Source organism: Ammodytes marinus (genome assembly GCF_949987685.1).
Source record: "Ammodytes marinus genome assembly, chromosome: 17".
In the NCBI taxonomy this organism is placed as follows: domain Eukaryota; kingdom Metazoa; phylum Chordata; class Actinopteri; order Uranoscopiformes; family Ammodytidae; genus Ammodytes; species Ammodytes marinus.
The window spans coordinates 26,424,909-26,569,087 of NC_137221.1; the positions used below are offsets into that span (position 1 = coordinate 26,424,909).

At 42.6% G+C, this 144,179-nt stretch overlaps 1 protein-coding gene across 1 annotated transcript; it reads left to right on the forward strand.

The window, feature by feature from the left end:
* Positions 1–19,265: 19,265 nt before the first annotated feature.
* foxo6b (forkhead box O6 b) lies at positions 19,266–66,141 on the forward strand (the record flags this gene model as incomplete). The annotated part of the gene is made up of 2 exons (XM_080044970.1): positions 19,266–19,766; positions 64,420–66,141. 2 exons carry the CDS (start codon positions 19,266–19,268, stop codon positions 66,139–66,141), a joined length of 2,223 nt encoding a protein of 740 aa, XP_079901096.1.
* Between the last annotated feature and the right edge of the window lie 78,038 nt (positions 66,142–144,179).

Consider the following 144,179-nt stretch of genomic DNA (forward strand, 5'->3'; position numbering starts at 1 on the left):
CTTTTCGTCTGGTAGGCAACTTATTTTTCCCTCCATTGACGAGGCTGTTTCCGTCGGCAGCAATCAGGGTTGCTAGGCAGCACAGGAGCGGCGAGTCGTCACGCAAGGTAACGGCTTGTTACGCAAACCGGAAATGCTCGTAAACCGAGACCTGCGGAGACCGTCTCGATTAACAACGCTTGTTTGGCCTTCCAATCGGCCTTCACAGGCCGCGTAGACCGCGTCCTTAGAAGGATGTGGCCCCTCGAATGGGATACAGGTAGAGAGAGCGAGAGGGACGCGGATTAAATCTGTGTGCCACTGTTATTTCTCAGCAGGGTGTTCTAAAAGTCTGAATTCAAAGGGGAATCTTTCTTTTCTTTCACCCCCCCCTCCCCAAAAAAAATTCCTGAATGTAAATATCTCCAAACTCCAGACACATTTAAACAAAATAAAAAATGCATTTTATATCCACCAAAACTGAAGATGACAGCTGTAGAGGAATTTATCATTTCTCGCTTGTGCTGTTTTTTTTTCATTTTGAGAGAGAAAAGGAGGTGGCCCAGGAAAGACACATTTTTCCAAAAACTATGAACCAACTTCTTTTTCTTTTTTTCTTTTTTACAAATCTAAAATATTAAATTCCAGGTTCTTTTGGAAAAAACAAAAATATGATTGTATGCCTCTGGCTGAATTTTTTTTGTATGCTTACTTCTCTGTGTGCACTATATTTGCCCAGTAGAAGATCTACTCTTTAAAAATAGGGCAAACATGTCACCAGGCTGGAACACAATAGCAGACACACCTAATAGACTGTGACAAGGCTATGAACTGTGGGTGAACACTGACAACAAAGAAAATGAATAAATAACGCCACCATTCGTGACAGTGAAATCAATGACATCTTTCTCTCTCTTTTTCTATTTTTACACAAAGTCAGCCATCGTCAGACATTTACCAAACACTTTGAGTGAGGGGGGCTTTAATTGACGTGACTGTTATTAGAATTCATCTGTGCTTGATATCTTGTATAATAAAGCATAATCCATATACACCTCTCACTTGGCTGTGTGTGTGTGTGAAATTATGTGGAGGATTAGAAGGGTCCCTGGAGACATCTTCCCACTGAGCTTACTTTACTTTCATGTATTCACTTTGTCTGTGTAGCTGCTAATGGTCCCATCTAAGAGCCACACAAAAAACTGAAAAAAAAAACCTTAAAAGTGCTAATTAAGTGATTTTTTTTCTTTTTGGTTTGTTTTAAAGCAAAGTGATTTTGATAGCATGTCTCTGGCGCAAGCTAAATGTGTCATTTTCCTTCCCCTACGTTGAAGAGAATATTCCCTGAAGACTTTGAGCACCTATCTGTTCCTTCTCCTAGAGCTGCGTCCCGATCCATGACAGATATTGCTTTTGAAAGGTGCTCGACTTGTCCTATTTCCAATGCAAGTGTGTTTTTATTATTGCTTTTATTCCCACATTACTACTGCACTCACTGTGATTTCTTTACAGCCATTCATATGTGTCCCCACCATATAAAGAAGTGTCTCTGTGCCTGTACAATAGGCTGCTAAACAAGGCTCCAGCACCAAGCTTAAAATGCTGTTGTTTTTCCACCAGAGGGCAACATGTGTACTGTCATCCACAAACACTGACGCCTCCTTCCCTGTAGATGTAAATCACACCCTGCATTCCAATTCACATACTCTTTCTTTTTACTACTAAAGTACAGAAGAGTTTTAGGGCCACCAAAGAGAAAGAAAATCAATTAAGGAAGATTTTTTTTTCATTATGTCGAAATGTCAAGAATAAAGGTTGAGGTATTTGGATTCGAATCTCTATCCCAACTGCCATTTTCTCCCGTAATCCTCTACACCAGCTTTAAGGCATGACACAGACAGGCAAAAAAACTTAACATACCATAACATGTCTTCTTTCATACTAGTATAAATCAACGGTCCAAAATGTACATTCAGGTGTTTGACTAAATCTTGTCTGTTCTCGTTTGTTTATTTCTCCTATACAACCATCTTTAACGGACATTATCTCAACATTGGTGTTTTTCAGTACTCTGAACCAAAAATCTCAACTTCTAAAGCACTTACATCAACTAAACTTTCCATAATCATTCTCAGCACTATTCTGAAGGTTATTACAGAAGGATTTGTTCATATGTTGTCTGATTTAATGATTTTGTTCTTAAACCCATACATACACCTGTACACAATATTTTAATACAATATGATCAATACAATGAAAAAGAGGCTGTACCCAAAATCTGTTCTGAAAAACGTTGGACTCTAAATATGATTTAAAATGGAAATAAAGATATTATCTCTGGCTTTATCCAACATCTAGACTTTCATTTTTTTTAAGAGATGTATGTGTAATTAGTTTGATATTGCCAAATTTGCACATTTATTCAAACATTTCTGCAAAAAGTTTAATGCAAAAAATTATTGTTTTAATATAAGTAATCAACTTGCAACGTTTCATGATATCTATACATTAAAGACTTTCCCCTTTTCCCCTGCAGTGTCTCGTCCTTAAATGAAATATAAGAGTAGCTGCGTGGCTTTGAATAAAGCATACATTTCACTGCTTCTACCTTTAGGGGTCTCCCTAGCTCTTTTGCAGGGCCCTGCTGTCTAGCTGCCCGGCATAGATAAATAGCACCTCGTTAATCAAATCTGCATGAGTGCGCTCAGGTTGCTATGGCAATAATTATCAGAGCTGCCTAATTAACTTTCTCAATTGCTTAATGATATACGACCCTCTGAACTCCCTCAATTTTTTTCTCTCTCTCTCTCTAATCCAAGTTGTTGTGTTGTTTTATTCCTCCATTTTCACTCCCCAGTGTTAACCCGTGACTGCCAAGATAATAGAAATGATAAAGAAATGAAATTCAGCGCCACATCCTCTCCTGCCTGGTGCAGGCCAGCCTGAAATGAACGGCTGATGTCAAACTTCCCATGCAGAGGTGGAATGTAACTAAGTACATTCACTTGTACTTTACTTTTCATGCTACTTTATATTTCTACTCCACTACGATTATTTAATAACTTAAGTTACTTTATCAATTAAGATTTTTGCACAGAAAACCTATGAAGAGCTATTTTACCCAAGCCTACAAGCGCACATGAAACATAAGTCCATTCAGTTAAACCTTTTATTTTGTGACTATTTTGATAATAGTAATTTATTTTTTCAATAGGAGTACACCAAACATATCATGGTTCCAACTTCTCACATTTGAGGATCTGCTGCCTTTCCTTTGAATAATATAAAAATGACCAAGCAAACAATCGCTGAATGACAAAAAAGGAATAAATAAATACTTAAATCCACAATGAAATTGAAATGTGTTTGCAGTTTATTTCCAGTTAAGAAACTGCTTTTACAATAATGCATAAGTAATATTAATCTAATAGAAATGGCGAGGTGTGTACACGTGCACGTGTGTATCCCGCCTGTATACAGTGTGTGTGCCTGGCATACATACTTTGTCTTCAGCGGGTGACCTCATTGTGACAGCTGACTGGAGGTTGGGAGCAGCGGCCCTGTCTGTCGACCCTGATCAGCCAGGCGAAAACTTCTCTGAGATCCAGCCAGACAAGGGGACTGGAACCTGGGTGACACGCACCCTGCCACGCGCTGTCACTGCTGGCTCTCCTGTAGCCGTCTCCAGCCCCATCTGCACAGCCCTCCTATCAGCCTGCGTTCCCCTCGCCGAGTGCAATCCACACCAATCACATGTTGTTCACTCACTTTCTCATATATTGTCGTCAGAAGTTTTGGAAGTTATACACGAATACTAGCTGTTGTGACCCGTACAAGACTTTTGTTGAAAATTCTAGTCGCGGTCCAACTCTTGTTTTTATCATGCGGTGTTATGTGGTTTCTGCTTGTCAACCTTGTCATGATATAGAGATCCATGACACAACAGAAAAGCAGAAACACTAAATTGTGTAGTTTCTTCAAATGCAAAGGGGCTCCGGGGTCATGAGTATTGGATACATATTTTTTAGTGCTGTCAAACGATTAAAATATTTAATCGCGATTATTCGCATCAATGTCATAGTTAAAGCAGCTCCGAGTAACATTTAAATATCTTTTAAACAGCCTCATGTTTCCTCACATAATCACAAATTACCTTTAACAGCAAACGAGACCATCAGTGCAAAGACAGACGTTTTTATATAGTTTTTATTACTGCTTTTGGTCTGGTCGCACACTCAGTCCGATTTTCGGTTCACGCGTGCAGGCTCTATGGTCACATATACGTATTGGTCGCAGATTTCAGTGTGGCGCTGCAACACGATTTGAGAAGCCTATCCCTCCAGGTGAGGGAAGGGGAGCGGGAGCCTTGTTTGAGACAGTTATTTATCGTCATAATGACTGATAACAGGGCTGAACCATCAAAGAAAAAAAAAGAAAATGCAATGAAGAAAAGCTAAAAGGGAGAGTGATAGGCGGGCGGGAGGGCGTTGCCAAGCAACGTATATACACAATTTCACGGGAGCGAATTAGACTGCAGTGTTTACTCCTAAATGAATGAGCGGTTGGTACTAAAACAAAGTTTACTTTGCCTCACCAGCATCATCAGATGACCATTATTCATCTGAAATAGTCATTATTTACAACAACATAAACACATTACCTCATCGTGATCCATACTAACTGCCGTCTCTCGTTCATTCGCTTTGTGTGAGGACACGTACTCTTTCAGCTCCGTGAGAGGTGACACTGCATCAACTCATTGCAATCAGGTGTGTGTAGCACTGACTGGCATTAGTTGATGCTGTGTCACTAACCTCTCTCACAGAGCCGAAAAGAGTCCGGTGCCCTCACACTTTCAACACACGGACATGCACTATATTGCTTCCTGATCATTTGCTTCCTGATCATTTGAATCTCGCACGCACGGCACAAGCTAGAAAACAGCTTCACGACAGCTGCCGTCGTAAAAATACTACCGCTTTTGTCCAAAGGGGACGCCAACGTGCCATGTTACTCAAAGTGGCTTTAACTCGCGATTAATCGCGATTAATTGCATTTTTATCTATTCTAGCCTAAATGTCCCTTGATTTCTTTTTGTCCAATTATTTTTTCTCTTTTTAATGCTCTTATCACACCCATTCTCTACACCCTTGTAATTCAGTGTATTTCTTCAAACATATCATAATTTGCACTTCAGTGCAAATAGCCCACAATGTAGACCCCCCCCCCCCTGTCCCCCACCCCTAGAACAGCAAACACAAACATAATTGGAACTTTTTTTTTATTTAAAAACCAAACCATAAAACAACATAGGCTATATAAGTATTTAGGCTAAATTAAACTGATTGTTGTAGGCCTAAATGTTTTGGGAGTCTTTCATCCACGGCTTATTTCAGACTGTGTGTGGAGTGGACACACTATTGTGTGCCGGACTGCCGGTGGGTGCCAGGTGGTTGCCATGGCGCTGCTGCAGCCTCCAATCGCCCTTCGTAGCGAGAAATAAAGTGAAAATGAATGACTGCCGGCTACCACTAACATTCATGGAGGTTTTGGTGTGTGGCTTTCTTCAGTCGGGGCTTAATAACAGCATTTGTGGCGCCCCCTATGGGTTAATCTCGATAAGCTTTGAGGGACATGCTACCACATGACTTCTGCACATACCCAGCAAGTTTGATGATGATAGGACCTATGGTTAAGGAGTTTGGTAAAGGGGAGGAGCGTAATGTGGTAAAGGGGGGGAGCCTAATTTGGTAAAGGGGAGGAGCCTAATTTGGTAAAGGGGAGGAGTCTAATGTGGTAAAGGGGAGGAGTCTAATGTGGTAAAGAGGAGGAGCCTAATTTGGTAGAGGGGAGGAGCCTAATTTGGTCAAGGGGAGGAGCCTAATTTGGTGAAGGGGAGGGGCCTAATTTGGTAAAGGGGAGGAGTCTAATTTGGTAAAGGGGAGGGGCCTACTTTGGTAAAGAGGAGGAGCCTAATTTGGTAAAGAGGAGGGGTCTAATTTGGTAAAGGGGAGGAGTCTAATGTGGTAAAGGGGAGGAGTCGAATGTGGTAAAGAGGAGGAGCCTAATTTGGTAAAGGGGAGGAGCCTAATTTGGAAAAGGGGAGGGGCTTAATGTGGTAAGGGGGAGGGGCCTAATTTGGTAAAGGGGAGGGGCCTAATTTGGTAAAGGGGAGGGACCTAATTTGGTAAAGGGGAGGGGCCTAATTATGTAAAGGGGAGGAGCCTAATTTGGTAAAGGGGAGGAGCCTAATTTGGTAAAGGGGAGGAGCTTAATGTGGTAAAGGGGAGGGGCCTAATTTGGTAAAGGGGAGCTTAATGTGGTAAAGGGGAGGAGCCTAATTTGGTGAAGGGGAGGAGCCTAATTTGGTAAAGGGGAGGAGCCTAATGTGGTGAAGGGACATGCTACCACATGACTTCTGCACATACCCAGCAAGTTTGATGATGATAGGACCTATGGTTAAGGAGTTATGGCCAATTTGTGGATAGGCCCCGCCCCTGTGGCGCCCCCTATGGGTTAATCGCGATAAGCTTCGAGGGACATGCTACCACATGACTTCTGCACATACCCAGCAAGTTTGATGATGATAGGACCTATGGTTAAGGAGTTGTGGCCAATTTGTGGATAGGCCCCACCCCTGTGGCGCCCCCTATGGGTTAATCGCGATAAACTTCGAGGGACATGCTACCACATGACTTCTGCACACACCCAGCAAGTTTGATGATGATAGGACCTATTGTTAAGGAGTTATGGCCAACGTGTTATTAAGCCCCGCCCCTGCGTAAACTATTTGGTCAATGGCGGCCATGTTTTTCAAGTTGTCCTACTAATCTTTTACGGGTATGTGTATTGTAGTCCCCCGGGGCTTCACGAGAAATTTGGTGTTGATACAGTCAAATTTCAGAAAGTTGTGGATAACACGCTGTTTTTCAGTTTATGCTAATTAGCGGGAAATATTCCCAGAAGAATTTTTATGGTCCCAGAGGCTTTTTTGTAGAGCACCCTAACATACACCTGTGTGAGAAATTTCAAGTCAATTGGAGTTACGGTGTGCGGGGCGTGGCCTCTCAAAGTTCTTTCAGTCGGGACTTCATAACAGCGCCCCCTAGCGGAAATTCAAAAAACTGTATAATTGCACACCCCGCGGGGTTGGGGCGCACGTTGTGTGAAATTTTTGCATGTCTGCGTGAAACGATGTGGGAGGAGAAGCAGCTAGAAAATGTGAGGAAGAAGTCAGAAAAAGTAAGAATAAGTATGGTGGAGAGTAATAATTACGGGAACTCTGTAAACAGAGGACCCGTACTTAATTACGCTGTAGGACATGTTCCGTTTGAATTAACAGTAACTTACCTGCGAGCCATATGTATAGTTTGTGGTGTTTCAGTTGTTCTAACATTACTAGTTGATGCAACAGCATGAGACAAAACCACAACGTTTGCTAGACCATGACGAGCCTTAAAAAAATTAACGCCGTTAAAATGGGTTTGCGTTAACGCCGTTAACGCGTTAAACTGACAGCACTAATATTTTTAAATCTTTCTTTTGAACCCATCCTTTGTTGACTTGAGACGGTCAGAAAGATAGGCCAAAGGTTTTTATTCCATAATTTAAAGGTCACATATTATGCTAAATGCACTTTTTAAATGTGTTCTAACATATCCATGGGTCCACGGTGTGCCTAGAGACTGCCAAAATATTTTAAAAAATAACAATCTCTCCTGTTCTCACTCTCCCCCTTTCTGAAACCCCCACCCCTCCCCCCCAATATACTCCAGTCAGAATGTTCCCCTTCTCTGTGCAGCCCACACCCCTATTTCTTATTGGTCCACGGCCCTGACAGACAGAGGGCGAGGCGTATCTGGCTTCGCTTCCGGACAGGGGGCGGGGGCAGCTCAAAGATTGTATATTTACGAGGGGAGCTGCAGCTCTTTTTAAAAAATAGGCCATTGTGAGATTAGCTGAACATCAGCATAGTACAATAAATTATCTGAAAGTTTTTTTCAGCAAACAATTAAAGAAAAACGTATTAGGGACCACTAAGACCATATAATATGGTCTATAATAGAACCGAAAAGTGTATAATATGGGAGCTTTAACAAAAGTCAGCATTACTTTCTTTTAATTTCCCCCCACGATCACTCGATAATATAACGCTCATGTCATGACAGAAATGAACCAACCCCATTAAAGTTGGAGTCACTGATTTTTGTCAAAATCAGTGAATATTTCCTCACTATCCGCTACCTGTCCTCACTGTGTGTGCGCTGTCATGTGGCTTATACAGCTGCATTTTGTTCCACTTCACTAATATAACCGATCCTGAACCGAGGAAACGATAGGTGTGAAAGAACCGAACCTGTTAAAATACCAAACCATGTATCATTCCAGCATTTGTTGTGAACCAAGGCTAGAAGCAGATAAGCATGTGTGAAAGCGCCCTCAGCATCTCTAGACCCTCTCTCTGATAAATGCTCAATTGAACTCTACACCACAGTTGGTGACTGAGACATTTAAAGTGTGAAAGACCAAACCAAGAAACAAGCCTTTAAACCAACATGGAGGAGGAGAAGTTAAGAAAAAAAGACATCATTTCTAGAAAAGACCTGTAAAAAAACTCAATCTGCTTATGAAGATCATTTGATGGACAGCTCAGACCAGAACAGTTAATACATGCTAAGGTTTTCTAGCTTGGTGAAAACCCTGGTTCTGTTGGTTTTGTCGGTGTTGTTGCTCTGTTTAATGCACCCATCCAGATAATTTTCGCCGGTCGATTTGATCGCTAAGTTCAGTAATTATGTTGAGTACTTTAAATATGGCGGGCGTGAGGTTTGAGTTGGTCTGGTTGGTCAGGATAGTCCCTCCCCCGGCCCCTGGCGTAAGTGGTTCACAGTCCCAGACCAGCTCAAACTGGAGCTGCTCTGGAACCAGTTTTTCCAGCCCGGAGCCGACTTTCTGACGGTGGGAAACCAAACAAATTGGTTTCGAACTGGGCACCAGTTCTGAACGTGCAACCGATTTTGCGTCAGTGGGAAAGGGGTATGTATGAACCGTCGGTGTGGTGGTTGGTGGTACAGAGGCTGTGCTGCGTTCCAGACCCATGCCTGAGTCCTGGGATCAGTGCTGGGTTAGCAGACCACAAGGGCCTGGAAGAGTGCATGTGATTAACTTCTCTGCAACCACCATCAGGAAGCTTTACAGGACTGGGTCAAATCAAGATTTGGCAAGAAAAAACCCAACCTTACAGCGTAGTTACCACCAATGTCTGCCATATGTCTGGCACCGCCCGCTGACAGTGTGATACCATTCCGCTTTTTTATTTCCCACATTACTGTATTTAAAAAAAAAACATCCTTCCTTTCCAATTTTTTCGTTTGCTCACCAGACCTACCCGTGCTATAATCGTACCTGCTTGCTGCCTTTTGTTGCTTTAAAGCTAGTGGGGGAAAAGTGGCAGGGGAAAGATTATCTTTGTAACACCTCTGCACTGCATCACTGTGTGTTTTTTTCTCTTTCTCCTGTTGTGAGTGGATTTCATGGTTGAGAGTGCAATTTGAAATAGGATTAACAGTAGGTGTCGGGGAGTGTTAGCTAAACCTCTTTATGTCAGGTACAGCAGAGAGGAGTCTGTCACTGCGTCTGCCTGGAAACGCTTTCACCATTGAACATTGCTTGAAGGGGAATTCTTTAAAATATGACTAAAACTGTATTTGGATTCATCAAAGAGTCTGTGAGGCAGGCAGGCAGGCAGGGGCAACACAAAGTCAACGGTTTCTACTGGGGAAAAGGCAGTAGAAAGAACACACACGCACAGTGTCACACAAACCTTGACATGCACTGCCAACATGGAAGGCAAAATGCAGCCTTTTGTTTTTTAAGGGAGAAATAAATAGAAAAGTCAAAAAAGTGCTCAGTGTCTTTTTTTTTTGTCCGAAAGCTCCTGGGTGACATTGGGAGGCCACATGGTTGGCTGCGGCCCCAGACCCAGGGAGAGAGGATGCATTCCTGGGATGGCCATTGGCAGTGTTCAGGGCGGAGATGCCCAACCCTCGGCTCCCACAGTTTCCGCACACAGCAATGTGAGTCTCGCTGGAAAACAAGCATTTGGACAGTCTTATGTAACTGGGGTTGGTTGTAAAGAAATGGGATGAACCGGAGGGAGGGATTAGGGACTGGAAGGAAAATAGAGGAGGTTGTTTGAGGCTGAATATTGAAACAAAGTTGGGTAGAGTATTTGACTTGCCCTATACTAGTGAACAGCGCTTGCACGGCTGTTGTCTCTTATCTGTTAAAGGAGAATTATGACCCAAAAATCGAAATCCAGGCACCAAGATTGTCTACAAAAATATAAAAGACGTTTAATACATTTGCCAAGACACATTGAAAGTACACCATCACATGTCAGCTTGAGTTCTTATCTGTTTTAGCCTTTGTCAGGTATCAATTCAGTGGCGTGCACAGGAGGGGTGACGGGAGGGGGGGGGGGGGGGGGGGGTGGGGTGCACGCTTGCCCATTTACTTCAGTTTGTTGACTCAAAGCCACACTAATCAACTCCAGAATTATGACATAATGTTGCAGTTTCCTAGCTTGGAAATCCCGGCTTCGGCGGCTCATGCGCAGCACTGTCGTCATCCGGTTACGTCTGCCCCAGAGCACCATACATAGGGCTCTGGCCCGCCCATTTCAGAAAGAACGATTTGATTGGAAGCTCAGGATTTCTTGACATATTTAATGAGCTTCAATGGAGAGTGTCCAGACCAAGAGGCGCAGCAAATTTAATTTTGCACAACTTGTCAGCAGAGATGCTTTACACATGACCTGTTCAGCACTATCTGTGAACATAGTGGAGCCTTCAGCAGCTTAAAGCTCCCATATTATACACTTTTCGGTTCTATTATACACCATATTATATGGTCTTAGTGGTCCCTAATACGTTTTTCTTTAATTGTTTGCTGAAAAAAACTTTCAGATAATTTATTGTACTATGCTGATGTTCAGCTAATCTCACAATGGCCTATTTCTTTAAAAGAGCTGCAGCTCTCCTCGTAAATATCTTAGAGCTGCCCCCGCCCCCTGTCCGGAAGCGAAGCCAGATACGCCTCGCCCTCTGTCTGTTTGTAAACAATGATGACGTATTTGCTAGGCCTGTTAGCTCAGTTAGGTTTAGCCTACCCATGAGAAGAACCAAGTCTAGTGCTAGTAACGCACTTTGAACAGTTTGACATGACCTATCCTTGTCTACATGAAAGACTATGTTCATACAGATGCACTGACTTGCCGTTTCCAAGCTAATGGAAACGGCATGTTCACAATAAAAAACGCTGCAAAAGATGGTGGCTACTGCGAAGCTAGCTCGGGAGCTACCGGCTAAAAATACCACTAAAATCAGTGAAAAAAATATCTTCATAGTCAGACTTCTTCACTATTAACTTCCAATCCTTTGTCCTGTTAAAAATTAGGCATTTCCAGACTGGTGTGGGAAATACAAATGTGTTTTTATGAGCAAAAGCTGAATGCTTGTCCCAAAGCTAATAGCTATACACCAGTCAGGCAAAAATACCAATAAAAACATTTCTTTCAGTTTCACTGTTTGAAAAAACCCACAAGTAGCTTCCTATCCGTTGTGTTATTAAAAACGAGGCATAGACTGCTGTGGTTAAGATAAATTAGTGGATTATGTAACATTCACCATGCCTTTCTGTACTACAGGCATCTTGTCGCTTAGCAACAAGCAAACAACATGGGGGTGAAGGAATATTTTTCCAAAGGATCTCGGGGCCGTGGACCAATAAGAAATAGGGGTGTGGGCTGCACAGTGGAAGCTTCTGGCTTTCCAGTTTTTGACGTCAGAAACGGGGAGAATTCTGACTGGAGTATATTGGGGGGAGGGGTGGGGGTTTCAGAAAGGGGGAGAGTGAGAAAAGGAGAGATTGTTATTTTTTGGGATATTTTGGCAGTCTCTAGGCACACCGTGGACCCATGGATATGTTAGAACACATTTAAAAAGTGCATTTAGCATAATATGGGACCTTTAAGGGAGCACGTTAGGAGAGGCGGTGGTTGGGTCCAAAAGAAGCAGTTGACAATCAAGAGAGGTTGTACACAAGCCAGAGGATCTAAACCACTTTATTGGGAGGTAAAATGAAACGTGTGCTGCCTGTATGTCAATTCCTCTTTACAGGGAAAACTGTCTGTGCATTCATTACAGTGGGGTCAAATTCTAACAGTCTGTGATCTTTGATTTAAGATGGAGAGATCGCTTTGGTTTTCTCTTCAGATTAACTAAGTTTGGTGTTTTAAAACCTGTGTTGTTGACAGTTGGAAAATATATGTTGCACATTGATGGCTATAACTACGAAGGTTACAGTTAATAAACCAAAATGTTTCTGGTTCAAGAATGTTGAAAAATGCTGGAACAGCAAAATGAACTCAGAAGTCTACAGAAACATTTTGTCTGCCAATGTAAAGAAAGATGCAACCAATCTGATTGGAAGATCCTTCATCATGCAGCAAGATAATGACCCCAAACACACTGCAAAAACAACAAAGGAGTTCATCAGGGGCAAGAAGTGGAAGGTTTTAGACTGGCCAAGTCAATCTCCAGACTTAAACCCTATAGAGAATGCATGTTACCTGCTAAAGAGGAGACTGAAGGGAGTAATCCCCCAAAACAAACAGCAACTGAATGAGGCTGCGGTGAAAGCTTGGAAAAGCATCACAAAAGAAGAATGTAAAAGTTTTGTGATGTCAATGGGTCACAGGCTTGATGCAGTTATTGCAAGCAAAATATTTGCAACAAAAAATATTAAAGTCTTATCTACTTTAATTTATTTAAAGTCTATCTGTTCCAATACTTTTGCTCACTTAAAAATGTGGTGTTCCTTTTCAAATAATGCTATCTTCTCAGTTGTGTATCAGACCCAGATTTAAATACCTGGAAATGAAAGCTGAAATGTTGATCTATTGTCCCATATTCATAGTTTGGTGTCAAACCCAAATGTTTCCAGTCTACAGCAAAAATAAAGGAATTGGTGTTCCAATACTTTTGGAGAACACTGTATATAAATACAGTATATGCCTCATTATGAGCACATAGGGGCACATGCCAACTCTCCTGATGGGAAGCGTTGGTGGCAGCAGTCAGTGTTACTCAACAGTTGAAAGCCTCAGGGTTTCCCAATGCAGGGAGGGGCACAGCCCCTCTGCAAGTAAACACATCAATAATCCTGCAGCTTGACTGACTGGCTCACTGGATAAGGCGTGGTAGTGAAGGAGGAAGGCCCCTGGAGGAGATGCAGTTAGTCTTCACTTAAAGGTGTGCAGAGCTTTGGACTGGTCTACTTTCTATGCTATTTCCTTACATTTAAAGGTGGAGGTAGCGATTCTGGTAAATGCTTGTTCTCAAAATCAGTGAATATCTCCTCAAAATGTCCTCATGATCCGCTACCTGTCCGTATTGTGTCTGCACTGAAAGAAAAATCTAGTTTTAATACACAATAAACTTGGCTCTGTAAAGGGGCATGATGCTCGATATGGCGGACCCTTTTGTTTACATGCCCTTTGTTTACCTACCCGATATTCACTGATTTTGACCAAAGGTGATTTGGACAAATAGCGTTCTCTGGAATAACTGACTCCACTTTTAAAAGGAGCAAGACATTTTTACAAGAATACACATTTTAAAATACACTCCCTCTGCATCTTGGAGATCATCATCATGTTTTCACATCCAGCATGATCTGGATGTGTTTAGCCTAGCTTTAGCACAAAAACAATAAGCAGGGGAACACCGCTTGCCTTCTCCTCTGAATAAGTTTACAAATATGTCTTCCAACAACTCCAAAGCTTCCCTTCTCATGCAAAGAGAACTAGAAATGCAAAAAACAAGACATTGTGGTTAAAGTCTCAATGCGTAAATGACAAAGCGGCTCATGTCAGTGTCTTACAAAACAACCCACATGAATGTCTGCTGATCCGCCACCTCTATAATTAGAGCTGCATTAATTGATGTTTTTTTGGCCACTTGGGGGGACGTTGGAGAATGGTTAGAATTTGGGTTGGCTATAAACCTCGTAAAGTTGTTGTGCTTTAACGTGTTCACAAATCCTATTTCAGAATGTTGGAGAAAACAGAGCTACAGTGGCATTTGTTTGGTGCCGTGCCTCTGGCCACCCACAGATAGTTCATCTGAAACGTTTTTATGCTTGTTGTTCGGGGCTGGTCAGAGGGTGTTTCTTCTTTTAGTCTTTTATCTCAAAGAAAATGAGTACATACAGTAAGAGCGCTGGATGAGCCTGAAACAGTACATGCCATACGATCACTTTAGAGCTGAGAGTGAACTGCAGAATTGGGTGATAATTCTCTGTGACATGACATTACACATGTTCATTTGAGCCATTGTTAATACGTATAACATCCAATAGTGAAGCCATGAGGTTTGCTTAAGTTTAAGGCAACTACATTTGCTATAAGGTCCAGTAAAGATTGTGTTTTTAGACAAAAGAAACCAATGGTTCAAAGTCAAGATTGGCTTCCCTTCACTAGTCCAACCGTCCGCCCTAACTGACTGAACAGATGTTATGACACTAAATCAAATCAAATCAAACTTCATTTATAAAGCACTTTTCATAGGTAACACAAAGTGCTTTACAGTTGGCCTGAAAATAAAATAAGAAAACAGAACAATGGGCAAAAACGCAACTCTGCCTACCACCAAGAGAACCTTCTCCCAAGTGAAGAATGGTGGTGGCAAATGGTCTGCAAATCTCCAGATGTAATGTTTGGGTTGGCTTTTACCTGAAAAATCACTTTTCTTGTGGCGCTTGAGGATATTTTTGAAGGACGTCTACTTCTAGGCAGATGTTAAGTCACTCTTAAAGCTCTCCATTTTTAGATGATTTGCCTCACGGTGGACCGATGGAGCTCAAACATTTTTTATATGTCCCCAGACAAATGTGCAGCATCACAACTCTATTCCTGAGATCCTCTGAGATTGTTTTCCCTTTTAGCATCTCTGACCTGTATGGGTTCAGTTTGGTGAGCCTAAACTGACCTGGTTTGATCTCTATTTTATCTAGTGGCGCCCAATTTCTTCCCTAAAGATCTCTCATTACATTGGTCTATTTCATCACTCAATTTGGCCCATCTGATTGTGTTAACCTGCTCGATTTAAGCAATGCAGCTCAGGGTTCACAAACTTTTGCACAACAACAGTTAGCAAATCATTTGTTTGATGTCTTTTAACAATTGATTTCTGGAAAAGAAAAATGTTGAATTGATAAACAAACATCTGTTATTTCATATAAAATATACTGGTATTGATAAAAATGAATTAATAATGGTAAAAATAAATACAATTCCAAAAGGTTCAAGGGGTTCACAAACGTTCACACAGCACTGTATACGTATAGGTCTGTTCTGTGTGTGTGCATTGAAAAATAAATCCGGTATCAAGCATTCTCCAGAATCGCTATCTCCACCTTTAACGCTGAATCTAAAGTGAGTGTAACCAGAATGTTGGTTCATGTCTTTATGTCAGCCTCCTAGATCATTCATTAAAGCAGAGGCAGCTTAAAGAAAGTGGGCTGACCGCTCAATGTGCATATCATCAATATTTAATGCTGAGAAAAAAATCAAGGGACAAAGGATGAACATGAATCTCTCCCACTGATCCACTGTGCAGCATCGCTCAATCTGACAGTTGCTGGAAACGAAACACTGATGTTAAAATATGTTTCTTGGAGGCGTTGAATTTTGCAGCCAATTCATATTTGATGTGTGTGTGTGTGTGTGTGTGTGTGTGTGTGTGTGTGTGTGTGTGTGTGTGTGTGTGTGTGTGTGTGTGTGTGTGTGTGTGTGTGTGAAACCATGTACTGTAATTCTGTTGTCTGCCCAGTGACTCATGTTTTATCATGTTGACTGTGGCGGTACATCACCTATAGTCGTGATGACGGGGACTTTGCTGTAAGCCACAGCTGAACAGGCTTACATCCACCCTGCTGCTGGCACGGCCAAACTGTTTTCATTCCATATGATAGGAGTCACACCACATTCCTGTTACAACTTCTCTGCGGCGCATACAAAAATCTCCTCTACAAACCGCAGAGCCATGTGTTTTGAATTTTCCCTCTGCTTGTTCCCATTTAGAGCATCTCTCTCTCTCTCTCTCTCTCGCTGATACACACAAACACACACACACACACACACACACACACACACACACTCACACACACACACACACACACACACACACACACACACACACACACACACACACACACACACACACACACACACACACACACACTCACACACACACACACACACACACACACACAGAAACACACACCATTGTACTTCTATCTTTGTGAGGACACTCAGTGACATAATGCATTGCGTAGCCCCTTACCCTTACCTTAACCATCACAACAAAATGCCTAACCCGAACCCTTACACTAACCCTAACCTAAAACTTAATACCAAGTCTAAGCCTGCAAACATGTCCTCAGTCTAATAGTTAAAAGTTTAAATTGGTCTTCACAAAGCTGCATTTACAATAACACACACACACACACGCACACACACACAAACAAACACACTGATCGCCTGCTCTCATCATGTTGATAGGCCTATTAGGTTCTCATGAAAGCATTCCATTTAGGTGCATTTGAGGTTATGGTTGTCACTGACAACCGGCCGTCAGAGAGTGGCAGGAGCCTCTATCAGCGTTGGGGGTTTCCAGAGGAGCTCACAGCACACAGAGTGTCTATTGATGGAGAACACTTTATGGAGCCACACCACCACTGTGACAAAGAGGAAGGGGGGCGGGGGGGTTGATTGATTGACCCCACAAACAGGGATAAATCGCAGCATCTGATAATTAGGATTTTCTTTTTGGATTGTATGACAATGCACAGTTTAGTTTAATACGTTGAAAGGTTCAGTGGTTTCCCCTGCAACATTTAATGTGGTTTTATTGGATGTAACAAACAAACAAAACCAAAAAAAATTAAAATGAACTTGACCAAATAATTGATTGAGTTTGGTCCAATATCTTCTTTGATGGTATTTTTACAAGACACATCCAGTAGTTTTTCTTATTTATATCTTTGAAAAACAAACAAAAGGCTTCAGAATTTTTTCTAGATCCTCTTTTTCCTTGGAGTGTGGGGAGGGCTATCAAACAGCATGTACACTTTACAGTAAGCATGTATGTGTGCATATGTTAATGTGAACAAATGAAATACAAAGAACAGAAAGTATAGAACATCTAAATAAATCACACATGGTTGCGTTGGGAGGGTTAGTGACATCAGCTGTAATATACAGCTCTGGGGAGAAAGTGTTAATTACCTAGAAACATGGATTTACACCTATAGTTATCTACAACTGTACTGTCTTACTTATAGATAACTGCATTGGAAAAAATACATAAATGTTGAACAAAAGTCACTATGCAGAATAATACCAATCAAGTCTGTATCCTATGAAGCTGTGGTTGGCCTCATTAATCCAAAACACCTTGATGATACTTTACTAAGATTTACAAATCGTTAGCCTCATAGCATGATTGCCTAAATCATATTTACTCTACTCTACTTTTACTCTACATCTACTCTATTCTACATCTACTCAACTCTACATCTACTTTTTGTTAGCCTAATAGCATAATTAAGGGTTATAGAGTAGGGTAAAGTAGATGTAGAGTAGAGTAGATGTAGAATAGAGTAGATGTAGAGTAAAGGTAGAATAGAGTAAATATGATTTAGGCAATTATGCTATGAGGCTAACGTAATGATATGTGGAGGTTCATGCTTTTCATTGATTCTGGAAAACGCTTGTTGTCAAAATCACTTTTTGTCAAAATCAGTGAATGTCTCCTCATGATCTGGAAGCACATTACAAATAAGGCTATATTAAGACAAAAACAAAGATAAAAAAATGTAATGTTTATTTAATGTATCTTTAATCAGCAATGATGACGTCACAACTCTTGGTGGTGTGAAAAACTGGGATATGGACAAGATGATGGTATGCTACAAGTATTTGTGTTTGCGTATTGTGTATATAAATCCATGCTTTTGGAAACTGTAGGCTTTTGTCGTGAATATCACCCCCACCACACACACACACGCGCGCACGCACGCACGCACACACACACACACACACACACACACACACACACACACACACACACACACACACACACACACACACACACACACACACACACACACACACACACACACACACACACACACACACACACACACACACACACACACAGCAACAACCTCCTCCTCCTCCGCTGGAAACCTGTTCTGGAGGGAGTGACTAGATTCAGGCGGCGTCCAATTATATGGAAGCAGCACTTATTCCACTTTATTCCCGGCTACAGTTAAGTGGCTTGAAGCCTTGAGAGACACACGGGGCTCGTAGTATAGAGGCAGAGAGAGACGAGACCCATGTGACATGTGAAGGGAAAAGCTACAGACAAAGGTAGACATATCTTCTTTACTACACACACCAAGTCATGCGTCTGGCGGAGGAGACGCAGGGGATGCTCCAAATCAAATCCACTAGGGCTTTTTTTCTTTCTCTCGTCTAGAAATGTGCGTCTTCATATAAATGATTCATGAGAGTCTGTTTTCTATTTCTAAAGGGAGTAATTGCGCTCGCAGCGAGTTTTCAGCTGGAAGCCGATCACCAACCAATCTGCAAAAGAAGGTACAGCAGAGAGCAGAGCCCGGAGAGAATTTGTAAAAGTCAAATCATTTTGGGAGTTGAATACGTTCCCCTCTTTTCACCTGCACTAACTGGACCTCATCTCGACTGTCAAAAGGATCAACTGTTGCTGCTGTAGCCGGAGCGAGAACAGACAGACAGCCTTTCCAAGTGTGTCTGTGCTATTCAGGATGTTTGACCGTCACTTGGTCCAGTATATTTGCGGCCACACAGCACCGGTGTTGTGCAATTAACATGGAAGAGGGACTGATACTGTTGTTGATGCATCGGATACACCTTCATCATTCTGTCCTGATGTGATGCCACATTGTTGCACTGAGGAGGAGAATGAGAATACCCCCACACCGCTGCCCGGCTCTTTCCTATATACTGGCTTGATCACCTCTCTGTGTGACAAACACTACGAAATTATTGTTTTCTTTGTATAAAAGGAGCAGTCTGAGCATTGTAACGCAGTGGCACACGTCAACACTGACAGGCTTAAGTGTAGTGACCTTGCCCGGATTTTTGAAATCTATTCAGCGGGAAGAAGATCACCCTCATCATGCTGATGATGATGAAGAACGGCGGCGGCATGGACGCGCATCAGGTTGATATCGATTCGGAATATGAGCCTCACAGTCGGTCGCGGTCGTGCACCTGGCCGCTGCCGTGTCCGGAGGACTTTGAAGAGGAGGCGAGTCTGGGTCTGGGTCTGGCGACGGTCAAAGTGGAGCAGCAGTACAACGTGCCCGCGTGCCGAGGCGAGAGGAAAGGCGGCGCTCCGGCGGAGATGAAGCATCCAGCCGGCTCCCCGGCCCCCGTGGTGGCCGCCGCTCCAGCCTGCATGTCCGGGGCTGCGCTGGATGCGGCCGGCCAGCTGCGCAAAGCTAAGTCCTCCCGACGGAACGCGTGGGGAAACCTGTCCTATGCAGACCTCATCACCCGTGCCATTGACACTGCCCCGGACAAGAGACTCACCCTCTCCCAGATCTACGACTGGATGGTTCGCTTTGTCCCTTATTTCAAGGATAAAGGCGACAGCAACAGTTCAGCCGGATGGAAGGTAAAGACACATGACATTTTGTAATTCTGTAGGCTATAGCATGGCTATACATCTAATGCTAATTATGTATACACGTGGATTTTAAACCTATAGTTATCTGCAGCTCTGCATAAATGTTGACCAAACGTCACTATGAATTATGAATAGTACAGATCAAGGCTGTATCCTATGAAGCTGTGGTTGTCCTCATTAATCCTTGTGTTACTTTACATGTACAAATGTTAAGTGGAGGTTCATGCTTTTGGAATTTCTTAAAACACATGACTCAAACAATGTTCTGATTGCGAAGGTGTTTAGTGGAGAAGCTATTTAGCCTTAGTCTGTGTCTGCAGCATAACTCCCTTTTCTGCATATTTGAAAGCCACATAATTGACCCCTGGTCCAGGCAATGTATGTCAGTGGCGTGTCCCCGTGTCACTCCGCGCTACAGAGGAGTGAAAAGGGGCGGGGAGCGTGTTTGGGTTCAATGGGTTCATCTTATTTAGGATTCGCAGCCTGTGTATAGGAGTGAAGCCACACGGAGTACAAACTCCCCCTCTTCACTGTTGGATAGGCAAGTATTACTCGCTGTGACGCAAGTGTCTGGTTCCAAACTGTTATCTCCGCCCGTTCTCTCGGGTCACACCGGGGACATAGTGAGCCTCCAGTCCGATGTGCAGCTTCCTTAGACGGGAGCATCACCCACGCCGCCGCCGGCCATGTTGCTCGGGATAAACCCGTTTGGAGCCACACACCCCGCCCCCGCCCCCATCCAGAGGACGAGCACGTTGAAATTACGCGCAGGCTGTGCGAAAGCATGGCACAGGGCGAGGGGTTTAAAAGCACAATAACAAGAGATGATGACATTGGGTGTCACAGCAAGCAGATGTAACTACAGATTATCCCTTAAATTTAAATGAATATAAGGTTAATCTAATAGATTGGTCGCTGTAATCTACTTAAGTGTACCAACCATTCTGCGTGAGGATTAATGGTCTTTTGTTTCCAAGCCCTAAACTGTAGCTTCCCCTCTTCCTACTGTATCCTTTGTGTTGGACTGTTTTTAAATTTGGCCTCTGCATGCCAACTTTCTGGATTATTCTTCATTTTAAAGCAAGTATGAATAAACTCTAAATTAGATCGGCTGCTTAGAATGGCAGTTCAGTACATTCTAAACACATATAAACTGTGTTCCTATATCTGGTCATTATCGACTCCTTGCAATACATGTTAGAGTGGATACTTCAATTGAGAAGTCTAAACTTATCTTTACACAACCAATTATTATTTGAATCAGATTCCTTTATATACAAGAAAAAAAGGAATAATATATATTTGAAAATACACATAAGTATTGTTATTTTTTGGTATTTGGTCCGTAGTAGGAGTTTTATCAAAGGTCAAAAATGCAGTTATTGTGCTGGATAGACAGTTAACTCAAACAGAACAGGGGAGTAGCCTCAATAACTGCCTTCTAGTTCAAATCCACTACAGGCTTTAAAATATTCTGGCATTAAGTGGGGAGGTGGGGGGGTGCAGTGTCCCAATTGAAACAGAGTCCCCCCCCCCCCCCCCCCTAGAGGCTCAGGCCTCGCAGCAGACCCGGGATCGAATCCAACCCGGGTCAGTTCTCTGCATGTCTTCCAGTCTTTGCCTGTCTCTCCCAAACATCTGTCTAATTGAGAAAAAAGGCCCCCCAAAAAATCTGTATTTTCTGGCATTGTTCTGCCATACAACACCATGACAATCTTATAGATAGGCAGGGAAACATTTTTAAAGAGTCACTCCACAGACATATGTTTTTACTTACACAAGGTTGGGGAATTCACAATAATATACAGATTGGAGGACAATTGAAACAGACTGAGGATGAACCTAAGTATGAGCCAAGCTCCAAAAACACTGTGTCCTACAATTCCCATAATGCAACTCAAGACATAGTTTATAGACCCTCCCTGCCCATCTCTGTCCTACCCCACACTACCAGTTAGGACAACACAGGCTTTCAGTGAACATGTTTAAGGCTTGACCCCAACATGCAACAGAGCTAGAGCCAGATAACGGTTATGACATCACTCTGACATCATCTGGGTTGTGTTGTTGTTTTCCCCCTCAATCTTTAAGCTCCCTCCAGAGTCACAGGAGACATTCTATCATTGTTTTTGCGGCCTGAGCATCACTTGGTGATGACAAGTAAACTGAGCTTGTAACATTGGTCGTTTTGGCCCTTTAAGATTCTGTTTGAAGTTATGGCTTGTCCTGTGCATGTTCTGGCTTTCTGCCTGAATACAGAGGAAAGTGGGAAACGCGTCGCTGTGGGATTAGCAGGCATTTCACACCATCTGTGTGTTTGACATTGAGTTGATCCAAAACCCTCCCTCTGCCTCTGCTGTCATGTTATCATATCCTTACAGCATTTTGTACGATAAGAGCCATCGACTCCTTTCTTTTTTAGTCCCTCTCCCACGCAGGCTTTCCTCAATGCTTTTCCCCCCTCCTGCCTCCACATCTCATTTGGCTCCCTACCAGCCTCCAATTGAGCAGTATTAAAATGCAGATTAATCTCAATCAAATCACCATTTGATTTAGGTCTGAGCGGAGCGCCAACTACCGATCTTTATGGTATGGTGTTTAGGGGCGGGGGGAGGGTTTTCAAATTGGATTTAAAGCAGGGCTTAAGTCCCACGGCCTTGTTTGTGCTGCCCATGGGATGCCCAGCTTGATGCCTACTGTACCTTCACCCCTCCCAGCTTTGCCTGGAGGGTTTGATTGGCTGCTCTCAGGCCAAGGGATCTGATTGGTGGAGGGTGGGCTCCAAGTCTGGGTGAAAAACAACTTGATTCCATCATAATAACGCTCCTCAACAACAACCAAACATAAAAATAAAAAAAGGAGAGAGTGAGTGAGACACACACATGCTTGCACATGTTTTGGACTGTAACAGTTGGCAAGGGTTTTAATGAGATTTGAGACACGGAGGTACAGGATCACTGGCGAACATATAGGGTGGGGGGTGTGGGGGGTGTTTGGACTGGCAGGGCTGGATGGGATGAGTGGGAGGGAAATAAGATCCAGTCAGTCTTGCTATTAAAAGCATGTCTTTAAGAGCTGTTGTGTAATCCTGTCTGCCCCATTCAGCTTCTGGGCTCTTTGTCTTCATCTGGGCCGCCAGCTTCTCCTGCCTCCTAATACCTAGCACACACACACACACACACACACACACACACACACACACACACACACACACACGCAAGCACGCACGCACACATGCACCCACGCACACAAGTACACACACTCACATACTGTACTCACACACTGCTGAGGTGTCACTCACTTGTTGTGTCAAGCACTAAAGCTATGGCAGCGTATTGGATATCTTTCACACCCCTTCGTGTGTCTAGTGGTAGTGTATGGATTTCTTTAATCGCCAATTGCTGGAATTAAATTGCTGGAATATTACACATGGTGCCTTTAAGAATCTGGCAGCAGGTTGAACATGTGGATTACTATGTATGGAACCCTCTGACTGCTGTACAGTCACTGTGGTCAAGTGATTGTTATTGCATCCCAGGTGGGAGGCTGTGATTGGTCGCATGAAGTGAGTTCACTTTCTGTAGGTGGTCATGGCTGCGGTGATGCTGGGGGTCTGCGCTCCTCTTACACACACACACACACACACACACACACACACACACACACACAAGCATGCACACACACACACACGCACGCACACACGCACACACAAGCATGCACACACACACACACACACACACACACACACAAGCAAACACACTGTTGTGTTGGTTTGACAAGGGGCTCTGCGTGGGAATGGCTGTGCTGAGCTGTGGCCGGTCTGCAGGCTATGTACTGTACACAGAGTCAGCACCAGGCATATAGGAGCTAGCTGGGTTTACCTAAACGCTTCACAGACATTCAAAGCACAACCGTGGGCGTGTGACTGTTGTAATCAGACTGTCATATAATGAGCAAAAATGCGGCAATGCACACAAGGATTCATTAGCATTTTAGCATTGGTTCTTTGTTTGCCTTTTCTTTTTAAAGTAACTATTTAACTCCCTGTTTTAGCCTGGACACTACCCCCTCCACATATCCCATGTGTAATACACGGACAGCACATGGAGCTTTTCTAAATCACCAAAAGTAGATGTATTGGTCAATGTCGAAAAAATGTGGTCACTCTCACAGTCTTGTTCAAATCACCAAGTGAGTTTTTATTGTTTTGGTCCGACATCCAACACCTGAAAGACGGCTGCTTAGATTAACAAGCATTACTGAATGTGTTTTTCATCAGGCTGTAATTGCTCATGAATGCACCATATTTGGAAGCAGTTTGGATCAGTTGAAGCGCCGTTCCACACAGAATGTATTCACACCTGTATATGGTAGAGAACTGCTATAGCAGATAAGACCCCTATGCTACATTCACTACATTCCATTGTTTTAGTCGGGTTGAGGTGTGTTGTGGCTTTAGGATAACTTCAAATGCAATGTACTCTCTGTCTCTCTCTGACTATGGCAATCTCTCATGTTCATTCATGACATGTGTTCCATGTAGATATAAAATGTGCAGTATGGAAGATGCAAAAAGAGAATGACCTGTTCCGAAATGACCCCCTTTCCCTCAATCACAATAGGCACTCAATAGTTAACTCAATAGTGAAAAATATATATATTCTGTTTTAAAACTCATACATTTTTATAATTTTGCATCCATGCCATGGACTCTTTGTTTTTTTGTGGTTATGTTGTGCTCTATTTACTACCTAGGGCATGATATCAGACTGTGTGTTACATGGATGAAATAAAGAGAAAACATAGCTTTGGGTATGGATCAGGTTAAGGTCTCTGTTTTATATATCCGTGCAGAAAAGTAGGTGCAAAATAAATATATGAGCAATAATTGTTAGCAGATGTTAAAGATGGCAAATTGATAGATTTGACTCAAATATAATCAATATACGGACAAGCAGTCAGTTATCCAAGAGAATATGGCAAACAGACATCCGGTAAAGAGAAACACATATTCCCTTATCAGCTTTAGACTATGAGTTTATACCCTGTAGCCCACACACTAAATCATCTGATCATCTAAATATCACTTTTGATTTATTTCACATGAAAGATTTCTGTTTTTGCATTTGTCTGTGCTCTTCTCACTGTTTATAGGATTGACTTTTCTTCAAAACTTTAACAGTGATTGCTGCTTATTTTCTTATGAATTTTTAATATTACCTAAAACTAAATGTAAGATTTTGGTTTGAGGGGCCCAGTAGGTAAACCTCCAATAACACACCCAATACAAGGTTTAAGATTAGATCTTTAGAGGCAATGGAGCAAATCCTGTTAATGTTTGGACATTGTTACTGACATTTCTGGTGACAAATTTCTTAAAGGGAGACAAAATAAATATTAAAAAAAAATATTTACAAGAACACAAATGGGATATGAAGTATATGCATGAAACAACAGATTACATTACAATTAGGAAGATTCCTGAGATCCCTACAATACAGACATACTTTAGGTTGGTAAACCTTCTTCTATATGCCTGATTACTGAGTGAATCTTTACCTCTACACATGCTTGTTATCTGCTTGTAATGCATCACAATGCACTTGACGTAAAGTAGTACCGCCCACGCTGATGGCCCTCACCTTGCTCTGCTGGGATGGAGACGGAGGAAGGAGAATGAGGTACACAGCACAGACAGAGAAATAAAAAAGAGCAGGCATCCTGGAGAACAAGGTATTATTTGTCCTGCCAATAAAACCTTTTTTAAATTGGATTTAGAATGGAGTGGGAGAGAGTGAGAGAGGGAGAGAGAGGGAGAGAGGGAGAGAGGGAGAGGGAGAGAGTGAGAGAGGGAGAGAGGGAGAGGGAGAGAGGGAGAGAGGGAGAGGGAGAGGGAGAGGGAGAGAGAGGGAGAGGGAGAGAGTGAGAGAGGGAGAGGGAGAGAGGGAGAGAGAGAGATTGAGTGTGAGAGTGGTGGTGGCGGTGGCCCCTGCTGCTGAGCACATTGATAGCAGCCATAATGCCTGTGAGGCTCCAGCCCAGACAGACAGGCAGACATACAGTATCTCACAAAAGTGAGTACACCCCTAACATTTCTTCAAATATTTCATTATATCTTTCCATGTGACAACACTGAAGAAATGACACTTTGATACAATGTAAAGTAGTCAGTGTACAGCTTGTATAACAGTGTAAATTTACTGTCCCCTCAAAATAACTCGACACACAGCCATTACTGTCTAAACTGCTGGCAACAAAAGTGAGTACACCCCTAAGAAAAAATGTCCAAATTGGGCCCAAAGTGTCAATATTTTGTTTTGCCATCATTATTTTCCAGCACTGCCTTAACCCTCTTGGGCATGGTGTTCACCAGAGCTTCACAGGTTGCCACTGGAATCCTCTTCCACCCATTCATGAGGACATCAAGGAGCTGGTGGATATTAGAGTCCTTGCGCTCCTCCACCTCCCGTTTGAGGATGCCCCAAAGATGCTCAATAGGGTTTAAGACTGGAGACATGCTTGGCCAGTCCATAACCTTTACCCTCAGCTTCTTTAGCAAGCCAGTGGTCGTTCGGAGGGGTGTTTGGGGTCGTTATCATGTTGCAGTACTGCCCTGCGGCCCAGTTTATGAAGGGAGGGGATCATGCTCTGCTTCAGTATGTCACAGTACATGTTAGAATTCAATGAACTGTAGATCCCCAGTGCTAGCAGCACTCATGCAGCCCCAGACCATGACACTCCAACCACCATGCTTGACTCTAGGCAAGACACACTTGTCTTTGTACTCCTCACCTGGTTGCCGCTCCACACTCTTACCACCATCTGAACCAAATAAATGTATTTTGGTCTCATCAGACCACAGGACATGGTTGCAGTAATCCATGTCCGTAGTCTGTTTGTCTTCAGCAAACTTTTTGTGGGGTTTCTTGTGCATCATCTTTAGAATAGGCGTTCTTCTGGGATGACAGCCATGCAGACCAGTATGATGCAGAGTGCGGCGTATGGTCTGAGCACTGACAGGTTGACCCCCCACCCCTTCATGCCCTTCAGCAATGCTGGCAGCACTCATACGTCTATTTTCCAAAGCCAACCTCTGTGTACGACGCTGACCATGTGCACTCAACCTTCGTAAACTGGGCCGCAGGGTGGTATTGCGACATGATAACGACCCCAAACACACCTCCAAGACGACCAGTGGCTTGCTAAAGAAGCTGAGGGTAAAGGTTATGGCCTGGCCAAGCATGTCTCCAGACCTAAACTCTATTGAGCATCTTTGGGGCATCCTCAAACGGGAGGTGGAGGAGCGCAAGGTCTTTAATATCCACCAGCTCTGTGATGCTGTCATAAATGGGTGGAAGAGGGTTCCAGTTGCAACCTGTGAAGCTCTAGTGAACTACATGCCCAAGAGGGTTAAGGCAGTGCTGGAAAATAATGGTGGCCACACAAAATATTTACACTTTGGGCCCAATTTGTAAATTTTTTCTAAGGGGTGTACTCACTTTTGTTGCCAGCAGTTTAGACATTAATGGCTGTGTGTCGAGTTATTTTGAGGGGACAGTAAATTTACCCTGTTATACAAGCTGTACACTGACTACTTTACATTGTATCAAAGTGTCATTTCTTCAGTGTTGTCACATGGAAAGATATAAAGAAAAATGTGAATAAATGTGAGGGGTGTACTCACTTTTGTGAGATACTGTACATACAGACAGACAGACAGAGGGGGAATTGGTTTGGAGAGATGGTGGAACAGGCTTTGAGGGGGGGGGGGGGGCTGGCACTGGCTCAAGAGAAGAAGCCCCCTATGCACACACTCCAGCTCCACATAGTTATTGTTATTATCACAAAGGCCCTGGCAGAAGGAGAAGGAGTTGGCTGGCTTGGTGCTGGGTTAACCGGGGGCGGGCGTGGGGGAATATGGAGAGAGAGATTTGGAAAGACGAAGGGGTTGTTGTATTGGAGACTGTCAGCTCCACACTCATGTGATCAGTGTGGGCTGAACTGTGAATGGACAGAATAGAGTTGGGAAGAGAGAGAGAGGCAGAGGGCTTGAATGGTAAAGGAGGCCATGTGGAGACGGACAGATTTCAGATCAGTTGCCTTGTCAGTTGGTGCTGAGCGAAAACAGGCATTTGAAGAGAAAGAGGGGCCGGATAATATTGGGGGAAAAAAAACAAGCAATACAAGGTGAAGATGTATTTACCTTGCAATAAGTAAGACACATCTGCTGTGTTATCCAAATCAGCTGAGAAAACTCATTTTAAGGTATATTTGACTTTATTGATTTACATTTTATTTGTATTGATTTATGTTAGGAAGTGTTATGTATCATTAGAAGCCCAACTTGTGTGACTTAACCTGTTTGAAATGACACACAAGTGTCACCGTTCTAGACTTAAGATAAACACCTACTTGAAATAAGATTATTGAGTGATATTATAGCATTTTAAGATGAGATATATCTTGATGTTAGCTAGAAATACTGCTAACACTTTACAATAAGGGTACATTAATTAGCTGTTATTCATGGTTAGTTAATGCATTGTTAACACCTTTTAAGCATTAAGTAAGTGTTAATGCTAAGTTTTTAACAAGCTTCATTAACTAATGCTAAGTTAAGCCTAAACTAAGCGTTACAGTTAGTTAATGCTTAGTTTATGTTTATTAAGCATTTACTAAGCATTTAATAACAGTTAGGTAATGCTTAGTAAATGCTTATTAAGCCTCAAATAAGCATTAACTAACAGTTAATTAACGTACCCTTATTTTAAATTGTTACCGAAATACTCATTGAGCATTTGTTACTAGTAATAGGAAGAGCCTTTGTGTAATTCTAATCGTCTTTCTCATCATGCACACACGCACACACACACACACACACACACACACACACACACACACACACACGCAAACTATATCAAACTGTAATGTTGCTTGTTGTGATCGTGTCTTATATTAAGTGCCACACGTTATTTTGACTAGAGGTTAGAGTGATATGCTTGGTAAGATTCTGAATTCAGTTTCAGCTCCTCTCTTCAATCTGGAGCGGGGCTGTTGGATGCAAACAGGGGATGCACCGTGGAGGAGGCGGGGTTGTTTCACTGTTCACATGAGTCATAGCGGTTGGAATAGAGCAGAATATTCTCGCCCTCAGCCCCGAACACTTCAATCGGTTGGAAATAAATCAGCTTGAGTAAAAAAATGCTCCACAGACGGAAATTCCAGAGAGAAAACCGAGTCCAGACACACAACAGTTAGTCAGGCAGGCGGATCTTTGGGAATGGTGCCTGGTGCTGGTGGTGGTTGTGTGTGGTAAATGTCTCTCCCTGTGTTGTCTAGCAGACCCTCACTGCTTCAAAATGTTCTGCTGTCTGGCTGGGACCATGAGCAGAACGCTAGTCTAAAAACATGCAGTGGGGGCGCTCGGATGGTGTAGCGGATAGAGCGCGTACCATATTGGCTCCGGCCTTCATTGCAGTGGTCGCAGGTTCGCTCTGTCTGTCTCCCCATTTCAACTCTGTACTGTCAAATATAGCATATATATATACACCCTGGTGTTTCATATATATATATAAATGAAACATGCAGTCCTCTGTGTTAACTATCACACTGACACAGGACCAGGTCAGCACATAATGTAGTTACACCACTAACATGGCCTTAAATCACCATAGCAGGAAGCTTACTATCAGCTTCTATACACTTTACATCACAAGCACCACATGTCATTATCTACTGCCATTGGTTTTCCTTGACTTCTATAATAATGAAAACCAATCAATCAATCAATCAACTTTATTTTGTCATTGCACATGTTTCAGAGCACCAAAATTCTGTGTACAGTTACACCCCGCCAAAAAGCATAAGAAGACAGTGACCAAACATGGGAGACAGGTGGGGTGAAGTGAGATGAGCTGAAAGCAGTTTACGTTATGTGATCCATTACCGTTACTCCATGAGTAATATTTAACTTTGAATATATTATCTGAAGTGTCAGCATCAATGTCTTCGTCAATCTATCACATGAACAGTATTTCCTTAAGTTGTATAGCTCTGAAGCAATACAATGACTGTATATTATTAACATGTGTGCTGACATTTAAAGAAAATCATGCTCTAAAATTGTTTTGATATATTTTTCAGTCAGCCATTGGCCTCCATGTATTTGTTCATATTCTACTGAACAACTTCAGATTGCTTTAGTTATGTGGTCCATAACAATGATTCACAAAGATTGTTTGGGTCACAAAGTTAATTATTGTTGTGAGGTAATGTGCTATAGGTAACACATTTGTGATCCAACAATACAATAATGTAACATTTAAAAACTTGTAATTTACTTTCTAATTCATTTGAATCACCTAATCCTTTACTAGTTTGAATTGTATTGCTCTAATACAAACCTACAGGTGATTAACTATGCAATATGAGCAAGTTTTATATGAATAGTGAAAACCCAACAGCATGGTTCGCAAAATCACTATTTGTGATTTATGTACGCATATTAGGGAGTGTTATGTATCAATAATAGATACCAACTTGTGTGATTTAACCTATTTAAAGTCATACATAAGTGTCACCGTTCTAGATTTAAGACAAACACCTACTTGCAATAACTTAAAGGTGATTAATTATGTAATATGAGCAAGTTTTATATAGCTAGGTGAAAACACAACAGCATGGTTTGCAAAATCACTATTTGTGATTGGAAACCAAGCAGTACAGTTTCCAGTACAATACAGTATCTCATATTTCATAATGCTTATTGTGCAAAACAACAAACGAACAACAACACCACAGAACTACTGCTGATGTAAAGTACAAGTTATTGATCATCCTATATGAATATGAATTAATGTCTGCCATGGAAGAACACTGTTAAATAGTTTTCCCCAATCCATCAATTCACAGCAGAGCCAAAGTGGTTCTAAATCCTTCTGGAATCAGAGAATAATCTCCTAATGTAATCATGCATCTTGAATTTGAACTCAATTGAATGTGATTAATATCACAGTTTCTTCATAAAGTATTCAACTCCTTAACTTTCTGCATATTGTACCCATTATATTATGCACCAATTTGAATAAATCATCATGCACTCAGAGTGCGTTTGTAATGGGCTTTTGATGCATTATAATGCCTTATGAGGACCACTCCAAGTCATGTGCTGCCCCCATTTTCACTGCAAATGGGATTAGTTTTCTGAGTTCCTGCACATTCTAAATGGGTCTTAACCGAGGTATGTATATGGATCTGAAGATTCTGTGTATTTTGTTTGTGTGTGTGCCTATGTTTGTGTGATTGTGTGTGTGTGTGTGTGTTTGAGTGCATGTGTGTGTGTGTGCGTTTGCGTGCCTGTGTGTGTGTGTGTGTGTATGCGTGCCTGTGTGTGTGTGTGTGTGCATATGTGTGTTTGCGTGCCTTTGTGTGTGTGCGCGCGTGTGTGTGTGTGTGCATGCCTGTGTGTGTGTGTGTGTGTGAGCGTGTGTGTGTGTGTGTGTGTGTGTGTATGCGTGCCTGTGTGTCAGTGTGCATCTGCTCTTGTTGTTGTGTAGCCAGGCCTGATGGGAGTCCAGGTCCGGGGGGTACAGCTCTAGTTAATAATTCAGATGAGGCTCATTATCAAGGCAGCACAGATCTCTCTCTCTGATTCCACCTTAATTGCAGGCAGGATGTGCCTCTCAGACACTCTCACTCCCCCTCCTGTCTGCAGCTGCAAACGACTAGCACACACACACACACACACACACACACACACACACACACACACACACACACACACACACACACACACACACACACACACACACACACACACACACACACACACACACACACACACACACACACACACACACACACACAGATCTCCACTGGTTCTCTTCCAGACCTCACCTCTTCACACAGCAGGTCCCCCTCTCTCGCCAGTAGCTGTGTGTGAGCAAGGTGAGTGGACATTTGGAGATGAGTAGATAAATCCCACTCAGAGCTGATGACTATGGACTCCAGGGCCGGGGCATGTGCTCCTATTATGAGTCACTTCCATGTTTTAATCAGATCTTCACGAGGGCTTTCTCCTGTTGGAGGGCTCAGCAAAGCAAGACTGATGGGAGGTAATCAGTCAGAGGACAAGGGGCTCTGTGATTAATGCTGCTGGGAGAGTCAACCACTCAGCGCCACAATGGATGACCTGGATCGTGGCTTTTTCAACCCCAGATTTTCTGTATTGAGCAGGGCATGTATAATCAAGGGGTCCAGCGCTGCTTGACAAGTAGTATCAGACTTGTGCAGTGCATTTAAATGGTGGCTTGGTATTTCAAATTTAAGTTACCGCTTTAGAGATTCCCCACATATGATAGTACCAGAGATTTAATAAATGTAATTCAGTAACACAGAACTGATAGACAATACTCATGCAAGTTGGAATGGGCTGCGTGAAGAAGGAACTAACCTGGCACAAGCCTGGTGAGAGCAGCCTGATGCTTCACATCCATTTCTCTCCCACAGATCAGTCTGAACTTTCTCCAATCTCTGTGGGGAGGAGCCTGGCTCCGTCTGTTAGTGGAAGGCAGCACCTGAATGGCTATTGTACAAACATTGTATCACTCTGCCTTTTTCCTGCTTGAAGCATTAGCAACATATAGCTGTAGCCTCCATCTTTTTTTCTCTCTCTCTCTCCAAAAGGCGAATATGTTTCATGCTTTCTGAATTGATCCCGTCATGACAGGTGGACATCTCTTTTTCATTGAGGCGCTTCAAAGTAGAGTTGTGTTTTGGATGGATTTATTGGACTATACAAATTAAGAACAAACATGCAAATGCTCACTCTAGTGTAGGGAAATGTCTCCATTGTTTAATAAGGTGAATAAGTCCCTGCAACCCAGTTAGCTGGAGAAGGCACCAAAACTGCCAGAGCCAGGGTTTCATGGGGAGAAATGGACTCAATGCACTCATGATCCATGACCGTCTGAACAAAATGTAATGACAATCTGTCCAATAACTGACAAGATGTTTTAGTTAGGGCCAAAGCAGTTGCCAATCCGAAAAATAAAATAAAATAAATTGAACACAAAATCAATACGATACGAGTAATTATGCATGACAGCTTGTACAGCTCCGTAGTTCTGTGACAGCTGCCTCAGGGTCTATGTTCAAGTTAATGTCCAGGAAGATTCTCCACCGCATCTGACTGTGTACCATCACATACAATGGAGTGTATGCCCTTCGCTCAACTCCAGGATTTTTAACAGTCCCCATCATTTTAGTCTGGGGCTGTGTTTAAAAATCCCTACTATTGCGTCCTTTCAAACGACACAGACGTTTTTTTTATTATTATTATTTATTGCTTCTGTATACTTCAGTGTAAACTGACGAAGAACCGTGCATAAGTAGACAGTATGTAGTATACATGTTGAGTTTGTAGGAAGGAGGATGTTAGTAGGGCTTTTCAAACACAGCCATGGACTGTTTTGCTTTTATATATATTTCTCCACATGTCAAACTAGCCTACTACTGTCAAGATACCCACACACTATTACTGTGAAGGCCGTATTCAAGTGTACTTGTTTCTCCAGGTGGCCTAATACAATGGACTAGAGGTCTTCTAGTGGGACATGTCTACTTTTTGCTTTTGGGTGACATTTCTAGTATTTCAAGTATAACATTTTGCCCACCCATGGTGTGGAACACATAGCTTTACGTGACAATTTGGCAATGATCAGACAAATGATAGAATACAGTATAATGAGTGTGCGACTACTCACCAACAGTTTGTGCTGTTGAGAAACTTTGGTGAACCCGATTTGGAACATACAAGCAGACCTCACAATGAAGGCTATCGTGCATTCCAAATAAAATACTTTTTCTTTTTACTACACTACATACTAAAGTACAGAAGAGTTTTAGGGCCACGTGAGAGAGAAAAAAATCAGATAATTAAGATTTTCGTTTCATTATGTTGAGAATAAAGACGAGTACTCCAAAATGCTATTGAAGTTAGGGGGTCATCTATGTATTTTCAGCATACTACAATTGACGTGCATGCATTAGGACATCCTAAATCTTTTTCTGGCATACTAAATAGTAGGGAAGTATGGGGATTGGAATGCAGGGTAAGTGGTTTAAGGTTAAGAAAAAAAGAACGTTGGTTGCGTTCTACTATTTAGTATGGTAGAAAAAAGATTAAGATGTCCCGATTCTTGTGGCCAGATTTAGGATGGTTAGAAGTACCCGGATGTCCTACTTCCTCCGGCCAAGATTGTTAGTGTTGAAATCTGCATCCTATTTGGGCAATTCTGACCCACAATCCAGTGCGCACGTGAAGTGACGTCACATCGACGAAGCCTCCATATGAAAACAAACGGGGATGCGACGGATATAAAAGCAAGAGGCAAGTTCAAGGCGCAATGTTATGATGAAATAAAAGAGTAAAAGTATGTCCCAATAGTATGCCTACTGCATCCTAACTAGATTATTTCTATCGTCGGATGTAGAATAGAAAAAAGAAAGAGTATGCGATTCGCAACGCAACCATTCTTGCACTAGGCTCAATCACTGAACCAATTCAGAAAACTAAAAAATCTCAAATTCGGGATGGGAAGTTGGACTGTGATGGAATCTGATACATTGATCTGTACACATCAACAGATGACAAAAAGCTTCATAATTTTTGAGAAAAACTAATGGCTGAAGCAGTTTCAGGGTGTATTAGTAAACTGCTTGACTCCATCATTTGACTGTACCATCTATCACTATTGTTTCATATTGTTCTTGGTGCAGCTCAGTCATGTTCAGATGACGTTCTGCATCAGTCAAGTCCCATTCATGTGCTGGCAATTGAATGGGTTCTCATTTAAAGCAGTGCGTAATTGCACTTTGATAATGGTTGACAAGTTAAGAGCAGGATCATTTGCTCATTATCTTCATCCACTCATAATTGGTAAATGGACTTGACTTATATAGCGCTTTTTAGACGATTTTCTCAGCCCCAAAGTGCTTTACATTTCTTACCACATTCACCCATTCATACACACACTCATACACCGATACCAGTAGCTGCCATGCAAGGCGCTCTCTGAACCATCGGGAGCAATTTGGGGTTCAGTGTCTTGCTCAGGGACACTTCAACATGTGGAGGGGAGACGGGGGATCGAACCTCCGACCCAGCACTCCAGAGGACGATCTCCCTACCCACTTCGCCACTGCCGCCTAAGAAGTCTGTTAAAACAATAGCTGAGTAACAATAGTAAGGTGTCCAGACACAGACAAGAACATGCCAACTGTCTATTGTCAGCCCAAAGAAGGGTCAGGGAAGAGTTTGTTTCACTTGATGAATATTCATCAGTCCCAACGGCACATTTGGACAAATGACAATGCAAGCATCTCAAGCCTGGAGCTGAGTTGAAATCACTTACAATTCATCTCATTTTAGATTGTTGATCAGACATCATCATGAAACGTTGTCGGTTGATAACTGACATTCAGATATGCATCTCATTAAAAACCGAAAATCTAGATTAGAAAAATAGATCTAGATATTAGCGGCCAACGTTTTTCTTTATATTTTATGAATCTAAAAATTCTATGTACAGGTCTTAAAAAATGCAATTTTCAGCATGTTTTTAAGAAGACAATGTATATGATAAATAAGACAATGAACAACATATGAACTGATCCTTCTGTAATAACCTTCAGAATAGTGCCAAGAATGATAATGGAAAGTTTTGTTGATGTAATTGCTTCAGAAATTGAGATTTCTAGTTCAGAATATTTAAATAAACTTATGTTTAGATAATGTCTTTTGAAGATGGTTTTATAGGGAGAAATTGATAGACACAGTTTTGTCAAATCAACAAATTAACATCTCTAGAATAGTGCATTTTGGACCTTTGATTTATAGTAGTATTAATGAAGACATATTATGGAAACTGAAGAGACAAAAATCTCACAATTAACCAGTGCTTGAAAAAACTATGTTCTTGTCCGCCTTGTATAACCCTAACCTGCTTCAAATCACAGCTGAGCAGAATTACAGTGTGTGTGTGTGTGTGTGTGTGTGTGTGTGTGTGTGTGTGTGTGTGTGTGTGTGTGTGTGTGTGTGTGTGTGTGTGTGTGTGTGTGTGTGTGTGTGTGTGTGTGTGTGTGTGTGTGTGTGTGTGTGGGCTCACTGAGGGCGGTCTGGGAGGCAGACAGAGGTTAGCAGCATAAGACGGCCTCTCAGTGGAATTCTGTGACAGTTTGATGGAAATAGGTCAGAGATTCTGAGCGTGGCGTTTAGCATTCTAGCCCATGTGATGCCTGATGACATCTATAGCCTCAAATGAACTCTACACTCTTTCTCTTTCTCCCTCTCCTCCTCCCTCACTCCTCTGTTATCTAAACTCCTGTCCTGTCATCCTCCATCTCGCCTTTTCAGCACACGTAAAGAAATTCAAATCTGTGTCTGTAGATTAAGCCCCGCTCCTCCGCAGCAATTGCACTTAACTAACACATCCAAAACAGTCATCGTCTGGTAGAACTTAGAATCTTGATTTAGATTTTACTTTTGAGTATTGTGGTTCTGTTTTCATGAGAGAAAATAGATGTGCTGCAATGCTTTTTAATGTGGATACTATACTCAAACTGTGGCCAGCTGCAGTGACCTAGCTTAGTGTAAGGTCTCTACAGTGTATGTGAAGGGCTTGATTTATTATTCTCCTACAGAGCACACACGCCTTCATCTCTCATGACTGCCATGCTTTAAAACAAATGACTCTCTCTCTCTCTAAAGGTGAAGCCACATACAGATGAGTCAGTTAAATGTTTTGCTATACTTCGAAGTGAGTCACCACCAAGCAACAAGCACCTCGGGCATGAGGACAATACACAAATAATAGGTCCATGTAAAAGCTAACATCAACAACAACAACAACAACAAGAAGGGATGAGTGATAATATGGCCGTGAGGTCAATTTTGTCAAGTTTATTTTTCCTTATAAGATTGATCTGTGTCCAACTAGACTACCTCAACAGACACAAAGGTTACTTGGTAGCAGTTTAAATCACAGTCTAGTTGCCTGAGGTTGGTTGTCTTACCTAGCTGTTAGCCATCCAAGAGATAACTGATGTCACTGTAAAACATGTGACTTATAGCTATTAAGCTAAAAGTATTTTTTCTCAGCTAGTACCAGGGCCTAAGGATTGCCTCTTTTGAAAGATTATCAGACTCTTCACCCAACAATACAGCAAGACATCAAAAAGTACTAGCCAGAGATGCTTTCAAATGTAGAATGCCCTTAACTAGTCTCTAGAGGTAAATGTGTTTGTTATGGTGCTGCCTTGCTGTTTGTGTTCATTTCCGAGTTGCGTGAATCTGTAATGCCGTTCAGTTGCTGTTTATTTGTCTTTTTGCACAATTGTTGGCCGAGTTGTTGTTGTTTTTGTGCGGACATGATCGCTGTTGTGTCGGGTCGGGTCTGATCGCAGCCATGGTTGATTAGGGGAATAAATATATCGGGGGGGGGGGGGCGGGGGGAGACTAGCTGCGTAGTGTTGAACAATTTTTTGACACAAAATGACCAAGCGCCAGATCAGGTGCTTTGGGCGCGTTGGCCACCACACCCAACCCGTTTGGTGTGTTCGCACCTACCCTACCTGGCTGTGACGGGACCGTGGCTGGCGTAGATATAGGCATGAACACCGGTGCTTCGCTGTACTCGTGAAAGTTCCCCGGACTTAGCCGTTATGTTTGGGTTCATTATATGGAGGTGGTGGCCGCACACAACCGGGTGAGTTAACTAATGCTATCCGACCGGTGCTAACTTGGTTTATCGGCTAAAGCACAGCCGCTATATTCACTGAATTAACCAGGAAGCCCATTCTCCTGGCTCACTTTCCCCACGTCTTCTAACACCAAAGCGGTTTCATACAGCACCAGGCAACCAGCCGCAAATAGCCTACATTTCCTCCTCGGTGTTTCTCAGCCTCTGTGCTGTCCTCCCATCATGCCAATGTCCGTGACGTCGGGTCAAGCTCACCGCTGATTGGCCAACGCGGCTAAACGTCACGCATTGGAGCGTTAAAAGTTAAATTTTTTGAACTTGCGCGTTGGTGCGATGGTGCGGTGACGCTTTGGTAACGCGGCTACCGCGCCCAAAGCACTGCTTTACCGCGGCTAACGCATCATCGCGCCTAAACCAATGGTTCCCTATGGAAAAATAGGATTTTTCAACGCCGCCACCGCACCCAACCCGTTTGGTGTGTTCACACCTATAAGGATGGATGCTAACATTATCTGGTTTCTAACTCTTTTTCCTAAAGTTTAGCTAACAAGCTAACGTTAGCTAGCTGCTGATAGCCATGGAACTATCTGCCTAGTTGATTGCTGATAGCCCACCCTGTTTATTTTCAATGTATAGTGTCATAATAGTTAACACTGCTGCTGCATCATGAGTAGTGAGTCCTACAAAAAACACTCCAAAAGGTGATACGTTTTCAATGTGTAGAAAGTTTTGAACATAAAGTAGAATAAATATTTGAATGCAATACAGAATGCCTCAGTGCCTTGATTTATATTCCATTAGATTTGCGTCAATGGGAGCGAGTTGTCTTTTCCTTAACATTTCCACCATAAATAAATACAGAAGGCACAAATTACTGCATTAAAATTAACCAGAATGCACAAAATTCAGTGTTTGAACCTAACATTTTTCTGGGAGACTACCCCCAGACCCCCGCTTTTAATGTGTCCCCCCCAATGTTGAAATGAAACCTAGCCCTTCATTTATTAATTAAAATGTGTTAATTACACATTACTGGATGCAGACCGATACATGTAAACTGTAAAGACGCAACCTGGCTATTGAAATTATTTCATTTTTTAATTTTTTTTTCCTTCGGCGGCCCTCGGCCCAATGTTGGGTTCCCAAATTGGCCCTCAGCTATCAAAAGTTTGAGAACCCCTGGCCTATAGGAAAGGTGGCCGACCAGTAACCATGCTGTCGCTGGTTCGATCCCCGGCACCGGACAGGAGGGTGTTAGTTATAAAACTAGCAGAGGCTGGTATTACTTCTAAGGTGCCCACCATCTCTACCATTGTGTCCTTGAGCAAGACACTTAACCCTGCGCTCTGCCTCCGATTTGGATTGGATGATTTGGTCATTAGACATTTGTTAGGGAAACAGCACCATAGAAAAAGTTCAACATCAGCCTGTCGTGTTGGTTGTGTGCAGTGTTCATGTTGGCCTCTAGAGAACCCTGTGTTGAAATCTATTGATAAGATCTTATATATAACACAAATACATGTTCTGTATTCTTAAAGTTGTGTTTATTGAAGGAACTCGAAACAGATAGGCCTGTGAGTGTCTAGGCCTGTAATGAAGATGTCATGTGTGTTGCAAATGAAGTCTATGTTCATGATTCACATAAAGTAGTAAGTGTGTGTGTGGGTGGGGGGGTAATCATGCCATGCTAAATACATGCAGCAGTGGAAGTGTTAAAGTCCATTCTTGAATCAATGAATACTTAACTAGTAACTTACATTATGAAGTGTATGTAACATTTGCCCACATATACTGTACTTGTAGAAGTGTTCATTTTTTGCAAAGCCTTATTGGTCCAGTATCTGCTTCCTCCTTATTGTCAGCCTCTACCTTGTGAACGCTTAGATTGCAACCTCACTAACTGATTTATTGACCCTCCCAAAGTCCGACTTCATCAAATCCTTGATAGCGCTAGTCATATATACCGTCTTTGATGAGTAGCACGGAGAGTCGATGTGTGGATTTTAATGGAGGCATTAATCTGCCTGTTTAATGGTGTTGTTGAGTGGAAGGTGGTCACCACAAGATGCAGCACTAAAAGATGAGTTATGGCCCACCAGCCGGCGAACGATGAAAGGGCAAAATGCAAAACAGTTGAATTGTGGAGGAGAGTGGCGGAATTAAACAAGGTCTCTCCCCTACGTGCGCTGTACTTCTGAAAGGGCAGATAGAGTGACGGGATGGTAGCTTCAGAACGCAGTGTGAATTTAGAACATTCCTGATGGTGCGGGCCAAGTTTGCAGCGAGTTGCTACCCGTCGCTAGGTGTTACTTAACACATGATGTTTTATTTGTTAGCGTGGTTGGCGTTCCTGCTTATCCGTTAAGAACACATGATAATCGATTCTAATGTGACATTTTATCATATTGTTAGCCTCATAGCATAATTGCCTAAATCATATTTACTCTACTCTACTTTTACTCTACATCTACTCTATTCTACATCTACTCTACTCTACATCTACTTTTCGTTAGCCTAATAGCATAATTGCCTAAGTCATATTTTAGGGTAAAGTAGATGTAGAGTAGAGTAGATGTAGAATAGAGTAGAGGTAGAGTAAAAGTAGAGTAGAGTAAATATGACACAAGTATGCTTCTCTTCTCATCTCCTCACAACCTCTGGTTAGCTAAGGAGCCAGCCTGTACATATCTATAGACTTGACATCACACACCTTTTTCCCCCAGTCAATATTGTGGTCGGTTGTCTTTTTCTAATGAGTTCCCAGTGTAAGCATGGTGCCAGTTTTAATTGGCTGTGGTTTGGAACACGGTTGCACCAATGGAATGGCATCATAACAGGCTTTTATCTGTGTATTCTCTGTGTCATTTACCTATGATAGTATGAAGAGCAGTGGTGGAATGTTACCATTTACACACAACATGTACAAATGCTGAAGTACTGAAGATGTATACTGTAGTTTACTGATTTTATGATGAGATGATAAAATATGATTTCTTTTTATTTTTTATAAAATGCCCAACTGTTGATGAGGATTGGCTCCAATGAAACTGATTAAAAAATAATACTGTAAGAATAATCCAATCATTTCACTTTGAAATGCAGGCATTGAACTGTAATGGACTATTTCTACTTTCACATAAAAACATCAGATCTTCAAACCTCTACCACCTACTGCACTATATGAAACGGTTGGAAACCTGTGTTAAAACCGAGTAACGTGACACTTAAAAGACGTTGGCAGGGAGGCAAGGTGTAGCAACATATGCTATCAAGTGGCATCATCGGAGTTGTATGATCCAGGGTTTCGGTTGACTGGTGTTTTTAAATTAAATTTTTTTTAAGTTATTATATTATTATACCTGGTAACACAAGTCAGGATATCTCTGCCTCTGCTTCCACACACACACACACACACACACACACACACACACACACACACACACACACACACACACACACACACACACACACACACACACACACACACACACACACACACACACACACACACACACACAACACACACACACACACACACACACACACACACACACACACACACACACACACACACATATATATATATATATATTCTTTATCGCGTTCCATTGCATTCCTTTTTAGAATGAATGTAAAAGTCAAGTTCATAAAGTAACTTTCTTTTCATATAGCTATTTGATTGCCAATCAAGAACAACTGACAACATTGTTATGATGGACTTACAAACTTGTGGAATGCGAATTTTTTTCATTTTAAGAAAGGCAATTATTGGCAATTAACTACTGAAATGAATGGTTTGACAACCCTAACATACATATAGTATATAGATAAACACTACAGTTGAAACATCCGTCTGATCTGAATCTCCTGCATGATTTAATATCTTTAGTACTATTTATATAGACTCCACTGTTTAAATGTCCCATGATACTATATATACATGTTGTATCAGAGGCTTATTTAAGTACTATTGATTCATCATGATGAAATATTGTCACTTGGCAGCTTTCCTCTGGAGGTATTGACAGATGTGATGGCAGTTAAAGCCAACAGTAATGAAGCTGATTGGACAGGGGACAGAGGGGGGCAGGATGGTCTGAGGGGGCGGTGTGTGTGTGTGTGTGTGTGTGTGTGTGTGTGTGTGTGTGTGTGTGTGTGTGTGTGTGTGTGTGTGTGTGTGTGTGTGTGTGTTTGTGATGGTGTGTGTGTGTGTGTGTGTGTGTTTGTGATGGTGTGTGTGTGTTTGTGATGGTGTGTGTGTGGTTTCGTGGCTGAGCAGCGCACCGTCCTGTCTGTGTAACTCTCCTAAGACTGATATTAAAGTCGTAGTGGGGAGGCCTTCACTCCGCGCTGGCCCTGCACTCCCTCGCTCCCTTGCTTTCCCCGTTCTCCCTTTCCCTCTCTCTCTCTTCCGCTCTCTTTTTCTCACTTTCACTCGGTCTCTCTCTCTCTGTCTCTCTCTCTGTCTCTGCTAATGATCTGCTCCGCCTGTCGCTGCCTGGCTGACTGATGCCCACTGACAGGCCCACTCATGCAGAAAGGCTGCACCACTCCTCCTCCCATACAAACACACACACACACACACACACACACACCGAGTAATGAACTACTACACATCCAACACCACATACTTACTATGCATGTGTGACACATGCACAATGCACGCCAACTTGCGTAAGCACTCAGGGTGAGATAGATGGATCCGCGTGAACAAATCAAGACCATTTGTTCCCTCACATGTCATACATACATGTAGAGCAGAAGATACACATACACACACACACACACACACACACACACACACACACACACACACACACACACACACACACAGTAGAATACAAGACGTTATCCACCCTGCACTCTGTAGCATCCTTATGGAGCAGCTGAACTCCATGCAGCATTTCTATGCAAATGACAATATTGAATTAGACAGGCTGGATGGCAAGTGGCACATTTCAGTGACATTCCCGCAGTGTCGCAAAATAGTTTTTGCTTGCTTGAGGCAGAAAACTTTTTTTGGTTGATAAATAAATAATCCAAAGAGAATGGAATGTATAAGTCACATGTAGGATGATGCAGGCTTGATAAGCTTGGTGAGGGTATGAGGCCTTGTCAAATGTCTTTACATACAGAGCACAACTTTCCACAAGATAGTTGCACTGTATTGATTTTAGATTGCATATAAGATATCTCTGGGTTAATATAGATTAGTGCTGAAACGGTTCATCAATAAATTAAAAATGAATCATCCAACAGTGTCGATATTTGATTAGAAGTCATTATGAGGCACGTTATATTGACATAATAGTTGCTGCTTGTCTCCACTTGATTACATTTGAAATACATTTGGCTCTAGGATTGTTGGTTATATAAAGAAGCGCCTATTTTGCCTTTAAAAAGCAGTATATAAACATTCAGTAGCAGCAATGAACTGTCCTTTTATATCTCCCAGTGTTATATATACATAGTGTCTTAATGCAATCCCTCTTGACAAGAGTTCACATGACACTTGTACATGTCTGAGTTTCTGTTGCTACAAAAGAACCACGTGTAGGTCTGCTATCCACACCTCTGATGGATTACTATATATCTGTGCCTTCAGTTGTTCCTCTTGCCGCTGTAACATAATGCAAACTATTCACTAACTTCAGCTTCTATCAAGGAAACACAACTTAAACCTAGTTCACAATGATATATTCTGATAGATATTGCCTTGGATTGCCAAACACTAATCCAAGCAGTCTGAATAACCTGCTGGTATAGGCAAGATTCTTTCCCCATATTAAATGTACTTATGCACAAATTAGCCTTATCCGAGATGAAGCAGCAAACACTCCAGTGGTGCTCAAAAAGAAATCCTCGTCACAGTACATATTTAGCAACACCTTCAAACTTGCATCTTGCTGATGGAGCATTACTTTCTCCATGAAATCATCTGGACATCTCTCTTGTTCTTATTATTCAAGTGTGCTCCAGCACCAACTCAGTATGGCATGCTCTTGCTCCTAATGACTAATAATAAACAGCCATGCGTATGGAAATCTTATGTCATTCATTCACATAGACAGACAAAGCAGTATTGATCAACTCTACAATCAATCAATTAAATATCACTGAAATAGACCCCACTTCTTCATATTTGATTCTTAATCAAATACCAATTCGATATATATTTTTTTTTCATACCTATGCTTTATTTTTTTCCAAAATGATTCTCCAATTTACAATTTAGACGTCCAAATATACAATTCATCGCAAAGGAGAAATTATAATCCAGCTTTTCAACATAACAAATAACAACCCTTAAAGTAAAATAAGTAGCCTACATGAATAAAAATAAAGAATAAATATCAATTAGGCATGCTGTGCTCAGTCCCTTCCTCAGCATCTCAACATCCTTGCCCATAGCCAGGGGGATATTCAGGGAGGTAGGGAATGAGGTCAGTAAGCAGTGCTGTGATGCAGGGCCACCACCACCTCCCCCCCCCCCCCTGGGCTCCCCTCACTCTCTGCCTGAAGAATGGCCCACAATCCCCCAGCTGATGGCCCCAGCCCGGCCCACACATTATACACACTCAGCTGGGGTTACACAAGGCTCTGCCGGCCCTGCCATAGATTAGACAGGGACACTCACCCAGGTACTGTACTGTACTCTATATAATATATGGACAGGAGAGACACCAATAAGGGGGTTACAGAGGCATGCTGTAGTGGAGCATATGCGTGGGGAATGTTTCTCTCTGTCAATACATTAGCTTTTTATGGTGTGTATATTTTATGGAATATGTGTGCTGCTGACACACTTAAAAAAAGGATTCATGGGTTTTAACTAGGGCTGTCAAATGAACACGTTCATTTCGATTAATTAATCACAGAAAAATTAACGTGTTAAAAAAAATTAACACGTTAAAAAAAATGAACGCAGATTAATCGCACGTCTATAGTGCCCTTTGACCCGGTGCAACAGTGGTGCGCAGCTGCACCTGTAGCTTGCGGACACGGCCCGCACGGGTAAAAGACAGAAAAGTAGAGAGAAGCAGGAGAAAGGGCAGAGGGCTCTATGGACGGTTTATGGGATGCTTCGGGCAAATAAGCATGAAGGTAGGAAGACATCTTACTTTATTCTCCGCAGTGTCTGTGCATTATTGATTTAGTGGGTGCAACAATGTAGGTTCAAAACAGTATCTCTCAATCTTCCTCTGTGTGTCTCAATTTTGTTTGCTAGCTGTCTCGTCTCCCGCATAAACGGACACCCGCCCTGTGTGTGTGTGTGTGTGTGTGTGTGTGTGTCAGTCAATCTTTTTGCCTATGAGTACGACGATGGTGAATGAATCGGCATAGGCTATGCGCATCTGTGGCAGTGCAGCGCTGTCTGTTGTGGGAGATGGAAAGTCATAATTTAGTCTGCTTGTATTTTTGAGAAAATTCGGCGCTAGTTCCTTATTTCCTTACTTACTTAGTTCCTTACTTTTTGTAGCACTTTCTGCCTTTCAAAACGTATAAGCAAGTCCAACCATGAAAAAAAGGAATGGAACTCTTACAAAAGATTTATACACTCACACTAAAAAAAGCCCGCAAAACGCCCCCCAAATTCTATTCCATTTTGTTTCCTTTAACAGGACCATTTGGAACTTCTGAAGAGCGCTGAGAACTTCAAGCTTCTAATGAAGTTTCATCGTCTACTCTTTGAAAGACTGAACGCTCTGCTTTACTCCACCCTTCAGCTACAAGCTTGACCCCCCCACACACTTTTACTCTCTCTCTCTCACACACACACACACACACAGACACACACACACACACACACACACACACACACACACACACACACACACACACACACACACACACAGTGCAGAAGCTCAAACGCACACAAAAACACACATTCCAGCATCCCCCCATTAGCAATTCATGAGCGGCGTCTCATTAGACTTTAAGTTTTACCATAGGCCTCTGAAGTATATGGCTGGAGCAGCTATTAATATTTCATAGTCTCCCATTGAGGAGCTAAAAACGAAGTCGACCCGCTTCCGCTACAAAGTGAGTCGCGCTCCTCTTTTTTTCTCGTTTTTCGACTTCTCTCCCCCCGCTCTTCCCCCCACTTCGTTAGACTGTCTCTCTCTCCTCCACGTTCTCTCTCTTCGGCTTGCTGGCTTCCGATCCTTCTCTGCCACACAGACCTTAACTCAAACTGACTTAATTGGGCTGTCTTTGTTCTGGGAAAATGTGGGCATACCTTCCCCTTCTCCCCAGCAGAGAGAGAGAGGGAAGGGGAGGGAAATGATGGAGCAGAAACCTCTGTGAACCCCCGACTACTCTGTGAGCACTCCCTGTGCCATGCTCGGGTTATGTGGGGCTCAGGGGTGTGTGAGGGGGGAGACGGGTACTGTGAGTGTGTGTGTGTGTGTGTGTGTGTGTGTGTGTGTGTGTGTGTGTGTGTGTGTGTGTGTGTGTGTGTGTGTGTGGAAAGAAAGAAAGAAAGATGGGGAGGGGAGTCTCCCGGGTTCACGGGGTGTCTGTCAGACTGGCAGACAGGAGCTCTGCCCCCGAAACAAACCCATGCATGAATAAGTCAATAATATGTGTGTGTGTGTGTGTGTGTGTGTGTGTGTGTGTGTGTGTGTGTGTGTGTGTGTGTGTGTGTGTGTGTGTGTGTGTGTGTGTGTGTTCTTGTACAGGCATATTTGTGAGAGTGAGGACATCTTTGGAAAGTGAGGACCTCAATGGCCTGTTTGAAGGTTCAGACTTAGTTTAGGGTTCAGGTTAAAATGATGTTTAGCTTAGGGTTTGAGTGAGGGTTGGGGATAGGCATTTAGTTCTGAAGGTTGGGCTTAGGGTTAGGTGCTAGGGAATGTATGTGGTTAGGGTTAGGGTTAGTCACAGAGTGTCCTCACAAAGATGCAAGTACAAGAATTTAATGTAAAATAACTTAAAGGAAGGGGGTTAAGTTTTACCCACGAAGATAGTAAATCGGGTCTGTGTGTATACACAGTATTGACCCCACTTATAACAAAATACCTGATAGTCCCCAAGAAATGACCTTGTCTGGTCAGGAAACTGTACTTTGTCTAACTGATCATTTGAGGTGACATCTCTGTTTATGTCCACTCCAGGTTACGCCCTGATTTATTTCAGTGCTTCACAACCTATACTAGTCACCATAACTCACAATCCCACAAAGACAAGTATACGTGTGTGTGTGTGTGTGTGTGTGTGTGTGTGTGTGTGTGTGTGTGTGTGTGTGTGTGTGTGTGTGTGTGTGTGTGTGTGTGTGTGCATGTGTGAAACAGAGTGAATGGAGGGAAGGGCAGAGCATCAGAGGAGGATGAGGGTGATGAGGCTTCTTGTTTCCCAGCGTCTGTGACAATGAGACAGACGCCACATTCCCTCTCAATGAGAAGCAGACAGAGGGGGAGAGAGAGAGGAAGGGTGATCAAAACCAGAGTGAGAGGGGGGGCGAGGGCGCTTTGAATTGGTTGGGACCGTTACAGCATGTTTGCACGTTGCACACAATTGGCTGCATGTGTGTGTGTGTGTGTGTGTGTGTGTGTGTGTGTGTTTGGTAGGGTTCAGTGCGGGCCCTCAAACTCAGACGTGAACCCGGATGAACCCAGCTGAACCCGTCTTTGGTACTCCCTAATGTAACACTCCAACCCCACTCAAACTCAAGGCTGATGTTTATTTTCAAAGACGACAAGGTTTACTTGATTTCGATTGGCAAAAAAAGGGTTTATCACTTACAAAAACATTGCCAAGAGTGTTATGGGACAGCCAAACATTACACCCATTGATAAGAGAATGTGTCCCTTCCAAAACCATGACACGTTGGCCTAATGTAGATTCTCAGAAGGTCTAAATCGCTCATTTGACAAACGTAAACTCACTTGAAGGCGGGTGTCTGTTGAAGTTTAAAACTATTGGAGGTGCTAAGTGCCACTCAGGATCTGCCAACCAATCGCATAACGTTTGGTCGTGACGCATGTCATGCATTCAGGTTCACCCCATAGGTGTTGGAGTGGGTTGAGGTTAGGGCTCCTTTCAGACCAGTCAAGTTCTTCTTCTTCCAAACAGGGAAAACAACCTCTGTGTTGATGTGGCTTTGTGCACGGTGACAGAACCATGTGCAAACAGAACAGGGACAAACACAAACTGCTTGCCACAAAGACAGAAAGATCTCTAACACATTGTATAATTTGTCTTAATTTTGACTAAAGGGGGGCTGTATGGTGGTGCACTGGTTAGGTGTCACAGTGGTTGGCTTCTCCAGGTACTCTGGGTTTCCTGCCACAGTTCAAACAAATGCATGGTAGTTGGATTGGTGCCTTTTCAATGTCCTTGTTGGTGTGCATGTAAGTGTGATTGCCTGTCCGTATCTATGATGAGTTGAGTTCAAGTAGCTGAAATGTAAAGGGGGGGGGGGGGGGGGTGATAGAAGGTAAGAGCTTTAGGCGTTGGTACATGTTGTAGCTCTGCGATCATAGCTCACATGCCCTCCTCAGTGTGATGAGGCAGTCTGAGGAAAAATGAAAAGATTGAATAAGAGCCAATGAAGTCAGGGAGAGAAGAGGAAACAGAGGAAAAATAAAAGAGACATTGGGGAGGGGGGGGGGGGCAGTGACAGAGAGAAAGAGAGAGAGATGGAGGATGGAAACAATTCAGTGTCCTTGGAAACCCATAAGGCTAATTTGAATTTGAGACTGAGGACTTCTTCTTCTCTCTTCTCTCGCCTGGTATGACCTCCCCCTCGCCCTCCTCCCGCGCTCTCCAATCAGTTTAATCTCTCTCTGCTCATCCCTCCCAGATGCTCACTCTCTCTCTCTCTGTCTCTCCCTCTCTCTCTCTCTCTGTCTCTCCCTCTCTCTCTCTCTCCCTCTCTCTCTCACACTCTTTTCTCTCCCTCCCATCCGTCGTTCATTACCGCTTGCTCTCACCAAAGCACATTTCTTTCCATGACGGATGGGCTCTGTGAACACTCGTCCAAAAGCGCTGTCAGATCTTCTGCTGGTGTAGTAAAAAGGCCCAGAGGCAGGCAGTTCAGTCGGGGACATGCGTGGCATTGTGGGGACTGGGGATTGGGCCAGTCAAGAAGGGGTTGCATTAGTGAGTACTAAGTGTCATTTTTGCATCTTTGTCAATGCCTCAGGGGCAAATGTAATCATTTTGGGGCCTAAGGCAAGCACAGTCATGGGCCTCCACAACAGCCCCTGTGCGTCCCCCCCCCCCCCTTCAATCCTTTATCTAGAAAGAACTACAGTATGTGTAACTTCTTTTTGTTTTTTTCTTCTCTCGTTTTGCATTGTTAGAAAAGTCAAATATGTATAAATCATTTAAAAATAAAATTCTCAAGCATCAGTTCATGAGACATTTTAAGGGGCCCTTGGTAGCATGGGGCGCAAGGCAACTTCCTACCTGTCCTTAATGATGAGATCGCCTCTGCAATGCCTGGATCTAGTTTTGTAGCCATAGGAAATCTGCTGCATGTACATTGACCCTTTTAAAAACAGGGGGAGGGGGGAGGGGGGAGGGGGTGTTGTTTTCACGCTCTCCCTCTCATCTTGCTCTCACCCCATCAGTTTTGCCTGCACATTATTTCTACAGTCTCTGTGTTTCTCCCTCGCAGGCATCTTTACAAGTCCTCCTCTTTCAAAATCTCAACCCTAACCCCCTCCAGCCTTGCTCTCCTCACTCTGTCCTCCCTCTCTTCTCTCTCTCTGTCTACCATGGTCATGTCTCCTCACTCTGTCCTCCCGCTCTCTTCTCTCTCTCTCTGTCTACCATGGTCATGTCTTGCTCTCCTCACTCTGTCCTCCCGCTCTCTTCTCTCTCTCTCTGTCTACCATGGTCATGTCTTGCTCTCCTCACTCTGTCCTCCCGCTCTCTTCTCTCTCTCTCTCTACCATGGTCATGTCTCCTCACTCTGTCCTCCCGCTCTCTTCTCTCTCTCTGTCTACCATGGTCATGTCTTGCTCTCCTCACTCTGTCCTCCCGCTCTCTTCTCTCTCTCTCTCTACCATGGTCATGTCTCACGGGGGAAGACAGTTGGCAGGATGCAGGCTTGCTGCCATGGTAACTGGAACCCTCCCTCTCCCTAAGGTCTCCTTAGCAACTAGTAGCTTGGCATTGTAGTAATGAGCCGGGCCAGCATGCCACGCCAGCGAAGCACGAGATGTTCGTGTGTGTGTGTGTGTGTGTGTGTATTTGTGAGGCTCTGTCTTTGCAAAGGGTGATATGCACACGTGCAGAGTGGGGTTTGACTTCTGTTGCGATGTAAATTAATAATACAGGATTATAAGTTCTCTTCAATTTTTAATTTGTGGCTATGTGCATCCTTTTTCCACTGTGTCTTGTCGATTTCTTGTCAATCTCCCAAATTGCTTCCGCTAAATGGAAATGTATAGCCTGGAAGACCCTTTAAAGTTGGCTTACCTCAAAATGGCACGTACAAGAAGAGATGTGCTTCTCTCAAAAGAAACTGGAGTCCAACTAAAGTGTGAGTGTCAATTGGCAAAATCATTGACTGGGGTAAGAAAAATGATCTCAAGTCACATTACTGTTCATTAGTGAAGGGTGTATCCAAAACTGGCTAAATAAGAAAAGGACTAATTCAGGGCTGTACAGTGCGACAGTTTTGATCGCATTTGCTACTGAAATTGATCACGTGCGATGATGAATACAAGTCCACTCGCACTAGTGCTAATGAGGAGAGGCTGTCTTTGAAACACAGAGGGGCGCTGCACAACACTGCTTAGAGGGCTCTACATTAACACTGCGGGTAAATGAGTCTTAGGCAAGTAAGTTATTGAGTCCACCCTCCACTTTGGCTGGTGAAAGATGTGTGCTCGGGATCTGTGCTCGTGCGGCGATTCTAGTGTCTAATAAACTTCACCAACGATAATAACCGGAGGGACACGGCTCTCTGCTCTCTTTACATTACCGCAGTTAAGTTAGCGCGTGTGCAAACAGAACATTTCCTGTGCGCCTTCACATTAAAAGCCTGTTGCTAGCCAAACGTGAGTTGACTTTTATTTTGTAGCCGGTAAGAACAGGAAGTTAGCGCTTTACAGCACTGTAGCTCTAGCTTGAAAGGCAACTCATTCAGCTGCAGAGAGCAGTCAACAGTAGTCTATTTAAACAAAGTTTGAAATAACTTATTTAAAACTTTGTGTAAGTTACACAATAAGCCACTGAAAAACTACTCCCAACATATTCACAACAACCTATTTAATTTATCCTAAATTGTACCAATATGTATACTTATTTATTTAATAGGCAATGTTTAATGTTTTAAAGTTTGGTTTTAATTAACAGAAGGACATTTTCTAATAATATTATTAATAATCTAATAATTATATGTATATACAAAACATATATAGATATAGATATTATTTTTATGGGGAGAAATTATTCTGAATCAGCAAAAAATTGCAATTGGCAGGTTAGACTCTTTTGTCTAAATTGTAATCAGTGCACCCCTATTCATTCTTCTATAATTATTACTGCACATACTAGGATATAATATTAATTGAGAATCTCAAATGAGACCAAGATGACATGCTCAAAGGTAATTAGAGCGAAATGTAAGGGTTAAGGTTATGCAAGTTTTCGATCATACTTTGTGTGCTACCAAATGTATTTTTGTGCTACTGAATTTTTTTGCTTGCTAGCACCAGTGCTACCACCTAAAAAAATAAGCGTACAGCCCTGCGGTGTGGGGTTGGGAGAGGGGAGTTTCTGTCCAGATAAAGATCATTTCAGTCAGCCTGTCAATCACTATGTTACCATGGAAATTGCAATAAGGTAGGGCTGCTCGATTATGAAAGAATCATAATCATGATTATTTTGATTGACATTGTGTAATCACAAATATTAAAGACAGTTAATCATTGATTTAAGAACATCATGCATTTATTTAACTTTTAACAAGGTTGTTTCTATTTACACCATGACTTTGGACTTTAAACATAGGCCTAATTGAACTGAAAACAAGGAAAATAGAAATAGGCTAAATAAGTAAAACATATTTTTAATAATTGAATAAAAAAAATGTCAAAATAAAAATAACCCGTTGCAAATGGAGTTGATAGGGACCGTATTTTGCTAGCAGGAATGTGATGGCATCATTTATTTATGTGTCAAGGAGCTGGCTGGATATTGTACAGTGTTGACTGTTGTGGTGGCAGGAGTCAAGGAGCTTTAAACTTGCTTGGTCATAGACCACTATGATTTGACTTTAAGTGAATAAACAAATTGGTCGAGATGTTTTGAGGTGCAGACATGGGCGCATATTCCTTTTTTTCTCTCTCGCGGTCGCGTATGTCACGTGACTCGCGTGTGACATATCTTTCACATTATTTTAGTCTGTTGTGAGTCTGAAGTGTTTTCAGACAACAAAAATAGTTTTCCCTTTATTCTCGACCAAAGGCTGACTTACTGCCGTCCTCCAAAGTTTTTCAAAACACCCGGCAATGCGCAACATTTCCCTCCTACTCTCTGGACCAGCCGAAAGCTAAACTATCAGGTGAGGGAGGGGCCGAGCGGAGCACACGGCTGAAAGGGTTCACTGCATTTAAAAGCCTGCGTGCGTGCGGAACAATGATAGTTTAATTACGATTATTTTGTTTTTATGATTGAGGGAAGCCGTAATAGTAATCGAAGAAAAAAATTAAGTTATTGCCCAGCCCCTCAAGAAGGATGCCTTAAATTGGGCTGAATTTGGAGAGGTTTTAAATGGCTATATTTATTCTCAAATTTTATAATTTTGGCGCCGGTGATTTTCCTTTGGCGCTGGGTAAATACTCGTTCTCTCACTTGGGCTAACACAGACTGCTACTTTATGGATTCTTCTGAACTTCAAAATGCTTTTTGAACTGAACAAAAGCCATGGATTCGGTCGGTAATTTCATATTATGCGTCACTTTACGCCAACAGCATAACACATAAGTCTTTATATATAACGTATCTTTTGAATCTGTTCCTAGCTACGCTACTCTTAACAATTTCTTGAGGGAGGATGGATAAGTCCATTTTTTGGAAAACAGCTAATGTGATCAAATTTAATGAAGGAAGTGAATCACAATGGTAACTCAGTCTGGCTAACATAGTAGTTATGTTCCCTGCTCAAGTAGTTGACTCAAGTTAGTAGTTTAATACTTAAATCAAGCAGTTTGCACTACTTAGTATTTAGAATGTATCTTATGTAAATATTGTTTATGTTTATCTTGTTTATCTTACTTAACTCTATATGTTTTTATTGTATCGTTCTAACTGCACTGTGGGTCAGAGATAAACTCCATTTTGATTCTGAATTTCTAATGTATGTCTTGACTCTTGCATGTATCAGAACTGACAATAAAATACTTTAACTTAGACTTTGACTTTGAGTTTGGGAGTCAAGGTCAATCTCTGAATATTCAACAATACCTACATTTCTTTTAACTATAACACATATGTAAGTGTTGAAATCAAGTGGTCATAATCAAGTGGCTTTTAAGTCCAACTTTGGAGTGAATCAAGATAACCTATAATGGAGGTACTTTCAGAAAAGTGGATCATCTCCCCTTCAGAAGTCTGGTATTCATTCAAAGCTATAGCCTTCCCCTTTGGAAACTACTTAAGTTATGGATGAAAGGGCAAAGGTTCAACTCGTTATTTGAGCACAAGACACAGTTGTTGTTGGTATAATGAGTTGTCTGGCAGACAGTGTCTGATGTGTGTGGGAGAATGTTCCCATCTCTCCTATTCCACAAATCAACCTAGCCTTTTGTTTCTTTTATTACTGTCCCATTCAGACTGTCTGAGCCTGTCTGTTTCTGCCAGTCTATCAGTTTTGACTGTGGCCGAGCGGTGCAGCCTCAGTGTGTGGATGGATGTGGCAGTGTGGAGTGCTGAGGTGTGTGGCTGTTCCCCTGATACCTGACAGGTGTGATCAGGCCTGTTTCTCAGCTTCTCCTTTGGCTCCCATAGGTGTCACCATGCTCCACCATGGTGTGTGAAAGCTCCCAGGGGAGGGGTTAGCATCACAGCCGGGGACTTTCCAGTCAAAGGTGGAGGGGACAAACTACTATTTACTCTTTACTCTTGTAATTCAAGGCCATTTTTCTTTGTATTTGTACTGTTTTAAGGGTCGTTTGGCATCCAATTTATTCAAGGTTTTTGAAGGATATAGTTTTGATATAAATGGTTCTAGCTTGGAATTGGATCATTTTTAGCAATAATTTGACTTACACAAGGCTATGGAAGCTGGCAAACAAGTCAGACATCAAGCTTGTTTGCTAGCCGTTTGCATTTGGTAACTAGTTCGATAGCAGGAACTCAAGTAAACAATAGATGTGAATTTTTCAGTTTATAAAACCTGGAATATAAATGATAATAAATCATTTATATTATCATGTAACATAACTTTTTCGCAATGCATGAACAATAGAGGATTGTTTCTGCTTAATCCTCTGGTTCATATGTAACTTACGTTGTAGGTTTAACAAACGTAGCAGATTTATAAAGTAGAGAAGTGCCACACGAAACCAACAACCACAAAGACGAGGGACAAGGGAAATATCCCTTTTATTGTTTTTTCATCAAAATTATTCCTTCACAAAAACCACTACAAAGTGAAACGAGCTTCTTGTTCAAGTACTATCAACATAAAACATAGTTGTATGATACAAACAATGTAATGTAAGTAATGCTATATTTCTTTATTAGGCAAATGAAACAATAGAACCAAAAGAGGGAAATTGTCCTGTATTTCTTTCCTTGGAGGTTGACTATATCTTTATTAAAATGAAAGTCATTGAAGAGGACATAGTGGTGTGCCAGTGTTTGTGATGGAAAGCAGGCTTAACCAGGAAGGAAGCACCTCTCTCGTGGCCACTCTGGGCCTCATCACACTTTGTACACAGTTGGCTGTGGATGGCCTGAGGACCGGGGGGGGCATCGCTGGCACGCACGGAGGATTTTCCGATCCCCCGCCTGGCTCTCAGATGCTCGTTAATCTGCCGGCTCTATTTTTATCTGCCCCTCTCCTCCCCGCCCCCGGGCTCTCTCTGCCTTCACTGGAGCTCCTTCTGTCTGTCCGCTGAGGGAGGCAGGCTGGGCACCTCCAATTAGAGAGCACTCTCCATTGGGGATTGGGCTTGTTGTCCGCCTCTGGCCCCTAAGGCTCTCTCTCTCCTCTCCATGTCTACCTTCCTCAGGTTAGCCCCAGACGACGCCTCGCTCCCTGCCTCTCTGCACTGCTCTTCTCCCCCATCCTGTCTGCCTCCTCTCTCTGTCTATTCCCCCCAGAGCTGGTGGAGTTCCGCGGGGAGTAAGGGGGGAGCGAAAGGCCTTCTGTCGCCTTAGGGTTGGTTCTAGTCCCACGGCTGTGCTTTGAGGAGAGGCTAACTGGTGCACCTTTCAGGAGGTGGCCCTGGGTACAACTATACTCCAGACACTGATCATGTTGTCACAGTTACTACTAGTGTACAACTGTAAACGGCTGCTGTACACACTGTTATTCATCCTTCACACAGCAAAGGGAAGCTTGTTGTTGTTGGAGGAGTTGTGTTAAGCCACCCTGACTTATGAACCTGACAATCACAATGTTCTATCATTCTCGCTTTATCAAACATCTAGATTTTTGGTTTTTGGGTGTAAGCATTATTAGTTGGATATTGCCAAAGTTGCACATTTATTCACACATTCCCCCCACACATTGTAATGCAAACATTGTTATTGTTTTGATGTTAGTAATCAAGGTTTCATGATGATATGTATAAGTTCAAACCTTTACCACTACCTGCAGTGTCTCACCTTCAAATGTTCTGGACACCACAGGATGTCCTTAACATTCAGTGTGTTTCATTAGAGTCTTTAGAAAGTGCTTCTCTATGCTACTGTTAAATGAGTTACAATGTGGTACATGTTTAAGGAGCCATTTCATTTGCTGGCGCTACAGTAAATAACTGCTTTAAAGGGAAGCATTGAGTTAATGTTACGACTGTGGAGCCTTGGCCGGGATGTTTCATCTCTGGCAGCAGCTCTGTGCATGTACAAGTGTGACTACACATCTTTATCAGAGCTGAACGGCCTGTGCTGTTGCTGGCCTTGTGCACAACTAAGCTATTGTGTGTCTCGAGTCTTCCTCCTAGCTACACTGCATTCCTCTGGATACTCTGACCTATTATTTGCCTGCAATCTGCCAAAAGAATAGCATCTTATTTCTGTCCCCCCAGTTTAGCCTCCCCCTCCTCCTCCTCCTCCCCACCCAAACTCTGCATGCTCACACCTTCCCCAGCCCCATTAATCCCTCAGCCTCCCACTTCTTTATTTCCCTTCAAAGAGACAAGCGCTAGCCCGTGACATCAGTCACAGGAAGTGAATCTTTAGCGTTGACTAATTTCCATCGATTGCCTCCAGACAGGCTTAGCAGACGAGACCCATTCCCACACACACAGAGCCTGGCTGCTCTCATTTAAGTCTCCCTCCCCCCCCCATCCCCCTCCGCCTGCAGAAAACGCTCCACAATGAACGCAGTCAGCGCTTTTATCTTCTCCCCCCACTCCTGCTTATTATCAAATAAATGCGCAGCATAGAGAGATACCCATTGACAGGACCGTGCATAATGACTGCTGGCTGTGTGAAATGGATTAATAAATAATGGTTGAGCAAGGGGGGTAGAAGGGCTTTGCCTATAGTCCTACTGCTTCTCAACAAGGGTAGTGTTACAACAATCCCCCACAACAGTCGGCTGGATGGCGGGGGCCGGACCACGTCTTAAATGGAGCGCTGCGCAGAATTTAAAACGCATCCCCTCACTTGAATACGTGGTGGAATGCATCGTAAATTCAGGAGGTGGGCTCCCTTCACATGTGGAGCAGAAAAAGCACTATACAATCCACTACATGATGTTCCACTGAATCCTCTAAAGAATCCTCAACCCGAGACACTGCTCTCCTGTGAGGGAAAGAGAGGTAGAGAGCAGCCTATAAACATGTCCAGGAGTGGAACTCTCCCTTACAACCTGTTCCCCTGGTCTCAGTGCTGACAGAGCTGCAGCAGAAGGTGAATCAGTTAGGTCCTTGCTGCTTCTTTCACGCTCTCATGAGTACAACCAACCCATCATGCACACGTGTCCTGCAGTCTCCATGTGCAAACTCAATCCAACAGGCACACAGTCCACTCCAGCACACAAACACCATTTCCTTTTTTTACAAAGCATCCCCATCCATCCCCTGTCAGTGACATATTGCTTCATTAGCACTCTTGGCTTTGTTTATATTGACGGCATTTTTCCCAAAATGGCAGTGAGTAAAAGTGTTCCTCTTTGCACCAAAGGGTCTTAAACTATACTAGACAAATGAAAAGCCCAAACTGAGGCCTGTGATAGTGGAGTGTGCTCTGACTGTCACTGTACCCGTGTGCCAAAGTTATAAGTCTGTCTGAGACCAACGGGGTGAAAAGGTGTCAATCTCCTTAACGCCAGATTAAGGAGCAGCTTGATCAAGGCGTCTTAAGTACTTCATTTTGGAATCAGGATCAATAGCTGCTAAGAAGAATTGAGCCAGGGGCTTGGCTAGGTAGAGCTGATTGAATAGAGACTAATGACCCTCTGAGAAGCCTGTTACCACACAGGAATGCCTCACACTGTGTATACACCCTGCTCCTGTTTTTTTTAAATTAATTTCAGCCATTTATCCTCAGTGCTTTAATGATATAGAATATGTTTTCTCTGTTGCTTGGCTCCAGCTGTCACAGTAGGCAGACAAAGTAATAGGGTCTTGTGTTAGCGTTTACATGCTAACACGCAGGACTCATGGTGAAAAACATGTTTTTTCTACCAGGAGCGGTAACAACAGTGAGGCTGTATGTGTGACGTAGCGGCGGTCAATCCACACGTATTATGAAGACCCACGGAAAATCTGTGCTTGTTTTTCTTATAGGTCCCCGGTTAACTGACTGACAAATAGCGCCCGTCAACGCCGTGGCCAGCCTCAATGGCCATGATCAGACCAATCCCCACCCTGTTTCTGTGGTTTGAGGGTGAAACCCAACTGAGGAGGGCCCAGAATTAACCAGGATTAGCCCGGGATTGTCGGGGATTACTCAGGCTGGATAGGGATTAAGTATGATTGCCAGTTTGGGGTGGGGGGTCTGGAGGGTTGCGCGTGTGTGTGTGTGTGTGTGTGTGTGTGTGTGTGTGTGTGTGTGTGTGTGTGTGTGTGTGTGTGTGCCCATACAGGTGAACATGTGTGGAGTTGTGAAAGGAATATGGTGCTGTTTCTCAAACACGTGCTGCGTGCTTATTCATCTGGACTGCAAACAAATACAAATCTTTGTCTACGGTCTGTGAAGAGATGTGGAAACAATATCTTCCTCTAAGACATATGACAAGGTCCGCTACACAGAAAGCCTTTTGTGATGTGATCTGTTGTGTAGAATGAATATGGAGGGCTTTTCCCTGCTCAAACACAAAGCTCTGTTGAGAGACGTTTGCTACTAACAGAGAGACAACAAGAGGAAAGAGGGTGCAAAGGGTTACATCATTCTTGTTGCTATGCAACACAAACTGGATAATTTGAAATAGATGTAATTAGCGTTAGCCAGCTAACCCAGAATGAGAAAAGGGACAAGGGTTGAAAATAATAATAATAATCAAGAAAATTATCCGTTGCTCTATTATTGACATTCGGAAATTGAGGATGTGGACACAGTACCCTGTTGAAGAGAACACTGACCATTTAAAAGGCTGTTTGGAGACAGGCACTCAGATAGGGGGGTGGGCAGAGAATTACAGCAACTCACAGTTTAATGTTATCAACACACATAGAGGACAATCAACCTTTTCTCACTCCGACTCTGAAACAAAGCTGTCTTGCACTTGATGGAATTGGACTGCACAGATGTTGTTGTTATTCTGTCCATCCTCTGTATGTTAAGTGTGGAATGCCAAGAGAAGTACATTCAAAGGGACACTCCACCAATGTATCACATGTACAGTGCATAAGGAAAAGCCACTGTGCTCATTGGGACCTTTAAAGCAGCAGAAATGTTTCTGTACCCTTCCCCAGATCTGTGCCTCGAGACAATCCTGTCTCAGAGGTCTACAGACAATTTCATCGACCTCATGCTTGTTTTGTGGTCTGACATGCTCTGTCAACTGTAGGACCTTCTATAGACAGGTGTGTGCCTTTCCAAATCATGTCCAAACAACTGAATTTACCACAGGTGGAGTCCAATGAAGCTGTAGAAACATCTCAAGGATGATCAGTGGTACAGAATGGACCTGAGCTCAATTTTGAGCTTGATCACAAAGGCTGTGAATACTTATGTTCAAGTGATTTATTAGTTTTTTATTTTAAATACATTTGCAAAAAAAATCTCAAACAGTTTGTCATTATGGGGTATTATGCGCAGAATTTTAGGGGACAAAGTAAATGTAATCCAGCGTTATTCCAGGCTGTAACATGACGGAATGTGGGAAAAGTGAAGCGCTGTGAATACTTTCCGTATGCACTGTATTTGAATTTTTAAAATCTGAAAAATAACCCTGATGGTGTCACCTGGCTGCAATGAAAGGTGCTTTTGAGTTGTATTTCGGAGCTTTACTTCACAGACTGAAAATCAGGATATCTTGTCCTCTGCTGCTTCCCTTTATGACCATTCTTTTCTTCATCCGTGTCTTGTGTGTCCCCGACTTTATGGATGTGCGGTGCTAAAATGGTGAAGGGCACCTTTAAAGTATGATTCACAAAACAAAACAAAATCAAAACAGTTATGGGTCCACCAAACGCCTTTTAACCACAGCAGAAACGTTTTAGAAGTCAAGCTAACAATACCACTTTCCTTTTCCATATCTGTTCCCAAATTTGACCAAATGCAGTTGTCTTTACATGATTACCCACATTATCATTTTCTAAGAACGTTTGGGTGACAGTTACATCAACTGATCCATATACGTTATAAGAGAGCAAACAGGGAGCTTTGACCCTAAGTATCCAATTCATGTTATATGGTTACGTTTTAATGTTCAGCCGTAATTACACAACACACACAGTGATGCAGTGTGTAGTTCCATAAACCTTGTCATAATTTGTTGCCTGGCTAACCACTGGACTGACTATGGTCCCCTGACACATTGAAAGCAGCAGTATGTCAGGGTCAAACGAAGTCACCGTTTGTGCATATTATTATACTGTAGTGGAGCTGGATACAGTGAGGCATGGTCTTATGCCCTTATATTGTACTTTTTCAATTTCTTCAATTTCTTGGGGCTTACTGCATATAGCACATATTGTAAATAATGTTCCTCATATTGCACATTTACATATTTCTTTTGGTTTTACTTCACCTTTCACATTATCTAGAATCTATTTATTCTATATATATTAGTTATTTCTTCTCATCTATTTGTATCCTTTTGTACTTATTGGACCGTGGGTTCGGAGAGAAACGTCATTTAGATTTCTCTGTATGTCTTGCGTGAAGACATTGACATTAAAGTTGACTTGACTTGATGTTTCCTGTATGGAGGTGGATGTGAGGAGAGATCTCTGAAACAGTCCGTCTCCTTGTGCATTAGAGTAGGAAAGGTAAAGGCTGTGAGCAGAGGGAACAGGCTTCACTTCACACTCTGTCTTTATGACAAGTTCATATCTACACTGAGGCAGAGGCATGGGCCGCTATGTGTGTCACAGAGAGGGCTGAAGGTTGTTCAGGTTTTCATTCCAACTGAAGACTGTTGTGGAGGATGTCACTGATCAGCTGTGTGGCTGACAGAGTGCTAATGGTAAATAGACTTGACTTATACAGAGCTTTTTAGACAATTTTCTCAGCCCCAAAGCTCTTTACATTTCTTACCACCTTCACCCATTCATACACACACTAATACACCGATACCAGTAGCTGCCATGCAATGCGCCCTCGGGAGCAACTAGGGGTTCAGTGTCTTGCCCAGGGACACTTGGACATGAGGCGGGTAGGCAGGGGATCGAACCTCCGACCCTGCACTCCAGAGGCGACCTCCCTACCCACTTCGCCACTGCTGCCCACTAATCAGTGACATGTCCTGCTATACAGCGTTTGATTGTAATGATAACCTGGGGACTCTCTCCCTTTGCATGGGACACTCGTCCAATCCTGCACTAGAGTCCTGTTGATATACTTGACTACACTCTACACTCTAAATCATTTAAGTGATTGTCATGAGGTGGCAAATGGCCTAATTGTTGCATTCAGCCAGCACACACTTGTGTGATGATGTTTAATATGGAATAGTGGATAGCTACATTATTTTATGTGCATTTGGTTAAAAATAAATCTTTTGAGGAGAACGTTGTTTTTCGGTCAATTACAAGCAGAAGTGACTTGTCGTTAAGGCCGTGTCAATATGAGATGGGGATTTGAACCACTCAGGATTTGGATGACTGTGTGTGTCTGTAGACACAGCTGCTGCAACAGAATCTTTCTACCAAAAAGTATTTTCAAATTAAACAACACAATACATTGTTTGAACTGCTTTCCAAGGATATCATTTAGTTGTGCTCTCCAAAACCGTTACAAATAAATGTTGCAAAATAGTGTTCTTTATTTTTTTATATCGGAGCTGTCAGTCCGATATCCGATACACAGATTTCGGCCATATCGGACCCGGTACCGATACTGGATGGGATCGGCCCCATCCCTACTGACAATCACAACTCCTCATATTTGGTTTTAGAAACATGTAACACATGGTGCTAATGGTGTTGAGTACCTGCACTGACTGTTTGTAGTTCCATAAAATTAGTGTCAGCCTTAAAAGTGTCAGTTTAATCTTAATATATACAGAAGACACTGCAGAATGCTGTCACATTATAGTAATGCACATTGTATTAGCAGATGAAGGAACAACAGCCTACTGTGGTGGTGTAATAGTTGCTGTGTTGGCTCTCTCTCACTCTCCGCGCGCACGCACACACACACACACACACACACGCACATACACACAGACACACACACGCGCACACACACTCACACACGCGCACACACACACTCACACACACACACAGACACACACTCACACACACACACGCACACACACACACACACACACACACACACACACACACACACACACACACACACATAGGACAGCTAATCACAGCTTGGTACAGGTAGTGAGAGGTTGGGACTAGTGGTGATTGAGCCTCCCTGGTGGATTGCGAGCCAGAATCTGACAGACTCAGATAAAAGGCTTGTTTGGAGTTGCCTGCAGCATCAAACAGCACCACTCCTCCCAAACCCCCCCTCCCCTCCCTCCTCTCCTTCCCCAACCATCACCCCCCCCCCCCCCCTTCATTCCTGCCTCTTTTGGTTTACTCTGTTGCCATGGCTACGCCCAGCCGGAGCCCGTCATAGCGCTATAGAGCCTGTCAGGGTGCTGCTCTCAGATCAGCTGATGGCGGGTCGCTTCTTTTCACACAGCAGCGTCATTCTTCAATTTGTGCTTTGATAAAGTCTGGCGCGTAGCCGGCTCACAAGTGCACTCAACCCCCCCCTCCCCCTGAATCACACAACATAATCTCCTATCCAATTTCCATTTCCGTGAAGAGAGTTGAGTGAAAACGGTGTGATTTCAGTGGAGGATGGGGGAGAAATGACCTGTTAGGAGTCCTGCTGCGCTGATGGGTATGCATGGAGGGAGGCTATTCAACACACCAATGAGAATAGTGATAGGTAGGATACTAGACTGATTTGAAGCCCACTTAAAGCTGTATTCTCCCTGTAAACATGTTGCGGGAATCATTTCACCTGCTGTTCTGGTGTGCCTGTGCTTTTTCAGAATATGCCGCAGACTCAATAGATTGAAAAGATGTGTTTCAATACAACCAATTTTTATCAACAGGTTCCACAAAATTGTATACGTTTAGTTAAAAGCAAAGAATTTTAAGGTGAAATAAGTTGCTAAACATACATTGCAGTAACACAATGATAATGAATTGAGACACTTATGTTTGATTACTTCTGATCAACCCAATATATTTAAGCTTACCTTAATATATTTGGATGCTTCGTTTTCATCCAATAAATGTTGTACTTATTTATTTGACATGATTTAGTCAGCAGGTTTCCACACAATTTAACTGAGCAAAACAAGTATGTCACACAACACAAGTATGTTGTACATCCAACAAGAGACGCTATTAAATAGGCCTTTTTAGAAAAATATATTTTAACTTAACAAATGTCTTTATTCTCAGTTAAATGAAAATGAAAAATTCATATAAAGTAATCTAATCAATATCACAACTAACCTTAGCCATCTTTCTTCTATGGCAACAAGAACAACTCTTTCAGCTGGATGTCCAGTTCACAGCCACACTGCTCAGCATGTTGGGTGGGGGGGAGGGAGGGAGGGGGGGACATATGCTGACTGTATGGATTGCATTTAGGGGTGAAATGTAAACTGGCCCCCCGTTGAGCACAGATTTGCGTCTCCCGCTGTTTGTTTCCGATATTTGCTCGCCTTTTAGTGCGAATGAATGAATGAGGGTTTGTGTGTTGGGGGTGGGGGGGGGGGGTGGGGGGGTGTAGGGTGATGGGAGGATGGATGTGGAGAGAGAGGGGAAAGAATGAGCAATGTTGTGATCAAGAGACGCCGGGCCACAGAGAGGGAGATGAATGGGGCTGAGCGCAGGAAAATTGGACAGGAGGCGGGGAGCGAATGAAGATAGAGAATGGCTCCAGATATCAGGAGACAGAGATTGTGAGTTATGTGCAGGTAATAAACAAGGCAGAAATAGATAGATATCTCAAGAGAGGAAAAAGAAAAAAGTGTGTGATTGGACGCATGGGTTAGACGGCTGAGGAGGTGGTGGGCTTATTCTCTCCCTAAAGATCAGACAAAGAGCCAAAGAAAGACCAGGCAGGGAGGAGGGAAAAGCTGGAGAGAGTGTGAATAACGACACAGGCAGAAAAAAAAAGATTTGGATGAACATGCTGTACTTTAGACCAACTTGGCCAGCTGAGATGATGTGTATCCCTGCTAAGCTCTCCTTTAGGCAGGCTTAGATCTCATCAACTCACTCCAGGTTGGCACCAGCTTCAAATGCCGGAGCTGCCGAGCTCTGGATTAACTATACAGCCGTCACTCAAGACACTTAAACGGGGGTCTGGAGGAGGCTTATCCTATATGCACCCCTGTGCTCCACAACCACCCACAACCGCCACATCCGTCCCCTCTTCAAAGCTACTGGAAGGAAGACTGCATGTTGTTGCCTAGGGTCATGTTAATTATGCTATGATTTTAAAAAGAGGTTAAATGAGCATGTCCCACCCGTCTTATTTACCCTCGTTAACTTCGATCACCCCTATCTATTTCCAGGCCTACTGTATGTATGCATGCTTTCTTTTTTCATTCCGGTGTTCTTCCAGATCTTCTCCTGCCAAATCACGCCTCTCCCTCCCTCCCTCCCTCCCTCCCTCCCTCCTCTGTCTCTGGCTGGATCTCTGGCTCTCATATTTGGAGGCCCCTGAAATCGATATGGGCTGTCTGTGATTGGGTTGCCTCGCGTGATTCATTTCTGTAACCTTGGTGATGGTTTGATGTGGAGGCTGCACCCCCCTGTCCATATTATGACTCAGTGAGCGCGTGCAGAGAGGAGAGGCTGGTCAGGGAGAGGAATCGATTGGTGCTTCACTCTCCCTGCCCTCTTTGCTCTCTCCTCCATCTCCCTATCCTTCTTTATCCATATGTTGTCTTGCTTGCCGTGCAGCAGCCTTGATAGTTTGGCCATACTTTTAAATTACTTTGTGTTCTCAAGAAATGATTATTTAACCCTAAATGTTCCCTTGTGTGCTAATGTTGATCTGTTTTCTTTCTTTCTTCTCTCTCCCCTTTCCATCTTTCTCTCTCATTCCAGAATTCAATCAGACACAATCTGTCCCTGCACAGCCGCTTCATCCGGGTGCAGAATGAAGGGACAGGGAAGAGTTCCTGGTGGATGCTGAACCCAGAAGGAGGAAAAATGGGGAAGGGACCGAGGCGACGCGCTGCCTCCATAGACAACAGCACACGCTACCTGAAGACCAAGGGTCGCATGAGCCGGAAGAAAGCTGGGGCCATAGGCCTCGGACGGGGACAAGGTCTGGGACCTGGGCCCGCCATGCAGGGCTCCCCGGAGCATGGAAGTCCAGCAGGTAAAGGAGGCGTGGGCTTGGGTGGTGAGGAGTACGAGACCTGGACGGACCTCCATTCACGCACTTCCTCCTCTGCGTCCACGCTGAGCGGCTGCCTGTCCCCGATCTTGGCAGAGGCCGAGGCTGATGAACCAGAAGAGGGTGGACTGTCCTGTTCGGCTTCCCCACGACTCTACCCGAGCCCCACCAGCATTCGCTCCCCGGCCCTGGGCACTGGGGGCCACTGCCCAAACGTGGAACTGCCCCAGCTGACCGACCTGACTGGGGCTATCAGTCTGGATGAGAGCGGCTACCCCCAGCCGCCGCAAATTAAATGCGACGGTTATCCCTATGTGCCTGGGCCCAAGGCGGAGGGGTCATACTGCGGGCCCATTTATGCACAGCCTTCGATGGGCATGCTCCGGCACCACACACCCATGGAGACCATCCAGGAGAACAAGCCAGTCAGCTTCCAGCGCCCGATGAGGGGCTACTCGGAGAACAACGCCCTGCAGAGTCTGCTAACCGGAGGTTCTCCGTATTGCAACAAAGACACAGTTCTGGGCCAGGGACGAGAAACACACACGCTAATGACACAGGGAACCAATGGCGTTCATAGCCAGCACAGCAGCCACAATCAGAATCGCAGCCACAATCATAGCCAAGAACACGTTCACAATCCCAGCCTACACAATGGCCATGGCTCCTCTCATGACCAGAACACAGCCCACCACCATCAGAACCACAATCAGGGTCACAAACACCAAGCCAGCCTAGACTACGGCCACGGCCACAAGCCCCATCCGACCCACGACTACGGTCCGAGTCATGAGCAAGGTCACGGTAATAAAGTAAACCCAAGCCATGATCACAACCCTCGCTCCAGCCAGAGTCACATGCACAATCCCCACACTCCTCATAACCCTATGCACAGTGGGCCTCACCCCCAGGCCCTCTCCCCCCGAGTTAGCACTGACATCCTTCAGCCCTACAGCCTAAAGACCTCGAACCACTATGGGCCCCCCCGCCCGCACCTCCCCACATCACCTTCCCTGCCGCCCAACCCTGCAGGAGTCATTGACGTCCCCCAGGACCCCTGTCGCCTGGCGTCCGCTCCTCATCCCCGACACCAACCTTACCCCGGAGGTCACCACCAGGGTATGACCGACTCCTGGCACGGCTACTACCACACCAACAACCACCATCCAGGGAACGCTGGCTACCACGGGCAACCGCACAACTCCCACGGTAGAATGGCCGCCAGCCTGGAGATGGAGAATGTCCCCAATAGTCTGGACTGTGACGTGGACTCCATCCTGCTCAGTGACTTTATGGACACGGAGAGCATGGACTTCAACTTTGACGGCTCTCTGTCCCAAGGCGTAGGCATGGGGATGGGCATGAGCTTGGGGGCGTTTGCCTGCCCTCCATCAGCGCACAGCAACCAGAGCTGGGTGCCAGGGTGAAACCAGGCCCAGGGGGGTTTGCATAGACACATGACCGGCGAGTTCACCCCAGTGGAGCCACGCTGCTGGCGGGCTGTACCCTTGGACTGACTGACTGTGATTCTGTCTTCTCTGAGACTGTAGAACAAAATACATATGTCATTTTGTTTCCCGGGGACTCCCTACACCCCCATGTCCTACTCTTCCTCTCTCCCCGCAACCCTGTTTATAAAACCCTCTGTCCGTATTCTGAACCTGCCCACAATGAGCCCATTCCTACCCCCGCCCCTTCCCCTGTATTCATGCCCTTCAGTTTTTGTTTTGTTTTGTGTTTTTTATGGTCTCCTCCCAGTCTTGTCCTGCCCTGTTATAAGCTGTCAAGCACTTTACATCCATCCTTTTCCTCACAGATGCAGTAACTGCAAAGTCACATTGTGTGTGTTGGCTTAAAGTTTAATGTATGCAATCCACTTTACAGTATTATCTCCTCATACAAAGGAGGTGTTGTTTTTGACTTAAGAACATGATCAAACGGCTGAATAAATATATTTCAATGTAGAGGTGCTCTCAGATTGGAGGTTAAAAGGCAGGGAAGGCTTTGAGGTCTAAGGATGAAGGAAAGAGGGAGTTTTTTTAGAGGAAGCGTGAATATGCCTTGTTTCCACTGAGCAGCACAGTTCAGTTTTGCACGGTGTTTTTCAGGGTGCGGTAACCCTAGATCTGGCTTGCCTTTCCACTGCCAACAGTATATCCGTTCTTGGTAGGCAGGGTTTATGCCGCACACCCTTTTGGGACCCTTTTCGTACGAAAGGTTGACTTTTGAGAGTGGAAACACAAATGAATACGTGCCGGGCCGCACCATCCGCTCAGTGGAAACAAGACTATAGATACAGAAGGGATGGAGGGAGGGATAGGACGGAGAATAAATCCAAAGTCAGTGTGTCTTCTCTGTATCTGGTGGACAGTGGTGTGTCCTGTGCCGTTTAGTGAAGGAGGACAGTCATCCATCAGGCAACCATCAGCGCCACTCCATTGAAATGCAACGTCCCTTCTTTAATCTCCAAAGTAATGCCAGGGTGATGCATCACTATTGCAAATCTAATGCACCACTCTGTGTATTTTCAACCCCCCACTTTCCCTTCTCAACTCCGGACACACCGGCTTAATGTGTTTTGGCGCAAGTGATGATTAAAGTCACTCTGCACTAAATGGGGGAGGGATTGAAAGGGGGTGGTGTTGGGGGGGGGGAGATGATAGGAGAGGAGAAATGCAAATATTCCCTCTGTGCCTTTACTCTCCATTTTGTGGATTTATGTAGCTTTCCCCGTAATGAAATAAGCAACGATCAGAGCCTGCTGTACATCCTGACGAGCTCTCTGATTGGCCTGCGCTATGGGGCTGCCTCGGCACGGCTCCTCCGCTGGCTGACCCCAGAACAGCTTAGCATGCTGCTGTGGTCACGCCAGGATGTTGATGGAGCTGGCGTCCTCAGACCCCATGCAACCTTGTCTAATTCACCAACACCCAGGTTCAAGCCCACTATGCGCTTTTTTTTATGCCTGCGAATTGCACACTGATGAACAGCGTCAGCAGATTACTATTTGGTGCTATCTCTTCTTTCCAGGCATCCCTCCTATCACGACGCCCCATCCCGAGGTTACTCGGAGGGTAAACAAGAGTAATTAACCGCCAAACAAGATGGATGATTTATGCAAGTGTGTGTATTCGCTCATCGGCACGGAGTCATAATTCTTCCCCCGGCTCCGCCAGGAACAAGAAGGGTGATTCTTTGAAAGGTGATGCCCAGCGACAAGGTAAAGAGGCTGGCAAGCAGTGTGCTCGCAGTGTCCTTCAAGCATCCCCCTTCACAAACGCTCCCCGCCCTGTCCCTGGCCATAGTTTTTCGTTGCTGTCGTCTTTTTCTTGTGCTTGTTTCTGTGATTGTGCAGTTGTCTGTCCTGTTTCAATGCAGTTTGGGTAGGCGCTTTCGTGTGAGTTTCATTTACTTCATTCCAAGAGGGGAGAACAGGCTAAAAGGGACATTCGCTAACCCTGTCCCACTCCAGGACAAAATAGGGGGAAAAGAGAGAGAAGAAAAGGTGGACAGATACAGAGACTGAATGGGAGGTCGCCAAGTAGGCAGGATCTGTGAGACTGTGAGAGATTTTCCAGCTGGGTAGCTTTTTGTAGAATTGGCTGTTTGAATCAGGCCAAATGTCAAGTGCTACTCGGCCAGCTCTGACCAGAAAGACACTTCTCCCTCCTGATCAAGGACAATGACGGGTATTTCCATACACACTTCTTTTTCTTTCTTTCTTTTTTTTTAAACTTTTCATGAGTCAAGATAGCCCATTGTTGTTACCCAACTGTAATTTGTTCTCTGGCCTGTGTGCACTTGTGTGTCAAGCTTCTTGTGGGTGTGCGAGAGTGTGTGTGTGTGCGAGAGAGTGTGTGTGTGTGTGTGTGTGTGTGTGTGTGTGTGTTTGTGTGTGTGTGTGTGTGTTTGTGTGTGTGTGTGTGTGTGTGTGTGTGTGTGTGTGTGTGTGTGTGTGTGTGTGTGCGTGTGCGCGTGTATGTAGCACAGTGATGTACAATAACTGAGTAAGGGGAACATTGTTGAGAAGTCACTTGCCCTGGTATTGTCAAGCCTGGATGAGTGCAGCATACATAATATATACAGTTTATATTTATTGGTTTGGAGAGATGGGTCTATTGGAGGACCGCTCAGACCCCTTCACTGTCTTCTTGATGACAAAGAGGAACATTTGCTATTTCAGTTTGACTTCATTTCATTCTGTGCATAATCTATATTGACACAATTGTATTATAATTTTTTTGCAAATATCAATTTCTTTTCTAAAATGATGTATCTGGTGACCGTAAAATAAAAACAAATAAGAACATGGATGTTTTGTGTCTCTGTTATCTGTATCCAAAATTACACCTGCACTGCTGCCAGATGAACACCTCTTATTGCATATCAACCCTTCAACCAAGAAAACAGTATTTTGTTTTTCATCATATCCATATCGAGTCAAGTACATTTTTTACTAATAACCAAAATTACAAATGACAAAATTGCCTCAGATGTGATTTATAATCTGTAAAACATATAACAATCTCTGTGGTTAGGCCCACAATTAGGATAAGGAAAAGCATTTGACACGATGAAGACGGTAGAATCCAGAGCAAATGAGAAGAGATCCTTCTTCGGGGTCAGACAGACATGTAAACAGTTGCCGTATATATAAATAGTGTTGAGAAATAGCAAATGTAAAACCACAAGATTGAGAATCACACTTACACTATCTCACTCCTATAATAGCAGCCGTGTCGGCAGCACTTGCAAAGCTTACTGCACCAGTGCCTTGGTTGGGCGTGGGCGTGTGTGTGTGTGTGTTTGGTCAGTAAATGCCACGGGGTGACGCGCGGCACAACTCTTACCTGCTGGCTTCCCTCAGAAGAAGCTGCCGCTGTATAGCAGCTGCCGCTCAGAAGCAACTGCCGCTATATACGCGGAAGAAGGCAACGGCCCAGGCACCGCACTCTGTCAGGTAAAGCCTGATTTATACTTGTGCAGCTCTGCGCCTCTGCGTTCTCTGCTGGGTAGCGCGGACATGGAACGTTCTCATGAACCGTTGATAGTAATTCGCCCGTGTGGCAGATTGCACACTGCACTTTTGATGTAAATCGGCAAAATCCGTTGCTAAACAAATGAAAACTGGAAGATTTTGAGTTTGATGATAATGAGGAAGCGCTCCTGTGCTGTTGAAATCCCTCCTTGTTGCTCTGATGCCCAATCAAACCTCTGATGCCCAATCAAACCATGCAGCGTCTGCGGCATCCGGCGTTTAGTCACATTTTTCAGTTGGTGCGCGACGCCTCGGCTCTGCAGGGGTCTGAGGCCACCGCACAGGATCTCTGCGGCTCCGCGGGGTCTCTGTTACCTCACAGGTATAAATTAGGCTGAAGAGGCTCTGCTGATAGGCTACACTGTACTCTCCTCCTTCAGCCTCCGCCATTACTCCTGTCGACCCCCTCCCCCACACTCCTCCGCTGCCAAAGCGTGAGTTTATTTTGACGCAGATAACGGCCGCTAACGCTAGCGTTATTGGGTAACAGGCAGCCAACAGGCACTGCAATGAGAGGCTTCTCAGCTGAGCCCCCGTGCATTAACCCATGTTGGGTGTTTTAGGTGTGATTCCACAGTAGCGCCTGAATAAGTTGTGGAGGAATACTACCAAAACATTCACAACTATCTGTTCAATTCAGCCTACGTTGTACTGAAAGAAAAGTTCCAAAAATGTTTTTGTAGGCCTATGGTGAAAAAAAAATGCAATAGGCATTATATATGTCATGAATATATCCAAAAATTTGGTGACTTAAGTTTTCATTTGCTTTCTCTCACCCCTTCCAAAATTCACAGAATAGTTTAGTCCAGCCAAATGTCTCTAAACAGTGAGTGATGCAGGATGCAGGTTATTGTTTTACTCCATTGGTTATTGTCATGACGCTAAAAAATGGAAAAGCGGGCTTAACTACGTATAACTGACTAAGGGCCCGTGTCCACCTAACACCTTTTTCCAGCGTTAAACGCTGGCTGTGCGCTCAGGAGTGTCATGTGTCTACTGAGTGTTTTTTTCGGCCGCTTTTTTCAAGCGTTTTATGCGCTGGGAGAGAGAACGCTGTGAGCGGGGGAGAGAAAAAGCTGATCGTCATCTGTCACTGTCAGACCTATGATCAACACTGGTTTAACTTTTTAGGCTTGCTGTTTTCTATTTAAAATTGGTACATTTTAATATGAGTAGTCTTATGAAACGGAGAATACTTTCCACCATCCTCTGTTTGGATGAGGAGTTATCGCGGCTCCTGCAAATACACACGGAGCAAGTTGTAGGCTGACGTGTGCGCATGAAACGATCCGTAGCAGATAGAAATACAGCGAATCAAGTGTTCGCCTAATCTGCTCCCACAAACAGGCTCTCCTCCCGCTGTTCTCGTTAGGTTAATAAAGTGCAAACATATAAGAACAAATATACTGTACATTATAACAATTACTTTGTGTGTCTCCTTTTAGTAGTTTTGGGCATCATGTGTGGCAGTTTTAATAACATCCTAAGAAATAAGAAAAAGTAAGCAAAGGGGAGGGGGAAGATGATCACATTTTCAAAGAGGTTTTAAACAGGCAAGCAGTTTAGTCAGATTATCAGACAAATTCATATAGAGGTAAAAACTGAAAGTGAGACACATTCTAATGTAAGAAAAGATTCCTCTATGTGTGAAAATATTATGGTACGTGGGGCTGATACAAAGTTGAACCAAAAAGCCTCTCATCTTTGGCACATGTTGACAGAAAGATGGTTTGGGAAATGATTGGAATCCTATTCATCTCCTGTTCATTTTAACGATGACCCCTCCGCCTGAGATCTTGTTTTATAAAGTGAGCACATTCTACATGTCTACAGATAGAAATGGCGTCAGAAACGACAAAAAATATTCATAACGTTCTAATAAAAAAGGAATTATCTTCTAAATTTAGTGAGAGTCGTTTTGACATCAGTAGGAGCTAATAATATGTCATACAGTACAACATCAGCACAGTAATATAACACAAAGGATACAGCCTTAGCTGTATGTGTGGGGGTGTATGTGTGTGTATGTGTGCCGTATACATGAACGTGTGTGTGAGGGGTTTGTGTCTATGTGTGCATGAATGCTTTTATAGATAACGTGTGTATATATTTGTGTGTGTATATAAGGGACCACATGTGGAGGGTGTGAGTGTATGCACTGTATATGCAAGTGGTTTAATGTACTTGTTTGCATATGTTTGAGTCTATATATGAAGTAATAAGAGTGTGTGTGCACACAAAGTATTATTTGTTTATAGTTTATCCGCGTGCCTGTGTGTGTATAAGAGTATGTAAGTGTGTGTTTGATGGAGAGCTTTACAAACAAGTATATCACCCTCAAGTGCGTGACCCCCGGCATGAGTATATGAACATGTGTGATAAGGCGTGTTAGCAACCCGATGCCATGCCACAGCTGAGTCTGTCCCAGCGGAGGCTTCCTCACTGAGGGACTGAATGCATCTGCACTGCCACACACACACACACACACACACACACACACACACACACACACACACACACACACACACACACACACACACACACACACACATCTGGGTGCAACACCTGTTAAGTAGATGTAGGCTATAGCCTACAGCACGCGGCTTTTTCCTCATAGGCTGCCCTCACCTTTGCTGCTTTGTGTGTGGCGTGAGCCTGCCGCCAAGGGAAATTCACAGTAATACATAGCTAGTTAGTTAGCAGAAGCTCACCTGACAAGATGGCTGATCCCCATACACCTGAGAAGATGGCGGCACCCAGCTCTGCACACACACACACACACACTGTAAGGAGCCAATGACGGCTCTCACCATCATCCTCAATTCATGGCCGTTCTGTTAAAATATGCCTCTTGGATGCTAGTTAGTTGGTGTAGTGGAGAGAGGGAAGGTTAGTGTAAGGCAGAATGCATAATCAGGACGAGCTCCCGCTGCACTTCATGCAAATGTGGAGCCTGACGTGTCAGAGCCGTGATGGATTTGTTCTGACAGACACAGTGACAGCCCGGTGACAGCAACTTAAAACCCCTCCCTCCCTCTCCCTCCCTCCTCGTATATATTTACAACCAGAGCATCTTAATGCACTTTTCCTCCCTAATCTCTTCATGTTCCTCTGCCGCTAGTTCCGAGCCGTTCCCATATTTCACAGGATATGGGATTTTGTGATGTGACAAAGGTTGTGGGCTGATACGTGCGGCGCTGCGTACCAGTGTAAGATATATCTGCATAAACAGTAAGGTGTGCTGTATAATGTGCAGGTTCTGTCAGTAAACATTAGTGAGACACACTCAGATTCTCAACTCAATCTGAAGCTACTATGACTGCTGATCAATCTCTTTTAGGGATTAATGATACAATGTATTGACCTAATACTTGCACAAGTATTATAAAATGCTATTTTTTTTGAGGTTGAGAGTAGTAACACTTTAGGTACACAAAATTTAAGTCACTACTACATAGTTATACACTACATAGGATTTTTATTTTTTTATTTTTTTAGTAACTACTATATAGTTATGCATTACCTACATAGGTTTTATGAACTACTTCAGGACAATAAAATGATCGAAACATTTCAAATAACTTCCTCAGAAATTGGAAGAGGGTGTGGCCATAATAATGATACAATTAAGATTAATGATACAGTGATCTTAAAGCTGGGGTGGAGGATTTGGGGAGAAAATGGCAGTTGGGATAGAGATTTGAATCCAAACACTGCAACCGCTCCACTTGTTCTCTTTGGTCCCTCCCCTATGGTCCCTCCCTGACACGCTCTTCACCAACAAAGTCGTGCCAAAGTGAATGGACAGTCCCAACAGCCAATAAGAACAGATAATCGGAGCCTCGCTCTGATTGGTCAAAGTGTACAGCTCATGTTAATGTTGACCAATCAGAAATCACATACCCCAGCTTTAAGGTAATACATTAAGGGAATTACACTCTTCTTGCAATCACATATATCAATTCAAATTCAGCAAATCCCCCTGCAAGTGTATCCACTTTTTGTAATGCAAAACATTTTATACACATATAACCTGTATCCAGCAATCTAATTCAATCTCAGCAAACCACTTTTAGATTGACTATATATACACTGAGCCATCGCTAGCTTACAGCAGACTGATTATGCAGCTTTGTACGACACACTGAGAAAGAACTACACGGTTTCATAATTATTATTTTTTTATCCGGAAAAATGTCTTGAGAACAACTGCCTGCTGCGACTGTTGCAGGACTGGTTTGACACTGAATTGCAAACACATAAAAGCGAGCGTGAAGCCCAAATCTAAATTCTCCTCACTTCTGTCCGGAGGAAAAATGTAAACTTGAAATGATACAGTATGTTCTATTTCATATTATTCCACTGTTTTCAGAGGATAAAAAGGTTTGATACATGGTGGGTATTTTCCTCATCGTTAGAGATTAAAATCACGATGCACTGAATAAAGTGCTGCCTTCACACATGTATAATATACTGCATAACCAAAATGTAAGACAGGGTTAAGTACTGGGTAACAAGGGCAATCCACCCAGCTGGTTAAGTGCTTTTCACACTGTTGAAATTGAAACGATATAACAAACTCTGAGAGATGGCTCACACAGATGCTCACCAATAACATTACAGTGGCAACATATGATCAGTCAGTCAATCAGTAGCTAAAATGTAAAGGTCGTTTTTGATGATTGCCAAGATTATACCACTTTAGGTAAAACAAGGGAAGTTGCTTTCATATCATAATTTCCATTTCCAAAGTGTGTTTGGTAAGTAATGGATACTGTAGTCCCATTTCAGTTGGAGTTAACAATCGGAAGTATTGTTGCTATGGTTCCTTGCAGTTTAATGTACCTTGTGCATTTATTTATATCAAACTGTGCTTTAGGGCTTTGTTTAATGTGTTCAATTCTGCAATCATATTAATAAAAACACGAGAGCCAATCATAGGCTAGATTCTTTCATGGCCATTTTTATGAAAGATGTTAAGAGCCTGAAGACAAGAATAATTGTCTCAACCATAAAGTTAGCCTGGTGAGAGCAGCACATGATCTTGCTTCACATTGGTTTCTATCCCACAGTCTGGGTGGGGAGGAGTCTGGCTAAAGAATGCCTGGGCCAATCAGGGCCCACCTTCACAGCTAAAGTTTGTCCCTTATAGTGGAAGGCAGATTCTCTCCTCTTGAGACCAGCTATCTCACAAGCTTATTCGTCGAACCATTAAAAGAAAAATTAAAAGAAAATCTAATTCTCATTGATTTTTTTTTTTCAAATGACAAAATTCTTTAAGTTAAGTAATCTTTTATTGTCAGTTGTACACGAGGCACATTGAAATTCGTCTTTTCGCATATCCCCTCTCAAGTTACCACACTTCGGAGGGGGTCAGAGCGCAGGGTCAGCCGCAGTACAGCGCCCCTGGAGCAGTTTTGGGGTTAAGTGTCTTGCTCAAGGACACAATGGTAGAGATGGTGGGCACCGTAAACAAAATTCTTACTGTTCTTTATATTTGTTTTCTGGTCCACAGTGTCACACTAGTCAGTGGTTAGTCACACAATATGGTGCTCCAGTCTCAGTGGCCTCCTGACCCCATGCAACTCCCCGAGAGCCACTGATGGGCCTTCCTGTCCTGGTAGTGCGTCTCAGTTCGCTCGCTGCTGCAGTTCTTTTTTTTCTTCTTTTTTTTCCCTTTTTTATTTCTCCCAGCAGAGGCTCCCCAGGGATTCAGCTGATGGCCAACATCAAAGCTGTGCCTGGTATATTAGAACAGCAAGAAATGTGGGTGGAGGTCATCTCTGATGAATTCTGCCTCATATATGGGACAAACGCCTTCAGCGCGTTGCACCACCGACGATCATTATCAATTCATGGAGCTATTGCACACTCCCCCTCCCCGGTTTCTCTTCAAATTCTCTTTTTTTCTCAACGTTAAAAGGGAGCTAAGCTTTTTTATTTTTTCTTCTTCTTCTTCTTTTTTCGAGCGTGAATTTTCGACAATTCAAACTTCCGCTCAATGACAAGCTTCACGAGTCCCCAATGCTGGAGAAGAAAAAAAATAGTCCCATGTTGTTTGAAGCATCTAGGCCGGCTCCCATCTTTTTGATCAGCGGGGCTCGGCTGTGAATTTTCTGCAGATCAGAAAAGTGGATCAGAGGCTCCCGGGGGACCGCCATTTACGCCTGCCACCAGCGGAGGATAGAGAATGTAATTAAGAGTTTGTTAAGATGCCCAAATTCCTTCTCATTTCTCCCCATATCCCCCTTCCCCCTCCCCCCCAGTATAGCTCTGATCTCGCCACAGATTAAACCTCTCGTTCCCCGATGAAGACACAGCTATGGAGGGGGGGAAGCTGCATCTCCAGCCACACACACACACACACACACACACACACACACACACACACACACACAAACAAGCCTGATTATCTTAAAGAGTAATTAGCGAGCGTGACAATCTCGGAGACGGAGCGTGTACTGTCGACATGATGGAGATGGATTATTCTGACTGGGGTTACACTGTGCGGGGGGCGGGGGGGGGGGGGGGGGGCGCTCTGAAAGACACAAGAAAAGAGTGGGTTGTGTGTGTGTTAATTAACAGTGTCACTCACTCTTTATGTGTCCTTATGTGCTCGTTAGTAATTACTGTTCATGTATGTGTATGTATCGGTGTCAGTCAGTCAGTCGGCAGGCAACTTCAAAAAACCACTGCCAGGCAACAATTATCCCCTCAACACTGGTTCAGGCTCGACACACACACTGTGTAAGATTTGATACTGAATGCTAATTGATCTGGAAGTAAATCATTACTTTTTGCGGGGGTGTGAAGACTTGAAAACTAGTTTTTTTTCTGGCATAGAAATTGTGTCTGGGTCATTCAGGGTGAGAATATATCTCATAGTTTATTAACGTCGTCTCATTTCTGATGCACAGCAAAAACAAAGAGAAATGAGCATAACACACATGTACAGGTAAAGAGGAATTAAAAAGCCTTTTTAGAAGCGTAGGAATGCCATTATTCTATAGCACTATTCCTTCCTGCACTACAACTCGCTCCCAACATTAAAAATAATACAGTTAAATAAAGTCATTTTAATGACTATAGAGACTAATTGAAAGAAGGGCTTAAAGAGCTATTAAAAATGAATTAGATTCAATGTGCACATGAGGAAGAGTTGGAGAGATGTGTGAGGAGTCTCTGGCAATTAGACCCCATCGTGACATCATTATTTTATGGGGCTAGTCCTGCCAAGATCTGAGCAGAAATATCCTCACTCAGTGCGTTTCCATGGGACAACTAGATTGGATTAAGACATATACCTTAATAACTTGTCACTCGAACGGACCGCGTCACTTGTCTGAGTATACATGGCCTTTCAAATATTCGATAAAAGGCTGGAGCATAGCTGACTCCGCTATGCTAGGTGGCGCTGTAGCCCTTTCAATAACTGGTTATAGAACCATGTCCGGTTCCTTTACGACAACAACACTATTTATTACGTCGTCTCCTTCCACTTCCTTCTGAAATCCTCCACAGGGATTCTCGAGCAAGCGCAGAACTGAACTCCGATATGAGATATGCGATCCTGTATACATGCAGAGAATGCCGATTATGAACAAGTTATCTAGGTGTTCTTATCCGACTTCGCTTGTCCGTTAATGTGCCGATTTGTGGGCTAAGTAGATCGGATAAAGGTGTTTACATGCAGTTCACAAGTCCTGTTGAGGTCTTATTTGTTTATTTACCCGATTATGAGTCTGCATGTAAACGCACTGACTGATTGTGCAAACCTGAAATCTGGCTTCATGTGGTCAGGAGCCGGTTGCGCTTGCTGTTTATAGTTCAATTTAGTCTTTGATATTGACATGTCACCCTAATAAAACAGTTGCACCGAACAGTGTTATTTTGAGATTGAAATTTAGAGATGTGTTGTCCTTTACTGCCAGTGACTGGCGGCACCACTGGATAAACAGACTACTGCTAATGCTAATGCTAAAGCCAATAATAATATTGGACCCTTTATACTGCCGTCCCGGACCGAACGGTACCGCTCCGTGGAAAGGAGGCTTCAGTGGACAACACAGGAGTAGAGGGCCACATCTACATGACCAACTAAAGTAGCTAGTACTAGCATGCCAGCCAACTAATCTGCTAGAAAAGTTTACTGCTTATTCATTATTATATAAAGGGATTGATAATAGAGATTTACATTTGTTGTCTACTCATTAAAATGTAACATAAATGTGTGTTTCGTTCATTATGACCAATACTTCAAGGACAATTCTGTGATAATTGAATTGCAAGACATTTTTGAAGGGATTCCTCAATGTCATTTTCTAAAAACCTGATTAAAGTAAAGTAATGTTACGCATGATTATTCCAAATGGATACAATGTCATATTTTAGTGGCAGAGTGGCATGCTCTCTTATTATCACGGTTTTTATTTTGAAATGATTCGTACAAGGACAATGTTGGACACACACACACACACACACACACACACACACACACACACACACACACACACACACACACACACACACACACACACACACACACACACACAGACAGCAATGTGGGGTTCACTTTTTGTGGCATGAGATGGTAATCAAAGATGGTGACCCTTTTAGTTCTATGAAAGTTGCTTCAAGCTTCCTCACCTTTCCAGAGCCGTTGAGAGCTAATGGTCTGAAGCAGGTCAGGCCGGCTTACTTCCTGTTGGCTGCCTACACACTAATGGGATCAAAGCATTTCATCGTACAGCTCCTCTAGACCTTAGAAATGTTATCAGAATGAATTGCTCAAACCCTGATAGTAAAAAACGTGCCAGAAAACAGTGCTTGTGTATGGGGAGAGGGGGGCTGTGGGCAGTCTCCAGCAATTTACAACATGACACAAAGTGAAAAGGGCTTGTATTACCCCTCATGAGGACAACGCTACAAGCAAACACTCACAGAGAAAGAATAACAATGTCGGTGATCATGTACCCATGATTAGTGAAACATGAAATGGAACAGAAAATGGGCGTAGAAATAATCATGATGAATAAGTTGCCCATTCCAAGAAAGCAGATGTTACTGTGAGTCAGTGCTGGAGAAATAATGACACCACGACAAAGCATGATATAGGAGGCAATAAAAACAACAACAAAGATCAATTTGGTGATCTTCTAACAATAGAACAATGAAAGTTGCCATGCATGTCCAGCACATAAACAGAAAAAGCATGAGATGATTATGATAATAAGTTAAATAAAAAATACTCATCTGAAGGTAATGGTAAATGGACTCCACATCTCTTTTCCCTGGTTTTTCACAGACTCAAAGCGCATATTGTTTTGTACACATTCACCAAATCACACACACATTCATACACCGATAGCAGCAGCTACCACGCAAGGTGCAAGCTAACTATCTGGAGCAATTCTGGGTTCAATGTCTTGCCCAAGGACACTTGGACATGTGGCGGGGAGGTGGGGGATCGAACTACAGACCCGGCACTCCAGTGGTGGACCGCCCTACACACCTCGCCAGCTGAGGTCTGTGCTGCCTTGGTGTTAAACTGTATATAGGTTGGCTGAATGTAATAGTTTGGGTCTATAACACAACACTGAACTCTTGGCTCTCCTTACTTCTGCTGCCCCCTGGGACCTTCTCATGTTGGCTCCAAGGTTAAACAAGCATGAGAGGAAACAGATCAATGAAACACCATATCAGATGATGAAAAAAAAGTTGTGAGAGAGGAATGTTAGCACAGAGGAGTCAGACAAAGAGTGACGTCACACATCTCGCAACTATACCTGTTGGCTCATGATCCAACCAGGACTATAAGCCTATAATGCCTCGTTTCCACCGAGTAGAGCGGGTCGGAGCAGTTCGGTCCGGTTATTTTGGGTTTCCATTTGCCAAAAGTTGGGTATGGTCCGGATATAAGCGAGCCTAACCTCGCTAAGCCGCTCCCATTTTCGGTACTCCTCCGTTGGGGTACCAGCCGTCTGAAAGGGTGCCGAAAAGGTGTTCACTGTCTCTGTCGGCATGAACAAAGCCGTCTCTGTGCATAATACGCTCACAACACGGGGGGAATAACTAAAGAAGCGGCTGGTTTGACCAAGCAAAAACAAGAGACCGCTGGCTTGAACACAGTTGTTCCACAGCCCGATAGTTTGAACCATATTTTGTCAGCTATTGCTGTCCAGCCTAAACCCCGCCTACCAGTAAGGGTAGGGTCAGCAGTGGAAACACCACCGAGATTCTTAAAAGCGAGCTGTCCCTCTCTGAGCCGCTCCGACCCGACCCGCTCTACTCGGTGGAAACAAGGCATAATAAACACTCTTTATAGGTGAGGTGAACTGTAGAGTCAGGTCATAGTGCTCTGTGGCTTCATCAGCACATGTAGTTCTGACTGTCTGATTGACTAATGTCAATCTGACTGAGAGACTTTGAAAAAATATTGGTACTTAGCACTAAAAATAAAGACAAACTAAAAAGAATGAGAATCACTGGTCTTATTTCCAGGCTTATTATTCACAGTGTGCATGTGAATGTGTGTGTGTGTGTGTGTGTGTGTGTGTGTGTGTGTGTGTGTGTGTGTGTGTGTGTGTGCATGCGTGCGTGTGTGTGTGTTCCCATTAGACACAACTTGAACATGCCACAAAATCGTTGTAAGGAAAGCTGACTCTTCTCCGTCCTACCATGATTAAAAGTGTGAGGAAGCTGGCAGTCTCCGACTGAGGCAGGAGTGTAGGGTATGATAGCAGGTAGATTGCTTCTATCAGAGGAATCATCTCCTCCCAAAAAACACAGTCCGCCTCTAGACTCTACTCTCTCATTTTATTTGTAACGGAGGGGAGGGGGCAATTCTTTGTGATTCCCAAGGGTGTCAAACCTTGCCATCATATCACAAGTCTTGCCGTGCGGCTGTGGCTATGGATTGCAACAGAGAGGGGTGATGTTGAGCCAGGCGATAGACTTCTCATAACACTTTAATATGCTGCTGTAGCGCCACAGGGTTGGCTGGATGGTCAAAGAGAGCTGACAAAAAAACCTGATTGAGACAACTGCTCTGCTCTGCCTGCCCTCAGAGGCAGGTGCTCCACTCCTTTCCCCCAGCGTGTTAACTCATTTCCTCATGCGTCCCTCCTGGTCCCTACCCTACAGTCCAGTCTCCTGCTCTGTGTCCTGTGGCTCTACTTTGATCAAAGCCAGAGATGTTAGACATCAGAATGCTCTGCTCTGCTGTGCTGAAAGCCCTTGTCCTCCATGGCCGGGGTTTGACCTGGCCTAGCCCGTCAACTGGGGCTGTCAGCCAGAGTGTATAGCCTGCACATGACAGTGTTTCTCTGTCTCGACCCTCAACACTGGAGCCATTCTTTTCCTTGGCCTGCACTGCTCCCTGCATCAGGCCACCAGGCATATGGCTGACATACATGGCCCGGGGGTTATGCCTGAAGGGCTGGCTGCGTGTCCCCTTCTTTGGTAGGCTTGGTCTCCATGGAGAAGCAGGTGGTGCCAGATAACAGCAGCTGGATGCAGAAGGAATGGTCTTTCCACATATGTGTCCCTTCAAATCAGTTGTATTTTGTACAGCCCAATATCACAAATAGACATTTGCCTGAGTGGGCTTCACATTCCGTACAGTATGACACCCTCTGGCCTTAGACCCTTAGCTCCTAGTAAAAAAGAAATTTACAGAAAAAAAGGTAGAAATCTCAGAGAGTGACAGAAAGGGATCTCTCTCCCAGGACGGATATCATGCAGTAGATGCCCAGGGTAAAGAACAGATACCCGGCCTTCTCCCCCAGTCTAGCCAGTAGAGCTCTCCAACAGTGTGCCATGCAGGACCAAGAGTACTCAGAGGGCTTACTCAATATACATGTTGGTTCATTCACGTCTTCAGTAACATGTTTGTGTTTGAGTTGTGTCTAATCTTGATGTATTTTATGCCCCTGTAAAGCACTTTGAATGGCCTTGTGTCTGAATTGTGCTATAGAAATGAACTTGCCTTGCCTTTGAGGTCATGGTCACAGCTTGTCATGAAAGTCCCACTGTTGCAGTATTCATGACTCCGTTGGTAGGAATGCCTTGTTAGTTGTTGAGCTGTGAAACTAATACCCTTTTCCCACTAAAATAAGCAAGTCGACGTGGGTTTCTGAACCCGGGTCGACGCTGTTTAAAATAGACAGTGTCCCTTTTCCCATTGCCGGCAGACCCAGCTCTGATCTCCAGCTGTGCAGTGAAGTGAACAGAGAAACACCCCTGTGCTTCCAGGGGTTTGGATACGAGAGCACACTGACTACTGCAGTACATAATGAGTGGGGCTCTCTGGTGACACTGCCAACTCAGAAAAGACTTCTTTGGTCAAATGGTGAGGAGACAAACAGTGGATGAGCTGATGACTATGATCATGTCTCTATGTAAGAAGCTACAATGGATAAACTATATATATATATATTTTTTAGATTGGCATAATTTAGTTTGAAATGTCAAACTCAAAGACAAAGACAGATAAGGATGAAGATCTGATGAAACATTACTTCAAGATGAAGATGAATCGAAGAAGCCCTGGGTCTACAAACAACAATGGACTGGCCTTTCATTACAAAACAAATACCTGCATTCAACCAGCTTTCATTTTCAGTTTTTTTATTTTTAAATGTGTATTGTTCTGTGGTTCCACAGGTGTAAATGTTTCCACATAGTGAGGTCACCTCAGAATCATATTATGATCTAAAGAACATGAGTTTGTTCCAGTGCTGAGGTCTTACTCTGAGGCATAGATAGTATATAAAAGGCTGATGGTTATAGTCACTGTGGTGCGTGGTAACAGTGATGCTTGGATGCTAGTTCTACCCAGCAGAGGAAGCATAGCTGCAGCCTCAGATAGGTCAGACGAGGTGGCATTACTACTGACTCAGTGCCTCTGTTCTGCTCTGACAACAGGTCTGCTTAGCACTGAAGTACAACTTAGCAACCAGCTGCTGTACAAAGTGGAGCATTTAGCGACTAAGTATATTGTTTTAAGGAGATAAAGGACACCTCAGGGGGGCTAACGGGAGAATGAGTATTTATAGTATATATACAGTATATGACTATTTACAAAATATTATTTGATTCTTGCTGTGTTGATAAGGCAACTGCTGGCTTTCATAAGTGTGGGTGATATTACAGTATATCAGTGTGGTGCTTACTGCTGTGTGCATAGAGCGGCCCAATCATTCATTCAATCAGGTTTGCATTGGTTGTGCTTCACCTTCATGTGCAATGTAAGTTCATGAATGGCAGGGCCACTGAGGTGAGTTCAGCAAAAAACACTGCGGAATGGTCAGTTTAGCTAACTTCCTGTCAGTGACTGCAGTTAGCAGTCCCCTCCTTCGTTACCACATAAATGCACTGCGGTCTTCAAGCAGCGAGTTATCTAGCATCATCTCAGATAAGTAAGTGTGATAAAACATTATAAAAACCATCAAAACAGACTTTGGGAAGGATTTTTACCTGCTCCGCCATTGTGAAGCATACACATCCACCCATCTGTCGCTCTGCAGGTGCACCAGCAGTGAGACGGGTGCCGGTTTGTAGCGTTCTCTCTTCTGATTGGTTATCAGTAGTGGGATCCCCAAAAAGTTTATTTGCCGATTACATGCAGAGCGAGTGACTGAGAGATCGGCTTCATGAAACGTACACACTATATAAGTGAATGAATAAAGAGCGATTTAACACTTATATTAACATAAATATATCGCTTACTTCACCTTTAAGTGATTTAAGTGATGATTTTGTTTATTGTGGCTTTATTGCTACACCTGTTTTTAATTTACTTGTGTATTCATTTCATTGTAAAGTGTATTTGAGTACCTAGGAAAGCGCTTTACAAAATAAATATAATATTTGTATTATTTGAGAAGAACTGGATGGTCTCATTGACATCACTAGCATTTGTTAGTGACAGCTCCTAACAGTAAAAAAAAACCCAACCTGCTGTTTCTACATTGTTGTATAATGAATAAATTCCCTGCTCGAACACCACGTATAAATGTAGTAAAATGAAAATGACTGTCTACATTTTTTGAGAACCTCTACCTGCATGAGAAGAACTCTTCTTACTGACAGCTCCAAACAGTTTCCCAACTTATTAAAAATAAATCCATACCATATCTCAATATCATATTCAGAGAACTGTGTTAGTTTGTGCTTTGACCCAGACCTCCTCTTGCACCAGGTTTGGGTGAAAAAGTTGTAGATAGAGTTTACCCTCCAGAAAAAAAATTATCTCTCACAAAATGTTTTCAACCCAACGGACGACAAAGGTTTTCTCCATGTGGCTCCTCATGATAAAATAAAGTGTGCGTAAAGTCTCGCCACATTAAAAAAAATATCCTGAGAAACATGTAGATGTTACAAACCAGCAGCTTTTGTGCACCGCTTCAGGCAAAAGCAAACAGACCTTATGTTTGCAAACACCTTTAAAGAGAGAGAGAGAGATGGAGAGGAAGAGAGAGAGAGGCCATTACCAGGCCACGGTGACCTGGAGCAAACCTCTCTCGCCCCCCTCTCTCTCTCTCTCTCTCTCTCTCTCTCTCTCTCTCCCTCTCCCTCTCCCTCTCTCTCTCTCTCTCTCTCTCTCTCTCTCTCTCTCTCTCTCTCTCTCTCTCTCTCTCTCTCTCTCTCTCTCTCTGGGTTCGCTCTGCAACCACACTGCTACTAATTGAAAGTGCTGTGAAATATAGATGAACACACAGGAAGCAAGCAGCAAGCGCCTTCCGTTTTCCTCTCTCGCATCCTCCGTCTCTTCTCTCATCCCTCTTTATCCTTTTATCTCTTTATCTCCTTCCCTTTCTCAGGTCAGATCTCTCTCTCTCTCTCCTCCCTCCCCTACTGTGTAGCTGTCTCTCTCTCTCCTCTTTCTCTCATTCTCTCGCTAACTCTCTTCATTATGAGTGGAGACAGGTGAGGTGTCTAAAGTGAAGGCCCGATGAATCAAGGTAATATAACAAGCATATAAACGATTGGAAAACAACCAGGGGCGTAGCACAAAGCTCTGGGAACCATACATAAGTATACTCTGTGGGCCCCAGTTCTCCCAGCATCCATCTCTTCTGTTTTGAACTTTGTCTTATTCATATAATTGCATCAAAGCCTTTTAAATGTGAATCTGTAGTGTTTATCAGAGTAGTCACTAGGAACTGTTCATTAAGTTTAACAGTAACAATAATGCGGTTTAGTCTGCACAGATTGAAACAAGTCCACATATCAAGCCTTCTTCCTCAAATAAATAGATACAGTTGAGGTCAAATATAGACAGCTGAAATAAACTATCCCAAATATGCAAGTCCACGAGTTGTTTTGTTTGTGCTGAGGTGTTTTTTTCCTAATCACTACACTCCCTTAGAGTAGGCTAGTTTGGGAATTACCTTTTTTTCCTTCGTTTTCCCTCGTTTTCCTTTTCTATGATAAGTGGCACAGCACACGCTCCCACCTGTCTCCCATGTTTGGTCACTGTCTTTTTATGTTTCTTAGCAGGGTGTAACTGTACACAGAATTTCGATGCTCTGAAACATGTGCAATGACAAAATAAAGTTGATTGATTGATTGATTGATTGATTGATTGATTGATTGATTGATTGATTGATTGATTGATTGATTGATTGATTGATTGATTGATTGATTGATTGATTAAGTGAGCAATCCACCTGATATTTGACTGGTTCGTCAAATGTTTGGGATAATGAGTGAATAAGTGCACTGCGCAAGTAAGAACATTTGTAGGCTACATGTAAGTGTTCCAACCATTGACTGTATATCAAAGATTCTTGAGAACCGGGACAAAAGGCCGTCTTCCATATGTAACTGCTGTTATGTTTAAAACTAAAAATATTTAAAATTGTAGATGTTATTAGGGATTAAGAATAGAATGTCTGGAGCACAATTATCCCCTTAAATAAAATGTTATCATTGTTATGTCAAATATATGACACTTTTTATCTTCTCACGACGTCCAAAACAGTGTGTCCACAGAGAGGGTTTCAATCTTTCATATGCAATAAAACCTATTAAATATGTTCTTTAATGATTAAAATAGCTTTTTTTCACCGAAAGCAACACTAAATAATCTCTCATATCAATAAAACAGTTTTTCTACAACATATTCATGTTTTATAAGGATTCTAAGTGGTGGGACAACTTTACTATAAGTCAACACCGTCAGACATTTCATTATGTAAAATGTAATAAAATCAGGCGAAATAAGGGGCAGCTGTCACTTTGAAGGACCTCTTGTCAAATTCTTCCTCTACAGAGTACATTAGAGTCAGACAGGCTCTGATTAGTGTTGTAGTTTTAGAAAATGTTACATTCCGAATCTTGAAAGTCCTGTGTCGTACTATTTTAATAATGCTTTGCTTTCTCTTTGCTATGTCGCCTGCACAGAATAGATGGAACAACAATAACACAGAGCAGCACCCGCAACCCGCATGGGGTTCATCTGTAATAAAAGCAGGCATCCAAGAGCATTTTTTTTTAGATTGAATGACTTAATATCTAACATTGCAAGGCCAAGATGAAGTATTTTGTAGAAACGTGGTACAGTGTCCCCCAGAGACTAACGTCAGGAAGGTGAAGCACTGAAGCTACAAGCCAGCTCACCAACACACACTGCACACACCAAACAAAAGCCCACTCTGGTCTATAACCCCTTTCACACCAACAACGGCGGCGGATACATCTTATTTTTACACGTGTTGGCTCTCGCTTTGCTTTGTTAACTAAACAGGACCCATACAGCGTGTTTTTCCCGGTCAAATTGATCGCTACATTCGGTAATTATGTTGTGTTTATGTCTCATAGTAGCGGTGTTTTTAAATGTGGCGGGCATGATGTTTGAGTTGGGCTGGTTGGTCAGGATAATCCCTCCCCCGGCCGCTGGCGCAGGCAGTTCTCACTTCTAGCCCAGCTTAATCCTGGGGCTGGGGTTGAACTGCTTTTTACAGCCAGGAGCCGGCTCTCTGGCGGTGTGAAACCAAAACACTGGCTCTAGCTCCGATTTTGCGGCGGTCTAAAAGGGGCATCTGAGGAGACTGGAGTAAGATGAAAGAATAGAAAGAATATCTATTTGTGAAGATATTTTGAATCAATATATTATTATTTGTGAATTGGACAAAATAAGTAAAGAGACATTCCCACCCTTAAGACCTTGCCCAAACCGCAATGTTGCTCTGTGTAGAGCTCATCAGTGAAAACCCCTTTACATTTTCCCATTCAATATATCTATTGACATTTAATAATGCCTTATATCAATAGTCTTAATTACGGAAACCAAACCCACCAGCTACCCCAATACTCCTGACTATTAAACATTTTATTCTGCTCAAAAAAACAAGAATGGAAAAACCAGAGAAAAAGGCAAAAGGTCCAAGACTGTGTTCATCATTTGGTCTGGGAGTGAGATTGGTTGATTGTGTTGTCTTTCCAGATTTACAAAAATAAAAACAGAACTTAACGACATTATCTGATGTTCAAATGAACTGTCTTTGAGCACAGTGTTTCTCTTCATAATACTGTCCTTTGGGCCCCTTGTCACACATTATTTATAAGCAGTTGATTTAAATAATGATTTGTTGCATTGAGTCCTTATTGTTACTTTGAGCAGGTCAAACTATACAGCGTTTAAAAGAAAGACAAAAAGAAACTTCTGGAATACTCATACATTTTGAGCAGCAGAAATGACTTGTCTTGACTTCTCATCCCTGGGTATGCACCACCTTGTATAGGTTCAAACCCCCCAGGTCGGAAAGATCTGGATAGGCCCCGACAAACTCCACTGCCTGAGGGGCTAAACTCTGGGATAAACAGTACACAACACACGTGCTACTCTCTGTGAGAGCATGAAACTAAGGCCCACCCACACGGGACCAAAATAGGATCTGGAGAAGGAAAAATGGGAACTACATCCTTTGTTTGGTGTCAGAATCACACTCCAAAAGGTGGGCCACATAGCCTGTAGTGACGGGTTACAACACAAAGATGACCTGTGGGTGTGAGGTGTACCTGTGATTAGTTGCCACTTTATGTACACACACACACACACACACACACACGCACGTCAGCCTCTGTTTCACCTACGGCATGGAACCCAAGGTTACTAGGCCTGCAGGGGCTCGCTCTGCTCCAAGAAAATATCTCCGAGTGCACTTTATGACTGCCTCATGCAGACACACACACACACACACACACACACACACACACACACACACACACACACACACACACACACACACACACACACACACACACACACACACACACACACACACACACACACAGTTTGCTAGTTTCTGGTCATTTGATATGGTTGTGTGTATAAGATAATGTTCAGTTTTTTGTGACTGCACGGAGGAAAAGAGAAAAAAAAGCTTGTTTGTGTGCGTGTGCGCGCGTGGTTTTCAGTTGATCCCACTGAAAGTCACCTCTGATAGCCATTACACACCCACACGCTGAAATATCCCTCCATTTCTCTTACCCCCTACCAGCTCACTCCCCCACAACGCGCACTAAACAGACTCGCTTTGTTGTAATGTTTTTCTCTGATTTGCAAGGGATTAACAACAGTGCCACGGCCGTATTAATGGGACGGTAGCTAGTTCAAGGAGTAGCTGGTGGATCATAAGCACAGCAGTGGATCTATGACACACCGTACATTCAGCAACCAGTTCACATTCTGAAGTTTGGCCATCTAAAAAATGATTCTGACCATCAATCGTTTTTTTCACTCACCCCGACGGAATTTGTAATATCTCACAGGATTTAAGTCAATGTGTGGCTCTTTGTGTGTGGCTGCTGGGTTTGTGCATGCACGTGTTTGATTGCTTTTGAGCATTAGGTGCGTGTATCTGTGGCTGCTATATGAGCAGGTGCATGGGGGCACAATTAGGCGGGGAGCTGCGTCCACCTTTATTTGTATGAGTGTGAGTTGTATGCAGCTCTAAATCACCTCTGTGCCTTTGTTGTGCCGCCGCCTGCCTCTCAGTCTGTGTTCTGTGATAGATCCTGACAAGCTGCTGTCTGAATTATTGATTCTCTGATCTGAAAGTTTGATGCTTAGCCTGAGGGCTGGATTAACCTGCCGACAGCACCGCCCGTCTCTCCTCGGAGGTAACCGCAGCACACACACACACACACACACACACACACAATGCATATTCATGGACACGTATGTAGACATGCACACAGCAAACACCAGTTGACGTGGTGCAATAGCAACTAGCTGGACAGAGCTGCAGTATCAAATATAAGCAGGCTGCTATCCTTTACCTTTACTGTTAACTCTCTTTGTGGCTGCATTCCAATCCCCATACGTCCCTTCTAATGTATTTAGTATGATAGGAAAATATTTCTTAAAGAAAGTCTTAAAAAAACTGGATTTTTAGTTTGGAAATCAACATGCTTTTTGGACGGTTCTGCAAGTTCAAGACGCGATGTTATGATGAAATAAATAAGTAAAAGTACATCCCAATTCTATGCCTACTGCATGCTAACTACATACCTTTTATGGTCAGCTGTAGTAAGCTGTAGAATAGAAAAAAGAAAGAGTACGAGATTTGGAATGCAGGGTATGTGTTCTCCTCAGCTCATGGGTGGGGATGTTCAGAGCATGATGGGAGCAAACCCTCCATAAGAATGAAACTCTCCCTGACGTTGTAGCTCCCCGAGGCAGTTTAGAGGCAGCTCACCTTTCCATTTGGAAAACCCTTTAAATTCTCTTCAAAAGGAGAATATATATTTCAAATAAAACATTATGGAAGGACAGTGAAATAAAGACATTCAGCGCATAACATTTTGTTGCAGGTTTATAGAGTTTGTTATGAAGCTGAAGTCCTTGTAGCTGCACTAAAATCCTCCTCACCAACAAAGCCATAGTCAGACATCTTACCTCTCGGAGCTCATAGTGCTATTGTGTCACCCCACTAGAAGAACACTGCACTCTCTAAATGCATTATTAGGGCGCTTTCTCACCGGAACTCGGGTTCATTCACCTTGCTGCGGTCCGTTTGCACATGGAAACCTCACTCAGGTGTGAACCAAAACCAGACCAAACAATAGTATAGACACGCAGACCACTTTGCACTTTTCATTCTAACAGAAGAATGCATAGGAATATTTCCCAAAATGCTGAACTATACCTTTAACAAACAGAGGTTCTATTTCATCCTTACTGACCGCCAGAGGCGGTGCATTAAGCACTGGATTTATCCGTCTCGCGAATGTGCAGTTCGAGTACCAATATCAACAAAGTCACCTGTGACCCTCGTGACACCGGAAGGGCTATATAGCCCGGTGTCTACAGAGGATCTGTTCCTTTTTCTTCTCGCAGAAGACGCAGATCGTACCGCGTGCGGATAATTTTTTCGCTTTTTGGGAAGGATCAACGGTGTGCAGCCTCGCGACCAAGGTCGGAGCAACGGGTGAGCTCGTCCTCCAGGGGCTGTTTAGCCGTACAGCACAAAGTGCTGTCGCCGCTACTTTGTTGTTGGTGTGGCAGCTTTTTTGGCTTCCCCCCACTATTGTAGCCACTAACTGTACCTTTCCTTATTGAATATCATTTGTTTTTTATAGAGACAGCTCGGCTGTTCTAGATTGCCATTTTTTGTTTTTGGCTGGTACATTTTTCTTAAAAAAAAAGGGAATGGGTCGGAATCTCGGCTGTCTAACATCTTCGCACAGCTGCACAGTGGAGGCACTCGCGGAAAACACTGGGTGTGTGAATGATATTTAGCAAAGATCTATAGTTTCAGCAGTGCTAACATTGGAGAGGGGCCCCCTAATCATATTTCGCTTAGGGCCCCCTGAAGGCTTGGGCCGGCTCTGTGTGCCCTCACTGTCTTTGAATGAAGCCCTGTTTGCATTGTCCCCTGTTATACTGACTGTACATTTCAGTAAAGTGAAATTGCTCACCCATGCATAAGTCTTTTGGTTGTCCTAGAATTAACCATACATGGATATCAGAAGATCTTCTTTCCATCTAGCTATGATGTAAAGTGACCTATCCTTTCTCACTCTCAGATAATCAGTTAGCTTACCTGTGTGTACCCTTTCATAAATAAAAGTGTGTGAGGAAAGTTGTGCATACTCCATTTATACAGTTCATCTTACCTTAGGAGGTGGATGCCTCTATATCCAAGACGCTGAGTGTCCTTCTTCAGACCATAGGTTCAGACTCTGTTTAGAAGACTTCAGAAAAGCCCAGAATAACACAAGAATGTTTATGTATGACAATTCTGCAAAAGCAGACCCTTTATTTTTATTTTATTTTACATCCATTGGAAAACTGTTTTTACAACTAATCAAATCAAATCAAATCAGTTTTATTTGTATAGCCCAATATCACAAATTGACATTTGCCTCAGTGGTCTTTACATTCCATACAATATGATACAATATGATACAATATGACACCCTGCCCTTACACCCTTAGCTCGGCTGAGAAAAAACTCCTAGTAAAAAAGCCTTTACCGGGATTAAAAAATGTTTGAAGAAATCTCAGTGAGAGTTGACAAAGTGGAGATCCCTCTCCCAGGACGGACATGCTGCAATAGATGTCATAAGTAGAGAAAAATCACGAAGGAATTTGATCATTGACCAGATGTTTACATGGTAATACTAAATTAAAGCGCGAATAGTGTGGATGCAGGAGGACTTCAGATGCTGCCAGAGGGGGAGCCGGATCCACACCGTCTTGTTTCACCAGGGAAAACTAAGGTTTCCAGCGCCAGGATTACATCCAACGTCTCCAGGCGGCGTCCTTAACCACTGCAACATCTTACGCGTTGATGATCCATTCTCAGCTGCTGTCAGAGGGGGGGGGGGGGGGGGAGACCGAATCCACACCGTCTCGTCACCACCAGGGAAAACTGGAAGAGGACAGACAGACAACCAATGAGCGAAGCAAAAATTAATTTAAAGATTTAAAGATTGAACAAGCATGCGAGTTGAAAGAGTACTATCCTGATGGACGATGAATCAGTGCTGGTGTGAGGCAACAGCAGGCAGGGAGGGTCCGTTCCTAGGACGGCTGATTCCGCACAGAACTCAGAGTCAGTCGTGTAGCATGGGGAGTGCTTGGTAAGGCCCTTGAGTTGAGTGGCACCGGGCAAGCGGTCTTCCGTACACTACATTTCCCATGTCTGCCCGTCAGACAGGGATTCGGTGCTGGGCTCTTTGCTCGCCGCTACTGAGGGAATCCTGTTAGTTTATTTTCCTCCGCCTAGTAATATGCTTGACTTTAGCAGGTTTTCTCGTCCAATCTGAGGTCGTGGTCGAATGAGCAGTGGCCAAAGATGGGGAGTCTCACGGAGCCTGACGTAGTACCCCGCCACGTGGAGGGCCCACCCAAACCTACCCAGCCCCAAACCCCCGCTAGAGCGACACCGTCGAAGCTTACGCACGCGTAACACGGACGACACGGAGTACCCAAGGTCCACCAGCAGCCGCGCCCGACTAATATCGACACATGGCAACTATTGCATGGGACTCTTAGCGTATCGCTGAATTGGAACTCAGATGCAGTTTAATCGGGCATGCAGTTAATTGAGAAGCCCTTTGCAAAGAGGACACAGAGGCCAAAAGGGGAAGGTGCTTGAGCACCACCTGGGCTCTATCTGTGCTCCTGCCCTCATACGACAGTGATTTAGGGGGTCTGTGTGCATGGGGAGTTTAAAAACACTGTTGTCTAAATGCAGAAGTTCTAATAAACGTAAGGGAAAAACTCTCCCATTTTTAGCGAGGCCATTGTCGTGTCAGTTTAAGCTTAAACTAATGGGCCACATTAAACAGAAGTGCTGTCTGTACTTTTAGAGGTGGAGTTAGCCATCGTGGAGAATGCTTGTTGTCAAAATCACTTTCTATCAAAATCAGTGAATATCACCTCAGGATTCGCTACCTGTCTATACTGTGACTGTGCTGAACAAAAACCTGGTGTTAATACAGAGCCTAGGCTCTCTAAACAGGTGGGGTTTAGACTGACCCATCATAGCAAGCAACCATGCTATCGATAAGCTAAGCTACTGATCGGCTTGTACTTTGGCTTTGATAAGTATTTGGTAACACAAATATAGATATTGACCGGCTTTTTGTCACATGCTACAGTACTAGCCTACTAAAAACACATGCTGCCTGTATTTTCATAGCCATAAATCAAAGCCTATAATAGCATTGTTACTGGCTACGGTGGGTCGGTCCGAGCCACTTTGTTTAATTACCCGTTTACAGAGCTTAGGCGGTGTAACACCTTTTTCTTTTCAGAGTGCACACAGTACGGACAGGTAGCAGATATTGACTGATTTTGACAACATGCATTCTCCAGAATCACTGACTCCACCTTTGAGACGTGGCACTGTTAATCGTCAACTCCTCTTTTATCCCTGAACCTCTCCCTCCCTCTGTCTCTCCCTCCCTCTGTCTCTCCCTCCCTTTGTCTCTTCCTGTGTGCTGTTTCTCGTTGCTTATCTGTCACATTGCTGAGGTGAGTCCTCTGTCTCCTGATTTATTCATGATACGACTTTTAATATCATTCACTATGACACCGGAGTCTGCATCTCAAATTAAAATCCTTCAGGCAAAGTGTGTGCCGTGCACCGTGTACAGAATATATATATGTGTGTGTGTGTGTGTGTGTGTGTGTGTGTGTGTGTGTGTGTGTGTGTGTGTGTGTGTGTGTGTGTGTGTGTGTGTGTGTGTGTGTGTGTGTGTGTGTGTGTGTGTGTGTGTGTGTGTGTGTGTGTGTGTGTGTGTGTGTGTGTGTGAGGGAAAACAAGAGAAAATGTACTGTATCTCCATCGGTTTATCTGCCACATTTAGAGCAGATGCTTAAATAATCCATTATCTGATTACATGAGGGTGTTGCATGCTTATGCACAACGACAATATTACATGTTTTCTCACAAATATCACAGTGCCGTGTACACAGTCTATATATAAATATATATATAGACTGCATACTATTTTATATATATATATATATATATATAAAGTGTATGATCTGTCTTTGTGAATCTCTCTAAGATAATGTGACATTGCAACAATTAGCCAGGTGTAATTGAGTGGGGTACATCATTGTCACTCACTGGCAATTGCAGTGATGGAAAGGCACGTTATTCAAGAGCGTGTGGGTGTTAACTACGAGCGTGGATCCATGTTTGTCTGCATTTTAATGGGCGCTATAAGCTTTGATGGAACATTAGCAGTTTGTTCATGTGCGTGTGTCAACATATGTGGGTGGAAAAGGTGCGCTTCAGAAGAGCTTTTTCTGTTTAAATGTGTGGGCGGGATTTTGTATGTGTTTATCAGTATATTGGAGAATTTGTCAGTAGCATTTGAGAGTGACAAATATGGGAGGAAAAGCCAAAGCCCGGCCTCTGTAACGCTTTACATTAAGGTCCTTGTAATACGCATTAGCTAATAGGTAATACGACCCTTAATAAATGCTTTCTAACATTCATTTGTGTTAATACAACTATATATAAGTGTTAATAATAACATAATTAACATGTGTTTTGTGAGATAAGACTTTTAAGCCCTTAAAAGAAACCTGTTAACTTTTTCTTAATTGCTTAATAACATAAATAAACGTCTTATGAGTTTCGTAAAGTTGTTAATAACAGCCTTACAAACCCGTTTATTGACTCTTACCAATTAACCTATTATGTCATTGTTAAACTAAGCATGTTTTGAAGCTTCATAAAGGTAACAACAGCTTTATTATTCATTTATTAGCAGTAAACTATGTTCTTATTAAACTGTTAATTATGCATTTTGTAGGTACGGGATCTAAAGCGAGAACAATGCTTATTAAGGTTCATAAATCCTTTAATATACACTTATTAACAGTTAGTGAGTACTATATGTTGTTGATAAAATGTGAATTAAAAAAACTACATATCCTGTAAATACAATGTTTTAGCGGTGAAGCACATACACAAACTTAACATCTATTAAGGGTCTTATTACCTTTTAACTAATGCTTATTACAAGGACCTTAATATAAAGCCTTACCCAGTTCTTGAATGCACCAGTGTGTTTTTATACTTGGGCTGTATTTTCCTGCTATACACTAGTCTTTTCTTTATGACAGCATGATCACACTTTGTACCTGCTGATTGCAATCTGCCTCCACCTCACACCTGATGCTATTGTTTCCCACTGCCGTAAACGTACCCTGGGTTCCGAATCGCATACTCTTTCTTTTTTCTATTCTACATACTACATCCGACGATAAAAAGAATCTAGTAAGGATGCAGTAGGCATACTATTGGGACATACTTTACTTTTTTTATTTAATCATAACATTGCGCCTTGATCTTGCCTCTTGCTTTTACAGTCCCCTCCAAAAGTATTGGAATGGTGAGGCCAATTCCTTTATTTTTGCTGTAGACTGAAAACATTTGGGTTTGACACCAAAAGATGAATATGAGACAATAGATCAAGATTTCAGCTTTCATTTCCAGGTATTTGCATCTGAATCTGATACACAACTGAGAAGATAGATTTTTTTGTAAAGGAACACCACATTTTTAGGTGAGCAAAAGTATTGGAACAGATAGACCTAAATAAAAATTAATAAGACTTAATATATATAGGGGAGAACGGGGGAATCTGAGGCATCGGGTAATGTGAGCCACCCCCTGTATCTAGGCAACGGAAAACATTTGTTTTCATGTGAGATATATGTTTTCAAGCCCCTCTCATTTCCCCATGGCCCTGAAAGAGAGGACCTCATGGTGCTGTGGTAAGCATGTTTTTTTCACCAAAATAGGTATTTTGCATGTAAAAGTAAATGTTCTTGCTGTCAACTTAATCAACTGTTGTGCCAAAGCAAATGTATTCACGTAGAAAAACTTCTATCATACGTGTTGATGAACTACCAACATATGAAACCATGTGATGCTGATAACTGAAGATTAGCCTGAAATGATAAGAGAGGTAGTTTTTTCTCAAATTGTGTTGGAGGGGGAAAGTGAGCCAAATGCTGTGGGGGAAAGTGAGCCACTGTTTCACTTTCCCCCACCATGAGGCACAAGTTAAGTTTAGTCTTAAACATATTTTAATGTAATATTACGTAACATATATTTTATTTTAATGTCATACACATTGTAGAAAAGCCATCATGCCAAGGAAATACACCAGGAAGACGACCTGGGGCAACCACACGGAAAGAGCACCTTCTCATCTTTCCCTGTAACCTTCAGGGCTGGAATGTAGAGTAGGCCTAGTTGAAGAGTATGACAGGCTGATGTTATAATCCAGTTGGATCTTCTCCTGTGTTCTGAGTCCCAGGCTGTTCTCGCTGGTTCTGATTTTCCTATGCTTTGACCCCCAGACACTAGCTGTCTCTAAGGGTCCTGTGTTCTGACCCCCAGACTGTGTTCTAATCTAACTGGTTCTATCTTTCATTTGAATCTTATTAAAACCTTTTGAATTATAATATGTTGTATTTGATTTTGTTCGGAGTTACTTTCGAGTGTTTAGAAAATTTGCTTTGCTTAATTGACCAAACCCCATCATTCTTTTACTAGTCCGACATTAGTTCTGGAATGTGTGGCTAGCTTTCAGGATTCTTACTGTTACAATATGTGTTGTTATGGTAGTTTCAGAGTGGAACAAGTGGATCATCAGTTTACCCCACAGCTGGGGTAAAGTGAGCCACATGACAACTTTTTTTTAAATAATCATATTTTCACTGCCCTTTATCTTGAAAAAATTCTGCTAATGCCCATTTCTAGGAAACATCCTGAATTAATGGGAAATGTGTAAATTTGAGTGATAAATAGTTTTAGCTCCCTTAGAGGGGAGCAAATGTAAAAAGTGGCTCAGATTACCCCGTTCTCCCCTATATATATTTTTTTTAATATATATATATTTTTTTAATGATAGTGTAGAGACAGAGTTGAAATGGGGCAGAGAGGGGAGTGACATGCAGAGAACGACCGCGGGCTGGAATCACAACAATCAAAACACACTGCAAAATGACAAAGGAGTTAATCAGGGGCAAGAAATGGAAGGTTTTAGACTGGCCAGGTCAATCTCCAGACTTAAATCCTATAGAGCAGGCATTTTACCTGATTAAGGTAACCCCCCAAAACAAACAGCAACTGAAAGAGGCTGCGGTGAAAGCCTGGAAAAGCATCACAAAAGAAGAATGCAAAAGTTTGGTGATGTCAATCAACAGGCTTGATGCAGTTATTGCAAGAGAAGAATTTGCAACAAAATATTAAGTTTCATTCACTTTAATTTATTCTATGTCTGTTCCAATACTTTTGCTCACCTAAAATGTGGTGTTCCTTTAAAAATAATGCTATCTCATGTGTTGTGTATCAGATCCAGATGTAAATACCTGGAAATGAAAGCTGAAATCTTGATCTATTGTCTCATATTCATATTTTGGTGTCAAACCCAAAAGTTTTCAGTCTACAGCAAAAATAAAGGAATTGGCCTCACTGTTCCAATACTTTTGTAGGGGACTGTATATCCATCGCATCCCCGTTTGTTTTCATATGGAAGCTCCGGTGATGTGACGTCACTTCAGGTTCGCACTGGATTATTGGTCAGAATCGCCCAAATAGGATGCTGTTTTCAACACTAAAAATCTTGGCCTGATGTAGTAGACATCTGGGTCTTTCTAACCATTCTAAATATGTCCACAAGAATTTGGACATCCTAAATCTTTTTTCTACCATACTAAATAGTAGAAAGTATGCGATTCAGAACACAGGGTCAAGCTTCTTTTCTCTTGCTCACAGTTGCACAATGAGAGATTGTTGCCCGGATCTTGAAAGCTACCACACTTACAACCATACGGTGGTTTGAATCATTGATATGCAAGTGCTATTTGTACCAAATGGAGTGCTTCAGCAGTGGCAAGGGCATAGATGGAAAGATTGAAGAGGGGTTCATCTAATTTAAAAAACTAGAATTCTACCTCTGTGAGATATGTAAAATTGCAGAACACAAAAAGTCCAGTGGTGGTTGCCTATGCATTTTAAGAAAGTAAAGCTCCTAAGAAGCTACACGTTCGTACACAGTTCATCTTTGAGTCAGGGTGGACATTTGTGCGATCTTTAAAAAGATATCCCTCAAAGCGTTCTTGAGATATTGTATTCACATAAGGCGAGGTCACAGTGACCTTGACCTTTGACCTCCACAACTTGGACTATTCATCATTGAATTAGAGTGGACATTTGTGCAAACTTTGAAAAAAATCCCTAAAAATTGTCCATGAGAATTTGCACTCACAAGAATAGACCGAAGAATAGACCGACGGACGGACCGACAGACGGACCATCTGAAAAACATAATGCCTTGAGACACATGAACACTATTTGTTGTAATTGAGAGTGCATGGAACAAGTCAGCAACTGAGCAGAGGAGTCTAAGGCTAAGAGTAATTTGACCTTTTGACACTCCAAAACCTGACGAAAGCACCTATACACTGACCATTCATGTGTATAAAAAAATCAATGGTGTTGAATAAGATGCAGTTAAAGATCCCACCTCAAATGAACACATGGTGCAAGGTGTCAATGTAGCATAAGGTCATAATAGGCTTTAACACAAAAATAAATTATATATACAATATATATATATACATATATTTATGCATGTGATCTTAAAAGGCCTTCTTGTGTTGTGTCTGCCTGCTCTGGGGGGGAAAGAAGTCATTATGTGTGTTACCACCGGCCTTCCTCTTACCCATAATGCCGCATTGCTCCCTGCTAACAAATACCCCAAGGACAATAGAGAGAGGGGACGACAAAGGATGAAGATGAAGAGGAGGGTGGTGGGTGCCCGGCTCAGCAGTGTCCCCTCCATGCTGGCTGGGGCTTTTTTGATGTTGAGAAGAACTCGGAGTGGGCTAGGGTTTTTTAATGCTATGCAACTTTGAAGATGGGAGTGTTTGAAGTTATGCATGAGTTGGACTCATTTCCAGCTTCTTCCTGATTTGTTTTTGTTGTTTTTTTTCACCATCTCTTTCTTCTCTTGGAGCATTTTTTTTCATGAGAGGCAGAAGTTCTGTGTGTTTGAAGCAAAGGAATGTTTCAAGGGTATATACTGTATCTGCTGAAGCGCCCATTGTGCTAGTGGTCTTTGCTTTACGCCTTAATTGAGTCTCTTACATAATGGCTGCTGCAACGTTGCTTCATTTCCTCTCTCCAACAGAATGTGTATTCTCTCCTTTTGACTCTGTTCACAGATTTGAACAGGAGAATATATGAGATAACTAGTAGGGCTGTAACGATATGTGTATCGAACTGAGAATCGTGATACACAGAGCCACGATCCCGCATTGCGATGTTTTGGATAAAAGGTTTGGTGAAGGGCGTTCAATATTTTAAATTTTTCAACAGTTTTATTTTGTTACAGAGAAGAGAGAAATGTTATATATTTGGTTATTTATTTATTCATGTTGCTTATGAATAATGTAACATTTGATAACAAATAACCTGAAAAGATTTGAACATTGTGTTCAAATCTTTTCAGGTTATTTGTTATCAAATGTTACATTAATTTAAATGTTATTATAAATGTTATTTAAATAAAATGTTGTTTTCAAATTTCAAAAATCGCTGTATGTATTGAATCGTGGGTCAAAAATCGTGACACAAATCGAATCGTGAACTTTTGTATTGTTACAGCACTTATAACTAGTGAATTGGTTTCAGTTCATATCTAAAATGACTTCTGATGTGGAGGGATTTAATTTACTGCATAAAACTTTTCAAAGAGGAATTCATTAAATGTATTCGACCTTTGAACCACTTGACCAGTAGTTTAACCCATTGATGACTATGGCAATCTAGGATGCATGTCCTTAATGCCGGAGAGTTTCCTGCAAAAATAGTACGAATTGTCGACGTCTACCAAAACCTTAATATCTAAGCCTGTGTAGCACATAGAAACATTAAATAAAATACATGTTAAAGGTAAGGTTCACAGGTTTTATTTAAACATGCTCCCTTAGCGCTTACAAACCAACAAATCTTTCAAAAAATTGTCAAAATTAGATGGGGGAGAAAAAAAAATAATAATATAAAATATTTAAAAATAATGTGTTAAATGAGGTTATAATCCTGCTTCTTTTTGGAATGGATAGTAGTGACTGAGTGTGCAGTGGAGGGATAAAGATAGATAGATATAAGAAGGAGGAGATAGCTTTATTTTATTATTTAGTTCAATTATCACTGGCACCATAAATCCGACTTCCCAGTACAACTGGAACGCAGAATGACTCCCGCTGTCGATCAGCTGGTCCAAACGGCTGTATACCACTGAGATGGTACTGAAACTTAACTATCGCCTGGCTGGGCTGAATTTGAGTTGGAGCAGCAACATATAGCCTAAATTCTTAAATATAGTTAATAAATAGATGCAATGTGTTGTGTGATTTTCGTAAGTAGCCTATAGTAGACCTTGATTCTGCGCTCCGAACGCCACTAACTGTTCTGTAATACACTATCGCGGACACAGCTGGCTAATTTTTTTAATTTTTTCTATTGACTTGATTTTCGGCAAACCACACAACATTTGGCTGGTCACCTGGTTTTAAAAAAATCAACAAAACCCACCTCATGTGTATTTGAACCAATGACGGTGCATTGTATGCTGCGCACGAAAATTAGATAAAGTAACAAATCTGCACTACGCAGCAGCCGGCAGGAGATACAATGTAGCGTCGCGCAGCAGCCGTCATCAATGGGTTAAAGTGGTTAATGTTTACAAGCATAATTGTATGACGCTTTTCTTTTCTCTTTTCTCCGGCTGCACTACATTATAGTACTGTAAACACATATGGCCAAAGGTGGAGTCAGCGATTCTAGAGAACACTTGTTGTCAAAATCACTTATTGTTAAAATCGGTGAATATCTCCTCACAATTTGCTTTCCAGGGCCGCCAACACAAATGGATGCCCCCCCTCCCCTTGAAAAGGTCCAGTCAGTGTGCCCCCTTCAATCACTCCTATATAAACACTTTCAAGTTTTCGGAGAAAGACTCATTATCTTATCAATGATTAAGTTCACAGAAAAATTACAAACACACTGTTCATGAAAGACTAAGGTTGCGTTCCGAATCGCATACTTTCTACTATATAGTATGTAGAAAAAAGATTTAGGATGTCCTGATTCTTGTGGCCAGATTTAGGATGGTTAGAATACCCGGATGGTCTACTTCATGCGGCCAAGATTGTTAGTGTTGAAAAGTGCATCCTATTTGGGCGATTCTGACCCACAATCCAGTGCGCACGTGAAGTGACGTAACATCGACGAAGCCTATAGGTCCATGTTATGAAAACAAACGGGGATGCGACGGATATAAAATCAAGAGGCAAGATCAAGGCGCAATGTTATGATGAAATAAGAGAGAAAAGTATGTCCCAATAGTATGCCTACTGCATCCTAACTAGATTATTTTTATCGTCAGATGTAGTATGTAGAATAGAAAAAAGAAAGAGTATGCGATTCGGAACGCAACCTAACATGACCTCAAAAAATGACTGCATGTATAGTATAAGTTGAAGTCAAATGTATCCAGTAGGGCCGAGATCGTTTATCAGCATGTGCCACAGCGACCACTGACATACCATGGCATGTGCCGCTCAGTAACTGTAAATGCCGGTCCCAACAATGGTAGGCTATATATTTTTAAATTTTAAATTTCATTTTTTAAATAATTTATTTTTTACATTTTATTGACAGTTGGCCAACAATGGTATAGGGGAGAACGGGGTAATTTGTCACATGGGTTGGATGTCACATTCGTTATATCTCGCCACCAGAGCGCGCTAGCTCTGGAATGTTGATATAAAAAAGGTCCAGAATTGGGATCAGAGGTCACATGCATAGACGTCCTTGGAGTTAGACTGCTGCATTTCAGGTGAGAGGATGTTTTGTGTTTTTCATGTCAAATTCTAAATATTTTGCTTCTCAGTATTTTTCTTCTAGGCTTTTACACAATGGGTTTATAACAAAACACTTGTTACCCTCAGAAAGTGTGAAGGGTAAACTATAGTTTAGATTGTGGTTAGCAAGCTAATTAGTTGTCAGATGGTTGTTGGCCTTGATGCTAGCAAGAAATTCAAGTTGGGGTTGGTCGTCAAATTTTTTGGGGGGTTGGTTGTCACATGTTATCTCAAGGCTGCAGCCAGAAAAGGAACCCAATAACGAAAGAAATTGTCAAGCTGTATCCTCACTGACACCCCAGAGAAGGAAAGAATAGAGCAGGAAAAGGCAGCTAGCAAGCAAAAGAAAAAAGGGCAACACAATCAAAACAACCCAGTGCATCCCAAACTAGACCAGCTGCCAAGGCTACAGAACGTTATGTAGGCCTATTTGTCAACTTGACAATGCAATTAAACATTCAAATTTGGTTCTGCCTCCTTGCCTTCTTTTTACGATTTTTCCCATTAAGATAACATTGTGACAAACAACCCCATAGTGTGTGACAACCGACCCCTTGATGGGGTTGGTTGTCACAATGTGTCAGAGTGTCTTTGATGGTAAATTACTTCTTCATTACAATAAGTTGGAAAAAAAGAGAGACACACATTTCTAGCCAACACCTTAAGCTTCAATTTAATGTAGGAATGGCTATTGACAGATGTTTTGGTGATGAGCAATTCTCACTAGAGTAAAAAGTGTGCCTACTTACCCCGTTCTCCCCTACTGTGGCTTCTTGCGCTCTCTACATCATACCAGCATACTCCGCCTCCCCCTAAAGTTTCACAACAAGTATTACCGTAAATGTAAAGCTATATATTTGGTCTTTACTGACACTATATCACAACATAACACCGTATAAAGGGATGTTTATGTTTTTGGGTCTGTTCTGTTGTTAGGATATCTGTTAGGATCTGTTTGTTGTTGCTTTTGAAATGACAGAGACTTTTGAAAACAGCCAGACTTGCTGCGGTGACTGTAGTTAGCCTGCCAGCAGAGAAACAGTATGTGCTCGTACGAATTGGCAGATACCGTTTTACACAAGTGGCATGCCAGCGGAAAAACGGTATCTGCAATTATTAATTTGTTTGGCCACTAGTGGGCATCAGGACAGCCTGTTAATGCAACACTGGCATTGACATAACATTAGCATTAAATAAAGTTGTTATGGTAAATATCCAGCAGATACAGTTTGTCCAGCAGCTAGCTTCTGCCTGTGTCTATCTGCTACCTACTGAGACTTTCTCAGAGCGCCTTTACAGAAAACAGCTGACTGCTACAGAATTGTGGCCAAAACAATGAGCTGAAAGATGCTATAAAGTTTCTTATTCTTTTAGAATACATGATATAGCGTATACATTAGGAATGTCTCAATACTCAATATAAATTGAACCGTACAATACGCATATTCGGTTTTGCAAAAAAAAAAAAAAAATCCTGTAGCCTAGGTTTTCATTATTTGTACTTCTATCTGAATTGGCTGTTTTGGAGTTCCAGAGGAGCACATGAACGCAGCATGTGCACAGCATGAGCACCTTTTATGCCAAACTCACACCAAACGACTTCTCACGCGATTTGAGTGTCGCAGACAAATTTCAAATGTCAGAATGAAATAGCAAGTGTCTTGCTTGAGGTGCATGCACCCGTTATCTCAATCGTTTGGTGTGAGGTGGTCACCCGACCAGATTACAGTCTTTTTCCCGTCTTGATGTTATGACAAAATCAAACAGGTTTGATATGATTGTGACTCTTTAGCGTTGCCTCATGGGAATAGGGAAGTAAAATGATGTGAACACACTCAACAGCACCGTGCCCTCTCCCCAGCAAACAGGACGAAGGAGGAGCAGCATATGGCACAACCTGTGCCTGCCTGAGAATCACTTTTTTCGGACACTATACCTGGCAGACACCGCTGGAGAACTAGGCTGACAACTCTGCAACCTTTAGTTGATTGAAATAACCCTTTAGCCCCGGTAGCAGGATTTGAAATAATCATAATCTCAAAAGGAATCTAGTTGTGGTCTTGCAAATATAGGATCCCCTGTCTTTGCAAAATCTCATTCTGTGAGTAAAAACTCAGAGACTAATGACTGATTGTGTTCAGGTGTTCTTTAGATGTGAGAAGGTGTCAGACTTCAGTCTTCTTAAAGTCTTTTCAGAGTCCTCCACTGTGTGGTAGGTATTAGTAAACAAACAACATAGTCAGATTTGTTGTTCCTCTAATCAAAATCAAAATAATATAAATTTTCTTTCTCCTTATGCACAAAATGCGATCAACCGAAACCATGACCCAAGAACCGAGGTTCGTATTGAACGGTGGGCTAACAGTATTGTGGCATCCCTAGTATAAATCTATGGTTTCAAATGCAAGTAGTAAAGGAACTCATGAAAATATTTTCATAGTGTGTGAACCACACCAGTATGGTAATAAACATTGCCAACATGTATTTGGTCCTGTCCAATCAGAAGAAACATATTTAAAAATGTGTGCAATGCTATCCTACAGCATCTATTTTCTTTTAGCTCAACAACTTGTCTCTCCCAATAATAAACAGCACAGAGCTGCACCATCTATTCCTTCACTCGCTGGCTGCTCTCTGCCTCTTGTCAGTAAAAGACAATCGATGTGAATCCTTCCCCCCTTTTAAAAGAACGCTGCAGCCCATTTGGGTTGGTTCTACGGGTGGTGATAGTTCTGTTCAATATTAAGGATTAGGCTTGTGACAGATGCACAGAGGAGGAGGAACCATTATCCCCATTGTCGTGTGAAGCTGGAGAGGGAGCGGTTTTTGGATCTCTGTGATGTGCACTTTTTAATGAGGCCCATTAAAATCAAGTGGCAGTCCCTCACAAGGAAAAAGTTGCTTGGTGTTTAATAGTTCCACCGCAAAAGCTTACATAAGCCCCCCCTTTAATTCAGGGAGCTCGGGCACTCTTTCCTGGGCAGCGCCTGGAGAAAGGCTCTCCCCTTGCCTCCACCGAGAGGCACGCAACACAGCAATTAGCCCGTCCTCTGGAGTCTTCATTAGGGAGCCACGTCGACCTGAAGACGAACGCGTGAGAGGACCACACGTCGGTCAACAAGCCAAACAAAAATAGATGAAAAAGATATACAGGCTCCCAATTAATTACAGACTCCAAATGAGCATCCAAGAAGTAGCAGGCATGAAGTCAGGCTGGGCTGGTTTAACTGGAGTGGAATGATGGAGCGCTGCCACTAGTTTATACTCTTTTCTTTCATTCTTTCTTTTCACGTTCAGAGCTCACTGTAGAGATGTGGGAGGAACGCTTACCAAGCAGCTCCTCACAGCGCCCTGGGGCCGACTGTTTCCCAGTGATCTTTAGGTTGTACGCTATATGTTCTTTAATTAGCCCGTAACTGTGAGGGACTATTGTATCCGCTGGTTTATCATTTGGTTAATTGGCATTCAGTGCATTCACTCCTTGGTGTGTGTGTGTGTGTGTGTGTGTGTGTGTGTGTGTGTGTGTGTGTGTGTGTGTGTGTGTGTGTGTGTGTGTGTGTGTGTGTGTGTGTGTGTGTGTGTGTGTGTGAGAGTGAGTGAGTGAGTGTGGGTGGGTGTGTGTGTGAGAGTGAGTGAGTGAGTGTGGGTGGGTGTGTGTCAGTGGTGTAAAGAATTCCTAAAATCTGTCCTTCCATACTTGAGTAGAAATACATTACTAGAAAAATGACTCATGTTCAAGTTACAAGTCACTAATGACAATACCACTGGAGTAAAAGTAAGTATCTGATCTTAAAGTATTTAAGTATCAAGAGTATTAGGCTCATATGTCATGTATAATGCTCAAAGATGCACTAGGTAGAGTAAGAAGTAGTGGAGGAAGGATTCAGAAAACCTTCACAGTAAAAGTACAAACACTGAGAACTATTCTGGTTCAAGTAAAGGTCCTGCATTTACGTTACCTAAGTATGTAAGTATGATCAGGAAAACGTACTTAAAGTTTTCGAAATACATGCCATTTTCGGGTGCTCCGGTGGATAGTGGATAGAGTGCATACCATATTGGCTCTGGCCTTCGTTGCAGTGGTCGTGGGTTAAAATCTGCCCCGTGGACCTTTACCTCACGGGGCAGTAAAGGTCCACGGGGCCTTGGCTGCATACATGGGCACCGTGCCCCATTTCAACTTTGTACTATCTAATAAAGTTTGAAAATGCCCAAAAATAATCTTAAAAAAAAAAAGACATGACATGACATTTTCAACAGCCAATTAATGTGTGTCAGTGTTGGGTATAGCGTACACATCTTAATTGGTAAAGTGACTAACTTCAGTTATCGGGTAAATGGTAGAGGAGTAAAAAGTTGAATATTTCCCATTGAACTGTGGTGGATTAGAATGATTTAGTAGCATTAAAAGAAAACATTAAAGTGAAGTACAAGTGCCTCAAACGTGTGCTTAAGTTACAGTACTAGAGTAAATGTATTTATTTACATTTACACCTCTGCTTATCATTCATTTGGTTAATTGGCATCCAATACATGTGCTCCTGTGTGTGTGTGTGTGTGTGTGTGTGTGTGTGTGTGTGTGTGTGTGTGTGTGTGTGTGTGTGTATTTGTGGGTGTGTGCGCTGGGTTCTACCTGCTTTTGTTCCACCTTTTTCCCTCACTGTGAAGCAGGTATCTTGCCTCCGTGGCCATGGTGACGAGGAATGACATCGGAGAGGAGGACAATAGACAATTGCCATGGTGACGGTATGTGTGTGACGTTATGCGTTGGTGTGTGTGGTGTGTGTGTATAGACAGTATAAAGACCAGGCTATGACGCTGAGTATGTCTGTAATAGCTGTTATGAGAAGTAGCGTGATGACAAAACCATGAATGACAAGGTGGCGGTATATAGCGTCTTGATGGGTGATGAGTCTTATGACGGGGGGATGAGCATCACAGTGCTGGGAGTGATGCCCCACACTAGAGGGCTGCTCCTGGATCAGATTACAGCCCCGGTCTGCAAGCCACAAGACAGCAGCCTCTCGTTAACTTTAATGAGATAAAGACATGGCCCTGCTCTTTGTCTGGGGAGTTCTTCTCTTTTTACATTCAAGTGTGTGCGTGCGTGCGTTCGCGCGTGCGTGCGCGCGTTCGCGCGTGCGTGCGCGCTCATGTGTCTTGGAGGAATGCTGTTCTGTCCGCAACCACAGAAACCTCACAAAACACAACACAAACAGCATAATGCCATGTATAAAAGGAGAATGTCAATGTTGATCACCTTGATTTTCTTTGTTTGTTAGAGTTGTGCATTAACCATGTTTGCACTGTATACTGTATACCGTTGATGTTTGGCTCATTTGCAACAAAAAAATTTAGCAATGCTCATGCTTTCAGAAGACCTTGACAGCTGACCCATATACCCATGCTACTTTTCATCTTTGTGAAAAAAATAAAATAATGTGTGTGCACTCGCAAACCAATATATCTTATCGCACACATCTATTTGTGTGTGTCGGTGAGGTAGTGTAGTTGGCTGCATACATGGGCACCGTGCCAGCCTCTAAGTGACAGCACCCCCTCTCGTTGGCGCATCTTTGTCTCAGAGACTAATGGCACAGAGAGAATCAATTACCGCCATAACGCTGGTGCTATGCCAGAGCTGCTGGGCCATTGAGGACAATTCACACACAGTGAGCCATTCTCATGTAACCCTTCCTGTTTTTAACCCTGCTCCCATCTCAACCAATGGCTGCCTCCGAAGACTTGTGACATGACTCTTCTCTTTCCCATCAGAAGGGCCTGTGTGGAGCACCGCAAGGGAGAAGGCACCCATTCCAGACACGCCCCACAAGGCCACAGTCACAAAAAGGTTGCGTTCCGAATCACATACTTTCTACTATATAGTATGTAGAAAAAAGATTTAGGATGTCCCGATTCTTATGGCCAGATTTAGGATGGTTAGAAGTACCCGGATGTCCTACTTCATGCGGCCAAGATTGTTAGTGTTGAAAAGTGCATCCTATTTGGCCGATTCTGACCCATAATCCAGTGCGCACGTGAAGTGACGTCACATCGACGAAGCCTCCATATGAAAACAAACGGGGATGCGACGGATATAAAAGCAAGAGGCAAGGTCAAGGCGCAATGTTATGATGAAATAAGAGAGTAAAGTATGTCCCAATAGTATGCCTACTGCATCCTAACTAGATTCTTTTTATCGTCGGATGTAGTATGTAGTATAGAAAAAAGAAAGAGTATGCGATTCGGAACGCAACCCCAGTCATCAGCCCAGACCAGGATCTACCAGGATTCTGACCCATAATCCAGTGCGCACGTGAAGTGACGTCACATCGACGAAGCCTCCATATGAAAACAAACGGGGATGCGACGGATATAAAAGCAAGAGGCAAGGTCAAGGCGCAATGTTATGATGAAATAAGAGAGTAAAGTATGTCCCAATAGTATGCCTACTGCATCCTAACTAGATTCTTTTTATCGTCGGATGTAGTATGTAGTATAGAAAAAAGAAAGAGTATGCGATTCGGAACGCAACCCCAGTCATCAGCCCAGACCAGGATCTACCAGCCAGGCTAGACAAGGACACCCTGAGGCTTAGAAACATGGCTCAAATGCTCAGTGTGGCAATATATATATATATATAGGGCTGTCAAACGATTAAACATTTTAATCAGATTAATCACAGGATTCCATGGATTAATCACGATTAATCACGATTAATCCTACCATTCGAAATAGGCCCAAAAAATGTTTTCTGTATATTATTATATGAATTGAAAGATAAAGGACAGAAGGTGAATATATACATTTAAATGTAGTTTTTATTCATTGAAAATCCAAATGATGGTGTAATTACTGCAAATAAATTATAATCAACTAAAACAACCACACCATACTTCAATTTGGCTGTCTCTATTAAGCAAATATAGCATAGGCTATAATGGCATGTATTGAGTGAATCCATGGTTTTGCATTCCTGAATACAACCTGATTGCAGTTTGTTCGTGTGTCTGTGTGTAGAAAAGGCCCCAAAGTTCATAAGTTAGTGTTTGATATTTTTTTACAGTGTGTTAAGATGTGTTTTATTCAGTGTGGATAACTGTCAGTTAGGGCCGTGACGTCAGTCGGCCGGAGAGTCTGTTTAGTAAGTTTCCTTTCTCTTCTCCATCGGTCGGATGTGTGAGCGTTGCCGCAGTAATCGATCATTACACATGTGAAACGTGTTTATTTGAGTTTATGTGAATCACCCGTGAGTGAGTAAGAAGCCTACATGCAGTCCCGATCGCTGTTATAAATTAGGCTATAGTTTATGCATGTTATTAACGGCCACGATTCGCGGGTCGCAACAGCTGTTGTAACGTCTCCTCACGAGTCATGAGCGGAGTTTAAGCCTGTGTTTCTTTTCCTGCGATCTATGCTGCTGTGACTGTGAAAGAAGGAAAATAAAGAGCGGATAAAACATACTCCTCCTCTCCTCGTCTCATGCTTATAGTCTGACGTTTTTGGCCATAAGTGCTGTTCTGGCCGACACCTCTGAAGTGAAACCTGTGATACAAGCAGATCAGCGCGGTACCGATACATACATCCACCAGTTTCCTCCGCTACAGTGTGTGTGTGTGTGTGTGTGTGTGTGTGTTTGTGTGTAGCCGAAGTTGTTGTCACGTACACACACCTCTGAAAACTGCAGAAGTTTGTTTCCTCCCGTGAACGGAGCAGAATGTTTCTCCTGTTGCTTCCGAGAGCAACTGCCAGCCGCGACACAGACGTGGCCGTTAGCAGCAGGACTAGCGTGCTGCTATGTTTGGCTGTGCGCAGCTACTGATCCTGGGTCAGCCACAGCGTAAGAGTGACTGTAGTGTAGAGCGGGTGGGATGCACGAGGCGGATCATTCTGCACATGCGTTAAATGCGTTAAAAAAAATTAACGCATTAATTCCAGAAATTAATCACCCTGCGTTAACGCGTTAATTTTGACAGCCCTAATATATATATATATATATATATATATATATATATAGGCTATATATATATTATTATTTATTTATTTATTTTATAGATTATTTTAAGGCAATATCAATGCTTTAATTGATGAGGAGAGACAGAGATGAAATGGGGTTGAGAGGAGAATGACATGCAGAGAACCACGGGCCGGATCCAACTGGGGTCTGCTGTGAAGAGGACTGGGCCTCAAAGGAGGGGGCGGTCTCACCACTACACCAAGAGTGCCCTGTGACAGTGTGGCAATATTTTAACATTAGCAATTTAGCCGGAGAGTAATGTAGCCCTGGCCCTTATCTTCAGGGATTTAAAAGCAAGCGAGCAGGTGATCATCAAACCTGCTGCATCACACTGCTGCTAACCTGCTTGTTGTCTTGCTAAAGGACACATAGGTTGGTTAAAAGGTACACTGTATAATGTTTCCAGTGCTCTGGAAAAAAGCTTATTCTGTGTCTTAGTCTGAGAAATTAAAAGTAGTTGTCTTCAAAGCCCACCCTGAAAATAGATGAGATAAAGACATTCAATGGAGGTTGAGCATCCACACATTGGACCGTCAACATAGAAAACACAGTTTTTAATGTAGCAAAAGCCCAGACTGTAGTAACTTAAGCCAATAACATGACACAATTATATCTATAGTATATAGAGCCTAATGTGTCTCCAGAGGTGGCTGTGTGATATCTGATAAATGTCCTCATGTGATCAGCGTCAGTTCAGGCTTAAAGCTAGAAGTTTGAAACTGAAAAATGAATACTAAACAGTGTGGGAGTGGTGTAAGAAAGAAGCTATCTTACCAGACCTCCGTACCTGCTTGAGGCTATAGAGGCTCCGGGCTATACGTTAGCCGCTAATAGCATAGCACATCCCAAATCTCCAAACCAACCCTGCGTTCCAATCCCCATACTTCCCTACTATTTAGTATGCCAGAAAAAGATTTAGGATATCCCAATACATGCACATCAATTGTAGTATGCTGAAAATACATCAGTGACCCACTAACTCCGATATAGCATTTTGGAGTATTCATCAATTTTCATTTCATTTACTTCTTTTCATTCGCTTTTTAATGTTTTCTAATGTGTTTTATGTATTCTAATCTTGCCCCTGTAAAGCACTTTGAATGGCCTTGTGTCTGAATTGTGCTATATAAATAAACTTGCCTTGCCTTGTACTTTAGTATGTAGTGTAGTAAAAAGAAAAAGTATGTGATTAGGAACGCAGGGCAACTGTCGGTGATCACGTTGTATTCTGGGTAATACAGCAGCAGGTTTTTACCAGGTGGATTATGATTGTTCATCATTAATCTGTCAATAGGAGTGCACTGCTAAGTAGCTTGAAACGTTTTAAACGTAATCATTTTGAAGAAATGTAATCCAATCTAGCTTCACAAATGTGACACTTTGTTTCTATTTTAATTGTACACATTGTTATAATCTACTTCTAACAAAAATAAGCATTGTTGTTGAAGTTGTCACTTTGGGCTCTGGGTTAGTGTGACAGCATCTCTCTCCCTGTCTGCTGAAATATTTCCCTTTTTATATGTTCAAACTCACATTTGATACTTATCCTGCCAAAAGTTGAAAATAATTCTCTATAAAATACAAAAATGTTAACAGTCATGGAAAACACAAATGAATACAAAAGTTCTGTAATAGAGGAAAAAATGCTGTCTTCAAGCAGCGAGTTATCTAGCATCACCTCAGATCCATAAGTGTGATAAAACATGATAAAAACCATCAAAACAGAAAGGATTTGTATCTGCTCCGCCATTGTAGGCGCATACACATTCACCCATATGTCGCTCTGCACGTGCACCGGCAGTGAGACGGGTGCCGGTTTGTAGCGTTCTCTCTTCTGGTTGGTTATTAGTTGTGGGATCGCCGAAAAGTTTATTTGCCGATTACATGCAGAGCGGGTGACGGAGAGATCAGCTTTATGAAACGTACACACTATATAAGTGATCACTGTATGAATAAAGAGCGATTCAACACTTATATTAACATAAAGGAATCGCTCACCTTTAAATACTTTTCTGGGCACTGCATCTTATAACATGTGGTTTCTCAACAGCAACATAGCACGAGGAGCCTCATGAAAAAGTGTGTGGCGGTAGTTAAAGCACATACAGTTAGCACTTTCCACACAGCGACTATCAACATTTGAAAAAAGGCCGTGGAAAGAGAGAAAACGAGTCCCTTTGTGCGACCAGCCAGCCACCAGAAAACAAACAGCGTTCTCAGGCCCTGATCTAGCACGCTGAGCTTTTTCAAATGATCCATCAAACAGGATCAAGATTGTCTGACTTCAAACAGACTGCTAGAGCAGGGAGGGAGAGAGGGAGGAGGGTTAGACTGAGAGAAAGAGAGGTGGACGCAGGCAGGCATCTGACAAACTCATCTGCAACGTAGAGGAGGAGAAGCAAAGAGCGAAGTGTGGTTAGGAAAACTAAAAGAGATGTCTGTCTTGTGCAGTTACAGTAAATAGCTTTTATATACTTGGGTTTAAAAGAAGAAGAGGAAGAAGAAATAAAAGCTACCCTAGCCTGTCTGTCTGTGAGGAGCTGTCTTGGTCTAGACGTGGTAAACGGGGCGACATTTGAAGCCTTGCCAAATAAAAGATGAGCTGCTACTCAAAGGCCCTCCTCTTCACTCTCTTTATTTCCCCCCTCAGTCTCTCTCTCTCTAGCCCTCTGAAGATTCTACCGCTCCTTGCTGATGGCACCTGTTTTTTTTTTTACAGGAGCTCAAGCATTAAAAAAAAGTTAGCATCACAGCCCAAAGAAATACTTCTCCATAGTAGTAGTGGGTATTCATCCGTAAAAAGTAGCTTTTGGACAGCTGAATCTTGAATATGTCCTATAGCTGGATGGGGTCAGAATGCCTGCGCTGTCACAAGAAGTAAAACCACCGTCGAGAATACTAAACTTTTTTCCTCTTCCTCATCTCTTCCCCCTGCTTTATTTCTACTGTTATGATAACTTCTCATGAAATTTAAATAACATTGTGATCAACTGAGAAGGAGCCGTGTGTGTGTGTGTGTGTGTGTGTGTGTGTGTGTGTGTGTGTGTGTGTGTGTGTGTGTGTGTGTGTGTGTGTGTGTGTGTGTGTGTGTGTGTGTGTGTGTGTGTGCGCGTGCAAGTGCGTGGGGGAAGGGGCCCTTTTGGTAAGCCTTTGGTAAATCTTAATTCAAACCAGTGTACTCAACCACTTGCCCTAAGGTCTTACAAGGGGCTTTTGAGCATCTCAGGTGCATGTGTCACTTAATAAAGCAATTCATTATAATAATATTATTAATTAATAATTAAAGATAGCAATGGTGATTGAAACATAAGCTTTCCTATTGAGACTTTAAAATGTACAATGACATAAAATGATGGGGCCCAACAACCAATTCTTGCTCCCAGGGCCTTTGATCAGGTTAGTCCGCCCATGTTACTGTTTTTCACATTAAATGGTATATGGACTTGACTTATATAGCGCCTTCTAGCCGATTTTCTCAGCCCCAAAGCGCTTTACATATCTTACCACATTCACCCATTCATACACACACTCATACACCGATGGCAGTAGCTGCCATGCAAGGCGCTCTCTGAACCATCGGGAGCAATTTGGGGTTCAGTGTCTTGCTCAGGGACACTTCGACATGTGGTGGGGAAACGGGGGATCGAACCTCCGACCCTGCACTCCAGAGGCAATCTCCCTACCCACTTTGTCACTGCCGCCCACAATGGGTGCCAACAATTAACAATGATTTATCACTTTCAAATCTAATAATGCCAGTGTTATCATCTTTTGTTGATCCTCTATACATATGTACAGGCTTATGTAACCTTATCATACAACATCTCTGCGTGTTATTGTCTGAGCATGTGCAGAGTCGTGTCAGTCACCAGAACTACAGTAGAAGAGCCTAGGACTTACGGCCTCCACACACATCCTACCTCTACTGCACGTCTACTGCACGTCTACTGCGCATCTGCCTTTGTCACCGACCGTGTAATCAACCTAGAGCGGGCACACATCCAACCTCAGACGCACTGCTGATGCGCGTCGGAGGCACGTCTGCAGCGACGCTCCCCTTTACCTCAGGAGGAGGAGCCTATTTTTTTCTGAGAGCCGCGCGTCTCTCTCGGGTCTCTCTGCTTTAACTGATAGAGAAATACTCTGCTGAGAGTCATATTGACTTCATACCGGCAGCTTTCGCTGTAGTTTCACCATTTCCTGATGTGTCCTTTTCAAAATAAAACTTCCAACAAGCAAAAATGTGGCAAAAAATTTAAAAAATAAAAATAAAAGGCAGTGGGGCGCACGGATTACTGTCGAGACTCAATATTAGACTCAATATAAATCACATGCATCATAAATGACATGAGAAAACTTAATTTTTAATGGGAATTATCTATGAAAACTTTATATAGAAAGACAGGGCTTTTAGAAGCAGCGCTGCAGCAGCAGCAGCAGTTGAGATGTTGTATGTGTGTCTGAAAAAAGTGCGAGAGAGGCAGCAGTAAGGTAAGGCGACGCGCTCCAGAGGTAGACGCAGGATGTGTGTGGAGGCCGTGACGGGGCTTCCGGCCTTCAGCCCACAGGGTGGAGAGTCTACAGTGGCTGGGTAAGGAATGTGTGTGGTGGCCAGACTGGAGAGTCATGGGCCAGGCTTTTCTCAGGTCAGTTTTTACGGTAGTCGTGTGCAGAGGACGCTGCATTATCAAGAGGCCTGGTATGGGCTGGGCTTTGATGAGGTTTATGACTCATGTAAGAGCACATGGAAGTTTCTGTGGACTAATGTCCCTTTTTCCCCTCAGCAGCGAATATTGGAGTCAGGACATTATTTTAAAAGGAAAGGCCCATCCCCACAATGTCAAGAAAAATGTCCCCACAACATGAGTAACACACACTAACACACAATCACACTCACAAATAACCAGAAACAGCTGCATCTAGCAGCAAGAAGGATCAGACACTGTGTGAGATTGTCAACTTAAGAACACTTCCTTAGAAACTTGTTTAAACATGATATTGACAAAATATTGAATTTCTACCAGTAGTTAATAGTTGATGATACAATTTAAACCATCAAATCAAAAAAATTGTATGTGTGAACCTTTTTTTAATCAATATATTAATAATATTTACTTTAAAAATCATATACATTCATTAATCCCACACTTTAAATGATTCCCATTTTATCCGAATCGTGCAAGTTTAATTTTTTGGTTTCATTTAGATTCTGGAAGATTAAAGATTAAAGTGACACGTTTACTATTTACAAAGACTACAATCATATCGCTGACATTCAGGTGGACATTTTCAGATCTAAAATTGAAGTCGAGTCAGGGGCTCCGACTGGATCAGTGAAATTTAAACAGAATTTTTTTTAGATGAAATATTCAAACACAGAACATCTCAGCAAGGATAAGCAATGACCACCTATTGGAATTGCGACTCAACTCAGAGGGTTGAATTTATGATCTGAATTTTCCTATAAAAAAAAGTCTAACTTTAAATGAAACAGAAATACTAAAAATGGGGGCGCCCTTAGCTCAGTTGGTAGGGCGTAATGCCAAAAAATATCTTTAAAAAATAAATACTAAAAATGCCATCAATAGAAATGTCAGTGATGGAAATTCTCCCGACATAAATTCAAGCAAATGGTTTTAAAAGTTGAATATGTCAATGCTATAAATTCCATAATAATTGCGATTAATGAAGTCATATTCAGTAGCTTGTAAAAAAAATACATACATTTGTATTCATTACATTACATGTTTTCTTAGCTGACGCTTTTGTCCAAAGCGATGTCCAATAAGTGCATTCAACCATGCTTATATTCCTGCATGTACATTTCATTTAATTAATTTACCTTTATTTATCCTCCAGATATCAATGATGTTAAGTCAAAAACAACAATACAAACACAACTACAATGAAAATACATCAAAAACACAACAAGCTGTAAAGAGACAAAACTATTTAAACATTTAGTCAGTGATTTAGTGACTTTGCAATTCAAATGAAATGGGTAAAAGTACAACATAGCCTAATTAAAACAGTTACAGGTAGAGTTCGGCAGATTTAAGATAATATGTCTACATCTGATAAAGGATATGAGGGTATTTCTTTTATTTGGTTGCTGTAAATTGTTCCAGGAGTCAGGAGCATACTACAATGTACAATGTAGTCTTTCAGATGAGTTGCACACACTTTATCAAGGTTTCTTTCAAACTTGACATGATAATATTTTGTTTTATACATATTTTTTTACCAATAGTCGATCACAGCCATCTCTTTATGTGCAACAACTGTGTGTGGGCAGATTGATGATGCAAGTTGTATATAATAAAGTAGGCAAAAAAACCAAGACATGACCTCATGATCAATTCATCTGGCCAGTGATTGCCTGTTAAACCAACACCATCACAGGCCTTGGCTCAGTTCACACTGTGTGAATCTTGTCATCATTAACATTCATGAGCCGAGCGGAGGGAAAGTTTGAGATATTGGGCTGCATGGTGTGTACACCGAGTTTCTCTCCACAACTTCTGTGTATGTGTTGTTGTTGTGTGTGTGTGCCGTCTCACCCACCCAAGGGACATTACAGCAGTATCTCATTTCACATGAAAAGGGCCCGGGCTCGGAGGGGAACCAAAGCGTTTGTGCAAGAGAGAGAGAGAGCACTGCCTCCACCATGAACCAGAAATATATATAAAAAATAAAATAGAATTTTTGATTACAGTAACAAGCCCCATAAATTATGCAGGAGGAGTTGAGGATGATTCGCCTATGAAAGACAGCCCCCTTTTAACCTTTTTTTTCCCGGCAGAGAGAGAGAATGGCCCCTCCCCTTTCTACAGTGAGGCAGAGCAGGAGACTGGGGTCTAGACCATAGGCTGATGCCTTCAGGATGGGGGGGGGGGGTCTATTTCCAGTCTCAGAGAGTGGGAATACATAGTCAAACACCATCATGGCCTCGCCCTGAAACCTGTGGCAATAAGTTGGAAGGGCTCAGCTCCAGTTCACTGGTGCCACCCGAGATAGAAGATTCCAATTGATTTGGCTGGTGTCGCCATTTTTTGTCACCATTTAGATTTCTTTTTTTTGCAAGTGAGGACATTTTGCCTGGTCCCCACCTATTCAAATGTATGTTTGAGGGTTAAGACTTGGTTTTAAAGTTCAGGTTAGAATTATGTTTATGTAAGGGTTAGTGTGAGGGTTGGGGTTAGGCATTTGGTGCTGATGGTTAAGCTTAGGGTTAGGAGCTATAGGGAATGAAGTGTTGTGATCGCTCGGGATTGACCCAAAAGCAAACAGATACTCAGGTAGTCAGTTTAGAACAATGTTTACTTCAGGCTGGGATCCGTAACAGCTGAATGGCGTGGCGAGCAGAGGCAGGTGGACATCCGGAAACCCACAGGCAGGCGAGCAGGAAAGGTGAACAGCGGAGGCAACTGGCATGGAAGAAAAGAGGAGCAGAGTTACAACTAACTCCAACTGGAGACGTGAACGAAAATAACAAACATGGAAATCCTGATCTCGGGTAATTTACCGCTCTGGCGCTGAATGACTGGAGTCCACAGGCTTAAGTAGAGAGGTCTGATTAGCCAACGATCCACACCTGGAGCAGTCTGACCAGGAGTGCAGCCACGCCCACATGCCTAGGGAGACAGACAAATGGAATGACAAGAGGGACAGACAGACAAGGGAAAACATACAACACACACAGAGGAGAAGGAGAGGCTGCCGTGCCGTGAGTCATGACATGAAGTATGTCAACGAGTGTCCTCACAATGATAGAAGAACATGAGTGTGTGTGTGAGTGTGTGCGTGCGCATGCGTGTGTGTGTAGAGAGCAGGGAAGCTGCATGGGGGGAAAGCTGTTGATGTCAGCTTGGATCAGTGTGGCCGCTGGGAGCATCCTAGTAGGAAAGGAGCGCGCCACTTTCAGAGTGGCTGGCTGCTAATGTGTTCCTGTAACACAATACAACTTTTTACAAATTACACATTTTTCTCATATTCAACAAATCCCATGATAATACCCAAACAAGCAATGAATCAATCCAACAAAAAAGTATTGTGTGTAGGTTACCATTAACATAAACTGTAGTTCATTGAGACTCCATCCTATACACTCTGTCTAGCAGCTAGGAATACACACAAGAAATGTGGATTAATCCGCCTCTATAAATAGTCCCTTACAAATAGTCTGCATGATTTCCTCCTCTATGAGTAACATTTGCTTTAACTTCCTTTTCCAAACACTGTACACATCAGTGTAAAGCAGTTTTAAGATGTTTTATAGTTTTATAATTGCGATCAATTTTGTATCTATTCAAACGGAAGCAATGGGATCGTAGCCACAGACAGTCAAAATATGATTTAAAGAGGACCTATGATGCTTTTTCAACTTTTATGACCTATAAACGTTGTTATAATGATTTATAGTCATGTTTAACCATACTAAAGTGTCATGACTTACATGCATTTAGACATATTCCCTGCTGACCGTCTGGGGTGGCTGTGCAGAGCGCTAAACACTAGGGCAGCCGGTCCCGATTCACTTGTTCAAATTTCCGGGATTCGTTACGTAGAGAATCCGGATTTTTCCATGTATGGTAATGCTGCAACGTGCTCAGGCACGCTCCGGCCATGCCCCCACCTGCCTGCTCAAATCTGCCCGCGCTGCTGAAATTGTTCTGGAAGGAAGGTAACCAATCACAACGGAGTGGGGTTGGCATGAGGGGGCGGAGAAGGACGAAGCCCAGTGTTGACAGGGAATGCTGAAATCGCCCAGATGAGAGAAAGAGCTTCCCGAAAATCTACATGTTTTTTTGGGCTGTGATTCGTGTCAGGTTGCTCTATAGGAGTCATTAATGAGACATTAAGACCAGAAAAGTAGTATAATAGGAGATCTTTAAAAATATGGAAGGACCGACTAGCATATGTTGGTTTTGGTCTTATTTTAGCATATAGTACATTTTGAAATTCAAGACAGATTTGCTTGTAGTAAAGTAAATAACTGTGGAACCATCCAGTTAAATTCACCTCTTCTGTCAACATAACAGGTGTGGTTTGAGACAGGTGTTTGTGTGAGTACCAATGTCGAAAAGCTAATGAGTTTGCAAGTTTGCCAAATTAGCAAGCTTGTTAGCGCGAGAGCCCTATCTTTTTTCACAACATAATGAATATATTGTGTAAAAGAGCAATGATTTGTTCACAGTATCATGATATGAATTTACAAAACTGGAAAACAATGGAACTGTGCTTGTGTTAAGCTAATGTAATCTTGTAACAACATCTCAATTCACATTAAGCATCACTGAACGTGTGTGTTATATTTTATTTTACACACACAAAAAAATGAAGAAAGATTCACACATGTGCTTCTACACACACACACACACACACACACACACACGCACCCGAGGATATTTGGCACCGTCCCAAATCACAGATCCCACACAAAGAGCCATTGTAGTCAGCTATGATAATGAGCTCAATATGCCCTCCTCAGGAATGTGTGAAAACGGGGCTGTTTCAGTGTCGAAATGCCCTCTTTCCCACAGCCCTTAAAGAGGCAGTGGCCCCCCTCCGAAACATGGCTGGCATACAAATGCCTTTTACGCCTCAGTACAAGGGGCCAACGTTTGGAGTATGGGCAGGCGGGCGGACGCGAGAGGGCACCCTGGCTGCTGCCCAAAATCCACAACCACCATATGCAGAGGGGGTGGAGGAGCATCTCCCAAGTGCCTAGAGGTTAACTGTGGATCAGCAGGGCCGTGAGCTCTGATTAGTGAACCAGGGAGCAGGGCTCGGGAAAAGCACTCAGAGAATCGAGCCAAGATAGTTATGGAGGAGAGATGAAAACGCTACAGGTGGGAGAGGGAGAGAGTGAAGGAGGGAGGGCAGTCCGTGGGCAGCTATCACATTTATACTGTATAAATAAAGGCGGGAAACTTCCTCAGAACACCTAGCCAATTTGGTCGGGTAGTTTTAATTATCAGAATGGAGTGCAAGGAGCCATAAAAAATATTAGAGCGTGTGTGTGTGTGTGTGTGTGTGTGTGTGTGTGTGTGTGTTTGAAAGCCATATTCCAACAAAAGAAAGAGCATTCTCAACCAATGTTGCGTTTAACATTATCAAACTTGATTTATGTGCTTCTTACCTAAACACTGTAATAACACGCTTTAAAAGAACCATCAAAGGACAAATCTGAGGAGCACTTTACACAACAACATGAAACGGTGCATACGCGGAAATATTCTCGCGGTTGCACTATATCATTTACATGAAAACAGCAAACGCAGGCATGAAACCGCAAGTTTTTGAGATCTACTCACAGGGAGGATTTTCTGGAAAACAAAACGGTTTTGGTTTCTTGTAAACACCGAAACCATTTTCCCTTGTAACACTGACGTCACGGCTCCACTTCACGTATGCGTAGTCTATAACATTTGCTGTCAAAATACCCACACGCGAGTTATAAAGTTAGAAGACAACATAACAAGCAAGGTGTCTCCGCGGCACCATCACTGTGATCAGCGGAGAGTGTCGTGCAGGGCTCAAATATAACACTCGCCAATTTAGTCTAAGCGATTAGTAAGTTATTGAGACCACAGGCCACTTTGTCTGGGGAAAGATTTGTGCTCTGCCGGTTTTTCGAGCAAAATAAACGTGTGTAGCTTCTATATGCCAGGGACACGGCTCTCTCTACATTAAAAAACACTATCCATAGTTCAGCGTGCAGCGGTTAAGTTACTGTTCAACAAAAGGAGCATTAAGGCTACGGCTTCACAGTAAAAGCATTTCACTGGTTAAACATTAATAGCATTTCACTGGACAAACGTGAGTTGACTTTTATTTTGAAGTACGCCTAACAGGAAAGTAGCCGCTCACAAAGCCCCTTCACTATCAGCATGTCTTCTGTTTTCACGAGTTCAATGCGGTGAAATAAGAGGACAGAAAGCTTGTAATTTACAATACTTGTAACCCCAAGCTTACACCAACCGCTTTATGAACGTTAATGGCATTACTTTTCGGTTACAGTAAGGTTTTATGCATCAAATTGTACCGGAAGAGCTATCTACTAGACTGTGTCACCGCTGACTATTGGCTTGGCATGGCTGCTACACTGCTACTACAGCGATTTTGTCCCGTTTCCTCTGAAAACATGTGTACGAGTGAAGATGTCAGATAAATTGTGTCTGAACGGGGTTTTTTTTTTAAACCAAAAACTGGAAAACTGTCACGTTTTCACCGTGTAAAGTGCCCCTGAGAGAGAAAATAATAAATAAAATTAATAGAAAACAGAAATACATCAAGCCCATATGGGTTTTTTTCTTGTCGTTTGTCAGTTCCTGCCATCTCTTGCTCTATCACAATTGATTAGATAGATAGTTGCTCCGCACAGTGCCAACAGGTTCACGCTGCGCAATAAGTGTGTGTTTTTATTGTGCTTCCCATGTTACGGGACCGTCAATACTATCCCCGTGTCAGTTTGGAGCTGAACTGCGCCGAACTCACACCCAGCTGATACACAGCTTAATCAGCTGAGTGTCAGCTTGAGCCTATTCTTCTCGCGAGCCGCACGTCCAGCAGCAAAAATACAGTAAAAATTATGTTTCACATCGTAGGCTACAAGCCACATAACGTGGCATTGTCATAGGGCTTCATATTATAACCATATGAAACAACAATAATTAGATTTTTTTCTTCTTTATTTATAGGCTAGATGTAGGGCTTTTTATTATTTTTAACCCCATATTATATCAATGATATATTTCGCAGTGTACCCCTCAGTTTTTCTATCTTATTGTAATAAAGAAGAAATTAATCATCAAAGACACCCTTACACATTGTGACAACCAACCCCATCAAGGGGTCGGTTGTCAAACACTATGGGGTTGTTTGTCACAATGTTATCTTAATGGGAATAATCTTAAAAAGAAGGCAAGAAAGTAGAACTAAATTTGAAAGTTTAATTGCATTGTCAAGTTGACAAATAGGCCTACATAACTTACTGTAGCCTTGTCAGCTGGTCTAGTTTGGGATGCACTGGGTTGTTTTGATTTGGTTGCCCTTTTTTCTTTTGCATGCTAGCTGCCTTTTCCTGCTCTATTATTTCCTTCTCTGGGGTGTCAGTGAGGATACAGCTTGACCATTTCTTTCGTTATTGGGTTCCTTTTCTGGCTGCAGCCTTGAGATAACATGTGACAACCAACCCCCCAAAAAATGTGACGCCCAACCCCAACTTGAGTTTCTTGCTAGCATCAAGGCCAACAACCAAATGACAACTAATCAGCTTGCTAACCACAATCTAAACTATAGTTTACCCTTCACACTTTGTATGGGTAACACGTGTTTTGTTATAAACCCATTGTGTAAAAGCCTAGAAGAAAAATACTGAGGAGCTAAACATTTTCAATTTGACATGAAAAACACAAACAGTCGTCTCACCTCAAATTCAGCAGTCTAACTCCAAGGAAGACTATGTAGGTGACCTCTGATCCCAATTCTGGATATTTACATACCAAAATTTCACAGACAGCGCCTTCTGGTTCCGAGATATAACGATTGTGACAACCAACCCGTGTGACAAATTACCCCGTTCTCCCCTAAATGATAACATATCAGGATCCAACATTTCATACATTGACATTTGACCTGTTGATGGCAGCTCTTATAATTGTAATACATTGTTAAGAATTATAAGTTGGTAACAACAAAGCCAGGGACTTATCAAATAAATTAGAAATACGGCCTGGCGGTTATTATGGAAGTAAATGAGTGTCATCGGATTTTGAAAATAAAAAGCCATTGAATTTTAAGCACTGAATATTTATGCATTGAAATAACGTATCTGAATTTTTTGCAGCATTGAAATAATGTATCTGAATTTTTTGCCTCTGAATTTAACTCATTACATTTTAAATAACTAATTTTCACCTTTATTTGACAATGTTCTCAAATTCAAAATTAAATATTCAACGTTAAAAAATTCAACGTGCCAAATTCAACTGCAAAATCCCATATATGAAATTCAGAGTAAAACTTTGGGGACCCAAGGAAGAGCAATCGATCATAGATGCTAGATCGCGTTCAAACAGAGAGAGCCAGTGGGAATATTAGCTTGTTGCCTTGGATACCCCTGACTGATGCAGGAAGGCAAATCAGGTTTTAGCCATGTCAAACGGCAACACAAGTAACGATGGTGCTTGGGTGAGTACAAACATGTTTCTATATAGGGAAGAATATAATGGCTAGCATATATATAGAAACATGTTTGTTTCCCACTTGCTCTCTTTGTTGAACGCAATCTACTATCTATGATCGATTGCTCTTCCTTGGGTCCCCAAAGTTTTACTCTGAATTTCATACATGGGATTTTGCAGTTGAATTTGGCATGTTGAATTTTTTAACGTTGAAAATTAGATTTTGAATTTGAGAACATTGTAAAATAAAGGTGAAAATGTGTTGTTTAAAATGTAATGAGTTACATTCAGAGGCAAAACATTCAGATACATTATTTCAATGCGGGCAAAAATTTAGATACGTTATTTCAATGCATAAATATTCAGTGCTTAAAATTCAATGGCTTTTTAATTTCAAAATCCGATGACACTCATTTACTTCCATAGTTATATTCCTCCACGAGGCATGCAATTGCTGAACAGTGAAATGCCAGTGGTGCATTGGCGGTTCTACAGGGGGGCAGCCGCCCCCCACTGAAGAGCCTTGCCTCCCCCCCCCCCCCCAGCTTTACATAATTAACATTGACATCAGCAGGAACATGTGTCAAAACTGAGTGAAGGTATACTAGTGATCAAAACTCCAAACTTCCCTTTGAGATTCAATTTCCAAACAAACTAAGTCAAAGTAGTTAAAGTTGCTCTGCTTGAATGTGTAGTTCTGTCCCACCCTTCCCCTCTCTTCCCTCACCAACACATGTCCACAACACATTCACTTCACAAACATCCACCACACAGTCATTCACCAACTTTTATCCACAGAGTGAACACAACATCCACACCAGCACAGAGGCATTAACCCATGTCCCTCATTTGGATAGTGTTGTGCTCATCAGCATGGTGGAACGTGATGGTGTGTGTTGTGTGTGTGCTTGTTGTGTATAGCTTTGAGTCTGGGCTTGCCAGTGGGCCACTGAGCAATCAGGGTGTCGTTGTAAAAAAAAGTCCAATCAGTGCAGTGAGAAACAGCAGGGCTCACAGCAGTGCATCTGTCTTCAAGGCCAGGCCATAAAGCGCAACAGAATGATGAAAAAACCCCAAGCCGTGTCCATCCTGATACCAACACCCAGTCATTATCCCCATGTCAGAAGGAACTTCTTACAACCACTAAACCCTTGGCAACTTAGCAACTGCCCTTCTCTTCCTCCTTTTGTGTTTCCTAACTCAAAAGTAACTGGTTTGGTTCTCAACTTGTTCAGGTGGTTAGTTAGAAAATCCAAATGACGGCGTTAATACTGAAAAGAAATTATAATCAAACTAAAACATAGGCCTACCACACCAGAATTCAACGTGGCTGTCTCTTTGCTATGTCTTTGAGCAAATAAGTGTGTGTGTGTGTGTGTGTGTGTGTGTGTGTGTGTGTGTGTGTGTGTGTGTGTGTGTGTGTGTGTGTGTGTTTGCACGCGCGCCCACGTTCTGGGGGACTGTTCATTTGTGCCAGAAAGCCGACGTTATGTTGATGTCCCGTTTTCACACACACCTCTGAAAACTGCAGACATTTGTGTCCTCCCATGCACTGAACAAAGAAGACAATGTTTCTCCTCCTCTTGCTCCTGACAGCAACCGCCGCCCGCGACGCAGAGCTGATCCTGGGTCAGCCACAACACTAGAATTGACTGTAGTGCAGAGCGGGTGGGATGCACGGTCATTCTGCACATGCGTTTAAAAAAATGTATGCATAAATTCCAGAAATGAATCACCCTGCGTTAAAACATTCATTTTGACAGCCCTAATATGTACTTCAAAGTTATATCAGGGCCAGCAGCAAAGCCTTCTCTGCTTTGCCGGCCCACCACTGACGTATTCCAGCGGAGGGGAGACACACTGTGGGTCACGGAACCATGCACCAAACTCAGCCGGTCTTTCTCAGATTGGGTTTGGGGCTCATCCCTACTCTCCACTGCTCCCTCCGTCCCCAGGCAGACAGCAGGGGCAGATGAGTGAGTGAGGCAGACCCCTGGGTGTGTGTAACCACCCAGCTGGGCTCTTAGGCCGGGCCCTCAGGGAGCCTCAACAGTGTCAGCGCTCTGCACAGGGTTTGGAAGGAATGAGGGGAAGTTATTATTCAACTGCCTAAGATAGGCTACCTCCCCTTCTTCTGAAAAATATTTATCTAAAAATTCACAAGAATAGCAATTATTATTTTCTCAACCTTTCAGTGGACACTTCTGTGTGGTACCTACCCTACTGCAGGCAGTCTGACTGAAGGATGCTGCTGTTGAGGTCAGTAGATATTATTGACTGTAACAGTGTGATTCGTCATGTGACATATTTGCCGAGCATCTGTCATTTTCTTTCCTTCAGTACATATCAGTATACAGCAGGGGTTCTCAAACTTTTGATAGCTGAGGGCCAATTTAGGAACCCAACATTGGACCGAGGGCCGCCGAAGGAAAAAAATTTAAAAAACTGAAATCATTTCAATGGCCAGCGTCTTTGCGTCTTTACAGTTTACGTATTGGTCTGCATCCAATAATGTGTAATTAACACATTTTAATTAATAAATGAAGGGCTAGGTTTCATTTCAACATTGGTGACACATTAAAAGTGGGGGTTTGAGGTTTGAACACTTCATTTTGTGCATTCTGGTAAATTTTTATGCAGTAATTTGTGCCTTCTGTATTTATTTATGGAGGACATGTTAAGGAAAAGACAACTAGCTCCCATTGACACAAATCTAATGGAATATAAATCAGTAAGGCACTGAGGCATTCTGTATTGCATTCAAATATTTATTTAATCTGACTTTATTAATCTGACCTCACTTGGCGAACGCTGCATGAATTTGAAAGCCATTTAAAGCACAAACTGCAGTTTGGATTCAATAAACAGTGCTTCGTTGACCGCAGTTTGGGGTCAAAAGGAGGTCTTTAGATGTGAAAGAGAGAGTTATCCTGCGTTCCGAACCGCATACTCTTTCTTTTTTCTATTCTACATACTACATCCGACGATACAAATAATCTAGTAAGGATGCAGTAGGCATACTATTGGGACATACTTTATACTTATTTATTTCATCATTACATGCGCCTTGATCTTACCTCTTGCGTTTATATCTGTCGCATCCCTGTTTGTTTTCATATGGAGGCTCTGTTGATGTGATGTCACTTCAGGTTCGCACTGGATTATGGGTCAGAATCGCCCAAATAGGATGCTGTTTTCAACACTAAAAATCTTGGCCGAATGTAGTACACATCCGGGTCTTTCTAACCATCCTAAATCTGACCACAAGAATCGGGACATCCTAAATCTTTTTTTCTACCATACTAGATAGTAGAAAGTATGCGATTCGGAACGCAGGGTTAAACTCCAAAAAACACTGGCTTCTTCACATTTCCCATAATGCATTCTTATTAACTTCATTAGACTGCCATGTAAATGCTCAAATATTGTAGGCAGACGCTCAGTTTCTAAATGCAGGTTTTTTGTCAAACAAGTTGTCGTCGCTGAGCTGCAAAACAATGAGATCATCCTGATGACATCATCAGGGTTATTTGTTTAGACATTACATCTTCCATTCTGTATTTTTTCTAAAGCCTAAAGTGATTTGGTGTGTGTCACATACCTGGCAGTGTTAAGAACCATAACATAACATGCAGATACAATGTAAATACATCATATGTTACAGTTAAATGAATGAACAAACTTAATATTACATAAATTGGCCGCGTTTCCCAGAATCGTTAAGAGCCTCTTTGGGCTAAGTACTACTTTGGAGCGCTCTTAAGAACGCTGTGAAAGAAGAATGCGTTCCCCAGATTCGTTCTTAGCGAAAGTAGTACTTTCACTAAGATGGAACTGAAAGACGGAGCTGACCCACTCTTTCAACCTTTCTTAGCGACCAAATCGTCAGTGATCATGCCGCGTCAGGGAAATTTATTTCCTCCACTTTTCGAAATAATAAAACAATGCTCAATGCGGACCACTGGCGCAAGAAACATAGACTAATAGTAGAGAAAAAAAATGTTTTAATGAATTAGACGTTTACGTTTTCCACACACATGTGAGTTTATAGTACTACTACACATACAAAAAAAACATCAACAACCCTTCAACAACAGCATTTCACAGATATCAAAGAAACAGATTTAATTGAACTCAGCTGAACCTCATTCAGAGCGGCTCCACCTGCTAAAGGCGTTGCCAAAGTCTGCGCGTGTGAGAAACCATGGCTGCAATACAACACCTTCTCGCTGCGAACCAACAGCCTCGCCGTGCGCGAAGCCAGACGGTTTACATAAATGCATACGTGCGTCGGCACTTCTCCCCACTGTACGTGCTATCAGACCGGGCCGTCCAGGCAAAGTACCGGCTTCCCCGTGCGGAGATCCAACGGCTGATCTCTCTGGTGTCTCCACACATCCAGAGCAACCCGCTGCAATTTTGCCTTCAGCCCGGTCCAACAACCCGCAGCCCCTACCTCTTCACCACCAGTCACCAAGCACTAAACCATAAACCCACAACCACCACACATCACCCATATCAACTCTCAGGCCTGAAGGCTGAAATAAATAAACAGAACCAGCAGATGTAGGCTACATGTAACGTCCTGCACACTATGATTATTGCTGCAGTGTCCGGGTGCTTTACCTGAAAGTCTGGCACTGGAATGCTGTTGAAAGGGCGCACAATACGCACACGTCATTAACCTACGCTTAGATACATTACAAATTGCCTGGGACTTTTTGTTGCTAGGTTTGACACCCTCATTTCAATGCAAAATGATCCACACAATACATGGTTGAAAAGAAACCAAAATAGTTTATTGAAACCATATGGGGGAGGGGTTACTCCGCGCTGTCTTTACTGGGCGTCTGCATCACCTGCAACGAAGGGAGATTGATTAGTGAAACCTTCTCACTCTTCCTTTTTGTTTGGTTCTGGAACTCCTGCCACTTATTCCTCACAGCACGCCAGTCACGCAGGCCACATGGGCTGGAGGGGGACATATTTTCGGCTATGGCCTGCCTAACACGGTTCTTCACCGTGATGTTCTTTTTGCCCCTTGTTCCCCCGAATAAAACTGCCCGGTGCTGCCAGACCTCGTCCACTAAGACGCCCAACTCCTCCGCGGTAAACGACGGTGCCCGCTTGTTTATTTTGCTGCCGCTTTCTTCCATTCTCACATCACATGTGTGTGCCTATATCCACGGGGTATATACGCGCTAATGGGCTTGATTACTACTTTGATACATTTGTTGCCACACACACCCGCACCCACACACACGTTAGCCTACATGCGTAGCCTAATTCCACCTGTGTGGGGGAGACCACGGGGCGCTGTGTGTGACTTATGCGCTGATAAAGAGGTGGGTGATCGATTCGCCTGGCATCGATTTATTCAGTTTCAGCACGACCGCGGTGGACAGCTCCCACCAAAGAGCTTCTTTCGCTTCAACTTACGCGTTCTCCAAAGAAGGCACTTAAGATGGCATCTGGGAAACACCCGTATCTTAACGCTCGTTCTTTGGCGAACCCTTCTTTCGACCCTTCTTTGGCCCCAAAGAACGATCGATTCTGGGAAACGCGGCCATTGTCGGTAGGTAATTAACAGAGTTTAGTTGTTCTGGGTTCTGGACTCATGACTTCAGGAACTTCTTTGACGTCTAAAATCGAGACTGTCCTCCCAAGTTTAAACTCCGACCTCAGACATCATGGGTACAATTAATAACCACTTTAAGGTTAGACGCTTAGAATAAACCAACTCTGACTGTTGGTCAAAAATGGGAAACTAACAGGGCGAAGATGGTAGGGCGGTCATCCACTGGAGTGCAGGGTTGGTAGTTGGATTCCCCGTCTCCCCGCCACATGTCCAAGTGTCCCTGGGCAAAGTGAACCCTAAATTGCTCCTGATAGTTAGCTTGCACCCTGCGTGGTAGCTGCTGCAATAGGTGTATGAATGTGTGTGTGATTGGGTAAATGTGTACAAAACAATGTAAAGCACTTTGGGTCTGTGAAAAACCAGGGAGAATCGCTATATAAGTGGAGTCCATTTACCATTAACCATAACTGTGGCTCTATATTTAAGTCACACTTCTTCCTCTTTGGCTCTCCTCATATATTCACTACAGCCACAAGACACTTGAACCTAAAGGAAAGTAAATGTCTATTCAGTCTGATTATTAAGCAGACATCTCAAAGAGAAAACCTCTCCTGGACCAGTTAAACAAAATAGATCTGCATGAGAAAATATGTGTTTTTGTCATTTAGTTGGAATAATTATTTTATGTAACTCTGTCAACACCTTACGCCCAAATAGGATGCTTGAATGTCATATTACTCATAATAAAATAATAATTAAAGATTATGTTGTTATGATATCTACTTCCTATTTGCTTCATTTCTCAGTTCTTACTTTTTGTAAGCCTTTACATTTGATTTCAGGTAGTATTTATATAGTTATGTTTTTCTTCAATTTGTGATCTTGTTTCTTTTTCAAGAAATACTTTTGTAGATCTAGCTTTATATCTGTCCTGTAGTAACACAGGCTATGGCTACTATCTGAAACCCAATAGATTTTCTAAATAAGAAGCACAAGTTGAATTACATTGCTCTGTGTCAGTTATATCCACTTTCCCGTTCACATGTTAAGATATCTTCCATTCTCTTTTTCGAATATTTTTATAATTTCATTTTTTCGCCTTATCTTCTCACCCTTTGTCTTGCGGCGTATAATCTAATTTATTACAGAATCTTTTTTTGAAGAGGTTTCTTTTGTCTTCCCTTTTTCCTCCCTTAGATCTAGGCCTGTGCCATTGTGTGTGCGTGCGTGTGTGGGTGTGTGCGTGTGTGTGTGTGTGTGTGCGTGTGTGTGTGCGCGTGTGTGTGTGTGTGTGTTAACGTCTCCTCCGACCATTCCCCCCGAGCCACTCCAAAGAGCAGGGATTAATATCAATTATGGACGGGGCTGGGAAAGTTCCCCGCCATGTGCCAAATCTTTAATAGGGACATGTGTAAGTCATTACCTCAACACTTTGGGCTCCCAACGCAGTTTTTAAGTATGTGTGTGCATGTATGCGTAAGTGTGTGTGTGTGTGTGTGTGTGTGTGTGTGTGTGTGTGTGTGTGTGTGTGAGAGAGAGAGAGAGAAAGAGAGAGAGATGATTGATGATAAAGAGGACCAAAGTAAAGGGGTTAGTCGGGAGTTTCTTTCTAGTTCGATAAAGCTCCGAAAAACGTGGAGAAAGTGGGTTGAAGCGTTTGTTGGCCTTTTGAAAAGTGATGAGAGGCTCTATGGTGACAAACATTCTATCCAAACTTTAAAATATTTTGTTCTCTGCTTCCCTTGCTTTCTCTCTCTCTCCCTCTCTCTCTCTCACTCACACTCACACTTACACTCACACACACACACACACACACACACACACACACACACACACACACACACACACACACACACACACACACACACACACTCACACTCACACTCACACACACACATTCCATCAGAGAGCTCTGTGTTGTTGACAGTGTTGAAGGCCTCTGACACACACAGCTCTTATCTGCCTGGTGTATATTTGTGCATGGCAGATCACAGTCTTGGGCTGGTTCTCTGTGGCTGCTTTCACAGAGCTCAGCTGGAGAAAATGCAAGCCCTTCTGATGAATAGCTGCCGTACAGGGAGGGGGGGGGGGGGGTCAGAGAGATATATGGGTTAGCCAATATTGGCCCTGATCTCATTGAAATATGGAGGAAGCGCCCAGTCACTGTCGACTGCATGGGGTTGGATATGAGAGCGCAGACTGATCTATGGCGTTATAGATATTGGCATTTTTAAAGCTTTTATTTATCTTGATTTTTTCACTCATGTCCGTCTTCCTTGATGTATTTCCAGCCCTGTCTTGAAGCTAACACACCTGAGCCCTGTTTCAGGTAGCAGGTTTTACGAACTCTGGTTTAATCCTGCGCTCTGAGTTGGTCAACTCAGAGCGCAGGGTTGATGAGTAACTCTGGGTTATCGGTTTCAGAACAGTGGATCAGCATTGGGTCAATCAACTCTGAGCGTGTTCACTCTGGGTTGAGCGTGTGCGTAAAAGCCATCGTCAATGGAAATTCACCATGGAAACAGAAGAAACAAATGCTTGATCCTTCCACTTCTCAAAAAAAAATTAAAACATTCTCCGCTCCTCCCACTAGAGTAAGAAATATTAACGAATGAGTTTATGGTATGGAGAAGAATTAACGGGGATATTATCTCATAACTCTGATCTAATCACCTCGGCCATTCAGAAAAACAACGGGGGGAAATAATTTTTTCTCAATAGAATCATTACGCTTCCATATGAGAAGCAATCTATTTTAAGTTTTGTTTGTAATAATAACCACCCAAATGTTTATACAGGTTCAGCTGAAGGTGGATTAATGAATGAAATAAATTAATTGGCAACCGTTTTAATTATCTTTTGAGATTTCTTTTATGATCAAACATTTCTTGGTTCCAGTTTCACAGAAGTAAAAATGTGCAGCTTCTCCTGCTAATTATTTTAATATTTTTGAACTCATTACGTTTGGACTGTTGATTTGACACAAGCAGGTGAAGTGCTGCGTTTAAGGTCATTGTGAAGACATTTCTTACTGTCTGGATCCAAACCATCTATTGATTAATGAGAAATAGAGATTATGGCACAAACATTGATTGATGATATGACTATCACTGTAAATGGATTTATGTTTATTTGGACAATCCCACACCTCACAATTAAGTGTCAGTGCAGTAAGTAGTGTGGAGGTCGTGGTGGTATATGTGGCCATAACTTTCATGACAGGAGTTTGCTACCTTTTTTACCCTGTCTTTCCCCTATGTTTATCCTTTCCCATGTTTGGTTACTGTCACTCTATGTCTCTTGGCGGAGTATAACTGTAAACAGATTATTGTTGTTTTGCAACATGTACAATGACAAAATAAAGCTGAATCTTGAAGTCAAAGGCCTATTAATTCACCAATGGCTAAATGTTCAATCATAGTATCTAGAGATAAAGACTTGTCATGCAGTTCATATAGGCTTTAGTGGTAAAACATTATGCTTAAAGGCATCATAAGGTCACAACTAATATAAGGACTTTAGAGAGAGTTAATCATGTTTGTACAGGGAAACCTTGCCCAGTACGACTTTTAAGTTGCTTATCCTCTGTTTGTCCTCAAATAGCCCCTTGCACCCCCCACAGGGACCCGCAGTGCGCTGGACAGATGACCTCGCTCGCAGCCAGCACTCTGGGGTTAAGCTGAGCCAGCCAGGCAGGCTCCTCCAGGCTCCCAGCTCTCAGTCATTATATTGGGCTGGATGGGAGGAGCAGTGGAGGTGCTGGGGCACAGCCGTGGAGAGCCAGAACCCTGGAGCTGCAGCTCGGAGGAGCACAGACAATGCTTTGACAAAGAGGGATGGATCCGCACGCCACATAGAAGCCAATAATCCACACACCGCAGTGGAATCCAAGACGACGCAACGCTATTCTGTTGCCGTTGTTCTTTGTTTCATACTTTGCATATTTGTGTGCACATGTATATTAGTTTGCATACTTGTGTGTTTGTACAGATACATGACATCTACATGTACAGTAACTACGTACTTGTACTCTGATACATTCCCCCACTGGTGTTTTCAAAGTGGCTTCACCTCATCACACAGTTACTATTGTTGCAAGCATCTCTGCAATCCGTCCGCCTGCCTCACAAACAAGTGGGAGAGAGAGTGCATTGTTGGGCTGGACCAGAGGGGAGGAGCGAGTGAGTGAGCGTATGGGGAGGAGGTGATGTGAGCCTGGGCAGACTCCTCGGAGCCGGACGTGGAGCTCCGATTATAGTGGCGGGGGACCGCAGCGAGACGTCGCCCAGCAACACCAGCAGCTCTACCAGTAAATCATGTCACCGGGGCTCCTCGGAGGCGCCCAGAGCCTCCCATCCAGTCTGCCAGAAGCCCAGGCTGGGGGACTGAGATCGGGTGGGGGTGGGGGGGGGGGGGGGGGGGGGGGGTCATCCACGCCTGAGGGCCAGCAGGACCAGAGCTGGGATGAGGACATTTGGGTCAGTCTCCTAAGATACACCTCACCTGCCTTTGACAATAACTCACTGTTTGCTCTGTCCTTGTTTCATTGAATGTTTCCCATCGAGTGAAATCATTTTATTACCATAGTCTTTTCGAAACTCATAACAAAGCTGCTTTTTAAAAAACAACTCTTAGCCAAATGTTCTGTTACTCCTGATATGTGCTGAAGAGCAGGCCTACTATGAACGTGTATCATTAGACTAAGATTAACTACCAGATTAAGTTTTTTAAATGAGGAGAGAAAAAGATTCCCCGATCAGCCTGTCTCTTTGTTCTCATAAAGGTCATTAAAAAATGATTGGCTCAAATTCAAAGCCTAATTTCATCAAAAAAGAGTAAAGGGCATCATATCCCATAGATTAGAGTGAGAATGACCGATTGATTACGCAGCAGAGGGTTCATTGAAAGGGACAGAGGGCCATCAGTTGTTCACTGGCTCTAATGAAAGCTTACTGGCCCAGACACATTAGTGCTTTGTAACGCTTACTTACCCTTCAATAATCCTACACTCTACAACAGACAGAGTAGTGTAAAAAAAGGGTTAAGGCTTCTACTGCTGCATTATCATCTTTGGGGAAGCTTTGAGTTCCCTAAAGGAATATGCTGAGACAGTTCTATGTATACCCAGGTAAAAAAGTAATATCCTTTAATGTACTAAAAATGTACTTAATTTTTTGAAAGTACATTTCTAGCACATTTTCACTTTATGTGTTTTCACTAGGGCTGTCGAGAGATTTAAACAATGTATCTAATTAATTACAGGCTCTGTGATTAATTAATCTAAATTAATCGCATACTTATATGACACTTTTATGCCTGTTTATAAACAACTGTATAGGCTACCGTTCTCTCTCTCTCTCTCTCTCTCGCCGTCTCTCGTAACTTCTGTCTCTAACCCCTCAGCCAGGCTTCTACATTAAATACATTCAGGAACTAGGCTACTAGTTGTTTGGGTGTATTTCTTAATGTGAAAAAGTGTGTTAAAAGTTACCTTAAGTTTTAGACTTTTATCACAAAAACATTGAAATTAATAAAAAGCATACAGTGGGGGATATAAGTATTTGATCCCTCACCGATTTTGTAAGTTTGCCCACTTACAAAGAAATGAGCGGTCCATAATTTTAAAGCTAGGTTTATTTTAACAGTGATAGACAGAATATCAAAAAGAAAATCCAGAAAATCACATTAAAAAAAGATATAAATTATTTTGCACGAGTGAAATAAGTATTTGATCCCCTACCACCCATAAAGAATTATGGTTCCCACAGATTGGTCCTCGTGCTTTAAAAAAGTATTCCTAATCTCAACTAGTTTCCTGTATAAAACACACCTGTCTCAACTTGTATAAAATACACCTGACCACAGAGTCAATAAATCAAACTCCAACATCTCCATCATGGGCAAGACCAAAGAGCTGTCTAAGGACATCAGGGACAAGACTGTAGACCTGCACAAGGCAGGAATAGACTACAAGACCATTGGCAAGAAGCTGGGTGAGAAGGAGACAACTGTTGGTGCGATTTTTCGAAAGTGAAAGAAACACATAATGACCATAATGACCCTCGGTCTGGGGCTCCATGCAAGATCTCACCTTGTGGGGTATCAATGATAATGAGAAAGGTGAGGGATCAGCCCAGATCTACACAGGAGGAGCTTGTATATGATCCCAAGGCAGCTGGGACCACAGTCACCAAGAAAACCATTGGTAACACACTATGCCGTAAAGGATTGAAATCCTGTAGTGCCCGTAAGGTCCCCCTGCTCAAGAAGAGACATGAACCGTCTGAAGTTTGCCAATTAACACCTGAATGAGAGAATGCTTGGGAGAAGGTGATGGTCTGATTAGAACAGAATCAAGTTCTTAGTATCATAGTGACTCGCCATGCTTGGAGGAAGAGGAATTCTGACTATGACCCCAAGAACACCATCCCCACTGTCAAGCATGGAGAATGAAGCATTATGCTTTGGGGGTGTTTCTCTGCTAAGGGGACAGGTGGACTTCACTGCATCGAGGGAACTATGGAGCCATGTACCATGACATTTTTTTTTTTATTTTTTTTTATCCTTTATTTAACCAGGTTAGTCTCATTGAGATTAAAATCTCTTTTACAAGAGAGACCTGGCCAAGCTGTACAGCAGAACACAGTTACACATAAAACACATTACAAAATACAAGTTCGATATTAAGAGCAGTTGTAAAACATAAACAAATAAGATTCTTAACTAAAAACATTCACAATTTCCGATGGAGTCCAACTTCAAACTCTGAACAACAGCCTTAAATTCGTTCAGAGTTACTAGGTCCTGAAGCTTAAGCTGCTTCTGCAGGTTATTCCATGACGACGGCGCAAAACACTGAAAAGCTGTTTTACCCAGCTCTGTACGAGCTTGAGGGACAGACATGAGCACGATGTCCTGAGACCTTAACGCATGGGGTACACATTTTCTGGACATATACGATGACAAATAACAATGGAGTTTACATAAGATCGCCTTGTAAATAAGAACATACCAATGACTAAGTCGTCTCATAAAAAGAGAAGGCCAGTTTACTCTTGAGTACAGCGTACAATGATGGGTTAAGGCTCTGCTGTTTGTAATGAATCTCAAAGCTCCATGGTATACAGTGTCCAACATATGTAGACAGTGAGCTGATGCATTCATGTATAACAGATCACCATAATCAAGAACCGGCAAGAAGGTAGCTTCGAGCTTTCGAAATACTGGGTGACAAGGGCGTAGGAACTGGGGGGCACGGGGGGAGAAGTGTCCCATCCAATATTGGAGACAGACGCATTTGTCCCCCCCAAAAATGATACCGCGAGGAGAAAAATATTTGATTTTGAAATTGCTTTTATTTTGAAAGCGCAACACAGCTTCTTGTCACCGGCCCCCTGAATGTTTTTTGTGTGCCCCGGCAGCTCCAGTCTTCCCGTCGAGGCCAAAAAAGTGCAAAGAACACACCAAACTGACTGCTGACTTTCCGTACGCCCTGCGCTTGCGTGGGACGTAATGTCTCCATAACAGCAGGCGGCGCTAATCTGTATTGTGGCCCGAAAAAATACGGAAGCCGGAAATGATGGGACGGCTCTCTAGACCATACACATAGATAGAAATACGTATTTATATTTATGGACCATAAAGAGCAAAAGCTCAATCAGTTCCTACTTTATCCAAACCGACTTAAACAGCTCTCTGTGTATCGTATCGCTTATTTAAGCCTGTAAACAAACCTAGTGCTGCTTCCGCCTCTCTCATGCTGCTGCTGGCACATCAGAGGTTTGCTGCTCCTGAACGTTATTGGGATTAACATCTGATTTTGGTAATCTGGTGGACAAATGGACAGCTCTCAGTCCGTGTGTTCACACTTGTATTTTCAAATGTGACTTCTTTGTCTACTTGTGATCCGATTCCATTTACCCGCGCTGTATTTAAATCAACACATACATCATTTCCATTTGCATTGCTGTTTTTAACCGGTGGGGTTCAAACAAGTAAACATGCAGGGCTGTACAGTGCCACAGTTTTTTTTTTTTTTTTTTTTAACAACTTACATTTTATTTGAAAGAAAATAGCAATGCAAACAAAACAAAACTAACCTGTTATATTTTAATGTGGAAATTCTAATGCTGCAATGCAATTTTGGACTGAAATCAGAACAATTTCATGGTTGTTCAATACATTTGGCCAATGCATTTTTAAATTTACAGTTAAAACATATTGGGCCGGTTTCACAGACATGGATTAAGCCTAGTCCTGGACTAAATGGAATTTTGAATGGAGATTGTCCATTGAAAGTACATTTTAGTCCAGAACTAGGCTTACTCCATGTCTGTGAAACCGGCCCATTATATAGGCCTAAGCCTTTTTTAAATGAATGTGGTTTTAATAAGCTATGAATTTTGTTAAAATGTGTGTATTTAAATTTTTGTAGGGTTAACCCTTTTTTTTCTCTTTTTTTTAAGATACATTTTTATACTTTTCTCCATTTCAGTTTCACATGTTGTTTTACTTGTAAAACGTTATTCTTTAAATTGCTACGTATATACACTCAACAAAAATATAAACGCAACACTTTTGTTTTTGCTCCCATTTTTCATGAGATGGACTTAAAGATCTAAAATTCATTCCACATACACAATTGTACCATTTTTCTCAAACATTGTTCACAAATCTGTCTAAATGTGTGATAATGAGCACTTCTGCTTTGCTGAGATAATCCATCCCACCTCACAGGTGTGCCACATCAAGATGCTGATCTGACATCATGATTAGTGCACAGGTGTGCCTTAGACTGTCCACAATAAAAGGCCACCCTGAAATGTGCAGTTTTGTCTCACAGCAAAATGCCACAGATGCCACAAGCATTGAGGGAGCGTGCAATTGGCATGCTGACAGCAGGAATGTCAACCAGATCTGTTGCTCGTGCATTGAATGTTCATTTCTCCACCATAAGCCGTCTCCAGCAACTTCGCACAGCCATTGAAGAGGAGTGGACCAACATTCCACAGGCCACAATTGACAATCTGATAAACTCTATGCGAAGAAGATGTGTTGCACTGCATGAGGCAAATGGTGGTCACACCAGATACTGACTGGTTCTGAGTCCCCAGACCCCCAATAAAGCAAAAAAATGCACATTTCAGAGTGGCCTTTTATTGTGGACAGTCTAAGGCACACCTGTGGACTAATCATGATGTCAGATCAGCATCTTGATGTGGCACACCTGTGAGGTGGGATGGATTATCTCAGCAAAGCAGAAGTGCTCACTATCACACATTTAGACAGATTTGTGAACAATGTTTGAGAGAAATGGTACAATTGTGTATCTGGAATGAATTTTAGATCTTTAAGTCCATCTCATGAAAAATGGGAGCAAAAACAAAAGTGTTGCGTTTATATTTTTGTTGAGTGTACATACAGTTGTTACTTTAACATCATCAAAACCATTATCCAAGTCAAATGGAAAGTGATGTTGGAAAAATATTTCCTGTAACATCATGTTTACAAAGCCAAAAAAAAACAGTTTCACCATTGAGACCTGATATGTCAACTGAACCAAAAGATATTATACTGGAAAATCAAAAGTGTGACCTATGTGATATATAGTAGGAGAAGTGAATTGTTTAGTAGATATTAACATGCACATATATATACCTACATATATATATATATATATATACATACATATATCCATACATACACATACACACATACATATATCCACACATGTCCACATACATACAGATCTTCCCGATGTATTATTCAGATTCACACCGTAGAAGAAACATAATATATGTTAAAATATTATAATAAATCAAATGTCAGTACACGGTCAAGGCTCTGCAGACTGGCATGTAAACAGTAAACCCCTTAGTACACACACATCATGGACAGGTATTGGGTCAATAATAATTAATTTACTATTACATTTGCTATTAAAATGCATTAAGTGCGAAGATAATTACAAGTCTAGGTTGACGAGATAGGCTACTGTCTCATTTAGACAAGGAGGAGCGATGCACAACACTGCTTAGAGGGCTCTACATTAAAACTCGCCAAATGCGGGTAAATATCATAGATAGTATATAAAAGTAAAAACTCTTAGGCGAGTAAGTTATTACGGCACTTTGGCTGGTGAAAGATTGTTGCTCGCCGGGCGGCTTTTCTAACGTCTGCCGTGGACATATAAACTCTACACTCTTGTTTGAACCAGACTACCAAGTGCATTTATTTTGTAATGGAAGTTATATTTAAAGTCCAACACTCCTCGCTACAGCCTCCTTGTGAGCTGTTATATTTTTCTCTCCCTAATATAGAGACTTCATTGGCCAGGAATGAGTGGCACCCTGCCCATCTCCATCCAGATCCCCCCCCCCCCACCCCCCCGGCCACACTAACATGTCATTTGGATGCCCCTCTCTGTCCCCTTAGCGCCCTGCGGCGTCTGGCAACTCCGCCGACCACTAGCCTGCGTCTCGTTAGCATGCTGGTGGCTGCTCCATCTCAGCCGAGGAGCCAAGGTCACTGGAGACTACTGAAGGTGGTCGGGAGTGTGGAGGAGTGAGTTGGGGTGAGGTGGTGGTGGTGGTGGGGGAGGGGGGGGGTGGGGGTTTGGGGGCTAGTGTGGGTGAGGCAGAGGGGCTGTAGGAGAGTCAGTCTGCACTATTAGCATTCACCGGCTCCTCCACGCATTGCTAAATTTTTCAGTAACCTCCAGCTGCTTGATGTTTGAGCAAATCACCAGAGAGATTTACCGTGTGCCTATCTTGACTTACCACCCCTCTCTTTTCCCCCTCCAATTCAACCCAACCCATCACCCTCCCTCCTCACCCCAACCCGTCTTACACCCCCCCCCCCCCCCCTGGAGTGCCATCTCATTCAGGCCTCTTCACTTATTCATGTGTTTATTTATTATTTCATCAACTGAGCGTCTGAGCCTGGGAGAGAGGAGGAGGAATCTAGTTGTGGGAACAGTCATTAATTCATTAAAGCCTCTCCCTCTCTCCTCCACTCTCCTCTCTGATCCATCTCTATCTTTATCTCCACATCTCTCCATCCCAGATAAACCCTTTCCCCTCGCTCCAGCACAGACACTCACGGCCCTATTGCCATTCCCCCGTTGCCCTCCTTTTCTCTGTTTACCTGCCTGCCTATGGATACATGTGAAGGACAGGTGTTGGGGCTGTGTTCTCAAGCAGAGAAGGGAAAGAGGAGCTGTCCAGTGATCAAGCTGATATCTGGGTATCCGGGCAGATTCACTGCTCAGTGCGGGGACCCCGAAAAGTTGACTATTGGGCAATTGGACTGCCAATCTCTGTCAATCATTATATTCCATCTATATGGGGGTGGTGCTGCTGAAGGTCTGATGATTTTACATGAATTTGCTTATTTTCCAATAAACCATGAAACATGGCCTATTGTGGTATAAATGTCAGCCTCCATAAAAATGTTAAAATAAATCAAGAGCTTTTAATCAATCCTCTTAGTGTGCGTGAATGGTATAGACTAAGTTTAGTATAATACTATACATTATTATGCCACTTAAAGAAGAAAAACTGTCATTATACTGTTGATGTACCACATAAATGAATGACGGTAGGAAATGGCTCTTCACGCAGAAGTCTAAAACTCAAGAGAATATTCATCAAACCCAGACAGCACTCAAGCAGCACACATACAATATACACTCACTGGCCACTTTATTAGGTACACCTTACTAGTACCGGATTGGACCTCCTTTGGCCTTCAGAACTGCTTTAATTATTCGTGGCATACTTTCAACAAGGTGTTAAAAACATTCTTCAGAGATTTTTGTCCATATTGACATGACAGCATCACACAGTCCAAAGGGGCTCTATTGGGTTGAGATCTGGTGACTGTGCAGGCCATTGGAGTACAGTCAACTCATTGTAATGTTCAAGAAACCAGTTTTAGATGATTTGAGCATTGTGACATGGTGCATTATCCTGCTGGAAGTAACCATCACGGTCAATTATCATATTGACATATAAGGTGGCTTGATTGATTTACTTTATTGAGTAACATGAAGGAAAACAAAGCGGCCAAAGACTGTTTGATAGCAGCACAGGGATCCAGTGAAGATTAAAAGTCAGTCAAAAGACTTAGTGAGTTTTGTGTTATTTTATTGTAAAGTCACCAGAATGCGGGAAACAATGCATTTGAATCTCAAGTTTTCATGGGGGAGGACCCCCAGACAGGATTGTTTTTAAAGATATTGTTCAACCTTTATTTGACAGTTCAAGAGAGGAAATTGGGAGGGACCTGCGACCACTGCAACAAGGACTGGGTCTGTACGCGCTCTACCCACTAGGCCACTAGGCCTACAAAAACAACAGAACATGTTAAACTTACCACGTTCATATGTTTAAATATGTGTTCAAAATGCCATGCTGCATATTCAAATTTGGGCATTGAGATTGGCAACCGGGCCCTGTATTTCATTTTTTAATGAAAAATGCCGGTCCTTGGAAAAAAAAAAGGTTGGGAACCCCTGGCTCAAAATCATGAAGCATATAGTGCTTCATGATTTTAAGAGTTGCTCTCACCATGGACACACCAACAGTAAAGTAAGTGTCGCCTCCTCACAAGACAAGAGCAGACACTTTATGCTAGGCCGCATCACATTTTTTATTCTTTTGTCAGTCTCGGCTGAATGGACCCAGTGATGGGAAGGGAAAAATATGTAAGAGCGTCACATATCTAAGACCATAAACTCTTGTATTTCTGCTGAGACATTTTCCTCTCTCTGCAGGTGTAGCACTACTGTATATACTTCACACTACACATGTCTCCACTTCTATCATATTAACATCAGTAGTGGCACTAGTTTGCCGATGTGAATGTGTTTGTGTGTGTGTATGTGTAAGGGGGCTCCTGGCAGCTGCTCTGAGGGTTATGTATGGTAGAGCAGAGGGTTCTAAGGTGCTGGCAGGCCTGTCTGGGGTTATTAATGACAGCCATAGAGCGGACCTCACACACTCCATCACCTCGCCGCGTTACACACCACCAGCTCATCTACAACGCTGACGCCTGGCAGCCTCACCCTGCGCCTCACCTTGCCACCACACACCCAGGACAGGAGCAATGGATTCTAGCCGGGCCCAAGACATGCTAGCCTGGCTGTCAGCCTACTCTTAACTTACTCTTACCCTGCATTCCAATCCCCATACTTCCATACTATTTAGTATGCCAGAAAAAGATTTAGGATGTCCCAATACAGGCACGTCAATTGCAGTATGCCAAAAAAAAAAAAAAGCCCAACAAACTCCAATTGCATTTTGCTGTATTTGTCTTTATTCTTGACATTTCTCGACATAATGAAAACAAATCTTCCTTATCTGATTTTGTTTTCTCTCCCGTGGCCCTAAAACTCTTCTGTACTTTAGTATGTAGTGTAGTAAAAAGAAAGAGTATGTGGGCAGGGTTTGTCAGTCAGTTCATATCCATTTCATGTCAAACGTAGATGTTATAGAGCAGAGGTATTACTCATCAAGGGCGACACAACCAATCTCATTGGATTAATGTTTAAACTTTTTTGGATCTGATATTCGATCAGAACAACACTAAACAACACTAAAAAGATATGGACTTTGATTCTAAAGTCAAACTTTTACTCCAAGTATACAAACCTCTGAAACAGCTATTTTTAGATCATCATGGAACACGGAGAGTGTGATAATCCATCCAATCACTATGTGTCATGTTGATGATGTTTCTAGTAGCAATGGGATTATCGGCAAACTCTGTAGGTGAGCTCTTTAACATTTTATTGCTTAGATTGAGATTTCCATCCTCCTAACTTTTTAGAGATAGATATTTATGGTGGTAGGATGGCCTAGAGCAGGGGTATTCAACTAAAATTCAAATAGGTCCAGTTCGAGAAAATGTCCTCAAGCAAAGGTCCGGAACATCATAATGTCTAACTTGCGTTATGATTCAGTGTGATATATAGTGAAGTAGCCTAGTAGTTGTATCAACGTCTGCATGTAATCAACAACTGACTGTCAGATCAATATAGAAAGAACAATTCAAAAACATTTCAACAATATTTATTCTCACTTTTAAATAATTATAGATATATAATACTGAAGATATATGTATTATTTAAGTGACTCAACTGAAACTAATCTCTTCATAGAAAAGAATGGCTGCATTTAAAAATAAAATGGTGAAAATAAATATAATAATAACCTTAAAATAAAGATAAAATATATAATTAATTTTTGAAAAATTAAATAAAGTATAGCAGCAACTTCAGTGTTGCAGAACATAATGACTCTGGGTGCATCTGAGATTAGAAGGGGTGCAAAAAAATTAATTATGCAATTTGAGAAATATTTCAATTTATAATTTCTAAACTTCACTATACCTACTATGTTTGTTTAACATAGTAATTTCCCACTTTGTCTAATACTGGATTTTTATTTTGCGATTTTGAAAAGCTCTGAAAAAGTGACATGTCAGAAACTAAACCCCTGTAGGGGGGTCTGGGGGTATCCCCCCAGTAGTTTTTTTTTGTGTTTTTAGAATGTAATCGGAGCATTCTGGTGCATTCTGGGGAAAAGAATAAAAGAAAAGGTCAACATTTAATATAGTTAAGATGAATAGAAAAATTAACAAAACAACATAACTTGCTAGCAGCCAGATGCTTAACAACTGCACTGAGGGACAGATGACCACTAGCTTTTGCTAATATTAGTGGGGCTACTAGCCAAATATCTTGCTAAAAAATTAACCTGTATTTATAAATTATGCCATTACTAAGAAAAAACTTAAAATGTAGATAATTGAAACTACATACAAAAAAATAATGTTTTTCCTGTTGCTGTTGTGGGCAGTAGATGCAGTGCTGCTGGAGTTGATGATTATGTCAATCTTATGTCTGTGTCATTCACACATAGGTCTACATCGGGGTAATAGAGAATCCACATGATTGCACCTTGACCGGTTTTCACCAGTCTTACAAAAGGGGAAAAAACTGAGCTGTTGATCGCTCGTTAAGAGTGAGAGAAAGCTGTATCTCACTCTCCTCCCGCTGTCTTTCTCACTCTAATCTGACTTATTTTGCTGAAATTCTCGTAATTCTTGCACTTCTCTGTCATCTCTCGCATGATCGCTCACTGTCTCTTTGTCTGTGAGCCAGCCTGAGCCGGGAATGCACAGATTCGATTGGCTGCCTGAGTAGCAGGAGGCGGGATGGCTTAACTCGAATGCATTTCCTGATTCGCTAAACCAGTACCGTAAAGTCTAGAAAAGCTGCGCCGGTCAAAATAGAAGCGCCCCGACAAAATTTTAAATACTTAAATAATTTATTGACTACAGGTCCGGGTCCGTATAGGACGGCATCTGGGTCCGGACCCGGACCGCGGTCCGCCTGTTAGTGACCCCCGGCCTAGAGGAAAGGTGGACGACCAGTAACCATGGCTGGTTGGATCCCCGGCACCGGACAGGAGGGTGTTAGTTGTATAACTAGCAGAGGCTGGTATTACGTCTACGGTGCCTACCATTTCTACCATTGTGTCCTTGAGCAAGACACGCTCTGAACTATGGCTGACCCTGCGCTAAGACCCCCGCCCTCCGAAGTGTGGTAACTTGAGAGGGGATATGTGAAAAGACAAATTTCAATGTAAACATTGACTAATAAAGTAACTTAACTTAATATTTTTCTTCAGGTGTTGATGGAAATCAAGCATAACGAACG